We start from the raw sequence: 119,413 nt of genomic DNA on the forward strand, positions 1-119,413 counted from the left end.
GAAATATAAGTTTATGAGTTTGTTTAAGTAAAGTAAAACTCGAAAACAATAATATGCACATTTAGACTACAGGCCCATGTTGAAAAAATGATGGGTCATTTGAACCACCAGGTGACCTATCTAGAACGATATAAGAGCATAAAATAATAAGATTCAGCAGTATGCCGTCACACGTACCTACAAAATCTAAAGACCAAATTTACCCTGGCAATTGTCGGAAAATAAAAATAAATTCCGACTTTGTGGACCACTATTTTTGTACGGCATCTGTGTCATAGTATTATTATGTATTTCAATACTGCTTTTAATCCGTTATTCCGCAACGCCGTACAAAAATCATGGAGACAAGGGGAAAAATTCTCTACCTGTACTTTCGAATTCTTATCTTCACTCAGATGGACAGCTTACAAGTGACGGCATAGTGCTGAATCTTATTATTTTATGCTCTTATATCGTTCTAGATAGGTCACCTGGTGGTTCAAATGACCCATAACTTTTTCAACATGGGCCTGTACTCTAATTGCATTTAGTTATAACAGATATATTATAAGTGAGTGGGATAAGTAAGCTTTTACCTATCTATCACTAATTATATAGGTACACTTTTAAATCTAATCTTATTATTTTGTTTACTAGCTTTACGCCTTTCCCTGCGTAGTCAAAGGAAATTCCCATGGGAATGAAATGTTTCACCGCGGTAAAAAGTAGTTTGAGAAGAGTTTATAAGTTACTAGCAAACCCGGTGAACTCCGTTTCGCCACCAGAGACACCTTTTCTTTGCTATAAACCTCACGGAGCCCGAGATCTTTCCAACGAATGCAAAACCGTGGAAATCGGTTCGTGCGTTCTGGAGTTATAGCGTCAGGAAGGAAAACCCGACTTATTTTTATATAGTAGAATAAAAGATGTCCAGACACTAAAATCAATCTATTTCATCTTGAAAAAGAACAAACACACTCTCACATTTATAATATAGCAATGATAAGTTAGGCAATCAATAACTCTCTAAATACAATTCAATTACCAACAAATCTCAAGACCAATCTAATGCAAATTTTTCAATACATTCGCGAACCAATTAAATCTGAACTAATTATTCTATCAATTACATTGAAATTCTTAATAGGTATAGGTCAAGTTATACTGGTTCTCCAGTGATTGTCAACAAAGATATTGTACATGTACGAGCCAATGTTTTGATCAACAGAGAGCGGTGCGCACGCGTTGCAGAAAATAACATCGTAAATAATACGTTCGATGAACAATAAATAAATAAATTATATGTGTAAAAGTACAATTGAATTTAAGTGAAGAGTGTGTAACAGGATTTATTTTTAATTGTAAGTATTTTTAATTTTTCAATTATTGAAGTATCGAAAAAGTAGTCGAAATTTGGTTTTCTTTAATGAAGGCTACGTAAACGTAAAAACCTTATTTAAACAGAAGACCTTTATAGTTGACGAACTACCTTATAAATAATATTCAGGCATTTTCATAAAATCCGAATAAAATACTTTGTCTTTTTGAACTATTTAACTAACTACGCTTATATACCTCTTTCTAGCCAATCTTAAATTCCGATTTATTTCATACTTAAATTATATAATAAACAAGGTTATTGCTGGAATTTAATACCCTTGAAATTATTTTTCTACTCAATTAAATCGTAACAAAGAACGAAACAACGCAAAATTATAAACAACTAGCGGTCCGCCCCGGCTTCGCCCGTGGTACATAATATTTACGTTTTCTCTACATAAGAACCATCCTCGTACTTCAAGGAATATAATAAAAAAAGAATTATCGAAATCGGTTCAGCCGTTCTCGAGTTATGCGCTTACCAACACATTTTGCGATTCATTTTTATATATAAGAAGATAACAGAATAACTCAAGGATACTCCAAAACATTCACTTATTGAATCTTTTAAAAGTAGTTAAATGAATAACCATTAAATATTTGTTATCTAATAATATGATAATGCTATAAAAGTGCATTATAAAATTTTTAGCACGCCGCATATAAACTAATGCATTAAAAATTAAAATATATTCATTTATGTAAATTTTATGAATCATATTTTCAAAATTTTTGTGTCGATGAAGGTGAACGAGATTCATATGTGAAATTATATAGTTAAAAAAAGCATTAAATCGAACTATATTTTTGATAGATTTTTCCGTCTGTCCTTCAGCTAATTATCCGAACTTATTTCCAGTTTTAGCAGGCGATAGAGGAAGCAACATAAATGTTGCCATCCTAAACTAACTACTAGGTTACTTTTTATCCCGGGATTCCCGAGAGATAGGAATTTACGCGGGAAAACAGTCTTATCAACTGAATGGATACTGAAAGTATATGAAAAATAAAATAGAGAATGTTATAACTAATATAAGTTTTCTTAGGATAGGGTAAAGGCATGGAATAGAGGAAATATATATTTGAATTTAACAAACACTACGATATTAAAAATATTATTATGCGTTTGATGTTATATTTGTCAGTCTTGTCTTCTATTGTCGTCAAATGGAAGGACTAAACAAGAAGACATCAATAAATAAAGTGAAACCAAAAACCAATTAAATTTAGGGTAATAATAATGTAATTATGGCTTAGAATCTCTTAAGTACCATTTATAATTGTTAATAAAGTATTAATTAACTTAAATAAACGGTTAATTAAGGGCTCGATCACTTAAATAACTATTAATCGATATCATTTAGAAGTAATGTAATAAGATGCAACTTCTTTAGTCTTTACCGATAAGACTAAATCTAACTAGCTTTTACCCACGACATTGCGCGCTCTATGAACAAATAAATATTTTCGGCCTTCTTCTCTTCCTATGTAAAAACAGCCCCATGAGGGTTAAGTTATCATTTTGATTGATTGTTATCATGCTGGCCAAGTGCGGTTTATAATGAAATTCTTGGGATAGTGCATTTATGACTAGCGAATAAATAACCATTTTATAGGCTTTAAAACTAGAATATTAAAACTACAACTGGCAGTCTTAAACTATAAACTTTAAATAGCTCTTTTATACCATAATATTATTAAATTCCCTTATCTCCATCAGGATTATCATATTATATTACCTATCATATAATATAACATAATAACTGATTTTAATATGACTCTAAATAGTATACTAAAACATTTGCCTTTGATCTTTAGAAATGTTGAAGATAAGATTGAAGTCACACTATTTGTATACCAAAATATTTAACTACAAGTTACACCAGACAGATTTTCTCGTCAATATAACCGCACCTTAAAACAAACAAAAATTTCCACTCATCAATATTTCAACACTTTTTATGACCTTACTTAGCCAAAATTTTATGGTTATTATTTTTACCACAGATTTTTACTGTACACATATTGTTCCAGTAGTAATCTTATTGTCTGTTTTGTTTTTTATTGTTTCTATCATCTAGAAACACCATAACGCTACTTCTGCTTGTATAAATACTGTATGCCCTATATCATTATATGGAATGAATCTTTGATAATCATATTTAAGTTAAGCTGGAAAAACATTCTAAAAATAATTTTATTTCCAATATAAACATAAAACATCAACAAGAATAATAAGAAAATCAATCAAAACTAAGAAGTAATAAGTAATGCGAAAAAAACAATCCTATTCGTCTTATCGAGCGTCAAAGATATTTCGGAACATCCGCGCTCATCTATAACACTGAGTCTTACACTGCGACCCTCGGTTTGATCAAAATAAGTAGGTTAAGACCTGCTAACATTAAACCAAACGAATTCATTTATCCCAAGTTTAGGAAAATCCCCAATCCCATCTTAAGAATATGAATGTTTTAAACCCGTTACAACTTAAACTATTTCAATACATTAAAAATGCAATGTTGAAAGCGAAGTGTATTACATAAAGACATTATATACTATCTGATGTAACAATATTACTAATATTGAGAAGTGCAGAGATTAGGCCAGTCGGATTTGATAGCGATTTCCGGTTTTCTTATTATGCTATACTTATTTAAAAGTGTAAGTGTTTCTTCATCGCGATTTAGATTATAAAACGTTTATATTTATAGTCTTATCGATATAAATGAGTGTATTTAATAGAGGATACTATTAAAATTTTAACTCAATGACTGAAGGAAATGATGCACAATTCGGCATAATCACTTTTTGAGTATAAAATTTTAGAATACAGCTTTTGCCGATATTATTTTGATGCAAAAACTCCTCGTGAATGCAATAACATAAACAATAATTTTCTATACCCGACTTTCTTTCTATACGACTCCACTTACTATCCCATCATTTCTCTAGGGAATCCCATAAATATCAAAAAGAAATCCCTGACCTTTGTAACGAAGGGAAACAAGTAATATCTTACCAAGGACACCTCATTAGCCTACCTTTGAGTTTCTCCGTTTAATTGGCATTAAAAAAGTTCATATCGTTTGCGGTTTCTTTAAACCAGTTGATCAAGTGCTTTGAAACCGGTCCCAGTTTATTTGCCATTGAAAGACTTCCCTTAATAAGTTTAAATTTTATTCAGTGACACTTTTATGTGCACTCTAGTTGCATTTTACGATATTTAGCAGAAATCGCCACAACAGTATTTATTTTTGTATTACACTTCATTGTACAAACATGAACGGGCAAAGCAGAAAAAAGAACAATATCACAAATAGGCATCATTTGTACAAAAGGCGGCCTAATTGCTGAACAGCAATCTCTACCAGGCAAATTGGTAGGAAAGGAAATGTATGAAGGTCACGCAGCATTGATAAATTCGTAAAAATCAGTCTCTTTTCGAAAGCACATTAGACGTGGACTCATTTCAATTGATTAAATCATTGGCACTTTGTTATTTAAATCTTAATTAAAAGTGCATCTATTTGAATGCATTATTTTACATTCAATTAGAAACCACTGCCGACTAATGCCTATAAAGCTAGCGATATATTTTAATCAATTCAAATTCACACGTATATTCAAATAGATTATTCCATAATAATTAATTATTTCACAAAATAATGGTGTCATAAAACACGCTTGTTTTAAAAGCCTCATGTTAAAAGACTTCGGTCGGTTAGAGTACATAACCGCAACAAACGTGATATTTTATGTAATGATAGGTCAGGTACATTTTAATTGATTTATTATTAATAAATTATCTATCGCAAAAAAAAACAATAAATAATTGATCATCATTGTGTGCTTACGTCATGACACTTAACCACTTAATTCCTATAATAATTGGTCTTCATTTACTAAGAAAAACACAAGGGAAAGAAAGAAAATACTATTTATTCATTAACAATAGATAGGTATCACAATAGTAGTGGTTTTCTAGTGGTTCACATTCGAATTTCGAACATGAAATGTGAAATAAAAAAAAAGACGGGTTGCACTCCGGGCTCCGAGACTCCGGGAGTGCCGGCAGAAGTGAAAACTTGATTATTAACGTTCTATGTTTGATATTTTGGAATGGTATCCGTCTTACGCATGGAATATAAGGGCTAAAAAAATCCGTCTTACGCTTTTTCGATCAGGCGACGTGTCCTGACGCGAGTTTAAGATTTTATACCCAACGCCGCTAAAGAAGTTTTCACTTCAAAAATATTGTAATATCATAGCACAGAATACAATAATATAATAGTAGCTAAACGCTACAGAACGGACACTCTCCGCCTCCCGCCAAAATTAAACTTACCTCACCCCGCGCGATCGTGATTAAAATGGGCCATATTTTTCTGTGGATTTGTGATTATCGTTTTTCGTAGAAAATGGTTAGATATTGTGCTGTTTACGGATGTATTTCATCAGAAAAACGCGAATTTTTTTTACGCTAGTCACAAATGTGTCAACCATAAAGCGTTAACACACACATTTGCAGTCTCTACAGTGTGACTGTCAAAACGATAATTTTGTATGGAGTGTCCGGGGTGTGGTCATAGTTCCTTTATTCTTGACAAGAGTACGAAGTTTTAAATAAAATTTTGTTTAAAGAGTTTTAAAGAGTTTTGAGTCTGGGAGTCGGTTATATAGAAACATGTCATTTACATACAGGTAAAGCTAATGAAAGCGCGTTAATTATTAATTTTTTATTTGTTTAATGTATTGTTGGCTTCGTTGGTAGTGTAGGGTAGTGCCTTGCAATCCAGAAGTCGTGGTTTCGATTCCCACCCGGGGCAAATATTTGTGTAATGAACATAGATGTTTGCTTTGTGTCTGGGTGTTAATTATCTATATAAGTATTTATTTAAAAAATTATAAATGTATGTTTATCAGCCATCTGGTTTCCATAACACAAGCGAAAGCTTAGTATAGGATCAGATCGTGCTGTGTGTGAAAATTGTCCTGAATATTTATTTATTTATTTATAATTATTCAATATACATATTAGCAATCTGCACTCCTCTATTTATATAACACATACCGTTTAAACGATAAGTTTGCCAAATTCCATATGGATTTGATCTAATCGTCGAATAAAGATTTTATCATATTTTATAGAAATCGTGACATTCTTTAGAGAAAACGGGTTAAGCTTCAAATCAGTATTAGATGCAGCGTCAGCAATTTCAGTCTATCTTATTCATAGAACTTTAATATTAAAAGTTCAGTAAATCTGAAAAAACCCTTTTAGCCAGTTTTTTGTCATTAAAAATTATAAAGAAAGCAATTTTAATGGTTTTGCCTCAATTTATTTAAGAATATTAATTAAAGAAAGTTGAAAGGGTTGTAATGTATTATGTAAGGGTTTATTTTTTGTTTAATATTTTCATTTACATAAAATAATATTCGAAATTTCATCAATGCATCAATTTTAAAAAGTTATCGCAAAGATTCATTATTGAGTAAAGAAAATATTTTTTTAAGTTAAATTCAATATTTATTCACGGAACCCTATTTGAATAAATCAGTAAGGATAAAACGTGATACTGCAATTATCTCAAATGCCGTTCTTATATCAAGTCAGTTGATTGATATTGAAATTTTATTCATATAATTAGAATACTAGTCGAGCCCGCGGCTTCACCCGTTACATTGTTGCCTGAGCTTTCTAGCTTTAAGATTGTAGTCTTATAATTTAGTTCTGTGCCTAAGTTTATCTAGATTTGGTTAGCCATTTTCGAATGAGGTAGTAGCAAATATATACATTTTTATAAATAAATATTTTCTATAGATATGTTTCTGTATCTCTCTACGTGTGTGAATTACAATTTTTGACGCAGTGAAGTTTTAAGCTATTGCATAGCTTCTATCGCGGGCCTTGAGTGCGGGACCGAATCCAGAAATTCCGTAACGAAAAAACCTCACGCTCCCCACTCCGACGGGCACGGAGGTGTGGCTTGAAGGCATAGCATGCAATAGCTTTACCGCGGCAGTACCCGAGTGCCACACGGCTTTTTTGTTCTTTCGATACTTACCTACTTGTACTTAATAATGTGTAACTAATTGTGAATAATAATTATTTCATGGATTCTTAAGATTGACGTCACAACATGTTTTCTGTGATAAAGCAGGTGTAAATGAGTCTCTTTGAAGATAATGAGACAATTTTCATATCTTGACTAATTATTCATATTTTATTGTTTCCGCTGCGTTTTTCACGTAAAATTTTCTCCATTATTTTTTTTCCTTTTTTTTGTTCAATTGACTTTCTTTATCTGGTATTACAATATAAAATTATTCACAATATTAATTATCTGGAAATTGAGATCCCATCAAAATTGATGCAGCCTTTTCGGAGATAAAAAGAAATATGAGTCATGTGCATACTTTACCAGCTCCATTAAAACTGTAATTCATCATGATGCGTTAATATAATATGATAACAAAATAAAAAGGAAAACAGAGTCAATGATCCTCACTACGAAAAAGGTCACAATAAACAAGAAAACAAAAATACAACGAAATGATTTTGAATAATATTTTTTATAGTATCTAAATTATAATAAATACATTACCTGTACATTTACAAAGATCGAATATAATATGATCGAATTTGACAGCTTTAATTTTTTTTTCTTCTAACAGCCAGTGCCGTCTTTAAGGCAGGGCCCGCAGGGCCCTGGCCCGAGGCCCCGAGGTAGGCAGGGGCCCCACAATTCTGAAAATTTTCGATATACAATACAATACAATACAATTTATTGAACTCTCATATGTGGGGTGTTAAGAGACGGGGTTACGATTTAGCCTATTGCGTTATTGTAAACTGAAAAATGATAAAGTTAAAATTTAAGGATTTTCCATCCCTTACATAGGCCCCAGCCAGTACCTTGGCCCATAGCCTCGTTGATCCTAAAGACGGCACTGCTAACAGCTGACCGTGGCTTCTTCTGAGTTGACCACAGATAAAAAATAGCACATAATATCGTTCAGGAATAATCTTTATTTCTATTGTTAAAAAGGTTTGTAAGAATCGATTCACAAAATTCTTCCATATTTTACTCAAACCTTTTTTTACAGACATCGCATATTGTACATTATTTCATACCTTATGTTATGCTCAGCCTGCTTATTTTTGATACTGCGGGTAGTCGAAAATAATTTGTCGTTCGGGATTCGTATTCACATTACCTTAACCGTTACCGTTTTAAATGTTATTTTTAGTAATAGGTATTAAATATTAGTGATTAAATAATTATCATGCAATTTTTTGTGCATTGTATTGTTAAATGTGGGCGAATTTAGTGAAGAAATATTTTAGATGTCAAAACTCGGAATGAAAACAGAACTATCAAGGTATTTTATAAACCTATTTAAATACACCCTAAAACCCATTCTTTCAAAATTGTTAGAAAGTAAACACAATTGATAATAAATGAAAAACTCCACATTTTTTTTAAATATAGTCAATCTGAAGCATTTACAATATACTTACTCTGTAATCGATTGCTTCTCGAGAAGCACTATTCCTTTTTATACAGTCAGATAAATAATACCTCGTGACCATCACGGTATCCCAGCCATTGTAGGTCTAAAACGAAAGGCGGAACACAGCTGCAATTTTGTTTGCCAACAAAAATGTTCATGTCGAAATTGGTAATTACATTCACATAGTTTAGTTTTATATAATAGTTAACACAAAAAGTGATGGAGGGCTTTGACTTGGTGACATAATACGAAATTGCATGAGATGTTTTTCTGACTTTTTGTTATTTGTTACAAAATGTCGTAAGAGAATATTTTAAAACAATTCTTTATTCTTTTCTTGTTTCTATATTATTCTTATTCAATTAACTGGACTACTTACATATAACTAGCTAGACTCATATCTGTTTGTGGTATTGCTCTCCTAAAGGTAACCTAGCTGTGCTCCGCGGTTTTACTCGCAGTGCATCGCTCTTGTTGGTCTTAGCGAGATGATATTATATAGCCTATAGCCGTACCTATAGCCTTCCTCGATAAATGGTCTACCTAACACCCTAACACAGTAGTACCCGAGATTAGCGCGTTCAAACAAACAAACTTCTCAGCTTTATAATATTAAATTATTAACTATAGATATAACCTAAAAAACTTGTAAAATAACTGTATCAAAACCAAAATTAACATAATCAATACTGTTAATACTGTACGATTTTCCCCAATAGATAATTTTTTTTGAAAATGTTAAAATAAATAACTATAAATGTAACTATACTTAGGTATAAGTATATGTCTCAATAATGTTATTATTGTTAAATGGGTTCTAGTTTAATCTAACAATGAAAATATACCACATTCCTATTCTTTTGTGATTGCAGCATTGATGTCTTATTCTGATACAATGTAAAGAACATAATATTTTATGTTTAGTTATTATGCTTCTCTTAATTTCATATGGTTATTATGAAAATACTAACTGAATTATTTCAAGTCTAAAAATACATATTGTATTACTACTAATCTATACCTGTGTAACTAATATTTGAAGAGTTTGTTTGTTTGAACGCGCTAATCTCAGGAACTACTGGTCCGATTTGAAAAATTCTTTCGGTTTTAGATAGCCCAATCATCCAGGAAGACTATAGGCTATATATATATATATCATCACGCTAACACCAACAGGAGCGGAGCCACGCGGGTGAAACCGCGGAGCGCAGCTAGTAGACTATAGAATATCGACCAAGGGTTTATTTTCCTTTGACTACAGGGGCGAAACCGCAGGCGGAAAGAAAAAACCGAAATTTAATTTTTATTTATACATACTAATATTATAAAGCTGAAGTTTTTATTTGTTTGTTTGATCGCGCTAAGCTCAGGAACCAGCTAACCAGCTATCTGGAGTCCGATTACTATAGCTTTGAAAAGCAAAATATGAGTTACTTTAGACCCGGATATTACGGCAAAGCCTTATGTCAGTAGAATATTATTTAAAGGTCGTTATAAACAAAAACTTACATTCACAATATAATCGTTTACCCATTCATGTATTGTAGATTGCAATTTGCAATGCATTTGCATGACAATCTGATTGTACGAGGTATAGCTATGTACGGGCTAGCCGTACATCCTGACTCAGCGCTTTACACGATCCTATTTCATTATGGTGACAAGAACATCTTCTCCCAGTTGGTCTGCGCTCGCGGCTCGTGTAAAGCGCTCGGGGTGTACGCGCTATATCAATTAATCTCATTATCAACTATCAAATATATCAATATATCATATTATCATCATTAGTTTATAGCAACCAACAATAAAGTGATCAAAGGCAATAACTTGTTTTACACCATCAAACCATCAACTATCAATTTATCAGCTAAAGGAGTGTATGGGATATCATACCATATCAATCAGCAGCCATTGTGTTTTTGCACAAGGTTATATTTATTTATTTAGATATAGTGTCGAGTTATTTCTTATTATATTATATAGATATAACATTACCAAGTCATTTTGTTCAAGCAAGTTAACATCATAAAGAATTCATATTGTCTTATCATCTACTAAAAACAATTCGTTGTACACATTTAAATAGTATCGATTAATAAATGCTATAAATGTGACAATTAATAATTAAATTAAAAATTCAGTGCTATTGTATGTATTCTACAACTCATTTCCCCTTTTATCAAAAGTAGCTATTTTTATTCTTTAATTAAAATTAAACTAACTACAGTTGAAAATCTATCCTTGTGTGCCAAAAGCTCCCTGAATAAAAAACTTTTTACGTCAAAAACTGCATTTAATTACCAACACTTTTTTTATTAATCTCTCTCTCTTCTTTCTGTAAAGCGAAGTGAGTATAAAATGTATAGATTTATTGACTATAAAAATTTACAATTTTCTCCGATTTTTAATGTAGATATTAGATTTTCTTCTGTATCTATTAATATCAATAACACACATCAACGATACAATTTTATATTATCTTTATTAGCACTTCCTGGCTTCTATATTTAGAAGTAGATAAAATAATCATTATACCTGCATTAAATATGCTTGAATGTCTTGCGAATCGACTGTTTTGCCTTGGTCCACTTGTCTGAGGTCGCTTGGTATCACTTCACTTTTCGAGATCAGTCAATGAAACAGTGGGACCCTAAGTTTATATGTGTGTCTGCGTTATTGTTGGTATGCTTTAGTGTGCAGTAAATCGTGTAATATAAGGAGATAGAATAGATTAAGGAATATAATTAAAGATTAGAGTGCGTAAAATAGAGCGTTTGAATTTTTTAATTTTTGTAGTATTTTTTTGCGACAAAAACTTTTTTTTTAATTTCAATTTCATGCAAATAATATAAATTTAAGTATCTACAAGTAGCAATTAGCAATTCAAACTTTAATTGTTACAGGTACATTTACATAATATGATTAGGTATCTTGCTAAATATTATGATCGTTAATTGAACCACTTTTAATACATAATATACTGAACCAATGTATAGTTAAGGTGACTATTATATTATTACGTGATACGCTTACCAAATGTTAATGAACTCGTGTCTCCTTGGTCTAGTTACTTTCGGTTACGGTCAATTTTTATTGACTACAAATTTTTGACTCTGAACTAATCTCAAAAAAGGTTTTGCATTCATTATAACATGGTATATTCCACATTCCTATCTATAAGTACTAATATTATAAAGCTGAAGAATTTGTTTGTTTGTTTGAACACGCTAATCTCAAGAACTACTGGTCCGATTTAAAAAATTCTTTCGGTGTTGGATAGCCCATTTATGCTATATAATATCATCACGCTTTGACCAACAGAAGTGGAGCCATGCGGGTCAAACCGCGGAGCGCAACTAGTAAGCTACCTATAGATATAATTAGGTTAATTCACAACAAGTTAAAATTTCACACAAAATATTTAAATTTGTTCAAGAAAACAAAAACATTTTTCGGGAAACGTTTCTATAAATAATCGCAATGTATTTAAACTTCAAGTACCTACTTCCAAAGGAACCAAATGCTAATTCCCAAAACAAAAATAAACAAATTGACAAGCATGGCCAAGGTAATTTTACCTTTTTCCTCTTGGCTTTTTAATTAATATTTACAGTCGAGTTGTGTCACTCTCATGGGCACAGCCCAATAAGGTTTCTTTTGTGGGACAGAAATAAGGTCAAGGGACATATTCGAACAATTCAAGGAAGAATGATTAAGTGGTTAAAAACTTTATTTGTAGCTTCATCTATGTCATAAAAATGAATCGCCAAATGTGTTGTCAAGCGTAAAACTCGAGAAAGGCTCGACTAATTCGGCATTTTTTTATCAACGTTTTTGGATAAAGCCCTTTTATAATTACGTTTTTTTAAAAAATAAAACCGTGTATTATAGAGATGGTATCTAGTTTCAATGTTTAAAAAATCCGACTAAAAGACAAGGTAAAGTTAAAATCCTATAAAGGCTCTTTTAAAATTATTTAATTAGTGACTTTTCAACCAAGAAAAAAGTTAGACGTATATCATTTTCTTTGTATTTTAATTCTTCCTTCATTTTCTTTCATTTTTTTATTTATTTATAAAAAGAACCATTTATTTAAATAAAATTATTCTGTTGGTAATTTCTGGGCCGACATACTTAATTAGCATACTTAAAAAACATTTTATTTATCATTAATTCTAATTTAACCGCCTTAATCTGCACACGCGGCGAATTCATCACATCCTAAGTGAATAAGTTAAATTCCATCACGGACACATTTCACGGCAGATTTTTATTTTAAAAGTATTTAAGCGACTTGAAAATGATAATATTTTTATGTATCTATGCAATAAATGCTATCGCGATTAATAATTAACCATTTAATTTACAATTTAAATAAATCAAAAATCTTTTAATTTGAAGATCACTAACTTTTGAAGCGCGTACTTTAGTAAATAAACTTGAGCAGAAACATTGTGGATATCGAATAAAGAAACAGATATTTAAAAGTTTTGGCTAATGATAGCTTGAAATTTTCATTGTATGTTAAATTATATAAAAGACAAGTCATTTTTTTTATTGGTACGAAGATCCTTTGTAGTTTGTATCGATACCAAGATCGATATGATTGACCTTAACTTCAAAATGACACTGTTCAATTGTTACTCAGATTCCTTTAAAACAAGCTACCACAAAACCTTTAGAAAATCCATCAATCAATATACATGTATAGATTTAGAAAGCGGCTCGCTAATGGAAGCATAAGTTAAGCTAATTACATGCAACTATTCCTTTGCATTCGGGTGGAAAGTATCGCGGAATTCATTAAATCGGAAAATTGAATTATCTCAGTTTACTACTAATTGGTAAATGAAAGCTTTGAGTGCATTCATTCAGTCTAAAGAGATACATAAATAATAAAATAAGTCTAGGAAAAAATACTATCAATTGAGACCACTTCTGATTTGTAAAGAACAATTTTCAATTTTAACAGACGTATCGTAGTGTGGTTATAATTTTTAATTAATAATTTCAGTATTATTTATTTTTAACTTAAGAATATATACAAACAAACTTACAATTAAACCTTATTATGACAATAGCCTTTGATATCTTATTTGATGAATTTATTTCTAATAAGCTGGTCAACCTGGAAAACCCTGAGGGAGGCTTTTGTCCAGCAGTGGACGTCCCACGGCTGAAACGACGACGACGACGACGACGAAGCTGGTCAAATGAAAAATAGCTTTATAAACTCTATGGCCATTTCCATCGTTGCGTTTCCCATAATATAATCCCACATGTATTAATGATAATACTTTCCATGATTTAAATATATAAATATAAATAAATAAAATACTTATTGATAACAAACGAAAAAAAATATACAAGCCACTCAGAAACAGAAAAAAGTAAACACATAACCTACATTTCGGCGATGCATTTTCGTTTAAATATAGTACCTAAGTTAAGATTTATCCACTATTTAGTAATCTGTGATTTATCTACGGCCCTAATATTATGTCAGCTAACCCAAGTAGGTACTGGTAGCTATTATTATCAATTTCTAATCGTACACAAGTGGTTGTAACTGCTTATAAATAATAACCTTGTCGAATTCCGTAGCTTTTAAAAAAATATTAATTCAAATAAAAATAACTCTAAGAATCGAAAAATTATTAAGTATGTTGATGAGAATGTACTTTCACCAAAATTAAGGTACAAAAAATATTTAAGAATGACGAAACAATTGCTATTTTTACGTATACGGGTATTAATATACACAAATATACAGATTTATAAAGATTGATAAGATATAAAAACTCTATTTGGATAGTAACAATAACAAACGTTATTGCAGTACCTATACAATATTACAATATAGTTTATTCCACAGATTTGTTTATATTATACTATCTGTAACAGTCCACCAAACAGGCACCAAAATGTCGCACGTTTACATCCCGTAGTTAATTCTTATCAATCCCTAAATTTATTAATGTATCAAAACTCCCATAAAATAAGACAAACATTTTCCTTAAATGCGTAAAGGCATACACACAGTTTATCACATTTATTATGTACCTACCTGTTAGTTTATTATGTACTACAATATCTTTGCTAGCAAACACCTTTTAATTGAGCTTGTACGAAGGAATCTCCTTCATAGCCTAACACTGATTAAAAAATAAATCACTCGCCAAACAATACAGGGTGTTCTTTATTATTATTAAAAAAATTGGTTGTCTGTAAAGTCGGTTTACTGACGATAGTTGAACGTGACAACGTCCGATTGTGTTCTTTGTCGCTCGTTCCGCGCTCTCGCTTGCACTTGCCTTTTTTTTTTTTTTTTTTTTTTATCGTTGGGAAATGCATTTACGCATCCCCCTCTACAGTTTTACTGCCCGAGGGGGTATGTGGGACTCGCATGAAGCCATACCCACTAAAACCCAACGGTGGCCACCGTTCATCTTCGGCGACAGGGGTTAACAGCCAGGCCTTGTACCCCTGCCGCCTACGTGGTGAGTGCCGCAACTGGGCGACTCGCCCAAGCCCCTAATTTGGCAATAGGCGACGGTATCGCATAATGATAACACTGCCCTATTGCCGGGCTATCCACCCTCTGTCGCAGGGGGGGGCCGGTTTACTTGCAGCGAGCATATCTGCAGTATGCTCGTCTCTACGTAAACCTCCCCCTGTGCTTAGTTGTTAGCTCTTGTATCAGGGCAGACGTTGGACATACTGACGCCTCCGTCTACCAGGTCTCCGTCGACGCAGAGGATCCGCCGCTGGGTCATTTTCCCGGGCCCTCTCCGCATCTTCTTTCGCCTTCATTATGGTTTCGCAGAAGGCTGCGACCATCCCCCATTTCGCGTCATCAGCGACCATAACCTTCACAAGGTCATGCAGGGTTAGATTGTTGTTCGCTCCCAGCAAGCCCTCGAGCGACCTTCTTTCGGATGTCCAGGCTGGACACTCGACTAACGTATGTAGGGCCGTGTCTAATTGGCTGCTGCAGTGGTGGCAAGAGGGGGCCGGTTCACGTCCAATCCTATGCAGGTAGCTGCCGAAGCATCCATGCCCCGACAGGACCTGCACAAGTCGGTAGCTGAGTGCCCCCCACCCTCTCTCTACCCACTCTCTTAGCACCGGGCTTATCGCGCTGAGAGTCCAGGCCCCCACGCACGATGCGTTCAGTTCCCGACTCCATTCTCGGAACACCGCGTCTCGAGCTTCCTGCTTCCAGGCATCGAGCGTTTCGGAGGTCAGCTCTAAGCCCCTCCCTCTTGCTTCCGCTCTACGCCAGTAGACATCCGCCAGGGCGGCCGCTTCGAGGTGCCAGGGTGCAGTTCCGGCTATAACACACACCGCATCATACGAAACAGTGCGATACGCCCTTGCAACCCTTATGGCTATCACTCGCTGCGACCGCCTCAGCACAATAGTATTGCGCGTTAAAAGCTTGTCCGCCCATACCGGGCACCCGTACAGCGCCTGTGAGCGCATAACTCCAGCAAAGAGTCGGCGACATGCTCCGCTCGGCCCTGCAATATTCGGCATAATGCGGCAGAGAGCCGCTGCCGTGGTGCTGAGCTTTGTAGCCAGTGCCGAAAAGTGAGCTTGGAATGTCCATCGCGGATCGAGTACCAGACCGAGGTATTTCAGCCTGGACCCAATCCGGATGGGCACCCCACTCACCACAATATCTTCCCCGGTTGGTGGAGCCCTCCGATGGCCGTGAAACCATATAGCCTCCGATTTCTCGAGTGCTACTTTTAGCCCAAGACTTTTGATTTTGGCGACCACCTGTGCCACCCCAGCCGTAGCTCGTAGTCGCGCCTCCCTATAGTCCCGGCCAGTAGACACGACTAGAGTATCATCGGCGTAACAGATGGCGCTAACGCCTTGCGGCAGCACTCCTCGAAGCACGTGGTTGTATCCGATGTTCCACAGAAGAGGTCCCAAAACAGAACCCTGTGGAACACCGCATGCAACCCTATGACTACCCCAGCCACGTTGACCGGGAAAGATAATTTTGCGTCCACCAAGATATGAACGGATGATGCGTCGGAGATAGAGCGGTAGATGATGTTGAGCAAGACCGTCTAGGATTTTGTCCCAGGGCAAAGTGTTAAACGCATTGGAGATATCCAAAGATACTGCCAGTGCAACCCCACCCTGGGAAACACACTCTTCACTTATATCTCGCAGGCGGGCTATGGCGTCTACTGTACTCCGCCTACGCCTAAAGCCATATTGGGCTTCATCAAGGTCCGGTCCTGTTTGCGCCAGATGGTTTTGGATACGGTTGGATATGATACGCTCAAGGAGCTTGCCAGCTTCGTCCAACAGAACAATTGGCCTATAGGCTGATGGTGAATCAGCCGGTTTGCCACTCTTTTTTAGTAGAACAAGTCGACCCACCTTCCATCGTTCTGGGAACCTTCCGTTCTTAAAACATTCTGTCAGTAGTTCGCAGAATCGTTGGGCCAATCCTTGTGAGAGGGCAAGTGACCACACTCTTCCATGCACGCCATCGGGCCCCGGGGCGGTAGATTTCCTTTTCAGGCGTTGTACCGCCATATCTAATTCGGTTAGGGACACGTCCGGAATAGGTCCCGCGCAGGCTAGGTCACCTTGGTCACTGCATCGGTCCGAGTGCTCCGTTGCATTTCGACCCGGGAAGAGTGAAGACACCACCTTTCTAAGCAGTGCCGGCTCCAACCTAGCTGTTAAAGGTGGAGCCCAAGGCCGTAGTTTATTCATGACCAGCCTGTAGGGACGCCCCCAGGGGTCAAGGCTCAGTGTCTCCAGCAATTCGGCCCATGCCCTCTCCTTAGCGGTCGCTATGGACTCTCTAAGAACCTTCTTAGCGTCTTGGTATACTGTATACCGCTCAGATTCCTCGACAATGGAGTAGTCTGCCCGCCTCCTCCTTTGTCTGTATTTTGTGTAACGGCGTCTGGCGGTAACACAGGCTGCACGAAGCTGCGCAAGTTCTGGTGACCACCAATAAACTTTATTATGTGGCGGAGATGGTTTAACTCTAGACATTGCGGCGTCTGATATGTGTGTCATCGTTGCCGCAAACCATTCCGCCTCAGCGTCCACGTTTATAGAGTCGGGTTTCGGACACCACGCACTAACTATAGATGCCAGTTCCAGTAAGTGTCTGTTCAAGGACTTGAGGGACCATCTCGGGCCAGATTCGACAGGCGCAGACCTGTTGCCGTGTAGATTTGATGTTGTTTGCATAACATCAAATCGGATGTATTTGTGGTCCGACAGAGTCTCCACCTCCGACAAAACCTTCCAACCACGAACTCGATGTGCCAGGGTGGGACTTGCAAACGCAACATCCACGACTGACCCTCCCTGCATGCGCACACATGTATTCTCGGTGCCCTGGTTGAGAGGGACCAGATTTTGAGCTGCGATCCATTCGACTAGAATGTCTCCGCGAGCATCCGTGGTAGAGGAACCCCACAAGGCAGATTTGGCGTTTAAGTCCCCTGCAATGACAATTTGGTGAGGGCGACCCCATTGAATCATGGAGTTTACTTCCCCCAAGAACGCTTCGAACTCAGCAAGCGTTTTGTTTGGTGAGAAGTAAATTCCAATTACCACCATGTCAGTCAGTTTCGCGGCTACACATCCATGACCCTTCCTGTGCGCACAGATTTGAGGTGATCCTTCCGATTGCATTATGATCAGGGCAGCAACCTCGTCTAGATCCCCGACCCAGTTGTCTCGCTCCGATGGAACTGCATAAGGTTCCGAAAGAATTCCGATGTGTATGGACCACTGTGCCAGGCTCTGCGTCAGTAGATCCTGAGCCCTGGCACAGTGGTTCAGGTTGGATTGTAGAATCCGAAGCGCCATCCTATGCTGTGACGGTTTCCATAACCTCCACAGTCGCTTCATTTGCCTGGGAGTCTGCAATGTGTCTCTTAGGCCGAGCTTTAGACGCTTTCATATTCGGGGCAGCGCAGCCGTTACCGCCTAAGCGGTGGTCTGCTTTTCTGCCTGCTGCTATGCATACTGCGCAGTTTGGCTTGGCGGTACAGATGGCAGCTTTGTGGTCTGGCTGCCCACAGCGATAACATAGATGACTGCGATCGCACTCCGTGGTGCAGCGGTTGGCCACGTGCCCCACTTCCAGGCATCGAAAGCAACGCATCTCTCGTGGTTCCTGTACCCTTACTCTTGCCGCCACCCAACCGACGAGAAAGCGTGTCTCGGTAAGTTTTTTGGCCACTGTTACAGGGCAGTTTACCCACGCTCCATAAAGCCCAGTTCTATCTTGGCGTATTTGGCTGACCCGTATTTGGTCCACAAGGCATTCTCCCTTTGTTACTATGGCGTCCTTTAAATCGTTCTCTGTAACGGACGCATCTAAGCCCGAAACACGTAGGTCCGCCATTTTCACTGGTCTTGAGACTTTGATGTTCTTGTCTTTAAAGATTGTCTTCAGTTTACTTGCCAGTAAATCAGCCTTTTCTCCGCTACCGGGCCCAGGAATCTGGATTACTGTGGCCCCGGTGATTGCCTGTCGAAACTTTACGCAATCTATTCCGGCCTCCTTGAGGTCAACTTTAGCTCTCGCCTCCTTGATAGCTGTGGCGTATGTTATGCCGTTAGCCTGTGCATCCGATGATATTGTCAAGACGACTGCAGCAGATCGTGGGGCCCTCAGCGTAGGTTGTGATGGTTTGGTTGGGTGAGATATTTTCCGTGTATCAACCGCAGTTTTTCCGGACCCAGCGCGTTGTGCCTTCTTCGCACCTGATCTGCCCTTCCTAGTCACGACTGACCAGCCTTCGTCAGTAGCATTGGCTGTGGGCACCGTTGAGGTCTCCACGTCGTCACACGAAGGAGCCACTGTTGCGGGAGATAAGGCAGGAGTAGATCCCCCACTTCGTAATTCCACCGCTCGACTTTCTTTCCCCTTCTTCTTCTTCTTCTTTTTGCCTCCCTCCTTTATCTCAGTCTCTTGCCTGTTCTGTGCCGCGTTCTGCGCCGGCATGGAGAGCGCCTTGGTTTTCTTTGGCCTTGGTCCCGTATCCTTAGGATGACTGTCCTGTCGGAGGTCGACGACTCGGCTTCTTTCTCCATCCGTAGCGCTGGAGAGGCGTCGCAGTTGTGGGCTCGGTCGTAGCTCCAAGTTCCTAAGCCGCGTATCAATGAGCTCTCCCAACTGGCGCACCATTCTATCCTCGAAATCCTGCGGCAACTCCGCTGGTTGCGCAGAGCCAACAGGGCCCCGATGAATGAGCAACCGCAGCTCCCGCATTTCGCTTTGAATAACATCTAGTCTTATACGCAGACGTTCATTTTCAGCGCGGAGCGCATTGGTTTCTTCGGATAAAGTTCTTACGGCGAGGGAATCCGCGTCCTCCCTAATAGCTTTGGCGGCGTTTCTCAGGTCTGCTACGTACGTGGTCTTAAGGTGGTTGGAAGCTTTGGCAATCTTTTCGACAATTGTCAGATTTGCCTCAATTCTCTTCCTAGCCTCTTCTGTCGCTGTATTGGCACCAGTTGCTATCGATGGCGATCGCTTAGCTTTCGTTTTTGGGTCTGCTAAAGCGGATGAGGATGCTCCGGCTACCGATTCAGCTTGTGCCTCTTTCTCCACTCTGTGTGCCTTGCGAAGGCCTGTGCGAGGTCTTCCTGAGGACGATGGGATGGTGGTATCGCTCGAACTTCCATCTTCCAATCGCGAGCGCTTACGGGTGCGCCAGAAGCGCGACTCCTTGCTCGGGGTGCACAGAGCCTCTCGGCAGGCCAGGGGGCTCATAGTGACCCGTGAGTTTATACTCGCCATAGAGTTAGAGGAGTCTGACTCCGCGGCTACGTCCGTCATCACATACGAACGATTAGCAATTCCTCCAATTTCAGTGGGTGTAGGAGTAGCGCACGATGCACGCTCCAACACTAGACTGCATTTTCCAATTGCCGAATCTCTCGGCAAACCTCCTTCTTCTTCTGGTTGGGGTTTCATTTTGACTGTGTTTTTAGTCCCACGAGTAAGGGGGAAATATATGGTCCACCCGGGTGGTGCCCCCTGTACCCGAGTAACCCTATTACACCCCGGAGGGCGGGCGGTATCCGGGGGTTGGCCGCTCCGACTTGGTCTTCTCGCCAAGCCACCTACCTCCCCATGGGAAAGCAGGAATCCGACGTCGCGCTTAGGCCCCGTGGGGCGCCCCAACGCCGAAATAGAGGGGTTTTTTTATTGAGGTCACCTTCCTCTCGGGCCGGCCGGTTAAGGCGAGCCCCCTGGTCTCTAGCGTGCCGCTAGACATGACAACGTCACACGCTAGAGATAACAGTTCGCCCGACGCCACTTCCCGTATGGTTTAGTTAATAAAACGAATCGGGAGCTGCACGTGTTTATTCCATATTAGCTTCCCCAAGATGCTGGCTTGCAGCCCAGGTACTGAGCCCCCCCGCCACGACAAGGCTTGGAACGATGGGGGGGCGCTTGCACTTGCCTTACATGTAACGCCTCAGAGCGAAGTAACGCCGCATGAGTCATGTTTTTTTTTTCGTGCGTGCAGCCGGCTCTATCGAATTATAAGACGTTGTCACGTCAAAAAAAATACGTGTGGCACTCGAGGACTGCCGCGGTAAAGCTATTGCCTAGCATCGCATCGCTGTGCCGGTTGGAGTGGGGGGTGTTAGGTTTTTTCGTTACGGAATTTTTACATTCGCTCACCGCGCTCAAAGTCTGAGATAAAAGCTATGCAATAGCTTAATAATCGCCTTTTGCATACCTACTATAAAATTATAAATGACAAGAAGTCTTAGAAGAAACATTATTTGTGTAAACAGTAACTTTAAATGATCTTTAATCCCAAAATCCTAAAAACTGTACATGATCTCGACCCCACAAAGTCAAAGTTGAAACATTTTTTGTACGTAGAACAATATGACTTAAAAACTTTTATATAAAGTTGGACAGACAAACTTCAAGTGTTTGTTGTATTATATTTTATACCCAGAATATTCGTAACTGAAATTTTATTCGTTTAGGTTTAGCCTGAAGCAATATAAAAACGTCACTTCAAAAGACATTTGTTTAGTTTAATTTTTCATAAATTTGGTATTTTATGATTTATAAAACAGTAGAAACTTTTGTATGTTCATTACAATATAAAAAAGTACATATTGTATTTAATACCTAAGTTTTAATTATAAGTATAGTGGTTAGGAATTAGTTAATCAAACCCAACTAATTTCTATTTCAAAATAATTAATTTAGTAGTAAATAAATAGACATTCACATTTTTTAAAGAATTTATATTACAACTGAATACCGAATTTACTTGAATTTTTAACTATCATTTAGCTTTGCTTTTACTTTTTTCGCGAAAAAGGGAAATTAACTTTTTTTAAATCGTTTCAATATCTTATGTTGATTCAGTAGGTACTCACCGTGTTAATGGTTAAATACTTTTTATTCACACATTGTCGTACAAGATCAATTTCTTTTTTAAAATAGAAAAACAAAAAAGCTTATTTTGTAGTTACATAATACGTGTAGCTAAACTATGATGATACATAAATATTATTAACAACATAATAGGCATAATATGAATTGATTTTCTGTACGAAAAGTAGCGAGCTCAAGTTATTGCAAATAGAAACAATGTTATTTAGGTCAAGCGGTCTAGCCCGAACCTAGGAGAATGTAATAGTAGAACGATTTATCTTAAACTCGACATTAACGCGAAAATATTATATAATATAATTCATTCATTCATTCATTCAAGTCGCGGAAGAATTCCAACCAATACCCGCGGCCCCATCATTAAAGCGGCTCGATTGAACACAGTGAGGTTTTAGTCGTTAAGAATCCGACGTAACCCACGGCTTCTTCCCCGGGAGCCGTGGGTATCTTTGGAAGATTTCCCCACTTAAAAAAAAAGGAGAGAGAGAAGGGTTACAGAGAAAATTTTAACGTAGCTATTAGAACGTGTCACACAGAAATAATGTGATTTCTACTAGTAAAGGAATCGTCAAAATTGGTTATGAAGATATTAGTTTTATTCATAACAAACAAACTTTCCTTCTACAAGGCCTTACTTATATAATACCGTCTTTCTTCGAATAATTTAGTCGGATTTCAGATTTGATCCCTGCTACTGGGAAATATTGCGAGAGGCACTTTTCTAAGAATAGAAATAAATGTATCTAATTCCCTACTTATCTACTTTTTATTGTACAGTTATGTAGTTTTAAAATTATTGTAATGTTGTTCTATTTAATGTCCAGAAATATTTTTTTATTTTTATTTATTTACTCAGTATTTTTCCTTCGTGAAAGAGTTATTATTAATTAAACTAATTGTTGTCTCATACGATAAACACTTAACTAAGAGAACAAAATATAAACTTCAGATTTAACAATACTCATCACTTACCTACATACCCTTTATTTTTATACAGTCGATCCACGATAAACACTGAGAGAACAAATAAACTTCAGATTTAAAGATATAATTACTCATCACTTACATACCGGGTATTCCCTTTATTTTTATATATCTATAGAATACAAAATAAAACACCCTGTATATACCGCTAGTTAATTGCACGTGATTTCATTTGATAACAGATACGTTCGCGATAACACTCAATAGACATCACTGTCAGCGGTGAGTGCTTCAAAATAATTAAATTTCTTTATTACAAAGTTACAAACATTATTTGTTATGTTCAAACACTAAATAATTATAAGATTTTTTATTGGAGGAAATTGAGATACATAATTAAAACATCCTGTATACAAAATGTTGAAGGTAAGATTATAGATTCGATCGGTCAAGCTTAAATATAATCGAATTCATACTTTCTGAGGTTTTCTTTAAGATTGTCCTTTAATCCATCAGTCCTCGGAATCACAGACACAATAGAAAATCTATTGTGTCGCGCCCCGATCGGGCCTTACGGTGGTCAATGGGTTAATTAATATGTGCAAGCCTTAAATAGTTTTTTAACCGACTTCAAAAAAAGGAGGAGATTCTCAATTCAGCCGGTAGGTATATTTTTTTTCTTGATCTAAAACTAATAGTTCAACAATTAATAAATCTATTTACACAGATATCTGATAACAAAAAAAAATTTAACATAGATTTTGAAGTATTTAACAGATATTTTCTCTAGATGTCATTCATTATGTACAGTTTTAATATGTTTATTGTGCACGTGGAAACAATTTAATGAGAGTATTTTTATTTATCTCCTTATTGTTATCAATATAAACATGATATAAAACTTCACGTAAAACGCAAATAAAGACAATTTGTAGTTGATTTTAAGGTCGATAACATACTCTGAAAAGAACATACAATTGGCTGTATTAAAATATTTATTTAATACGAAATTCATACTTTAGATTGTAATTATGTTTAAAAACATTCACATTCTTGTTGTATTCAATATGTAGCATATTTATTTCACATAAAATAATTCATGATATGAATGCTTCTGAAATGGGCGGTTTTTACCTCTGAGCTATAACGACGACTTACGTCTTTTTGACATCAACAATAATTTATTATAATATTAATTTAATTACAATATGTATTTTCGTATTATTATACTGAGGGCCGATTTTTCAATGCTTCGATAAAAATTATTCGTCGAATAATGTATAAAACTAACATTTTAAAAACGTATTCTAATTGCTCGTATTTGACAGTTTACGTGACATTTTAATATTATCGTGTAATACTTTATTGGACGGATAAGTTTTATCCAAGCATTGAAAAATCGGCCCTAATTAATATATGTATATCCTATCATTTAAGAAAATAAAAATGACATTTACATATCAGCAAACATAATTGAAAATAGCTTGATTTCTTTATTTGTACAAATGGTATTTTATGATAAAGCCTTTACCTAACTGAAACTAATTAAGAATTCATTTTACATTTATTGAAATGTACGACATAATATTATGAAGTATTAAATAATTATAATTACTGTTATATTCATAATTGAGAGTTTGTAATGGTTTAAATTTTAAATAAAAAAAAATCTCATCATAAAAATATAACCTAATTAACTTGGATGGTTGACAAAATATTTAAAAGAAAAAATATAGTCTTTCATATATATTATCACCTACCTTCTACAAAAAATAGTTTCCAAAAATGAAAATTTATGTAAAAAGTCTAACTAATTAATTATCGAATGTTCTAGACGGGCAATTAATAGTTTCTGGTTTTAATTACACTTTTTCACGAACAGTTCCAAATTCTCTTTATTCATTGTCGACTTTCGATCAGGCTCATTAGCTTGGAGAAAAATTTGTTGAAGGCCATTTGGTTCATTAAATTTTTATATTTGTACTTATAATTAAAACGTTGGTATCTATGTAGTATAATCGGAAATCTTCTGCTAGACATTGTGAATAGAGGATACAATATATTCCATTGGCTAATTAATTATTATTATAAGTATGATTTATATTTTTTTAACCAAAAATTTAAAAGTATTGGTTTATTTTTTAAAGAATACAAATAATTCGATCGAGAGGTGGGATTTGAACAGGCAATTTTTTGCCATACCGGGCCATACTTATATCGCCGTGCCTACTATTATTATGATCCTATTGAATTACATCTTGAAGTTCATTAGCTAGTTTTGACTTCTATTTCTTTTTCTGTTTAGCTTAAGAACGATGAAGTTCCCCATTCTTGCTCACTTATTTGATTTTACAACAACCTTATTGCTGTTTTTTGAAATCTCCGCGCAGATTTTTACAGGCTAATAAAATTCCTCATTAAATAATAAAATTTGGCCTCCATATCTCGACAATGTACCTTCTAATACTGAACAAAGACGAAATTGAAAACATTTACATTTATTTACAACGCGTTATCTATAGCGTGCTAAAGTATACAATCAAAAGATGAGAATTTTGTTTCTTTATCGTGAATAGATAATGTCATCAAGCATTCATAAATATTTAGTTCCTATACAAAGTAAAGCTTATCATGTATATAATCCAAGTAATTGAAAGAAAGAAAATGTTTGTTAGCCACACGTAATTAGGACGAAAACGATACAATTATTGAAATTGAAAAATTTTAATGATATATTTTTTTGTTTCAGACAACAGTCGTGGCGATGCAGAAGATAAAGTGAAGAACTAAGAAATCTCAGGGCCATTCAAGTTTAAGAAAGAAAATGGAAAAGATGACGATTGGACAAGAAAATGGCGCGCCGCCAATACGACCAACTGTGGACCCGTACAGTTCTAAGTAAGTATACTCAAACTCAAACTCAAAGTTTATTCAAGAAGACTTCTTTAATAAACTATGAGTTTGAGTTTAGGACGCGCTTTGGTCGAAACGAACATTGGAATTGTTTACAGAAAATAAACGGGGGCGTTTCAAATCTAGTCCGTTTTATATAAAAGTTCACATGCATCCATCCATATTGTGGTAAAAGTGATTCAACTTATAAGGTATTTTACTAGAATTCAACTGAGTAAGAAAAATAGAAAAAGTGAAGTCCCGTGTCCCCGTAGTGGGGTAGGGGGCAGATGCATTATTCATACATCTGTTTCACTGATCGATTTTTCTTTAGGGACAAGTAGGTGATCAGCCTTCTGTGTCCTGCCAGACCGAGACATTTTTTTTTTTTTCGTGTCCACCGGGAATCGAACCCAGGACCCCTCGGTTCTACGCTCACGCGTCAACCACTGTACCGAGGAGGCGGTCAGAAAAATAGAAGAGACCTTTATTTAGATTTTACGAATTGAACAATATTGTGTCTCAATGTCGACCTGGAACTAGCTTAAAGCTATAGCAGAACCTTTTGATACCCATATTCTGGCAATAATTGATATTTATAATTTGCAAGCGCAGTTAATTAATTTTAGTTAAATCGAAAACAATTTAAATTAATGAATATGTCAAACTTTGTAAGTAAATAAATATATTATTACTGTAAATTCTAACCTGTCTTATAAAAACCGACAAAAAGTAATCATTTTCAATATTGGTGAAATAAAATGTTACCTTTCTCATGTATTAACTAACAACCAAGTCAATGACCCTCACTGGATAATTATTGATCCTCTTACGGCATCCACCCAAAGATTCAATTCATGTTACTGTATTTTCTCAATCCAATTTCTTGGAATTGTAACCCCAAATATTAACGCAAGATTAACCTCAGAGATTTCTTTATTATAGAGATATAGGTATATTAAGAAGAGCTGGAACGTCAACACATTTACACATTGCACATGTTAGGCCGGGAGATACTGACACAAAATTTCGGGTCATTTGTAACAGGATGGCGGTCTAGAGGGGCCTTAGTACGCAATGACAAAAAGAAAAATGATCGTCAGAACGCTGGTACCGGCGGACTAGTCGCGTGGGCGTTAGTCACACTCGTCGGATAAATAGCGAAAGTCCAACGATTTGTAACACAAAAATTTTAGAATTTACCGATAGCCCTTAAAAAAGATGTAGGCGGTAGTGTCATGCCATACTTTGACGATGTGACTTACAGTCCGCCATACCGACGTGAATGCGTTGATTTAAAAAAAAACAATTCAACCATTTGTACCGGGCTAACTTTTGCACAGGTAACCATCGTCGTGCAGCCATTTACTAAAATCGCCATGCCATACTTTTCGGACGATTCCAAATGGTCGCCATACCGCGGAAAATCTGCAAATTTTTGAATTTTTTTTCTCGCCAAACGATTTGTACCACCCTACATTTTTTTTTCAACAACTCCTGAATGATTATAAATAGAAGTGTGATAATGCCATACCTGTGGGAGGTGACGAATGTGTATAAGATTTTTTTCTCATTGTAAGATTTTATTCGTAGTTTGAACGATTTGTAGCAGTATGGCACTAATTTTTCCCTCTATTAAAAGTATGGCAAATATAATAATGGTCACGTTGCATCATATACTTTCCATAAATGCCGTACTGGTACAAATCGCCAATTCTTTTCATTTTTTTTTACGTCTTGGCTTAAGTCTTACAATCATCCGCCCCATGTTTGTATTCTGCGATATTTTTTCTAGGTAGAATTGTATACAAACAAACAGAATATAATGATCCCATACTGTAAAAAATTATTTTACGTATTGTACAGTCGTATTTTTGAAACGTGACGAATAAATTAATTTTTCAAGTATGGCAGCACTTTTTCCCCCTACTAGAAGTATGGCAAATATAATAATGGTCACATTTTATCAAATACTCTCCAAAAATCCAAATGCAATACTGGTACAAATTGTTTGGCGAAAAAAAAATTTTTTTTTTGCAGATTTTCGGCGGTATGGTGGCCATTTGGAATCGTCCGAAAAGTATGGCATGGCGATTTTCGTAAATGTCTGCACGATGATGATTACCTGTACAAAAGTTAGCCTGGTACAAATGGTTGAATTGTTTTTTTTTAAATCAACGCATCGCGTCGGTATGGGGGGCTCTAAGTTACACCGGAAAAGTATGGCATGACACTACCGCCTACATCTTTTTTATGGGCTATCGGTAAATTCTAAAATTTTTGTGTTACAAATCGTTTGACTTTCGCTATTTATCCGACGAGTTCGACTAACGCCCACGCGACTAGTCCGCCGGTACCAGCGTTCTGACCATCATTTTTCTTTTAGTCATTGCGTAATAAGACCTCTGTAGAACCGCCATTCTGTTACAAATGACCCGAAATTTTGTGTCAGTATCTCCCGGCCTATGTATGTGTCATATTTTGCAATTGTTTATAAATACAGGGTGATGTAATTGGTGTAGTACGAATATCTAAAAATCTATGAAGAATATTGTGATACAGTAAATGGAAGAATTATAGACTATTTTACAGTATTTAATAAAATCATTTAATTTTTTGTTCATTTTCATTAGAAATGTCAATTTTTCTCACCGAGGTGGAAATTTGGATGATAAGGATCTTGTTAGAAAAATATAAATTTTGACTAAAATCGGCATTTTCTTTTCAAAAATCAAATTACTAATTAATAATCAGAGTTATCACATTATTAAAAAAATAAGCCAAACTATACACCATTTTTACCTACTTGATGCAATCCTCAAAGATCATGGACATAGTGTATTGCGCCTTCCACCATACCATCCAGAACTTAACCCAATAGAGTTACTATGGGGCATAATTAAAGGGAAAGTAGCATCACAAAATGTGAACTTTAACTTGAAAACTGTGGAAGCATTATTTAGAAAGGAAGCAAATGCTATTAGTCTGGATATGTTTAGTGACGTTTGGAGAAAGACGCGAGAACATGAGGAAAAATATATTCCATTAGAACCAAAAGTAGATAATTACACTGACTCATTTATTCTCCTCCTTTTCTAATGGGTTTCATCCTACTACTATTTTTTTTAGGTTTTTATCATTTTGGAAGGGATTGGCCCTGGTGTATGTTGGGAGTGAGCGCACGTGTTATTTGATTATTACCTGAAATTTAATTATTATTTGATAATTGAATAATTATTAATACTTTTATCCAATTGATTATTATTAGAATAAATAATTAACTTCATCAATTGATTTACTTTTTTTTTATTTAATTATAATTTTACAGGTAAATTATGAGAGCTTTCATAATTATATTTGCATATATTTATCTACAACGCACCCATTTTACAATTCAAGTCTAAAATGAAACTAGAGTCGCATTTATTTTTGAACATACTGTAAGTAAAATTGCATAAGTGTGAGTACTGTGAACATGCCAGCTTTCCTTAATTGACCGATAATCCATTGAGTACAATAATAAAAACAAACATAACAACGTAATAATATAATATCCGGTTAAAATTCTCTTAGATATGTACTAGCTGTGTCCCGTGGTTCTACCCGAATATAATAATAAAACCCTTGATATAAAAACTAATAAAACCCTTGATATAAAAACTTTCCTCGATAAAAGGACTATAACAGTGAAATAATTTTTCCAGTAAGAAGAAATAGATTGAGTAACGTTAAAAGCATAAGTTCAATGTCCTTAACAAAAAGCATTACTGTGCCAATATTTACAACAATTGATGGTACTTTCAAAAGTTGCCAAAATATGATCCACTTTCAAAACGAGCCAACTTCTGCATTTGGATGTAGGTATAAAAACCTGCTTTTGAAAAGGTTACCGAGGGTATTGCAGTTTTATTACATAAAAAAAGAATCGCATCAAAATTTAAGAACAGTTTTTGAGTTTTTTTTTTTGTTTTTTCGTAAAATCCATACTAATATTTAAAATACGAAAGTAACTCTGTCTGTCTGTCTGTTACTCAATCACGCCTAAACTACTGAACCAATTTTTATGAAATTTGGTATGGAGATATTTTGATACCCGAGAAAGGACATAGGCTACTTTTTATCCCGGGAAAATGACGCAATCCCGGAAATCCCACGGGAACGGGAACTATGCGGGTTTTTCTTTGACTGCGCGGGCGAAGCCGCGGGCGGAAACCTAGTAATTAATAACCTAACAATCATGTTTCTGCTTTTGGCATAGATTAAAATTTAAAATACCCAAAGTTTTCCTTACTGTTAGAGATTATTAGTTTTACCAACAAATATGAATAGAATTGGTTTAGAATATTCGTTGTATCTTTTAAACAAAATATACAGATGTAACTCAAATACATCTCGATACACGTATCACATATTACATGATATTACAAAACATACTCCCACGTTTCTAACATAATTCGGTACATAATACAAGTAATGAGCTAATACACTTATGATTTCTGATTCAGCCACACACGTGTTCGCTAATTCAGTGTAACCTCGAAATTAGTTTATTACGAATACCCTATTTATTTATTTAACTTTCTGTTTAGTAATTTTACGTACGATTAGGAAAGTATTTTTTTCGTTTATATTTGACGTTTCATTTACACAACTATTTAGTAGTCTGTGATATCATGGAGAATCAATATTATCCACTAGTATTAGTTAACTTGCATTTATTATCGTTGTATGTGTGATAATTGGTTTAATTAAAACCTAATTGTCTTGTTATAGATTTATAGCCGCAATTTTATTCTCCAAGATAATCCTCATGAGTTTTCTTATAACAAATTAAATATACTTGTTTGCTTGTATACGACTTTTGTTTGCCAATACCTACTTAACTTTGAAAAAAGTGTCAGATGAAATTAAAAGAAAAATGTGTGCGTGTACTAGTGTACACACGTAAGAAGTGAAACTTCTTTATGACCTTATTAAAAAAATTTACTATATGCAACTTTACAGAAATACATACGTCGAATCACGCGTGGTAGGGATAAGAACAAGATGGCGCGTAACGGAAAAATGTCACGCGTAACGAAAAAATGTGACACTAAATTTTTTTCCAACCCCGATTAAGAAGTTTCACTTCAAAAACTGTATACAATGAAGAAATATTTATTTGTATCACTTTAAACTTACTATAGTATTATTTAGGTATTTGCCTCGAGTGAACTTAAGTAAATGCCTGCCAATCTGACGGATCTAGGCGGGATTTATCAATGTCGTACTGTCAGACCAAAAGCACAAGCAAGCAGTCTTGTCGCGTAGTTATAGCACGGAATAGTATCATTTTGTACATCTTCAACATATAAAGAAAGGTTTAAAGACGACTAATTAGTACGGGAACATTTTCTCACTATAGTTTTTCAGAATGAACTGTGAAATCCTTACCATAAGAATTTCTATTTCATTCCCACAGGACATCTCTGTAGATGTCCTGTGGGAATGAAATCTCTGTAGATTGTCCTGTGACCATGAAATAGCATTGAAGCAATAATATTATAGTCCTGCAACCTACTATTGCTTTTCCTTCTATCACTGCCAAAAATATCTATAATGACTAACAGTTGAAAGATTGCGTTTCAATTGTCCAATTTATAAAAAGGTTAACAAGGTTCTAAGGACAACTCTTACTCGTCTTTAGTTTTCCTTATAGCATTATTTAAGAAGACAATCATTTTATAGTTTATAAGAAACTAGATTTCCGCCCGCGGCTTCGCCCGCGTTTGCAAAGGAAAACCCGCATAGTTCCCGTTCCCGTGGGATTTCCGGGATAAAAACTATCCTATGTGTTAATCCAAGTTACCCTCTATATGTGTGCTAAATTTCATTGTAATCGGTTCAGTAGTTTTTACGTGAAAGAGTAACAAACATCCATACATCCATACATCCATACATCCATACATCCTTACAAACTTTCGCCTTTATAATATATATATATAATATATATATTTATAAGAAATATGGTCACCCTGTTATAATACATGCAAATGCTGTTATGTTAAAATTAAAAAGACACTTATCAACTGTATTATTATTAAAATAATATGCAATATCATATATATTTTACATAGCAATGTTAGGTTGGCCACTCGATAACTCTGAAGTCCTCTTGTCACATACCACAATCCAAGATGACGGATTATTAAGATGGACTGTCTCTGCGTGCCAACTTGATTAACAAGACAATTAGACCATTGTGAGACTACAATCATAAGGGGATTTACCCTGACAATACAATACATTGATGTTGAACTCTACGCTCGTTGTAGGATTTGTTTCTTCAAGTTAGTTGTGTAGGAAGCAGTCTTTGCAATCACTTCTTAGCTAATAAAATTTAACATTGATTTATTTTAGTTACGGCAACATTTGTCTCCAATTAAAATCAATCTAAGTATAGACGTAACTTGCGAAAACACTATTACAGTTCTCCATTTCAATGCTCCTACTTTTAGCTCAAAAATACCTCAGGCTATTGCACAAACTAAATCCAGATAAGTTTACATTAATAATATTAGATCGGCAATTCTCTTTTCTCGAATGTGATCTCCCCGGTCTATTAACAGTAACTTTCAGTATTACTTAATTTAAAACAAAATTGCAAAATTCGGTTATTTAATCTCCAAGTAACCCGTGGGTGGCAAAGTGCACCATTTTATATGTATTTTTTATGAGTTTGTATAATGTATATAAAAAGAAATATATATAAGATACTTTAAAATTATACTTATATAAGTATTCCAACGAATATTTACGGAACTCATTAAGGCTATATTCCAAGTCATTAATCCTTGTCGTTATTAACGAGTAAGTAAATGGAATGATACTTTATGTAATTAGAGTCAGGTTTGTCAAGTGTATTTCTGCTTTACAATCAAAAACACAAAACAAAAGTATTTACAATCATGCCCATATATCACTCACAATACAGCCTAGTTCGGCTGTATTGTGAGTGATATATGCCGAAGCTGCCGAAATTCAGATTAGTACGAATGACTCAACAGTCGTACAATGTGGCTTAAAATAAAATAAATATTCTTTTAGAAAACTGAAAAACAAACGCGTAAAATTATTGTATTGTCATCGATCCTTGATACGTGTATACAGTTTGAATTAAATCTGTCCGTTTTACGAGGTCAATGTCAAATTTTGTGTGCCAATTAGCTGTGTTATTGGGTAGATCTGGGAATCGACCAACATCTATTTTTCATGCCTAAGAGATAAGAGTAAGGCAAAACTATGTTTACCGTGATAGCTAGGATTTTATATAATTTATGGATTTCTATGAAACAACTTGCGATCAACAATTTGCATTATATTATGAGTGCCACAATGCGTGCAGGTAAAAATTGTAAACGAATACTTAAGACAGCCCCCTGCATATTTAAATGTAGATTAAAATAATACTCCCACAATTTTGAGGATAATAATATTATATGTATATGTATTACATTTATTCTATTGGCAAGATAATACGAAGACATCTTTACCTTATCTATAACCAAGGTTTTACAGTTATGGCTTTATAATCTTCTGTTATACTTGACCTACAGTTATACTATTCCAAGACAAGAAATATGACCTCAGAAATAAATGTCACTGTAATTAAGTCGGTTAATTTCAAAATATTTTATATTTTAAAGTAGAGAAGTCAAGGAAATTATAAAATAGAGCAGTTCTCCAGCATTTCATTAGACTATATTATACATTTTTTTTTCATGAAGGATTAATTTTTTGTTTTAATAAATTGGTCTCTATTTCTTTGGCATTGTCTTGCAAGGAGAGGTCTAAATATAGCGGTTACCTACATTGGACTTCTCCTATTTTCTTCTACGAATCTTACGCAAATCAAGTCACTAGAATAATTATATTCTAAGTAATTCTTAATAAACAAACACGCAAAATGATCACAAGATGCACGTTTAGATGACGCAATAAAAAACACATCTTTCGTCACGTTAAATGTTAAATTGGGATCAATTTCATTTGAACAATCGTATCGGAAATAAATTGTCACGTTTTGTGTGATGCTTTTGTTTTTTACAAGCGATTGGAGGTGATTGGAGGCTCGAACGTTGTTGGAATATGTCAACTCGCGATAAAAAGAGAATTATATTCAACAGGTCGATGTTAATTGATTTTATTGAAAAGCTACACATTTCTTTATAGTTACTAGATGTTTTATTGTTATTTAAATGATCCGATGAATTAGTGTGCCGTTATAAATTGTAATGGAAGTTGATATTTTATCGTTTTCCATTATGATTATAAAGATTGATATTTATCACTTCCATTTCAATATTACACATAGGACAATGGTAATACTAAATCAAATCGTAATTAAGTATAACGACACGAGTAATATGTTAGTTAAATCCTTGTTCATTTGAATTTATATTCTCATTTCTACCTATGGCATTTATGTTTTTGCATTGTTTTATGTGATATGCGCAATTATGCTAGGATATAATATATTTTTAATTAAATTTATGTTATTAATTTATTATATTACAGAATACAATTAACTTGCAATGGCTCGAGAGAAGATTTAGATCCCTACGAGCCGGCGAAAAACAGACCCTTGGAATCAAATACATCGTAAGTTTATTTTATTCACATATCACACCGACTATCATATAACTTTATAGTCTACAGAATCTAAATTTAAGAGCTCATAATATTATATGATTTACCATTACATATTATATTATCGTACCATATTCTGTTGTTTGTAAAAGCTAATTTTAGGTTAATTCCTAGACATCTTCTATTCTATTATAATCGTCATCTCCTTGTTTCAATGCTTTTACAAAAACTTATGCATTTAATTGTATAAGAAAAATGTTTATTATAACGCAATTTATTTTGTAAAATGCGTTTGAATCGTCCAAGTACCACTTTATAAATTCTCACTGAAAATAACCGCCAAGAAACTACCTTTTTCGCGCATTTATTTGTTTTTTTTCAACATATAAGTATATTGTTTTTTTTCGCGCGTTTCCTTTGTTTTTTTTCAACGCACATCTTGTTCTTTTTTTTCTCGTGTTTCTTTTGTTCAATATTTATTACCTACACATATTAAATTATATTTTACAGGAGTTTCGGTGCACTCGCTCATCTTTTGAAAGCTTCATTGGGGTCTGGTGTCCTGGCCATGCCGCTTGCGTTCAGAAACGCCGGCTTATTAGTAGGATGTTTTGGGACTATCATCATTGGATTAATTTGTGGACATGTTATTCATATATTGGTAAGTTTTTTTGTCTACATGTACACGATTTTTGTAATGGAACTCAAACATATTCTAAATCAATTTCATAAAAAGCAGTCATATATTTAAAGAGCAAAGATTGTCTTGTTTGTTCGTTTGTAAATAAACTACAATGGTATTGGACCGATTTCTCACCACCAGAAGCTTAACCAATTTAATGACATAGGCTCTATTTTTTATCCTTTTTTGTGCGGACCCGGGGCGAAACAAATTCGCTTTCTCTGTACCTATGTACGCTTAAATCTTTAAAACTACGCAACGCATTTTGATGCGGTTTTATTTAATTGATAGAGATTCAAGAGGAAGGGTTTGTATATAATTTATGAGGTTTTAGACAAAGCGGGCGAAGCCGCGGGCAGAAAGCTAGTAAACTATATAAACCCTTGATATGATCACAAAAGGAAGATCAGGCATTTATAGCGCGTGGTCCGAGTAAATAAGGAATTTGTCGCTATGGCAACGCGTTTGAAACTTTTTGAAATTAGTTACTGGTTTTAACTTATTCTTCGGATATTGCCTCGCGAATATCAAAAATAGAATTTTGATATAAAATAAATCACAGAAATCTTAAAATTCTATTTTTTTATTAAAAACTGTCTCTTACAAGTTTCATGCCTAAATTTTCTACGAAAATTAAAATTTCGTAAATCTTTCAAATTAATTATCTAGATACAATTGAAGTGTCAACACACAATGATTTTGTACATTTATTTCAATTCAAATTTTAGCGTTAATTTTAATGCATATTTTAATTTATAATTAACCTCCCTCTGAATATAAATAATTTATTTCCGCACTCTATAAAAACTTGAGATTAGAATCCAATCTTACAACACATTCAGAACTATAACCACTTACCATAAAGTGATAATGACTTAAACATGAACAATGCTACCGAATGCAATTTTGGATGGTACAGAAAACTCAACCTTATTATCAAGACAATAAGGTACAATTTGTGATGTTAATGAAGATAAAGCTTACGTTTTTAAATTACACTTTCGCTAGTTGAAGCCGACAATGCCCAATTTGCTTCCTTTGTTTAAACTTTCGTTTTCACACCATTTCTATTGCATAATCAGCTGTTATTATGATGTGTTACGTACTTTACTGGTTGTGATATTTATGAACTACTTATAACCTAATTAGTTAAGTTTTTAACCGTTTATGTGGTAATACCTAACTAAATGCTTATTCGTTTATTTTTTATTAAATAGGTTTTAAACTAAACTTGCGTGTGATAAATAAAATTACTATGTGTAATTCAAAATTTTGTTTCGCGCGTTTATGCTAAAATGTTTACCTATACTGTAATTTTTTTTACAACGACTACCTAACGAAGTTTTCTATAACAGTAATTATCTTTTTTAATATCTTTTCTATTATCAGAAATATAAAATTAACCAAGGAGGTACTTAAATAAACGAGAGTAGATTTCAAAGTTTTAAAATTTTAATTAAAAGAGAGGTTTTGATTTTCCTGTTTTACGCACGAGTTAAATGCTCTCTAATTGCGATAAAATATTATGCCTTTGTTTAAAGTCGTAGCAATTAGGCACAAATACGTACTTGTGGTAATTTGTGCGAAGGATAATGTATATCGTTTAGGTACTTAGGAATAGGAATAAAACTTCTCAAAAAGTATTTGCCTTCAGATAAATAAAGAAAACGGAAGAAAACGAACGGACGGAACCTCATTAATTACTTATCAGAAACATTTATATTGGAAAAAATACCATTTAACACTGTTGAAGTCAAGTTGAAGTACTAGATATGCGTCAACTAAAAAAATAATGAAATTACTCAAACAATTAGAAATCGTAGGAATAAACATAATAATTAATCAAAAAATATTATGAACTAGCTGTTCCGCGGGGTTTCACCCGCATTGCTCCGCTCCTGTTGGTCTTAGCGTGATGATATAATATATAGCCTTCATCGATAAATGGGCTATCTAACACCGAAAGAATTTTTCAAATCGGACCAGTAGTTCCCGAGATTAGCGCGTTCAAACAAACAAACAAACTCTTCAGCTTTATAATATTATTAGTATAGATTAAAAAAGGTTTTTAATACATATTATTTTATGTGCGTGTTATTATTACAGGTAAAGACGTCACAACAACTTTGTGTAGAAGTAAAGAAACCATGTTTAGGATATGCGGACACTTGCGACCTGGTCTTCCAAAACGGACCCAAACCTGTGCGACGATTTGCTCCACATGTCAGGTATTATATTCAATTATAATTAATATACTAAATACTAATTTTTTGACAGGTATGTAGATAGACAGGCAAAATTAACGATAATAAACTTTAACAGCCGTACAAATAAACGAGTTATAACATTTTGTGCAAAGAATAAACTAAGAATAAGGAAAAATCATACAAATAAACACGAAATAAATGTAACCTAGTATAACTTCGTAATAAGTATTCATACTAATGCTATTCCGTCCTTATTACGGCTACCACCCTAGTATAAGTCTGACATAACCGAGTTGTAACATATCTTTTAGTACATTGTGCTGTGTTTTACAAGTTTTAGAAGCAATTTTCAATCTAAATTTGAGATAATAGCAATGAGAGTAATACGAGAAGTAGAAAAAGTTGAGCAAATTAATAATTTCATTACGTACCTATTGAAATGGAAAATTTTGTATGAAATGTCAAAATATACGAAATTATGAAAAACCCTTTTGATATTTATAATGATTTATTTATTTACAACATGCGCCAAACCATACATACATAAAACTTATTTCTAAACTTATCACAATAATATACACTTTCGTTGAAAATATAAATCTTCTAAGCCTGCCGCCTGGAGTTGTATGTTTTGAGTACCAGTTATTTGGCAACTCTCTATCTCAAGGTGGGTTTATCTTCTGTTCTCCAGATATTGGATAGCGTTATCTATCATTTGCTTGCATATTTAATGATATATTTAAATTATTTCCAATAAATATTTAAAAAATAAATAAACAGAACATCGTATGATGAAACTTCACAACAAATTCGACGAAGTCAAATGAGCGTGAGCGTCAGCGAATGACAGCAACAAGGCTTAACCGTAGACAATTTCAATGTTTTTCATAATTTTGTGAATGAATTGCGACGTTGCCGCTTCGCGCCTATTGCATAGCGTGAACATAGTTACATCGATGTTATTCCAAATTTATTTGTAAGAAATTATGACATCCTTATTCTTTATTTATTCTTATCATATCTATGCATTGCATAAGGTTTGAATAAGCAAGTTTTTATTTGTACGGCTGTAAGGCGTTAAAGTTTTCGATTTTTTTTATCGAAAATTGACACTATTAACCTAATGGATATTGGAAAAGGTCTGCAATCCATTAATTTAAAGTGATTATAAACATCGAACTTGATTTTTTGTACTATTTATTTATATATAACATTTTTTAAATCTTGTTTAATATATTCGTCACCTAAATAAAGATCTTTCTTTAGATGTTCTCTCATTAAAATGATTATAAATTGTAAAAAGCAATTAGATACATTTTATAAAGATAAAGGGAAACGTAAAAAGGATAATAATTAAGAAGAAACGTTGCTAATTGTTCCAAAGTGGAGAAAAATAGGTATACAAAAGCGGCATCATCCAAACCTCCTCCTGACACAGGTTTTATCTTAAACTTACTAGGAGGGCCCTACTACTCCAAATTGTGTGAAATTTAGAAAGGAAATAAACTATTTTTATTCTATTTATTTTTATTTAATTATAATCATTAATAATAGCTGTTAATTAATATATGTATAGCAGGGAAATTAATAGACACGTCATAAACACGCAACTCAATGTTAATGATTGATTTTCAGAGAGCTGGCAGATTGGGCTCTGGCTGTAACACATCTGGGTGCTTGCTGTGTGTATGTTGTTGTCATATCGGAATCTTTTAAACAGGTATTTAATCAAATTAAAATTATATTTTTTTGCAATAATATAGGTGTTTCTATTGCTTGTTCGGTTTGGTTATTCTTCCTATAATTATCTTTTTTTATTTGATTTGCCAACAGACAATATCTTATCAACACATATAATAAAATTGTAGAAAAGTGATGTCTGTACAATGAAAATATAAAAAAAAAACTTAGCAGGTGTTATTATTAAATCGATCCTGAACCCAAAACTGTAGTTAAAAAATTTTTTGTCTGTTTGTCTGTATGTTCGTGCACGCTAATCTCAGAAACGGCTTATCCGATTTAGATGCGGTTTTCACTAATATATTGTGGTAAGCTTCACTAAACATTTAGTGTTTATTTCATGTCAATCGGTTCATAAATAAAAAAGTTATGACCATTTAAGTAATCACGGCGAACATTTGCTAAGGCATTCTATACATGAATAACTTTATTACGTAAATTATACGCTAAAGTTATTCCTTGACATGTCCAAATGATCATATCGAAAGTACCGTGGGGTTAGCTGAGGGGGTAGTAGTACTTTGTTATATCGTAGGTATTATATTTTTAACCCCCAACGCAAAAAGAGGGGTGTTACGTCCGCTATGTGTGTTTGCGTGTCCGTCTGTGCAACCGTAGCTCGCTAACGGGTAAAACGAATTAGATGCGTTTTTTTTTGTTACATTAGTTGTTCTTAGATATAGTGTATCAAAATCGGTTCATCCATTTATTTTATATAGGGGTAAAAGTAGGAATAAATAAATGAATTTTATATAATACTAGCGGTCCGCCCCGGCTTCGCCCGTGGTACATATGAAAAATAGATGTTGGCCGATTCTCAGACTTACCCGATATGCACAGAAAATTTCATGAGAATCGGTCCACCCGTTTCGGAGGAGTATGCAGACTAACATTGTGACACGAGAATTTTATATATAAGAGATACTCAAGTGACGTATCTAATGAAAGACATGACGTGTAAAGTACAATAAGACATATTTTATCAAAATTGGTTCATCCATTTATTGGATATATAGGTATAAAAGTGGGAATAAAAAAATGAAATTTGTCAAATTGGGTATATTTGACAGTGGCATATCAAATGAAAGGGCATGACATGACGTGAGAAGTATAATGAGGCATCTAGGTATTTAATCAAAATCGGTTCATCCATTTATTGGATTATAGCGGTAAAAGTGGAAATGAATAATCGAATGTGGTCAAATAATATACTCAAGCGGCATATCAATTGACGTCTGAATTACAATTAGTCATGTTTTATCAAAATCGGTTCATCTGTTTATTACATATAGGGCACCTTAGGGGTGATATAGTGGGGATAAATAATCCAAATGGAGCACCAAACGAAAGGATATGACGTGTACATATAGGTACAATTAGACATGGTTTACATCAAAATCGGTTCTGCCATTTACTAGGGGTGAAAGGGAAAAGTTGAAAGTCTGTGAAAGTAGAAGGATATGGGAGCGGGAGGATAGCCATACCCTGGAAATTTTGAACTCTTTTGTACCTAAGTTTTTTAGCTCGGTTTAGTAATAAATTTTACTAACAGTTATTTTGTGTTATTATTTATTTTATTTCTTAACTTTAAAATAATCTGTAAGTACTTATAATTTAGTTGTTTATGGTAGTACGTGTTTCAAGACGTGTTTACTCAATAATTGTGTGTTAAGTAGTAACTACTATGCAGTCACTATTCCACGCGGACGAAGTCGCGGGCACAGCTAGTATTTACAATATATTTTGCATAGCAAGATGTAGATCCATTTACAGGCAAATACTACATGCATTTTTGAGTAGTTTCAAATTTTAGTTTCTAATCGTAGTTTAAATTCTAATCAGAAAACATTATTCACATCAATAATACCTATAATATTATAATCTCAATAATTCCTTATTTCCAGATATCCGACCAATACGGTGGCCCGGATTGGACCGTGTCTGTCTACTGCGCGCTCTGCCTTGTAGTCCTGGTACCACTGAACCAGATAACCAAGCTAAAATACCTGGTACCGTTCTCAGCGATTGCGAACTTCGTCTGGCTGGCGTCCATCTGCATATCAATATACTACTGCTTGCGGGATCCGCCTCCACTTTCCAGCAGGAATATGGCCACTTCTATAGCTGGATTACCGAATTTTATAAGGTAAATGTTAGTTGAGTTGGTTAGCTTTCAGATTTAACAGCAGCAGCAGTTTCTATAAGGAGAAGATAAAAATTTCATCGCCATAACATTAGCTGCTACATTCATAAAACAATTCTTAAATAAAGATAATGAAAAACTTTATTGATTTTTTAAATTCCAATAATTGAAAACACAGCACAGATAATATAACACTATACTTATCACAGAAAGTAAACAATATACACCCGTTTTTATTTATCTCCTGTCACTGACTTAAAAAATGTATTTAACACTGAATTTATGTGTACATTTATTGAACTATCCATAACGATCTGCAGTCACATAATGGCACTTAAAAATTTCGCTCTGGCGTTGCGCCAAAGCATATCAGTTGAAAAAGTAAGCATTATTTTGCCAACCTATGGAGAGACTCGAAACCTCAAATCAAGAAAATGGTACGAAATATTCAATGGAATGAAATATAATTTTTAACCAATATTTAACTAAAGAACCCAGGAACAAAATAAAACAGAACTTTTCGTATCTAATATTACATCAGGCTTCAGGATAGAATTCACACCAGAAACTAGACCACATCAATAATTCGTATATGGTAATTATTATTAAATATTCACATTTTTCACTAAATTACAAAAAAATAATATGACAGAGATGGAACTTAAAGTTGGAATCTTAATACCAGTAAAATATAAACCTAATATGCAGCTAAAAATATGGCTAAACTTTTGCAAAAATTGGCAAAATTCCAATGCAAATTCCATGGAATGAGGATACGAATATGGAAACACTAAATAGCTGGGATATATCGCTAAGCCAAGGAATGTCACTGGAAATGGAAGGAGCACCTACGTGTAGTCGTTACTACAAGAATTCATACCGATCTTCTGTTATTAATATTAAAGGATTTTTGACGTGACAACGTCTTATAATTCGATAGAGCCGGCTGCACGCACGAAAAAACATGACTCATGCGGCGTTACCTCGCTCTGAGGCGTTCCCTATGTGGAAGTGCAAGCGAGAGCGTGGAACGAGCGACAAAGAAGCACAATCGGACGTTGTCACGTTCAACTATCGTCAGTAAACCGACTTTACAGACAACCAATTTTTCTTCTGCCTTTTTAGCTACTGTTTTTCCAGATTAATTATGTGCATTTTTACTATGACCCTAAGCTATGACCATACATTCGTAAATTCTATAGCATTTAAACACGTGTTAGAAGTGAAACTTCTTTGGCAAGATTCAAAGATAACAAAATCGTCGCTTTACTCCATGACGTGACGGTATTACAATGACGCGACCTTGAAATTTTACACTGAACACGCCTAAACTTCAAAAACATTTCAGATAAAAATGTTCAAATTATTTTGAACAGTGGCGATTTGATTTGGTCTTTCTTTGATCTACAATAATAAGATCAAGCATCAATGAAATTAAAAGACCATTCCGAAGAAACAAGGAATAAAGATTCCATTTAATATTTCAGGAATTTGTATGAATATTTCCTTGGTCGGATTTTATTAGGAACGAAATCATCTCACTGCTACATTTTCCCGCTAAGTAAATTTGCCTCGATATTAAAACCGATATTATTAATATAGCTGAGAGGAATAAAAGAAGAATATTACTATTTTGCCATCACAATTACTATAAAAATAGTATAAACATATAAATACTTTACAAATTCTAATATCCTACTTCTTACTAATATATTAATAAACGAGAAAGTTTATAAGAATCAATATTCTATACATACATTCACATTATGTTTGTTACGCTTTCGCGCGAAAACCACTGAACAGATTTTTAACGATATGTAGGTACTTGACAATGATGTAGCTTATGCAACAAAATAACACGTATAGTAATAATGCACAGTCATTAGTCATTACTATATTCACTTTAACAAAACACACAATTTTCCACAGCACCTGTCTCTTCGCGATGGAAGGTATCGGCGTGGTAATGCCCATAGAGAACGAGATGACGAAACCCCAACAGTTCCTGGGCTGTCCCGGCGTGTTGAACATTGCGATGAGTGCTGTTGTCGCATTGTATGCATTTGTCGGTTTCTGCGGGTATCTGAGCTTTGGAGAGACGGTTAGAGGAAGTTTGACGCTGAACCTGCCGCAGGATGAAATGTAAGTTGGTTTAGACTTTAGATGGATTAGTTGTTATTATTAGTTTGGATTTGTTAATTTTAGAACGTAGAAGGTATAGTTTAATATTGTAATTTATTGTATCTAGCAACAATCCTTGTGTCTAAATTATTTTTTTCCTATGATTGTACACATTAATACCATTTGAAAGCATGCCTTAAATTTAGGTACTTATAATATTAATTAACACAATTTTAAATGTCCCAGAAAAATTATTATATTAAACAAAGTATTTTTAAACTTTAATCAATTAAGTTGTATGTTTTTACTCTTTAGTGTTAACAATTGTTGGCTTATCCTTTGTAAATAAATAAATAAATAACACAATCACTTCACAATCGTATATTTTTTAATTACATACTTAATTATTACATTAACTATGATCATATTAATAATCAATTAATTTAATTATTTGCAGTCTAGCACAAGCAGCCAAGCTCCTAGTAGCACTCGTGATGATCCTGTCATACGCGCTGATCTTCTACGTGCCGGTCGACGTGGCGTGGCGTCGGATCAGCGACAAGATCCCCGCTAGAGGGCACCGCTGGGGCCTCGCGGGACTCCGACTGGCGGGGACTTTATTGACAGGTATAAAGAGTGTAGAATCGCTTGGCTAACATAGATTCAGTATTTGAAGATTAGATATTATAGTTTGTTAGATTTTTGGTGCAGAAGAAAGGTACAGACACATATACACTATATGATACTAAACTAGGTACAGATAAAATAACTAATAGTAGAAAGGATTTAGTAGGAAATGTGGTTCTTTTTTCAAATTCAGTCCACTGCACTTCGTCACCATCTGTTTAAAACATATTTTTAAAATACGCGGAAATCGTGGAAAAGTTTAATGGCAAGAGACCTGAAGAGAAATCTAATTTCTCAAAAGTATTTTAAAGCAAACAATAACCTACTTTGTAAAAACAGATTCTTAATTTGATCTTATTAGACTGTGTAGAATAATTTCTCGTCATAATAAAAGACTAAATAGAAGAAACTGTATTACTTATATATTACAAGTTAAGAATTTTTATTAAATACTTGAAAATTTTTACAAAAGTCTTTGAAACTTTACTAGGACGTATTCTTTTCAATTAGGTCACATTCAATTACTTAATTCTTTCACGCTCCATGAACTTTCAAATCGTGATGCTTGATATAATAGTGAAAAGATATTAAACGATTTTTAACATTTTAATAAGCTTATACAAAACTTAATTTTTTTTTTTTTTTTTTTTTTTTTTTTTTTTTTTATGGTAGAAGAAGGCAAACGAGCCGACGCCTTGCCTGATGGTAAGCTAAGTGCGCCGCCCATAGACTACCGTAACTGGGTTACGGGTGTTGCCTACTGGTAGAGGGAGAGGGACAGGATATTTAGTAAAACGAAAAATAATATTAAGGAAATGGCTTCAGTGGATCAGGGAGTGGCTTAATTTATTGGCCCTTCAGGTAGTCATAGGCTCTCTTTTTGAAAGCCTTCATATTGAAGCTGTTCGGGAATACAGACTTTGGCAGTTTGTTCCAAAGTACAGCAGTACGCGGAAGAAAGTTGCGCATAAAGCGCACAGTTGTGCTTCGCCAACCGTCCAGGTGATGTGGATGGAAGAGGTTCTTGTGACGGGATGTGCGGTGGTGAAACTGTGCTGCAGGGATAAGGTCAAATAGTTCTTTAGAACACTCCCCATAATAAAATCGGTAGAATATGCAAAGAGACCCTAAGTCCCTTCTTAATGACAGAGGGTCAAGCTTATCGGTAATCCTGGGATCGGCGATAATTCGAGCTGCCCGACGTTGAATGCGGTCAAGTGGAAGAAGTTGGCACTGCGGGGCGCCAGCCCATAGATGAGAACAGTACTCCAAGTGAGGACGTACCTGCGCCTTATACAATAATAGGAGGTGACTTGGCTCAAAGTACTTTCTCGATCTATTGAGGACGCCCAACTTTTTGGAGGCCAGTTTTGCTTTTTCTTCCAAATGACCACGGAATTGCACGTCACTCGAAATATCGACGCCCAGAATTCCGATGGACGGCGAAATATTAAGGGGAGTATTCTGAAAGCGAGGTGAATGGACAAATGGGGACCGTTTCGCGGAGAACGCGCAAACTTGAGTCTTATTGGGGTTAAATTCGACTAAATTTAGTTTACCCCATTCTGAAACTTTTTCAAGGGAAGTTTCAATTGATGAAACAAGTTTGTTTCGACACTCAAAAACAGTTTCGCTGGAGGATTTTGCCTGGCCGGTATAGCTAGCATCCCCTGTACTGTCGTCTGCATAGCAATGTATGTTGCTAACTTGCAACATATCATTGATATGCAGAAGGAACAGAGTAGGAGATAGCACGCAGCCTTGAGGGACACCAGCATTTATCGGCAGAGGATCGGAGCATGATCCGTCGATAACGACCTTGATGCTCCTCTCCGCGAGAAAGCTGGCAATCCATTCGCACAATCCTCCAGGTAGCCCGTAAGATGGTAGTTTTGAAAGAAGCGCTTTGTGCCAAACCCGATCGAAGGCTTTCGCGACATCCAAACTAACAGCCAACGCCTCTCCCTTACTCTCAACTGCTTCCGCCCATTTGTGTGTTAAATAGGATAGTAAGTCGCCAGCTGATCGGCCGCGTCTAAAGCCGTATTGGCGATCATTTAACAGCTGATTTTCTTCTAGATAACACAGAAGCTGGCAGTTAATAATGTTTTCCATTATTTTTGAGAGTAAGGAGGTTATGGCGATAGGTCTGTAGTTTGTTGGATCAGTGCGATCGCCTTTTTTAGGGATCGGGTGGACCATGGCAGTCTTCCAACAATTCGGAACCACGCGTTTTGTATATGAGAGTCGAAATAAGCGCGTTAATATTGGTGTCAACTCCGGAGCGCACGTTTTCAAGACAGTAGGGGAAATGCCATCTAGCCCGCTCGACTTTGAGGTGTCCAAGGAGAACAGTGCTTTACGAACGGCACGTTGTGTGAAACGAATCTCAGGCATTGTCGTATTACACCGTGGGATTGAAGGTGGTGAGGTTCCTCTATCGTCCAAGGTAGAGTTTGCTGCAAAGATAGAGCCCAAGAGGTCAGCTTTGTCTTTTGCAAGATGGGCCAGACTGTGATCCCCCCTGCGCATGGTTGGAAAGGACGATTGACTGAAATTATTTTGGATCGCCTTAGCCAGCGACCAAAATGCACGGGTACCAGATGGAAGTCTAGCAAGTCTCTGTCCAAGCCTCTTAATATAATCTGCCTTCGCCAAGGCAATTTCTTTTTTGTAAGCCCGGGAGGCCGAATTATACTTTTTTTTATACGATTTAAGGTTAGGATCAGATAACGCCTGTGCCTGAGCCCAAACTCGAAAGTGTTCCTGCTTTCGGCGGGACGCCCTAGAACAGGCACGATCGAACCAAGGCTTAGTTTTGCCACCAACGGGCACTACTGAGGATGGAATAAAGAGTTCCATACCCTGCAGGACCACGTCGGCAACAGAACCGGCACAGTCGTTAGGATCGTCCGTTGAAAAGCAAATTCGGCTCCATGGGTAGGACGCATAGAAAGTTCGCAGTCCATCCCAATCGGCTGATTTGAAATGCCAAACTCGGCGGCAGGCTGCCTGTCCTTGCCGTTGAACGAGATCGACGGGCACTACACTACGGATCAGGCAGTGATCAGACGATCCAATTGGAGCGTCAACCGATACTTGGTAGTTTTCTGGGTGTGTAGTCAACAGCAAGTCCAGTAGAGAGGGACTGTGGTCGTCTATATCTGGTATTCGTGTAGGTGAAGAGACTAACTGCGTAAGACTATAGGATAAGGCAAAGTTATAGACCGTTCTCCCCGCATGATCGGTAACCCGCGAACCGAGCCAGTCAGAGTGGTGAGCATTGAAGTCACCTAGTACTATAAGCTCACTGGAGGGGTACTGCTGCAGAATTCTATCGGACATATTCTGCACGTGTTCGAAGAGCTTGTCAGTGCCGGTATTTCCGCAGTGAGATCTATAAAGGCAGGCATAAATACGGGTACGATCCCTGAAGTCAATATGCAGCCAGATAATAGATAGATCGTCAGCTTCATGGATGGTGAGACGACGGCAGCAGATATCACTCCTAACATACACGCAAACACCGGCACGTGGCACGAACGAGTGTTCGAGTTTGAAGCCTGGGTAAGTAAGGTAAGCAGTGTCTGAAGGAGGAGAAATCTGAGTCTCTGTTAGAAAAAATAGAGCTGGCTTAGCCGTTTCAAGATGGTGATGGACGGCGTTTAAGTTGCTGTGAAGGCCCCTGATGTTGCAGAAATCCACGGAAAGCGTTTTACGAAAGGATGTTGCACGTTTACTTTTTTTGACCCTTGATGTTGTAGGATGCGGATTTATGCCCGCCCCAGAGTACGACGGGCTGCCCCAGCTTAAATGCTGAGGGAGGGATTCTCCTGCACAGCCTATGCAGGTACCCTCCTGGGGTACACAACCTGATAAAGCCGCTTTCATATTTATTTTTGTTTGATTGGATTAGGCAGGATCTAGGATTTGGAGGGGATGTAGGGATAAGGATAGGATAGGAGGGGATTGGGATGTGGGCCTCCGGACCCCTCACTCACCGTACGGAACGCGACAGTAAACTGTCACTATGGCGCCGATATTCTGTGAGGGTGTGGTACCTTCCCCGGTGCGAGCGTGGCCCAATTCGTGCCGAAGCATGCTCGACTCCCACTGTAAATTTTACTTGGTATTTTTTATCAACTTATAATTTGGCAACTATATGAAGATATGTAGGTACTTAGAATATAGCACATACATAATATCATGAATCATGATGTAGTTTTAGTGAGGGATCTTCAATTAAACTTAACACAGAAGCGCTTTTGGATCCTAAAATACCGAAAGAAACTTATTCCACATTAAGAAATTGAAAAACGACGAAGTACAATTTATTCCTACAAAATTAAATATCTTCTATTACATAATAATTTCTTAAAGAATAGTACAAAATCTACACGAGACGGAATTCGATCTCGCATGTTTTTACCATACCGGGACAACGACTCGGCCAACCGTGAATAATGGGCCACCCTAATAATTTCTCATTTACAAAGCATTTAAATGCTAAAAATTAACTTCTTTTACAGTTGGCCTAGCATGTGCGATACCTCGGCTCGAGCTTTTCATGGAATTAGTCGGGGCAGTCTGCCTCTCCTGCCTCGGCCTGTCTCTACCCGCGATCACAGAAACTGTCTTCCGATGGGGCAAGGACACTGGACCATTCCACATCATTGTAATAAAGAACGCAATCATAGTATTATTTTCGCTAGTGGCTATGGTCTCTGGCGTGGCGTTTTCTATCAAATCCATGATAGACAGCCTGTGATATTTAGTTATAAGTTCGACTGTAATGTAAATAACTTTTAATATATTGATTATGACGTTATTTTGTTTTATTTTATACTTTGGAATGAGAAACCGAGAAAAGAATATATCTTCTACATTCATTACTACATAATAGTAGACATATTTTAAAAATGTTTAATCGCAACCGAATATAATTATACCTTTGATATGAAAGTATTTGAGATGATGGTGATATTGGTGACTGTAATATTTATGTAAGTACATATTCAAAAGTAATCCGAGAGTTCAGTCATCAAGAAAATGATATAATATTAATATTACTTTTTAACAAGAACATCTTAACAAAATTCTCGGTAAAATAAAATATAAATCTTATCTTCGGTAAAATTATTTACGAATGCTTCTAGGCGCTTCCGGGTATAAGAAAATGGGGAATAACGATCGTAAAAATATTATTCCTGATATGTTATTCACATCGAGAAAGTTCTTCCTGTTGGATATACATTTATATGCTGTTGTTATAGCTGTCAAACATAGAATTCTAAGCATAGGTACTCAAATGAAAATAAAACTCATATTATTAGAGAATTCTTGCTAACAATATAAGACGAGACTTATTTCAAAACACACAGAAATCAACAAAACACACATTTATTATAAAACAGTTTGCCGAATCTACTTCAATCCTTTTAAGGGTATAAGAAGAGTACCTAGATAACTATTCAACTAATAAATGATAAAAAAGAATCTTAATGATATCTAATAACCGTGAAATCTGTTTCCAAGATATTAATTAAGTTATACCTATATTTTGCAAGGCATATTTAATAATACATGCCTTACAACGGAAACAGATGGCCTTCCTTAGTGCAAATCATGCCGAAACATATATTTTTAAACATGCGTAAAACTCTAAAAAAGCATAATTATTATCCTGGACATTAGTTATTTTTGAAATAACATTGATAATATTTCCTCAATGGTTATTTTTTATATGTTTAAGTCTTTACGAATACTTACATAACGAAGGATTAGAGACGACGGTTTTTGCTAAAATAATTATTGATTGAATGTCGTAAGTGCGTTTTTACGTATTTTAGGTATATTATTCTTCCTTAATAAATACTTTTTATTTTTATTCCAATGCCATAAATATGTAACAAAGAAAACTGTATTTAAAAACAATCACATATATCTAAATTTTGAGTTATTTTAAGTAACATGTTGCTAAAAGATGTACACCTTAATAATATCTTCTTGATAATCATAAAATTCACTAGTAACATCGATATTTGTTCGATATCGATTTGAAGTTGGGTGATACATACAATATGTGTTTCAATAAATTCACTCATTTAGAGGAACATGTTCGTAATTTATTTATATTATTTCAAAACTGAAAGAAAGATGAAACTGGGTCAAATTATTGCAAACAAATCTTGCAATGTTCATAATATTACAAATTACCAAATTTCAGAGTTGCCAAGCAAGCAGAAATACATGAAAAGTAAATTTTCATTTTCGTTAATAATTTTACTTCAAAAGTAATCAAAATGTAATGCGCCATAGTACCTACCTTTTATATCTCTTAAAGTGACCTCCAATGGTTGTTTTAAAAAGAACAAAATCATCTTCAAGCGTATTGTATTCTTCACATTTCTCATCGATTATTTAGGAATTTAGGAATAATACAAAAAGCAGGTCAATTTTATACAACGTACTTGTTTACATGACTGTTCCTGGATTAACTAGGCTGTGTTACTAACAAAAAATAATATATCATATAATATAGTATATTTTTATACCCAAAATGTAGTAACAACATGAACTCTTTTAAGCCTGGAGATATTTTGAAGTAACGAAAATATACTAAAATTATTATAAATTTGTAACTGCTTACCGTGACAAGATAAAAAGTAAAACAACTAAAACCCAACTACGACAAAAAACGACACTGAAAAAGTATAAAACAAAAGTTAAATTGATGAACTAATAAAGAAGCTATGAACGAAAAGATGTGAATTATATGCAATCAGCCCATGAATACAGGTAAAGTCACAAGCAAATGCTAGTAATATATATATATTCAAAATGTGCAAGTAAAAAGCTTTCAAATGATACCAAACACGGTATATTTATCTTAACTTTATTTTTTTACTCTGTATGTTTTGTCCGCTAGGGGGCGCCACATTAGATTTTGTGAAACCCCATATAGCCTATAACCAGCGGACAATTAAGACGCTTCTAATGATATGTCATTTGTCGAATTCTGATAAGTAGTTTAGAAGTTACGAGGGAACAGATGAACATACATACATACATATATACATACATACATACATACATACATACATACATACATAGCCTGTCAAAATCATAACCCTCCTTTTGCTTTGCCGTAGTCGGGTAAAAACTATGTACCGCCCACTCTTTTCAAACATCAAACAAAGATAATAATTATATCTTGAATAAGTAATTCTCTAAAATTAAGTTTCCAATATATAAGTAGGAATTATTTTGGGATATATATGTAGTCAGAGAGGTTGCTGGTGAAAAATCTTATTATAATCCTACTCAACAATTGTTTACTTAATCATAAAATATATAAAAGTGAATTATAAAAAGTGTAAAAGTGAAGTCTTATACATGTAAACTTATTTATCCTATAAAAATCTCATATTATGTAAAAAGATAATTTTTTGAAAAACAGAAAATATGAAAAATGAGACCGCAACTTACGTAGTTAACTACGTATTTAATAATCTATGCCACAACATTATAAAACTACAGGTATTACTTGAAATCGCAACCATAATATCGCGATCAATAAGCACTGCAACGAAAATGAAAGCTTTCAAAAATTTAATGAATGAATTGATATTTCAAAGATTTTCTGAAGTTATAACAAATATTTTCGCCAGCTCTCTGCTTATTCGGGTAAAAAGGTATTATATTGTTTATGCTGAACAAACATTTACAGAGTTAATTAGATTATTATCATCTATAATCAGATTCATGTGTCGTAGATTTTAAAACAATAAGTAATAAAACGTTTTCTTTTTGCATATCGTTTTTATTTTGTATAACTTCTTATAAATAAGCAATCATCCTGATGCAATCGGGTAATAAATACATTTAATTAGTGTGCTATAAATAATAATAAATTATTATCGTACTTTAATAGCAATTCCTAGAAACCTGCCTTGTTCGTGTTTATCTCGCAATATTATTCAAATGATTTTGTTCATTATCCTTTGACCCTATAAAACTGACACACACAGCCATTAAAAATAAAAAAAACTCTGACAATTATAAGCAACTACGCAATTTTGTATCAATATTACTCTACTTTTAAACAAGCCTGGTTTATACACCATATTAAATCATAATTTTACATAATTAGGCTGGATTAGCATAGGTATTTCTCAGTATGCATTAAACATAACATAACACCTTCAATTGCTAAGTATATAGGAGTTTTATAGTCCCGTGTTTTCGGTAATGAAGTCCCTTAATAGTGGTGAGGCAATGTCGGCAAAAACAGAAGGCGATAGGGCCTGTCCGCACCCGCGACCAAAAGAGACGATCCCAACGGCCATACCGTCTTGTATGGCAGCGCCACCTGAGTCACCCTGCCAGAACAAAAAAATAGCTATAGCCTGAGATATTAGAAAAACATACAATTTTCTATAGCCATCATCATAACAATCAACACCATAATTGTTTGGTAAATTTCATTATTTCACAGTTCAATATAATATACCTACTAATCCTTAACTTAAGTTGAAGGTTTGCATTATTTTTAAATGACTGCACTGAATAAATTATTCAGTGTTATTGAATTCTTCTAACACGCACTATGACCATTTAATATGACGCCTAGCAGCGTAGTTAACAGACAAATAAAACAATACTATTAAACAAGTTCGGAAGTTTAAATTTAAGATGCCTCAACGCCTCTTCAAGTTATAAACGTTATTTTGTGCATAAGCACCAATTCTAAAAAAGTATAATTAATCAACTGACTTTCCATAACGAAACTCATACGAAATTCTATGAAACATTTATTTACCTGGCAAGTACTCTTTCCACCCAAGAAGAAATTTCCTGAACAGAACATGTTCTGGGTAAGCACTGTTGGATAAGACAGGAAACATTGCAGGAAGCTTACTACAGGCATCTCAACCTCCATCAGCCTGTCTGGGATTGAAGATGCACCTTGCTGGAAATGAGACAATGTTATAATTCATGGTCCGAATAAACAGTATGTATGTTAAAAGAATACTATTTAAAATAAATTAATATTTCTTGTGACGATTATGTTATCATTTTGTCGTGTTTTTTCTACCAAGTAGCTTATCAGCTGTTTAGTAATAATAAAGTCTAGGCTCTTTATTAAATGGCACCGTTTGATAAAATTGAATGAAATTTCTGGTGCAAATTGGTTGCAACATATCCCTTATAACATTTTCTGAGTGCATGAGCGTTTTAGTAAAATTTTACAAGAAAATGTTTTGGGATAACTTTCACCATAATCATACCTTTGTCCTTCCCCATCCACTAACAACTATCTTCGAGTTGGCAACAACAGGTCTATTCCTTGGAGGTAGTGCTATAGGTTGTATCGTATCTGTGAACTCTATAGGTTTAGCTGTCTTCATGTAAGCGATGTCTTTGTCAAACGGTGGATTGTCATAGTCTGGGAATGCCTTTACTTCCGCTATTTCTATTAGAGTGCCGTTTTTGCGGAAGGAGCTACCGGCTCGCATTACTACTGTTTTAGGATCCACACTACAAATAAAATAAAATACTATGTATATAACGTTAAAAACTACATTTTCCCAGTTCCGTTTGATAAAAAAGAACAGACAAACAAGATTAAAATTTATTTTATAGCACATTTATTTTAAGTGGGAAAATTTTTCAAAAATAAATTATTTAGGATAACAATCGTTACCAGAAACAAAAAAAATAAGAAAGTAGAAAAACACTTACTTTTGAGCGCAATGAGCAGCAGTCATTACATAGTTTTCACTAACAATAAATCCTCCACAAAAGTATGAATTATTCACAATAAACGATACTTGGTACGGATGGTCTTGAATGTTAGCATTTTGTCCATTCACTATTCTATCATCTGTAAAACCTGGCTCATAATCTTTACCATTCACTGGCACTCTTTCCGATTGAATTATATCTGAAACGAAAATTTTATTTTAAACTAATTTCCTGTAATCCTTTTCCTTCATCACTTCTTCCTCGACTTCTTTAGGATTTCTATATAAATCTATATCTAACACTTCGTGATTTTTATTAACAAACTGAATGAAAACGTTTTGGCGACCTGAGCGAAGCACAAATTTCGGTAATTCAATAAACAATCCAAAGATTTCACTACTACACAAACTGAACTAATTGATCTTACCCGAACTAACACAAACCGCTGTCGCAAACAAAACAAACCCGGTAAACCACATCGTAACAGAGTCAACAAGAAAGTGAACTATCCCTCTAAACGCACGAGCTGTGAATTTCAATTCGACTCATTACCTTTTTATATTCCTACACAGGCTCATTTGAATATCGCATTGAATAACCCGTATCACGTTACATTGTTATAATGAGTTAGGGTCCATAAAACAGTCATTTTTCCTCTAATGTTTTTAACACTATTAAGGCTATGCTTGATCCTAATCCTGAAAAATTAAATATTTTTTTCATAGAAAAGTTCTAATTTTTCTCCTTAGAAAGATTCGAAATTTATATCCGGTTTTATTGGACCATCATAAAAAAAACTACAAGCTACGTTATTACTTACCTATAATATTTTTTCGCTTGTCTTTGCAAAATTCATAATTTTTTACTCTCTACATTCTGAAAAGTTGCGTCACTTGCGTTTATTTACAGATGCGGTAATAAACGGTACCATAAAACGTGCTCTCTCTAAGCTTGATTGTAAACCATTAAAAAGATTTTTCATTTATTTTATTGGTAGCTCTAAACTTTTTTCTGGATTAAATCCAATTCCTAGAATTACTTCAAAAATTATCATTATTAAAAAGTTGATCCAATAAAGTTATCAAGTTTTTTATTTCTTGACAAAAAATATTATTTTTTTCAAACCATGCTATTAATTTACCTAAATTGATACTTTCCAAGTTCAAAATGGATAAATTATTATTAATATGCAAACTTCATTGCCCTTTTCTTTTCTTTAAATTTTTCTAAGAATTTCTAATAATCTTTACCTAAACGTGAAACATATTAAAAACTGATCACCAAAAGGACCAAGTTATAAAAGTCGCCCTCCTTTAGGCCCAAGTACCAAGAGCCTTTAGAGCCTTAAGGATAAGAAGTTTGTTAAACAATGTAATTCTAAGGAAAGTTAGATGATTCATTCCTAAGTGATACATCATTTGCCACTTAGCCAATTTACGTGACTAAAATATTTTAAACACCGCAAAATTGCTTATCTTTCTTTTTTGTCAATACTGAATTAGTCTTCTATCACAGCTTCTACTTTAATAGCCATTGCCAAATATTTTTTACTCCAGAGAAAATACGATATTTTCTTGTTGACTCTTCTCTATTGAATTGTTACTATGAAATGAAAAATACAATTGCTTCCAAGAAAACCTTACCTTAGTGGTCTCATATCACAATCAAGGCACCAGGCTTTCTATTATAATAAAAACCACTGACATAAATCCTAAAGAAACAGACAATGGTCAGATCGATACAATATGTGTTCTTGTGTCAGGTATGTTAAATCGAAACAATGTAAATATTATAAACTAGCGGTCCGCCCCGGCTTCGCCCGTGGTAAATATTTCGCAATAAAAGGTAGCCTATGTTCTTTCTCAGGGTCTAAAAATTATCTGTGCCAAATTTCATCAAAATCGGTCCAGTAGTTTATGCGTGAAAACCATACATACATACATAATTACAAACCTTTCCTCTTTATAATATTAGTATCTAAGACGAAATGAATAACAAAAAAGTGATTCGTGAAATAATACGCATAAGACCACTCAAAGGCGCTTTTATACGTTTTTGTATCATAAAATCGGTAAGATTAATTTCCTAGCAAATGCATTTAGTCATCCACAATCATACTCATTTTAATTAGTTTTACCCAGTGTTTCACTAGGAATTCTACAACAGTAACTGAAGATGCTATAATAAATTATTTCGTCTTGTATAACTGGCAAAGTTAACCTCAGTTAAACTCAAGGCAATCAAAATTAACGATGCAACGGATTTACCAGAATAACGAGCTATAACTGCATACGTGAAACCTGTGCGTGAATCTTACACCTTGGTTGCATAGATGGCGAATGTCTTTTTAATTTATTCTTAAACCTAATTGTCAAGTCCTAATACTTATTTTATTGGATAAGGTTCCAAGGAAAATAATCTATCAAATAAACCCTTATTTTTAAATACGTAAAGAGCGGTTTCTTGAATCTTGAACATTTTACTATGATGAGTATAAAACCACGAGGTGGTAGTACACGAGGTACGAGTATAAAACGACCTATAGAAATTATGTATCATAATTTCTTTACATAAATCTGTAGTTGATAAGTGCCTGCTGTCAATACAAATCTATTTGCATCGAATATGCATTTAACTAACAAAATATTTCTTCCTTCTATAGGTCTATTCTCAATACATAGCTTTTAAATACATAGATTGGACACTAGATAAATTGATGTATGACGCATGCAAAACATACGCAGACAAAAAACTTGCGGATACGTGGCCATATTCGTACGATTAAACAGGAAATGTTCCCCAAGGAATATATTATGTAACGTCATAACTCGTCAAAATAATAATTTATTCGCTAGATGAATAGTTATTTTATTCTATTCTTATAGATAATAACATGGCATATTATGTGATGGAATGTGGCAGTAGTTTAGTTCTTTTCAACCATCTTCAAAAAATGAGGAGTATCTCAATTCGATTTTTTTGGATTTGATACAGTCTACTTCGATTGGATGAACAAATTTAATGATTTATTTTTATTTGAAGTTTTCGGTTGGATCATGTAAAATTAATTGTCCACTTCTGGACATGTGATGCGGTTTAGTGTTTTTGTTAAAAAATAATAATAATTATATTTATATTAAAAGAATCGAGTTTTATTACCAAGATATTGGGTTAGTCAAAATCATATCAAAATTGTAACGACTCTCTCCTGTGTTTCGACTTTTCCTACGTGTATTGCAATAAAATATACACTCAATAAATTTGCATTGTAATTCGAATACGCAGATATTTGTATCATTGTTACGTAGAGGGAATTCTTACTAAGTAATAAATAAAATCTTCCCGAAAGTATCATATTTTATATATATAAATTTAAGGATACATCTATATTAAAATTATGAAGCTGAAGAGTTTGATTGTTTGTTTGAACGCGCTAATCTCGGGAACTACTGGTCCGATTAAAAAAATCTTTCGGTGTTATCGAGGAAGGCTATATATCATCTCAGACCAACAGGAGCGGATCAATGCGGGTAAAACTGCGGGGCACAGCTAGTCCTAACTAAAACTAATATACCTATTCCTTTAAAAATCTAGCAACTTTTGAACATAAAAATTTTATTCATAATTTATTTAATTAATTTATTATTTAAGTCAACTTTAATAGAAGATTAAAAAATCATTTTGATAAAGATGCCTGCTTGATACCTGATTGATTGCATATTTCTGTCAAACACGAATGCATGGCATTCACCTGCATATTATTTGTCATATTAATGTGAAGGATAATTTGCACTATCGTTTACATTGTCGCTTATAAACACGGTATAATCTAGATAACAGTGTCATGAGCTATGTTGAATTAGTTAGTTTGCAGTATAATACACCAATGCATTGAACAAACTAATAAATTATTTAAAAAAGTTTCGTTTTAATTTACCTTACCCATTTTTAATGTCCAATTGTCCATAAAAACAGTTTAAATACATTATTCGTTGTTACAAGCCCAACATAAATAATTTTTGATTATTTCGATATACCTTTTAAGAAAGATAACAGTGTCATGAGCTATGTTGAATTAGTTAGTTTGCAGTATAATACACCAATGCATTGAACAAACTAATAAATTATTTAAAAAAGTTTCGTTTTAATTTACCTTACCCATTTTTAATGTCCAATTGTCCATAAAAACAGTTTAAATACATTATTCGTTGTTACAAGCCCAACATAAATAATTTTTGATTATTTCGATATACCTTTTAAGAAAGATTCAATACATTGAATTTTATACATGTTTCGCGTTCATGCTCTGAAGTCACCTAAGATAATTATTGTAACATAGCGTACGTTTCTTTTGAAAATCTAAATTGTTGGAATCAAAGCAAAGTAGAATTTAATTTGTTGAATTTTTTTTTAAATTAAGGAAATCTTTTTTATAATTGTAGACTATTTTAAGTCCATGAATTATAGAAAGTACAAAAACAAAAAATTTCAAATTTTCAACTTCTAAATATACATCACACATTAATTAATTTATATAAAAATAATAAATTAATTAATGTGTTATGTAATGTAATATATTTTTTAAAATGCTGAAAAAATGCTTTCGTAAATCGCAAGTAGGACTTTTATACGAAAATACTGAAAGACTGTATAAAGACTGTATATTGGCTGCATTCTTTTTTGATTCAATATATTATGAATGTTAAATAACAATATTGTATGTCGCCCAGAGACGTAGTATATTAACTCAACTATTTATATACTAGAATATAATTATATACCGACATAATAATACTGTAGTTGTTTCCTGCTTATTTTTACGCATATTTTTCCCTTTATAGCTCGTAGTTCAAGTGTGAATGAAACTGACTCTATGTTTTCTTGAAATATTATTTCTTTCAATTAGGTAAGACTCAAACACTTGTAAAGCTTTCCGTCCTCTATATAATAACAATAAATATTGATGTTGTTATTTGTTAAAGACTCTGATTTTAAATAAATTCAATATAGATAATATTAATGTAAATTAAAGCAAGTCAATTATTGCTCATCAAAAAAAAATTAATTGTGTTTAAAGCCCCTTACTCCACAAGGGGTAGTGAAATCTCACAGCACATTTAGGTCAAAACTACAATGCAATACAAGGGATCACATTATTTTATATAACCACGTAACATTAAAATTTATATAGTTTTATACGACATAAAGCTTAAATAACCTTTCACACAAATGTATTGAATTTTTTCTATAATCCAATAGCGAGAAATGTGTGACATTGGTCTATTATACAAAACATATTTTATGCAATAGTCACTGTCCATGAAAGTATAGATAACAATAGTCGTGTAAAGGCCCCTTTATTTACTGGTTTGTAAATATTTCACACATTGTATGACATTCTAAAACCTTAACCCGTAGTGTGTAAGGTTTAAAAGTATTGTTTTGTGTATGTTTGTCATTTTTAAGGTTTTAACTATGAAGGTATGTTTATTTCAATTGCTCTATCATTAAATCAAGTAAACATACAGCAGTTTTGTTTTGACTGGAAATTGTTTTGTACCGCATTTAATATTTTATTAATAGGTCACGTTATAAGGTTTAACACACTCGTATATATATTTTCATATATATATACGAGTGTGTTGTAATATATATATATATATATATATATATATATGAGATCGTCATATTATATATATATATATATATATATATATATATAATATGACGATCTCACATTGTAACAAACATAAAAATTGCTATAATTCATTTTGATATTTCAAAATAAATTTAAATATAGTTTGTATATCCTGACCTAACCTTCCACTGAGCTTTTTATAAAACCCATCATTATTATCTAATCTTTTAAACCCCGATGATTAACTCCAGAGGCGATCAAAATAATTGTTTTAATGACGATAACAAAATTGACATAAATTGCTCCCAATTGTGCTGTGATCATATCTATAATTACGATATTTATTTATAGCTTTTGTGTTATACGTTATTAAAAATTATATATGAATAAAATGTTGCGTAACTTGGAAACTTTGCGAAGGAAATGAAATGAATAAAATAGTCGCAGAGCCTATATTCTGATAAGAGCAAGCCCAAGGAATTATTGTTGTATATTAAAAAAATCCAATCCTTATGAAAATGTAGACCAGACTAGAGCAACCCATTTTTTTTTAAATGATGACAATTTTCGAATATACAGAACATACGATATTTGGATTCGGATTCGATATTTTAAAACATACGTAGGTAGTTAAAGTTGGTCCATCTCTTCTAAACTGTTGCTTCTATAAGCATAAAGAGACCCAGATTTTTTTACATGCAAATGTTTTCATCACAGTTTTCGGTCAACGATTAATAGAAACATTAGCAAAATATGCCAATTCACTCACGCTTAGCATTTCTTACATCTTATAACATAATATGAGAATTATCAATTATATACATTGCGTGTTTATACGCAAAATTCATACAAAAACTAATACAAAAGTGTCCTTCCAGCCACGATATAACCTTACAATTTTTCCCTGCACATTGGCCATTTAACGATTATACATAGAATAATGTTTTATATGTATTTTTAATAATAGTTACATGAGCTGATCAGACTAGCGTTGATATGTTACTGGTAATGGGTAAAACTTTACATTACGTATTTATCCGGTTACATTAGTGCCAGCTATCATGCAACTATAAAGAAAGATTTGTATTAGCGGTTAATCGACGAGTTCTAATCGCTAATATGTCATAATCTTTTCTTACTACTGTGGACCCTAAAAGATATTCAAAGATATGTGGGTTATATTTTCAAATATAATAAGATTCTTCATTTTAAAAATATGCTGTTGAATTATGAAGTTAATTATTATAATGTTAAATAAAAGATATTGAGCAACTTTACAAATATCTATTAAAGTCTGTAGTGTGTGTGCAATTTTTTAGCAATAACATCTATTGTCTTTTGCATTCATCATACAATACACCAATGACGAAACAGCCAAGGTAGCGTATATTCACTTTGAATAAACACGTTTCTAACTAATAACCATGATCCATAACACATTTGATATAGGTATCATGACATTCAGTCATTACGCGCTCTTACTAGATATTCAATTCCCTAAATTATCTGTAACACATACTGTTCCATAATGATTGTAATTATTTTTCCGTGACCAGCACAATTATGTGATGGAAATGAAGTAGTATGGAAAAATGTTTGTCATTCAGTGCTTAGATTAATCGCGGTATTAACAAACGTTTGAGTGAACTATCATGTAACGAATTGAATTAGTTTTCATGTGTGTACGCTTTTCAAGTTTTGATCCATTTCTTTGTTATTTCTTAATATGTCGTGATATTATTGATTATTTCGGAATTTCAATAAATAAGTAACAAAATGTACAAAACAATTTTAAATTAAACAAAAAACCCGTCTTTCATGCGCATATCAATTTTAATCCGACAATACTTGTAAATCCCAGGTCAGACTAATGTAATAACTTATAAATAAGAAAACCTCATGAGACAAAAACCAAAAACCCATCCATAACCGGTTCAAAGGGTAATCCCAAAGTTATCTTCAATTGGCCATTTAATAAGAAGATATTAAATAATTTTGACCTCTAAAAACATTTTAAATCTCTTGATGGTGAGTGATAATTCATATTTATTTTATGCTATCCGGTCACCCCGACTTCGCCCGGGCAAATCCGGGATAGTTACGAAATAAAATATATGTGACTCAGGTAAACTGTAGCTTTCTCTTCTGTTACTGGTTGTGAAAGAATTTTTGAAATCGGTCCAGCAGTTTTTATGTGACAAAATTACAAACATGAATACAAAAACATACAAATTACGTACAAACGTACAAATTTCGTCGTTGATTTACATGGACATTTTACCTATTTCTGTTATAACAGTTTAATTTAGAATCGTTTCTTAGCCTATAAAAATTTAAGTCTTATGAATGAATCACAGTCCCCTTGTGGGCTGGGTCAGAGTCTGATTGATACAATTTTTTACGGTCTAGGTCATTTATCAGATCAGATCATACAACTTTTTTTACATTAAAGATATCGAGACTTTATTTAATAATCTGTCTCTGCTGAAAAAGTCAATATTTAAAGTCAACATTTTTGAATGCTCTTCATATTTTTATAGTAAGTAGGTACTTGTTGTAAGAGTTTATGAACTTTCTTTTATAAGTATTTGAACACTTTCGGGCAATAAAATTAACTTAGATTTGTTATTTATTTAAAAACACATTTAATGTTGTGGATATAATTTATCCCATATTTATTAAATTATAACATAATATAAAATATGATTTATCTTGCAATTATGCAGACGATGTTGCGCCAATAACCTTCAATAATATTATAAGTCCTTAGTAACAAATAAATACTTTTGTCTTGGATATGATAACCACAATCCACTTTATTTTAATGTTTTATACAAATATTATTTAATGTTGTGTCTGCTGAAAGCGCTAATTAAATTACTTGTTAGTGCATACTCAAGTCTAGGAAACTGTTCAAAAACAACGTCTTAATGAAACTATTTGAACATAAAACTATATAAGACTATTGCATAAATTTGTGACTTTTTCAAGTTGGTACCAATGGAAATTTTTCATACAATGAAGGTTTGATGGAACTTCATCCGTTTTCTTCACGTGATCACTAATTATCTCTATTATATATTTTTCTATAAGCTTTTAAATAGCTTTTAATTAATTTCCTATCTACATTCAAGAAAAATAAATTAGAGAAGTCAGCTATTAACTACCGAATAAAAGTTCGACGGTCTGTGACATCTGCTAACCCTAAATTGCAAAGAATGGTGTGTTTTTTTAGAGATTGCGTGTGCTTTAATTATACCAAAACGACGAAAATGATTAAATAAAAGACTTTATACATATGTATTACGTACAAATTAAATTCACAATTTTAAACTCCTGTATTCTACGGAATTCTCAAAACACGCAATAACACTTTCCTTGAAAAGGAATGCAATTCTCTCTAGAAAAAATAAACACATATAAATTCTCTCTTATATCTTTCCTACAATAAACACAGTCGAGCTTTCTGTTTATACTGTTATTCAGACGTTTAGATTCTCTTTTGTTACAGTATTACAATGTTACTACGTTGTAACATGGAATAAAGTAAACGATCCCATCTCAGCAATCGAATTCCTTCTACTCTATCGGTTTTATGCATGTTCTAAAGTGTTTTGAAGGACATTCAACTTCTTCTGTGTTTGTTACAACATCTGAACTTATATGATAAAATATTATTCCGATGATTACAATATTGTAGCGATATTGTCTTGAGGTCTAAGCTAAGGATGTGGATTCAAATCCCGATTTTTTTTTTAATATTTATAAACTGCATTTAATAACTACTTTATAATAATATGCTAAACATTTTAGGGCATTTTAGGGTTCCTTTTTTCATAGCAGTTGTTTTGGTTCAATGCTTCTCTATTGTACTATTCAACAGACCGTAACATCACATATTATTACTGAAAATCTACGTGAATAGCAAAATTACTATGCCACAAAAGTGCATTGTCATATCCCTATATTACTGTATTAATTGACTGTAAGTATAAAACTGTTTATTCGTCTAGACTGTAATGTCTCTTTTCCAGACTATAAAATCACTACATAGTATAAAACAAAGTCGCTGTCTCTGTCCCTATGTCCCTGTGTATGCTTAAATCTTTAAAACTACGCAACGGAATTTGATGCCGTTTTTTTTAATAGATAGAGTGATTCAAGAGGAAGGTTTTAGTATATAATTTATTAGGTTTTAGACAAAGCGGGCGAAGCCGCGGGCGGAAAGCTAGTAACATTATATATGTACTAACAATAACTGCATTAAGTTTTGTTAAATAATCAGGTTTACCTGTTCAAATGAAGAGATTCAAATAATAAATTATTTTAAGAGTATTAATTTATGATGAGAAGTACATCAATTAGGTAAAAAATATCCTTTTAACAGTAAGTATTTATAATTTACGTTTTTGTTATCAAATATTTTCCTTAAACGCAGCTATAAACAGCTATAACCATAAAAGTTTAAATTATAAGTATACCAACTTAAAAAAAAATTATAGGGACCTGTTTGTGTATTATAATCTAAACAACAAAATAAAAAAAATTTAGAAAATTTAATTGTAGAAAAACCTGATTCTCGTCAATATTTCCTCTGTTGTCTTATTTTATGACTTATTAACTTAATAATTCTACGTTAATGTCATGTTTGAAAAATATAGTTTTTTATAAGCAGTTTTGACAATACAATGTTCTCATGCATATAAAAAGCCTAACAATAGGCAACTTAGTATCTACTATCTACTTAGGTGGCATAAAATCTAGGTTCATAACTAATTATTACTATTTATATCTATTGCAATCTTGAATATGACAAAAAATTAAAGTTCAAAACCAATTTAATTCACAAGGTTTTTAAATTTAACACTAAAATGCCTGTGATCTGTTAAAAATACCTGCATTTTGTGATTTTCTAGAGAATCATGTCATTCAGGTACAAATTTAGGCAGACCTAACCACGACCTAACTGTAAATTAAATGTTTAAATAATATTTATAATGCATGTTTTGACTCTATAATTTTGACTATAATTCACAAACTAAAACAGCGACATACTGCGCTAAAGATAATATATGTATAAACGACCAAGAAAGTTCACTCTATCACTTTTATGATCCGATGGGAAGGAAAACCGACACAGTCCGTGACAAATGATCAAGACCGACATTTAAACGTGATTTATTTATTTACCACTACATATAACTGCACTACGAAAAAACAATAAATTTACTGAGGCTTATACTTCTCGAGGAAAATTAGTAACAATCATAAAAGGATCATCATGAATTGCAATTTTCCCGGAGAAAAAACTGTGAACTTTTTAACTTTTAACTTTTTCTATGAAAAAATTGCTCCAATTTAAGAAAAATTACGTTTGACCAATTTTATACAAATGGATGCTGTAGTTTAGCGTTGAATGCAGACAATTTTTTGCATTATGGTATGGATAAAAATAAGAGTAAATAGTAATAAGACAATAATTAATTAACAGCACCATTACACTAATTTACACTTAATCTGATCCAGATTTAGAAATATTATCTTGGCGTTATCTTAAGATTTAGTGCAGTTGGATTTAAGTGCATTACAAATCCTTATGATTTTCAACCAAGGTTTTACGTATTTTATGCTCTATATCTTGTCTTTTTATATTTTACCCTAATATCATTCAGAACACTACTTCATTTCAAAATCACTTATTTTTATTGGTAATGTTTTTCTTATAAGAAAAAAATTGCAAGAAAAATAAAGCATGAGATAGAGTCATTTTTTTAAATGTTGAAATTTGACTTTGGCGATTATTAAAATTATTATTTTACCTAACAGCTAAGAAAAGCTATTTAGCAAGTTTCAATTTTTTTTATCGAATTTAAATTGATTAATTAGTTAGTATTAAGACTATGAAAATATAATATTTTCGATGCATGATAAAACGAGAAACATATTTTACAGGTAAAATCTATTTATAGACTATTGCAAAAATAATAAAAATAAAATTTAATGGTTTGTAGTGTTTCATACCACATACTATGTACGAATATAATATTTATGGTCAAGGCAGACTATAAAAATAATGTCTTAACTTACATAACATCGTAGACATTCAAACAATTTTTCATTAAAAACAAAACAACAGAATAGTAGGTATGCCGAATTAAAGATGATTTTTAAGTATTAATTTGATTTCAAGTTGTTTCTGTTTCCGGTTTCAATATTATTTGTATGATCTATCTAATCGCCAAATTTCTTACAAATTAATCTTTTTAAGCGTTAAAATGCATTTCAAAGCAGTTTTAACGGTTGCCAATCAAAGCTATTGTGATTTGTGATTAATATTAAATCCAACCAACTACTGCTAGATAAAAAAATAGATCAATAATTACTAAAAAATATAGACTCTAATTTCATAGTAACAATAATTAGTACATACTACTTTGCTTAACAATGAGTATTATTGGAAATTTCCGATAAAATTCATTCAAAATAACTATTAGTAACATTCAATCAAATACAAAAAAATGCCGCAGGCCGATTCAAAGGCTACCTGACGTCACCAAACGATTCCTAAACCGGTCCATCGACTTTTGTTTTTATCGTGAAAAGTTTACACACGTGCGCGAGCGCAGGCTCTATTATATTGTTTACGTCCGCTGCGAGCGGACATGAACAAAGAAAAATAAAAATAAAATAAAACGATCATAACATAACCTCTAAAAAGTTTACTTTTGACTGTTACAAAATTTTGAATTAGAAATGCTTATGTGAAACAACTTTGATATTGTGAAGTGTATTTATTGGTTTATTTATTTATTCGATATGTTGGGGAAAAATGCGAAACTATTCTTCGGTCTGTCTGTTTGCGCTTTGATTGTTTCTATTGTATTGGCGACATGGGGATTCCCGAAGATCGTCAGTCGGCAGATACAAAAGGTAAGAATTTTTTATTTTGACTGTTCAAAAAAATAGGTATATAAAAAACAAAAAATGAATGTGTGAATATGGTTTGTGTTATATAATTCAATATTTGTGTCATTAAAAGAACAATATTAATGTTATTAATAAACGATAATTCAAGGTATTAACCATTACTAGAAACTGAGACCTTTTTATTATCAGACAAAGATCGCAACAATACATTCATTATGTATCATACTCATAATATAAAAAATAATAAATTATGTAATACATAATATATATCATTATTATACATTCAAGCAACAAAAAATATTTTTAAGATCCAAAGCAAAGGTCGTTTACTATAACCGCAAAATATAACCAATATCTATATTCTATATATATATATATATATAGATAATATTATAGAGTCACAAAAAATGCAACAAAAAATAAAATATACGATTTGAAATCCTCTATCAATCACTGTCAATATTGAATCTTCGTTTTTTGAGTAGGTATAGGTACCTACCTCTGCTAATAAAATGTTTAGAACCAATATTATATTTTCCGAGCTCTACCAAGTACCTTTAACAAATACTTTACCATTAACAAATACTATTACAAATTTGTAATAAATTGAGAATGCAATCAAAAGTAAGGAAATTGAACTAAAATTCAATATATTTTCAGACGGTATTCTCTACCAAATGCTTCCAAACAATTTCAGTCAAAAAGATATATCGATGAAGGCAATAAATTATCTCTAATAATTATAAATTTCAATTGTTTTGGCGTTTAAACGTGGCTTTAGCTAAGCAATATATTCGCGTTGTAATAAAACTTATAATTCCAAAGATAAGAAAGTATTCTTCTAAATTCTGTTTTTTATACTTTTTCCTTGAAAAGCTATAATTTTTAATATGATATACACGAAATAAAAGATCACGTTATCGATTATTTATCCACATAATAATTATATTTTTACAAAAAGTCATTATAATTAAAGAAAAAGTAAATTGCTTTTTTATCTGTGCTTGTAATTCAAATGTAAAATTGAACGATTTAAAGGAACTCTTTAATTTTTATTTATTAATTTCTATAATGTACATACAGATAACAAATATCTATTAGATAAACATATATCAAGTTTTCCTAAGTAATAGATAAATTATTATGCTTTAATTAATCGTAATAGTATTTGTAACCTTGTAAAAGGCTGAGATGGTAAACGGTGTAGCGTGACATGTCGTGAAGGAGGTCAATCAGATTATTTCTAGGTTATTATAACGTTGCTGTTTATTCAATTGGATTTATTTTATCATGTAAAACAGACAATTTCTTAAACACATTTTCTTAAAGTTAAAATTACGTTTGTAATAAAACTTCCTTATAAAGTGTAAAACTGGCGACAACGAGCAAACCACCGGGCTCAGTGGCGTGCCATGACTGAGGCCTATGTCCAGCAGTGGACAAGGTGTAGGCTGACAATGATGATGATGATGATAAAATGGAACCTGTGCATAATTTACTAATTTATCATTAGATATTTTTTTAATGAAAGAAAAAAGATTCATATAATAGCGTTATTGAAGCCATAAATATAAAGTGTTTTTGTGGACAATTAGAAATCTTATTATTATAATAATACATTACATAAATGTTAATAACACTCATTACTAACATCATTGAGAATATTTAATTTTATTATTTATATATTATGTATATAAAACTCAAAGGTGACTGACATAGTGATCTATCAACGCACAGCCCTAACCACTGGACGTATCGGGCTGAAATTTGGCATGCAGGTAGATGTTAGGACGTAGGCACTAGGCATCCGCTAAGAAAGGATTTCCCGAAATTCTTGCGGGAACGGGGAAAAACGGGGATGCACGTACAAAGTCGTGGGCTGAAGCTAGTTTTAAATATAGTAGTTGAAGTATAAAACAAAATCGCTTTTTAGTCCCTATCTATATCCCTGTATGCTTAAATCTTTAAAACTACGCAACGAATTTTGATGCTGTTTTTTTATAGATAAGAGTGATTCAAGGGGAAGGTAGGTGATATATAAAAATGAATCGCAAAATGTGTTGGTAAGCGCATAACTCGAGAACGGCTGAACCGATTTCGATAATTCTTTTTTTATTATATTCCTTGAAGTACGAGGATGGTTTTTACGTAGAGAAAACGTAAATATGTACCACGGGCGAAGCCGGGGCGGACCGCTAGTTAATTATAAAATACCATAGAAATCTAAATAACAGTGTCTTGTTATTTAGATTTCTATGTAAAATACCAATCTTTAATGTGCTAATAACAGGCCGGATATTTATAAATCAGCATTTGCAATCGAAAACTAATTGTACATATTACCATACTGTCTGTTTCCAATTATGTCATGCGAACTGTCGCGTTTACAATTATTTCCTTTTACGATAGTGTAATAATCCGTAGTACTATTTAACTGATAACGTCAAACATGAAATCAGCCCCCCTAGACAAGTGGCTTTCTATTAGCGTAAAGTTCAATAGAATAAATTATGAATGTATGAGATTGACGTAATCAATCGTCGTCGTCGTCGTAATCAAACGTCAATCTCATACATTCATAATCTTTTCTATTGAACTTTACGCTAATAGAAAGCCACTTGTCTAGGGGGGCAGGGCTGTTATCCGCCTACAATTCCTTGTAATACGGCTGTCATCTATCTAGATTTCCTCTTTATATGCGGTTCGCAGGATATTTCCTAATTTAGAAAGAGCATCCAGAGGCCAGAAAATCTGTGTTATAAACTATAACTGTAGGTGAAAGGTTTTCTACAAGAAAATAAATTAAAGAGTTTGAGTTGTATTTGAATCTAACGCTGGCATATAGCAAGTAGCCCTAAAATTATTAGAAAACCTTTCCAGCAATGCTAGTAGATAACTTCGTATTGAGTATATCAGCCGATGAAGAGGGAGAAAAAATGCATAAATTCAAATAAGAATAAAATATCACTCATAAAAATTCGCGTAAAATAAACAATGATTTAATTTTTTTTCTACTACACAATCTTTGAATTAATCCACACTAATATTATAAATGCGAAAGTAACTCTGTCTGTCTGTCTGTTACTCAATCACACCTAAACTACTGAACCAATTTGCATGAAATTTGGTATGGAGATATTTTGATACCCGAGAAAGGACATAGGCTACCTTTTATTGCGAAATATATACCACGGGCGACGCCGGGGCGGACCTCTAGTTACGATATAAATCTAATGACGTTATTCATAACATTGTAACTCTACATAGCTTCGTGTTAGCACGAAATATTATAATGGGGAAAACCTTTTACATATATGTAAAAATATTCAAGCAAAATTTCAGTTTTATTGCGGATTATAAAAAATTACTAATACCTATACTTATTATATTGATAATGTTTTTTAGCCAGATGATAACTATAACGAAATATTTTTCATTTGATTAATTAACTTGTGCTTTTTCCATAATACTTTTTTATTAGACATCAAAAATATCGTTTTAGCTACAACAAATAGTAATTGCTTCATCACGATCCTATAACGGTGCATTTAGACCAAACGAACATAGAGCTAGAGCTAGAGTGAGATCTTTCGGGGTCTTTTAGTATAATCGAAATATCGTATTCAGTACCTATTATTCCGGGATTTTAACCGGAAAATGCCACAGGATCAGTTTTAACTACGCATGTTTTACATGGACGACGCAGACGAAGCCGCGGGCGGAAAGCTAGTAACTTAATAACTTTTTATACTTATACAGATTTCGATTCAATTCACATAATAATAACATAAATGTTGCAATAATTATTCAAACAATTTATAGTAATGACGACTGAGTTAAACTTAAAACACCTGTATCAATTACCAGGGAAATTTTTAATTATTGTTCGATGTACACATTTAGTAATACGGGCACGACTGAATATAAAGAATAATTATGTATTTATTAGAAATACTAAACTGAAAACAGATTATCTCAAATAAAGGAGTTTCTTATTAAATTTTAACATGAAAATGATAAGAGTATTCTAAGCTCTATACAATTAATTTTAATATATAAGTATGTTTACTTCTTAATTATATTATAGGCGGTCCTTATTATAAGGCTTTTAATTTTAAATATGTGTAATGACATTTTCTTATAAAAGTATACAGTTAAAACAAGAAGATAGCAAGATTTCACAAAAAACCTCCCTCTTTTAACACTTTTATAGAACCACAGTCTAATAATAATATACTACGTATACAAATAGAACTATACAATCATTTTAATCAAAGTTGATTTTTTCAGATTGATTTTATTATTACACAAATTAAATATATTTCTTTATCCTACACGTGTAAAACCATATAATTTATGATATTAACTTTACAGTCTACAGAGTAGCTAAAAGTTATGTTAAATTTTCGGCTAAAATCCTGGAATTCCTTAAATACACGAATTTCTAGTCATATACTTAGTACTCAAATAAAACTATTCAACCAATTCGAATTGCGTCTTTCAAATAATAGATCCTTTATTTCTGTAATACATGAGAAGATATATGTGATATTCATATCACCATTGAAATCAATTTGTACTGTTTGCCTTTCCATACAAGCAACTGGACTCAAAGGACCCTTTGATTCCAGTTAGAATTACACATTTCCTGAAACGTAGCAATATGCCTTTGTTATGTAATATCATGAATATTACATAACATGTAAGACCATGTTATGTAATATCCATGGAATATAGCCCCTAAATGAATTACAAAACAAACGTATTATCATATCATTTTATTGAAAATTAAAAATCCTGAATTGGACGAAAGAAAATATATTCATCTGAGCACAAACAGTTAACAGACACACACACACCACAAATTAAATCTTTAAAAATACGCGTAAAAGGGATCACAATAAGAAATTCTCCGGTGTATACCATAGATGATAGAGCTGATTTTAATTGACTCTACTAAGCTCTGCATTCTAAGCGGCTCTAATTAATTTTAATATATCCTTACTAATTTAAACATCTTCAAACAATTTCTTACACGTAGCAAAGCAGTGATTTTATGATATAGACTACATTTTATCGCAGTGAAACATCTATTCCAATAGGAATTTTCATCGATCATGCGGCCGAAGCTGCGTATGTAAAGTTTTATTAAATCTTTAATTTAATTCGCTGTTTAATTTTTTGTTTCAGGGCGTACAACTAGACAATTCATCAGAAATGTTCGAGAAATGGCGCAAACTGCCGATACCTTTACATTTCAAAGTACATGTCTTCAATGTTACTAATATTGACGACATCATGGCGGGGAGGAAACCCGTGCTGAATGAAGTTGGCCCCTTTGTATATAAGTATGTTCTGATTATTATTAACTTTAGGGATTTATAATTTTCATCTTAGACTTATAAGTAGATACTTCTTTAAATTTCTAAATACAAAAGAACTTATTTAAAACGAATGGAATGAATATATTTGCGTTTATTTACCTAGCTCCAAGAATACGCTGAATTAAAAAAATAATTTGGAAAATCCAAAAGTGCACGCCTCATAATTTTTTTTTAATAAATATTTATTAATTATTATTTTTGTTTATTTAATAACAATTAAACCACATCGAATCAGACCCTGAAAAATGAAAGGGTTCTATTCCTGAGCATACTCAAGCGTAAGAGAAAAAAAAAGACTCGATTAGTAAAGTATTTCGGTCGCTATCGTGTTAACAAGAAAAAGGATCCGCACATACAGACACACGGACGTCCAAGACAGAACTTTTTTAAACTGTTTTTTAACTAGTTTAAATAACAAAAATGACATCAAAAATATCATGAACGTTAAAAATAGTGTTTTTTCTTAATATGTGTGTGTATGTATTATCTTACAAGTGCAATGTATGATACATAAAGACATTTTAAGTTTGAAAAATCAGATGTTTTGCGCGAAGTGACAGTAGTACCCACCTCAACGCTTCGCTTATGAGGCACGCAATAGGACTAAATTAAAGCACTTAGAACAGATTTTACACCCCAAAAGATTTTTAGTATGGTTGTCTTTATATTATTCTCAGTAACAGAATCAATGAAGTGATTCTATTGATTAGAAATTAAAATTCTAGTGCTTTTCACTGCATTCCAACTTTGAGTTTGAGATTATTCATGAAAATTAGCATTGCAACTTTGCAATTTTGAATTCACATCTGTTACAGTATTTGATATTCTAAGTACCTAAGTAAGAATGCTTTCTGAATTAAGTATATAGATTGACAACACTTAAGGGATTAAGGCAAACTGGTATTCCTCATTTATAATTATAGGCAATGTAACTAAAACTTAAACTTATACTGTCTTACCACAAAAATCTTTAGACAGGGTTTAACTTTAAGCGCGGGTTCTCTGTATCAGGTTTTGTCGTATTTCTCATAGACAACTACCTATTAAAGTGACAGATGTGTTTTAATTGTTTTGTAGTAAGACCATGACCTAACTTTAAAACCTACCTGTAATTTAGATACGTGCCTGCCTCCTATGGAATTGGACAGGAGCAATTTTTATAGAATATTATGTTTAAATAGTTTCTTACTATTTTTTATTTACTCACTATTACCACTATTTAATTACTTATACAACATTTGTTAAACGCATTTGTCTTATAATTTAATTGTCCCATGGCAAGCGGAAAATAAGGAAACAAGACAATGGAATTAAAAAAACTGCGAAACACATTAAAACTACATCATTGTATTCAAATGCTATTCAATTATTTCTCACATTTTTTTAAACAGAGTAAATGAAGGGATATAGACAACAAATCAATAGATATGCCGGAAGAAATAAAGCCAAAATGCCTAGTAATTTCTTAAGCGCGTCACACACGGTGAAGATACTATAATATGTTATCTTAAGATACTGTTATATTGCACGCCTCATAAGCGAAGCGTTGAGGTGGGTACTACTGTCGCTTCGCGCAAAACATCTGATTTTTCAAACTTAAAATGTCTTTATGTATCATACATTGCACTTGTAAGATAATACATACACACACATATTAAGAAAAAACACTATTTTTAACGTTCATGATATTTTTGATGTCATTTTTGTTATTTAAACTAGTTAAAAAACAGTTTAAAAAAGTTCTGTCTTGGACGTCCGTGTGTCTGTATGTGCGGATCCTTTTTCTTGTTAACACGATAGCGACCGAAATACTTTACTAATCGAGTCTTTTTTTTTCTCTTACGCTTGAGTATGCTCAGGAATAGAACCCTTTCATTTTTCAGGGTCTGATTCGATGTGGTTTAATTGTTATTAAATAAACAAAAATAATAATTAATAAATAATTATTAAAAAAAAAATATGAGGCGTGCACTTTTGGATTTTCCAAACTATTTTATATTACAGTATCTTAACGCATCCGGTACTAGCGTTCGGACCATCATTTTTCTTTTTGTCATTGCGTACTAAGACTCCTGTAGTACCTCCATCCTGTTACAAAATATGACCCACAAAATTTCGCGTCATTTGTAACAGGATGGCGATTCTATAGGGGTCTTAGTACGCAATAACAAAAAGAAAAATGATGGTCAGAACGCTGATACCGGATGCCTTAAGATACTGTAATATGATAAAATATTATAGTATCTTCACCGTGTGTCACGCGCTTTAAGTGAGTCAAAGCAAAGGAGGTTTCTAATTGAGTCAAAGGGATGGATAGTTCTGAATATTTTGGCTAATAGAAATCAGAGCTGCAAGAATAAAGTTTAGCACATACTGCGTGGCATTTATGGCACTACTCATTTTAAAGGTCTTATTTCTATTTTTATAAAAAAGTAGAAAAATCTCTTTGTCTTCATTTGTAAGAATAGTACCTAATCATTCAAATTTCAAACATTTTATTAGAATGTAATTTTTCATTTAACTGCCATACCATTGTAGTTTAAGATTTTGGATACGCTTCGAATTATTTTCCCGTCTGAACCCGGTTTAGAAAAAAATGACCCTTGATAATTAATATCAATAAAATCTTATTTTTAGAGAATATCGAGAGCGGACAATACTAGGATATGGGGATAACGATACCATAATATATACTATGAAGAAAACATTTATATACGACAAGGAAGCCTCTGGAGGTCTCAGTGAAGACCAAGAAATTACCATCGTCAATTATCCTTACATGGTTTGTACATCACTAAAACATTAATTTTTATGTTTACTCTTTCTTCTTTTCTTTCCTTACATCATCATCATCATCAGCCCATATACATTTCCACTGCTGGGACACGGGCCTCCTATGAGGGTACAGGCCATAATCCACCACGCTGGCCAAGTGCGTGTTGAAAGAAAGAAAGAAAGAAAATACATTTATTTGTGTTGGCGGATGACACGTCATGTCGTCGAACTTTTTTTTAATTCTTCGACATGTCGGTTTCCTCACGATGTTTTCCTTCACCGTTCGAGCAGTTGTGATGTTACAACATGCGCAGATAAATTTAAAAATCAATTTCTTTCCTTACTCTACTCTTTAATTCCTGCACACTGTATCTATCTACATCGAGTTGTTTGGTAGAACTCGCTCATGAGCGATAAAGCCGCTCTTATACATCTCTATGATAAGCCATGTCAACCATGTAACAAACTATATTTCTATGTATGTACAATAAAGAGTTCAGATTCATTTCAATTTTTACACGCCATTGTTTTCCTTATTACATATTTTGTAGTACTTATATTTAAAAATATGTAAATTAGTCTAAATATATTCCACTATATTATTCATTGAGGAAACAATAATACAGTGAGTAATTCTTTATTTGTAGCGTTGGTCAGTAACTGTAGTAGAATGAATGGAAGAAGAAAAAATCGTACATGCAAATCCCACGTTTTTAATCTTATCTGATCTTTATGCTTGAATATTGCAGAAAATTCTTAAACTTTACATAATTGCGGATTTTTCCATTGATTAATTGCCAAATTTAGGTGCAAAAATAACTAGTAGCTTGCATGTTTAATACTTAAGTAATTAGTAGTAGTTGTTGTTTTTTAATTAGTAAGTTGTTTTAAATTTAAACTACAAGTTCCCAGATTTTCTTACACATTTACAGAGCTCTTACCACAATATAATTCTAAAATAAGTATTATTTTAGTAGATCCTATCGATCTCTCTCTACAAAATAACCCCATACGAATACTTATCATTTGATAAATAATTAATTTAAATGAATCCTATAACACATCCTGTACTTATTTATAACTAGGCAAATTACCAGTAATTAAAATCAAAAAACATTGTTGTCATGTGTATTCTTAATTGTATTCTTGTAAAATACTCGCAGTTCCCACATTCAGGTGGATAATGGGGGCTAATGTCGTAATTGTAATGTGCAAATAATTTTTAATAACCGTACGTAGTCATGGTAATCGCTAATGCTAAAATTAAATATTTAGGTGTTCACTTAGCTATCTAGATTTAGATTTTAGATATTCACTTTACCTCATGTTATACATGTATTCATGATGTATCCTATTAATCCAAATTTGACCATATAAATAACTAGCTGCGCTCCGCGGTTTCAGCCGCGTGGCTCCGCTCCTGTTAGTATTAGTATAGATAAATATATCGTACTGCTCACTTATACTTGAAACATAATTAATCAAACAAAACACTTTCCCAATCATTTGAATGATATTCAATGAAATTCATAAAAAAATAAAACCTAACCTATAACATATTTCACAAGACAGACTGGTTTTACGATAATGCATAGCTCCAATTATTTACATAATCTTTATTTGATTTTTCTAATATATTATTTTCCCATAAATTTATTAATTTTTGTACATTTCAGAATGCAATACTAACAGCGCACGACTTAATGCCAGGAATCATCGGTCTCTTGAACACAGCGATGGGTGCATTTTTCTCCAGTGAGGAGGTCCCTTTCGTCACGGTCAAAGCTAAGGACCTATTCTTTGATGGAATCTACCTGAATTGTGCTTTGAATCAATCTGCTTTAGGTAAGACACTTAATATATTTATTTAATAACAATTTTAAAGTATGAATGTGTGTATGTTGATATGTGATTGATGACTTCGTCACTTCGGTCGTAGGCTTGGTCGTAGGTCTCAATGCAGAAATTTTGGTAGACTCAGATAGATTGGGCTACCAAAGCTAGCATATCTTTACCTAGAACACAAGCCTTATATCTTTAGAATGTCGTTGGGGTAGTTTGAAATTATGTTTATAAAAATTACCGCCCATTTTTTTGTTATTCTTGTTGAATGTATTCTATTTGTGTTAACAAACTACTTACTACGTACAACGTTAAGCGAGCAAAAATGTTTATAATTTATATTATTATTTCTCTGTAAGTGATTCAATTAATGTAATCTTTTTGAGAAATAAATGTCTTAAACCGTAAACCGTAAAGTCTATGCTATTTCTTTATTTACTTTGTGAAGACACGACGTCTGCCTTATTATTCTTGTCTCTATGGTCTTATGAATAAATTAATAATATAACTGATATTTTAATCTGTTATTTAATTGTTAACGTTCCTAACCACTACTTAAAGTAGGTTGTGATAAAAGAAAAAAACGAAACCAAAATAAAACTTTAACCTTTTTTACTTTAACTTGTATGTCTTTAATATAACTCATTCATATAAATGAATTTTTGATATTCTTTTGGCGTAAAAATACATTAAACAAACAGTCTCGTGCTTTGATACTGACGACAATGAAAGAACATGTAATTTCCGCTGCGGCCTACGCAAATTCACTACAAAAGTAATGGAATTTTGATTAAATATATTCAATTGTTAAAAATATTCTTTTCATTTTTCTCAGAATTGAAAAGTCTCTCTATGAAGGAGAGTTTTTAATATTTGATATTACGTATAATGAACCGTGGGCGTATGCGTGTGTGCGTGGGTGTAGATGTGTGAATGTGTGGACTGTGGGTGCTCACGATAATGCTGCATACTGCTTCTATTATGCTAAAGCAAAATTAAACCCATTAGTATCCCGGCCAACTCCCACGAACGTTTTAAAATGTGTTCGGATCCCAGATAATCTCTCTTTCATAAAAGCATACGACATACAGATTATAATATTATAATACTTCTATATTTAAGTAGTAAGTAAATATGAGCAAATTTTAAGTTATTTTAAGAGTAATATCTTAAAACTAAAAGTTAGCATAAACAAAGCTAGAACCATTTTTAATAAACGACATGCAGTAAAACGTTTATATTCTCTACAACGATAAAACCCGTGGTGCATATCAGATAGTGGGAGTGATTGAGATGTGCTTTTAATGGCTTCCCTGCGCAGAATGCATGTTATGTTAATAAATTATACGTCACTAGCTTTCGCCCGTGTAGTCAAAGGAAACGAGATGTTTCATTGAACTAGTATAGTATTTATTATATTATCTTAGATCTGTTACCACGCTAAAGTAGCCTATGCCATGTCCACACTGACCGAGCTGCTTCACGCAGCAATTGCATCGCGAGGCTGCTTGCTTTGTAAAATCCGCCTATTGACTATAGCCTCCTATCCCAAGACAAAAAAAAACATATCATAGATTCACACCATTAATGTGACGTGAAAATAGAGAAACAAACACAGAAACACACTTTTGCATTTTAAAACTAGTAAGAAATAGCTGCTATATCCAATGTAAAAAATATTCTATGGCACAGTCTACTCGGTAAATACGTGGTAAATTTGGTAAAGATGACCTTTCTAATGATAATCAAATTTTTAAGAGCGATAGAGTACTTTTTGAGTTTATTCATTGGTACCTAGACGTTGTTGGAAATCACACTCGAAATTAAACTAGGTATTCGTTTTGTTTTATTTATTGACTCCTAATTTAGGACAGAGTAGCTCTATTGTTAAGTAATCTAATTACAAAGTTAGTTTCGAGACTAGACGAGCAAATTTTTTCATTTCCAGCATTAGGTAGGTACATTGTTACGAAACAAGTATGTTCTGGAAATAAAAAGATTTAACATTTTCCATGTATATCTTACCACTTGAGGTAATTTAGGCCTAAACTATCATAATGAACAAAATAATAAAATAAATTATATTTATCTATGTACGTAATAAATGCTTTCGGTTCTCGATGGCGATACGAATATTTGACGACAGTGCATCTTTTTATCCTTTCCAAATTTAATGATTATTTATAAATAAACAATATGTTTATTTCAGCTTTAATTTGTGGAAAGATAAAAGCAGACACACCTCCCGTGATGCGACCGTCCGAAGACAAAAATGGATTTTATTTCTCTTTGTTCAACCATGTAAGTATTATAATATGTTTATTGCACGCCTCATAAGCGAAGCGTTGAGGTGGGTACTACTGTCACTTCGCGCAAAACATCTGATTTTTCAAACTTAAAATGTCTTTATGTATCATACATTGCACTTGTAGGGGCTTGTTATGTGCGGGTGTAATAAAAGATGAATAACTACGCAAAGGTTATATTTCGTTAACTACATATATTTATTCGGTATGTAATTAATATTCGACCTAATGCGACCAACCCGCGTCCCGACAAGCCCTTAACTGTCCGTGCATAGCGCACGAACTGTTTATATATGAGTTACCGTGTGAACTTTCTTAGCGTTACACTTGAAATTCGATAACTCATAAATTGGCTTGTCGTCGCTACATCATTCCCCCCTTAAAATAAAAAGGGTATACAAGTAAAAAAAATCTTACAATAAAATTAAACAATAAACAAAGGGGTATATATAAAGTGTCGCTATATAAGATTACAAAATTTTTACAATATAAAGTATAAAAAATGTTCACAATATAAATCAATCATAACGTATACAAGTGGTTACAGTTAACACCTAATTTCGTTAAACTATTTATGTTATTACAAAAACTCGGTTGGGTCTTCTAAGTGGCGTGCGATTATTGTTACACGTCAATTAACACTTAGTAACGTCAACATTTCAAATCTCAATACGTTCTTAACACTTGTATCGTTTAATATTACAAAGGCTATTACTATACACTCATAAGCCATAAATCAAAAGTACTTAAATTTCTAAGTAGTAAACATTACAATAAAAACTCAACACAAACATAAATTTGAAATACCATACTTAAAACGTTAAACAATGAATAAAAAACTCGTTTCAAATTTCATAAGTGCTATTATTTATTAAATACGATGTGTTGATTACTAAGTATTTATTATACATTTCTATGAACTCTTATGAATACTTATAATCATCGTAATTCTAATAAATTTAAAATAGTTGAAACAATTACAAATACAATACTATTACCTAAATCGTACTGGTAATCGTATAGCTCTTCCACTACGCGTGGTATGTGTATTAGGCAATTCGCTACTTGGAATTTGTAACGGAACCTCAGTATCTGCCCCAGATGTCGTATCACTATCATCATTCAAATAATATGCAGGTTTTAGACGGTCTACAGATATTCTAACTTTCCTGCCAGTCATTTGAATGTAAAATACCTTTTCCTCTCGACTCAACACACGATAAGGACCGTCGTATGTTGGTTGTAAAGGCTTACGTACTGCGTCGTTTCTTACAAAAACATAATCGCACTTTTGCAAATCGGGGTGAATAAATATGTTCCGTCTTTCATTCTGCCTAATAGCTACTGACTGATATTTTCTAATAGAGTCTCGTAATTTACTTACATACTCAAGACTGCTATCTATTTCTAAACTCGATTTTTTATCGTAATAATCACCTGGTAATCGTAAAGTTGTTCCATACGTTATTTCTGCTGCGCTTATGCCGGTATCACTTCTTACTGCTGTTCTAAGTCCTAGCAACACAGTTGGTAATTCCGTAACCCAAGATGATGATATATTGCATAAACGAGCCGTTAATGCCGCTTTAAGCGACCTATGCCAACGCTCTACCGCCCCGTTACTCTGTGGGTGGTAAGGTGTCGTACGCAACTTATTAATACCTAATAACTTCATTAGTGTAGCAAATAATTGACTTTCGAATTGGCATCCTTGATCGCTTGTTAGCTTTTTCGGACAACCGAAACGAGAGATCCATCCTTCATATATTACGCGCGAAATCGTTTCAGCAGTTATATCTTTCGTAGGAAAACATTCTGGCCATCGCGTCCCCCTATCAACTATGGTTAGGCAATACCTAAAACCTTCGGGTGAAGTGGGTAAAGGTCCAATTAAATCAACATGAATATGTTCAAACCTATCGCACTGCGGAAACGATCCTAAACCTGCCATTGTATGTCGATTAACCTTCGATCGTTGACATTCAATGCATGTTTTAGCCCATTGGCCAACATCACGATTCATATTCGGCCAATAAAAACGATTTTGAATCAATTTGCGTGTAGTCCTTATTCCGGGATGACATAATTTATGTACACTATCAAAAGCAATACGTCGAAATTTATCAGTCAAATAGGGTCTAATTTTATCATTATCTAAATTACAATAAATAAATGTACCGCTTTCAGGTAACATAATTTTCTTTAACCTATTATTAGCGTCTTTCGAATTAGATAATTGCAACATATAAGAATCCTGTTGTTGATCCTTAGCAAGTTCCGCGTAATCTATTACAGTGGGACAACTTATTGTTGCGACTCGTGATAACGAATCCGCAACGACATTATCTTTCCCACTTACGTGCCTCAAATCCGTTGTGAACTCACTAATGAATATCAAGTGTCGTGTACGTCTGGGTAACTCTTTCTCGCTATTTACTTTAGAAAATGCATAAATTAACGGTTTGTGATCCGTATACACCGTTAACTGTCGTCCTTCGACCATATTCCGAAAATGACGAATAGCTAAGTAAATTGCTAATAACTCCCTATCATACGTACTATACTTGCGTTCAGTCTTAGATAAATTCTTAGAAAAATAACCTAAAGGTAACCATTCATTATTTGCACGTTGTTGTAAAACTGCACCTACATGAGTATCCGATGCGTCCGTCATAAGTGCGAGCGATGCATCGGCTAAAGGGTGCGACAACGTAATCGCATTACACAAGCTCGACTTACATTGTTCAAATGCTTGTTCGGCGATTGATGTCCACACAATGGGTGTTTTATCTTTCTTTTTAGAGCCATGAATGAAACTATTGAGAATCGATTGTGATGAAACTGCGTTAGGTAAATGCGCTCTATAAAAGTTTACCATACCTAAAAATCGACGTAATTGTTCGATGTTTTCGGGCCTAGGAAATTCATTAATAGCTTTTACCTTATCATCAAGCGGGCGAATACCATCTGACGTAACATGATAACCAACAAAGTCGATTTCCGTTTTCCCAAACGTACATTTCGCTAAATTAATGGTTATATTATATTTGCTAAATTGCTTAAACAATGATTCTAAATGTCTACGGTGTTCGTTTTCATTTGATGAAGCTATTATTACATCATCAATATAACAAAAAATATTATCTTTACTGTCCGCGTCTAGATCCTGAAAAACAGTATGATGCATGAATCGCTGAAACGTCTGCGCAGCGTTACGCAAACCGAATGTCATGCGTGGAAATTCGAATAACCCAAACGGCGTTATTATTGCAGTTTTTTCTACGTCTTCCGGGGCAACAGGAATACAATGATAAGCCCTATTTATGTCGATTTTAGAAAATATTTTCTTACCAGCTAATAAATACGTAAAATCTGATAAGCGCGGTATAGGATATCGGTCCGGCTTGGTTATAGAATTAAGCTTTCTATAGTCCCCGCACGGACGTAACTCGCCATTCTTCTTAGGTACCACATGAAGTGGACTAGCCCAAGGACTCTTAGAGGGTCGGCATATACCTGCTTCCTGCATGTAACGAAATTCTTCCCTAACTTTTTTATATCTAGCTGGAGGTAAAGGTCTAGCCCGGGCAAACACTGGAGGTCCAGTCGTTTCAATATGGTGAAAAACACCGTGGCTAGGTATTTCCCTGTACGATGAAGGCTTAGTTATATCTAGGTACTTACATAACAAGTCGTGAAATTGATGAGTTTCCTCCACTGTTGTCACAGACGGTTGATTCACCTTAATAACACTAGCTACTGATTTTAATTTAGTTAAACTATCAATTAATCGACATGATCTTAAATCTACAATCAAACCATGATGTGCTAAAAAATCTGCACCTAATATAGGTTGAGTTACCTCGGCGATAATAAATGACCATTTATACGGTCGCCGTAAACTGAGATCTAAAGTCATTAACTTAGTACCAAATGTCTTAATTACACTACCGTTTGCCGCGTATAGTTTATAGTCACTACACTCACTCGCGAATCGGTTATTTTTCGACACTGGTAAAACTGAAACATTAGCTCCGGTGTCCACTAAAAACTTAAGATTACTTTTTCTATCTCTTATACACAGGCGTTTATTTACGGTGGAACAGACATCCGCCTCTGTCTGCACCGTATTTAGTTTTTTTGTTGGCTCTCCTGCTGCTTCTGCCACGCACAAGGTTGAATGCACTTGCTGGCGTTGTGCTTATAGCGGTAATGGTAATAACATATCCAATTGGAATTTTTGTGTTTTGATATTCCTGTACGATCGCGACTTCGCGATGCGGAGCGATGCGTGCGATTCCCATACTTTCGACCGCTAAACGATCTGCCTCTCGAGCCTGCAGATTCCAGCTGGTTTATCCGCTGCGTTAACTGTGTAATCTGTTCAACCAGCGTAGGTTGTATTGAGGATATTTTATCTCTGGCACACGATACCTCCTGTATCTCCGCGAAACGTGTCGTTTCTATAATTTTATCCGCCATGTTAGCTAATTTTTCTAAATCTTTTAATTCGCTAACTGTGAGGACTGCTTGCACAGCTGCGGGTAAATGTCCCATCCACAGCATCGTCAGTGTTTCGTCCGAGAATTTTTTTCGAGCCAGGTCTCGCATACGCCGTAAAAGTTGAGAAGGCTTCTGTTCGCCTAACTCAAGCTCTTTTAATAATTTTTGGACCTGACGCACTTCCGATTCTTCATATACTACGAGCAACCGGTTTTTCAATGCTTCGTACTTCTTTGTATCGGGTGGTGCCAATACAATGTCACTCACCTGCTCAACGTGTTCGCGACTTAATTTCGCTACCACCAGGTTATATTTCGATTCGTCCGCCAGCTTCTGATTCCCCACCACTGCTTCAAACTGCGCGAACCAAAGTCGTGGTGATTCTTTCCAGAAGTCTGGAATTCTACTCGACACAGTGATCTGCGCGAGAGCATTTTCACTCTCGTCCGCTCTAATTGGAACTGCCGGATTCATTTTGAATTAAATTTTAAACAAACGATATCTATGCAATTCACTATATGTTCACTAAACGTCGGGGGTCACCAATGTAGGGGCTTGTTATGTGCGGGTGTAATAAAAGATGAATAACTACGCAAAGGTTATATTTCGTTAACTACATATATTTATTCGGTATGTAATTAATATTCGACCTAATGCGACCAACCCGCGTCCCGACAAGCCCTTAACTGTCCGTGCATAGCGCACGAACTGTTTATATATGAGTTACCGTGTGAACTTTCTTAGCGTTACACTTGAAATTCGATAACTCATAAATTGGCTTGTCGTCGCTACACACTTTTAAGATAATACATACACACACATATTAAGAAAAAACACTATTTTTAACATTCATGATATTTTTGATGTCATTTTTGTTATTTAAACTAGTTAAAAAACAGTTTAAAAAAGTTCTGTCTTGGACGTCCGACGTGTGTCTGTATGTGCGGAGGATTTTCTTGTTAACACGATAGCGACCGAAATACTTTACTAATCGAGTCTTTTTTTTTCTCTTACGGTTGAGTATGCTCAGGAATAGAACCCTTTCATTTTTCAGGGTCTGATTCGATGTGGTTTAATTGTTATTAAATAAACAAAAATAATTATTAATAAATAATTATTAAAAAAAAATATGAGGCGTGCACTTTTGGATTTTCCAAATTATTTACATACTCTCTACATCTGATAATGCTGGTTTATTTCCGATATCATATTATAATGGGGCTTTCGACGCCAAATAGGTACCTTTATCTGAATGTTATATTACGTTTTATTTAACATATTGCTATTTATCGCTTAGTACCTACGATTTTTTGAAGTGAAACTTCATGAGGCGCATTATGAGTAAACTTTCAAGGTCGCGTCATGGCAATACCGCGCTTACATCATTTAATAAGGCGACGTTTTTGGTATATTTCAATCTTGCCAAAGAAGTTTCACTTGTAACACGTGTCGGCACACACGCTCTTTTTTATGATAGAGTTGTCTATCTAGTATCTAGTTGATTGTTTTAGAAAACCTTTAAATAAACCTCGAAAATAAATCCAATACGTTTTGAAGATCCAAGAGTGCAGTAACAAATATATTTTCGTTTAATGATTTTCTGAAGATTTTCATAGGATATAAAATACGCTATGTGACGAAAATAATAATAAAACTTTTCTTCTATTTGAAGCGAAATGAATCCCTTTTCTAATCCAATAAAAAAGTTGAGTCATTGAACAAAATTATAACTTGGAATGGTGACATGCCACTTTTTTACCTTTTTACGACACCAGATATCTTTCAATAAAAATAACCCTCGTCTTTTTGTTCTGTTATTTTTTAATAGAAGATATCTGGCTTCTTTAGAGATGTTTTAAAAAATTTGTATTGTACATAATGATGTACGTCTGTCGTCTATGCTATCAAAATATGATTTAGAGAATTCATTATTTTATGTCCTATCCTTTTATATTGGAGATTGTATCTAACATTTATTGGTTGTTACCTCCAAGTTTGAAAACATATTCGACGAAATGTGAAAGGTGCCAACCCGTACATGTCCAGCGTAGTGAATTACGGTCCCTTATGGAAGGTCCGTGGTACAGCAGTGGAACATAATGGTCTGATGAATTGATGATGATGATCCCCTTTAATGAATAATTACTAAAACTTCCAGCTAAACAACACAGACCTCGGTCCATACAGCATGATTCGTGGAACAGAGAACATTCGAGATCTCGGAAGAATCGTCGCTTACAAGAACCAAACCATCATGGCGGAATGGAAAGACCCATATTGTGGCATGATCAACGGCTCTGATGGTTCCATCTACCCGCCGGTAGATGGCGATGATATTCCCGACAAGCTGTATACCTTTGAAGCTGAGATTTGCAGGTAAATAAAATTGTAGGGTAGATTAAAAAATGTTTCTAAACTTGGAAGAGATTATAATATTAGGTACATAAGTATAATAAGTTATAAAATACGTGAATTAATTAAGTTAACATTAGTAAACAATATAATAGCAGTGATAATTATTATTATTGAATAAGACTTGATTTTGTACATCATACAGACAATACAGATAAGGTTTTAAAAATAATCTTTACGTGTATTGAAAACATTCATATTTACATTCAACTAATTACTGGATAGTGTTCGTTACTTTTAGCTTAAACTTAGTGTTCGTTTAACTTAGTGTTCGTTACTTTGTATACGTAGTATATTATTATTAGTCTGTGCTTTTAGTTAAAACGACTACTCAAATTTGAGCGATAACATAAGTACCTACCTAAATAATAGATATATATATAACCGCGTTTATTCATAACCCTTGGAAGAAAACCTCATCTTGTTTTCGTTTAAGATTCCATGCATTTACCTTCAAAGTCCCGGATTAATCCCACCTCACCCCAAAGGAATAATTTCAGAACGAAATTCCTTCATCGTGATGATATTTATTTTGCAAAGTAACGAATACGGTATATGTTATGGAAAAACATATTGTTTGCGTATGTCTGCGTATTCCGTGGAACGTTTATATTTAAGTTTTAAAGGTAAAACTTTTTGGATATATTTCATTCGCTCACATGTTAAAGTTTACATTTCATATATTTTAGGTTCAAATATGTTGGGAAAAGCAATACGTGTGCATAAATTGAACTGTAGTATAGACCAATTTCTAATCTCTATCTGTTTAATACAAGTAGGTACAAGTTAATATTTAAAAAAGGAAACTGACTAAATTATGAACTATTATAAATTTGATAATTCATAAACTTAAAATTTTACATCACACTCTTTTAAAAAGTAGGTTACCCTACTTTTGACTACTGAAAAAGTTTTTGTTTGAAAGTTGAAACTCGTTTTATAGCTAAGTCTAAAAAATTCTTTCCGACTACCGAAAAGGCTTAAATAAATATGAATTTTGAATTAAAACTGAAAGAATGATACTGAATAGAACAATTAAGTCACATAGAATGGAATGGCTATTAACAAATCGGTAAGAGCCTTCGGGCTATTTTAAATTAAATTCATTTCACATTTAGAGCGTTTTTAGAATTGGCGCATTGTTCCGTTAATTATTTTTATCGAATTCTAGCCATTTATTCTGTACTAGTAGATGTGTTTTAAAACATTTCCTGATCCATACTAATATTATAAATGCGAAAGTAACTCTGTCTGTCTGTCTGTTACTCAATCACGCCTTAGCTACTGAACCAATTTGCATGAAATTTGGTATAGAGATATTTTGATACCCGAGAAAGGACATAGGCCACTTTTTATTGCGAAATATGTACAATAATAATATTATGTAGTAGTTAATAATATCAAATCTTTTTTATTTCTTACTTTTCCGTTTTTGAAGTCGGTTGTTTTTAACGCAGTTATTTTTATTTAATACTTTTTAGTGTATTTTTCAACACGAATCAAACGAGCCCAAACTCGATATTACTGAGTTCCTATGGCCACCTTCCGATTCCATCATCAAATCAGCTTCATGTCATGATAATGTTTCATCGCTATCAAATTTACATACGTATACAAAATTTCAGCTCAATCGGTAACCGGGAAGTGAATCAAAGTTACTTGCTACATATCAACTTAGTCATCGAGTACAGACAAAAATGCTCATAAAATAAAAACTACTGAGCATATCCGAAAAAAAAATTTATGGGACCAATTCGACACCATCCCGCATCGAACAAAAAAAGAATCACGTAAATCGGTTCAGAAACCTCGGAGTAATCGGTGTACATACATAAAAAATAAAATATACCGGCCGAATTGATAACCGCATAAAATCGCATGGAGAGCTTAATTTTCATTAAAGGCTCTAATCGCACGGAAAGCTAAATTTTCACAAAAAAGCTCTAATCGCACGGAGAGCTTAATTTTCACAAAAAACTCTCATCGCACGGAGAGCTTAATTTTCACAAAAAGCTTTAATCGCACGGAAAGCTTAATTTTCACAAAAAGCTCTAATCGCACGGAGAGCTTAATTTTCGCAAAAAGCTCTAATCGCACGGAAAGCTTAATTTTCACAAAAAAGCTCTAATCGCATGGAGAGCTTAATTTTCACAAAAAGCTCTAATCACACGGAAAGCTTAATTTTCACAAGAAGCTCTAATCACACAGAGAGCTTAATTTTCACAAGAAGCTCTAATCACACGGAGAGCTTAATTTTCATAAAAAGCTCTAATCGCACGGAAAGCTTAATATTCACTAAAAACTAATCGCATGGAGAGCTTAAATTTCATTTAAGGCTCTAATCGGACGGAGCTTAATTTTCACAAAAAGCTCTAATCGCACGGAGAGATAAATTTTCACAAAAAGCTCTAATCGCATGGAGAGCTTAATTTTCACAAAAAGCTCATATCGCACGGAAAGCTTAATTTACACAAAAGCTCTAATCGCACGGAGAGCTTAATTTTCACAAAGAGCTCTAATCCCATGGAGAGCTTAATTTTCACAAAAAGCTCTATTCGCACGGAAAGCTTAATTTTCACAAAAAAACTAATCGCACGCAGCTTTATTTTCACAAAAAACTCTCATCGCACGGATAGCTTAATTTTTCTCATTAAGCTCTAATCGCACGGAAAGCTTAATTTTCACAAAAAGCTCTAATCGCACGGAGAGATTAATTTTCACAAAAAGCTCATGGCACGGAGAGCTTAATTTTCACAAAAAGCTCTCATAGCACGGAGAGCTTAATTTTTCCAAAAAACTAATCGCACGGAAAGCTTAATTTTCATAAAAAGCTCTAATCGCACGGAGAGCTTAATTTTCACAAAAAGCTCTAATCGCATGGAGAGCTTAATTTTCACAAAAAGCTCTAATCGCACGGAGAGCTTAATTTTCACAAAAAACTCATCGCACGGAGAGCTTAATTTTCACAAAAAGCTCTCATAGCACGGAGAGCTTAATTTTCACAAAAAACTAATCGCACGGAAAGCTTAATTTTCATAAAAAGCTCTAATCGCACGGAGAGCTTAATTTTCACAAAAAGCTCTAATCGCATGGAGAGCTTAATTTTCTTAAAAAGCTCTAATCGTACGGAGAGCTTAATTTTCACAAAAAGCTCTATTCGCACGGAAAGCTTAATTTTCAAAAAAAAGCTCTAATCGCACAGAGAGCTTAATTTTCACAAAAAGCTCTAATCGGATGGAGAGCTTAATTTTCACAAAAAGCTCTTATCGCACGGAAAGCTTAATTTTCACAAAAAGCTCTAATCGCACGGAGAGCTTAATTTTCACAAAAAGCTCTAATCGCATGGAGAGCTTAATTTTCACAAAAAGCTCTAATCGCACGGAGGCTTCATTTTCAAAAAAGCTCTAATCGCACGGAGAGCTTAATTTTCACAAAAAGCTCTAATCGCATGGAGAGCTTAATTTTCTTAAAAAGCTCTAATCGTACGGAGAGCTTAATTTTCACAAAAAGCTCTATTCGCACGGAAAGCTTAATTTTCAAAAAAAAGCTCTAATCGCACAGAGAGCTTAATTTTCACAAAAAGCTCTAATCGGATGGAGAGCTTAATTTTCACAAAAAGCTCTTATCGCACGGAAAGCTTAATTTTCACAAAAAGCTCTAATCGCACGGAGAGCTTAATTTTCACAAAAAGCTCTAATCGCATGGAGAGCTTAATTTTCACAAAAAGCTCTAATCGCATGGAGAGCTTAATTTTCACAAAAAGCTCTAATCGCACGGAGGCTTAATTTTCAAAAAAGCTATAATCGCACGTAGAGCTTAATTTTCATTCATGTAATTTCACTTATTTCGATGACATTTTAATGATTTTGAAATAAAAAATTGCGTATGGCACCTATTTAACAACGAAAAAAACGTCTTGCAATAACACATTTATGTCTGATGGATCTATCTAAAGGCAAAAGATAAAAAATTACGCGTTAATAAATGACTTTAAATTACGGATATTTTCCTGTGCGCACTAATAAACGCAACCACTACCGCCAGCCAGACAGCGCGGACTCTAACCGAAATAGCAAGAGAAACAGTATATCAAAAACCCAACTATACTAAAATGACTTTTTTTAAAACGTTAATAGCTCCCGTACCATAAAAAAGATTTCATAATTATTTACTACATATCCTATTAATATTATAAAGGCGAAAGTTTGTAAGGATGTATGGATGTATGGATGTATGGATGTATGGATGTATGGATGTATGTATGGATGTATGGATGTATGGATGTATGGATGTATGGATGTATGGATGTATGGATGTATGGATGTTTGTTACTCTTTCACGTAAAAACTACTGAACCGATTACAATGAAATTTAGCACACATATAGAGGGTAACTTGGATTAACACATAGGATAGGTACTTTATCCCGGAAATCCCACGGGAACGGGAACTATGCGGGTTTTCCTTTGAAAACGCGGGCGAAGCCGCGGGCGGAAATCTAGTTATTTATATGTGCTATTTATTAAAAAGGTTTGATGTCGGTGCACGGGCTTAATACTAAGTGCTTAATGTTCGGCACCAACTTCAAACCTATTTAATAAATAGCACATCCATACTAATATTATAAATGCGAAAGTAACTCTGTCTGTCTGTCTGTTACTCAATCACGCCTTAACTACTGAACCAATTTGCATGAAATTTGGTAAAGAGATATTTTGATACCCGAGAAAGGACATAGGCCACTTTTTATTGCGAAATATGTACCACGGGCGAAGCCGGGGCGGACTGCTAGTCTATAAATAATATTGAAATGTTACTAACAATTTCAACCTGACATGAAAAATTACAAGAACAACGCTTTATTTTTTACTAATTTTAGTCAGATACCTTAAAGTTATCAGCTGGTGTACCTACCGTGTAGGCGTAAATAATTTATTTTCATCGTTATCAAGAAAATTGTCCATAAAATATATTTTATCATCACAAAATAATTGAAAATAATGGTTGCCATTATTTCATACTAGCGGTCCGCCCCGGCTTCGCCCGTGGTACATGTTTACGTTTTCTCTACATACGTACTAACCATCCTCGTACTTCAAGGAATATAATAAAAAAAGAATTATCGAAATCGGTTCAGCCGTTCTCGAGTTATGCGCTTACCAACACATATTGCGATTCATTTTTATATACAGGGTGTCCCAAAAGGTTACGTAGCTAGGAAGAGGGGTGATAGGGGTGGTCATGAGAGTCACCAGAAAAATTAAAAAAAAATTCCCCTCTGGGTATTAAAAAAATAAAAGGCATTTATAAAAAAAATTAAAATTTTATACTTTGTGAGGCGATTTTACCCCCCATGACCTACATTTATTGGTATATTAAAAAAAAATTGCTGTTATGCTATCGTCAATAACCCTTTTTTAAATTGAAATAAGAAAAACAATACATATCTAACCAATATTTTAAAGAAAATTAAGTTTATGTCCAATCAAGGACTTAGTAATTACGATTTCACTCAACTTCCTCTAAGTGTACTGAAAAAAAAAAGTACTATGCAACTCCGGCGAGTAACTTAAAAAGTTAGGTAATTTTATTGCAATTCCAAAATGGTATAACACTTACTTGAAAAATTCTTATTAGGATATGTAAAGATAATTTTCGGGAACAATACCCTACAAACATACCAATAAAACAATAGTCTCAAACTCGTACGCAAATAGTACATTTTTAAATGTCTATTCTGTTCCTTAAAACTTAAAAAGATAAATAATATTTTATTGCACTGGTTTTAATTGAAACTCAAAAATGAAACAAAATCGTAATTATTTATTTAAACAAAATGCTCGAAATGTCTACCACCAACATAAATACACGCCCTACATCGTTTTAAAATGAGCGGGAGATATGGCGGGCAAATCTTCTATTGTTTATTGATTCCGCGGCCTCTGTAATCCTCGCCCTCAAGTCAGACAAGTCCCTGATGGGTTTTCCGTAAACTTTTTCTTTTATAGCATCCCAGTAAAAAAAGTCTAACGGGTTTAAATCCGGTGAACGAGCTGGCCACGCTATAGCACCGGCCCTTCCCATCCACCTACCAGGGTTATTCTTCATCTAGGAAATCCCTTACAGGACGTGCATAATGTGCTGGGCACCCATCATGCTGGAACCACATATTCCTCATTATTTCTAGCGGCACATCTTCCAATAGATTTGGTAATTCGTTTTGTACGAAGTGTAAGTACGCCTCTCCAGTCAGTGCCTCAGGTAGCTCAAAGGGTCCTATTATTAATTTACCATTTAGTATTCCGGTCCACATGTTCACTTTAAAACGATATTAGGACCGATCTTCTCTAGTAGGTGGGGATTTTCTACGTGTCACTCGTGCAAATTGTGTAGGTTCATGTATCCGTCCTTTTTAAAAGTAGACTCGTCGGACCACAGTATTTTATTAAAAAATTGAGGGTCCTCCCTATGCATGCGCAACATCCTACGACAAAATGCAAGTCTCGCAGGATAATCGCGTGGTAACAGACCCAACGTGAACCACCAAACGTGTTTAGTTTGGTTACATTGTTATTGGTATGTTTTGTTCTGCTGGGGTATTGTTCCCTAAAATTATCTTTACATATCCTAATAAGAATTTTTCAAGTAAGTGTTATACCATTTTGGAATTGCAATAAAATTACCTATCTTTTTAAGTTACTTGCCGGAGTTGCATAGTACTTTTTTTTTCAGTACACTTAGAGGAAGTTGAGTGAAATCGTAATTACTAAGTCCTTGATTGGACAAAAACTTAATTTTCTTTAAAATATTGGTTAGATATGTATTGTTTTTCTTATTTCAATTTAAAAAAGGGTTATTGACGATAGAATAACAGCAATTTTTTTTTAATATACCAATAATTGTAGGTCATGGGGGGCAAAATCGCCTCACAAAGTATAAAATTTTAATTTTTTTTATAAATGCCTTTTATTTTTTTAATACCCAGAGGGGAATTTTTTTTTTATTTTTCTGGTGACTCTCATGACCACCCCTATCACCCCTCTTCCTAGCTACGTAACCTTTTGGGACACCCTGTATAAGAAGATTTGTATTTATCTCATCCAGTCTAATTTTAGAAAGTGGCCGCGTTTGTTAAAATAATTATTTATCCCCAAAAAATAGGTAGTTGAATGAAACTTCATTCAACTATGTATGCGCTAGTTTTCTTATATTATGTACCTACTTGTATATGTGAGAGTACATATATAAGAAAACTAGCGCATACATAATATCTAGCGTAATACAATTAACAAACATTTCCAATTAATTACAAAATCTTTAATTTTCAGATCAGTTTACGCAGCGTATGTTGGTCGCCGAGAAGTGTACAACATGAGCGCGCTATACTACGAAATAGACAAGATGGCGTTTGCCGCCAAAAGCGCTAACCCCGCCAACAAGTGCTTCTGTCAAAAGTTAGTATAATTCGTCATAGATACTATAATAAAGTTTTATATAATATCTATGTCAAAGACAGGGAATTTTAGTTTAAATACCGATGTCATAATATTATACCAAGTCCATGGGTGGATTTTTTTCGCACGGTACTAACTTTGGATACCTACATAGAAAGAACGCACACAAAGATAGAGCAATGATATTCGCGAATTCTCATATGAAAAAGATAATATTATGGTATGCCCTAGTTCGCTTTTCCTATGCCGAAATAAGATTTAAAGCACTCCAGAACATGTTGTAAGTAGTTAATAAATCTGTTAGTTAACTTTTATTAAAAACTATTTTCTCATACTCCAAAAATAAAATTCACTACCTACCTGCCGATTTTATGCAATGAATACATGAAACTTTAAATATTTACATGGGTAATGTGATTGTTCATCGTTTCCATGCAATACAGCAGTTTATTTTAAACTCTGTTCAATTATTTGAACGAAAGCTTGTGTAAAAGTTTGGGTTTCTTTTTTAATTAGAGAAATTGATAGCTTTGTAAATATAATTGGGAAAACACGCATAATGGATTACAATGTGTTATTTTTGAACATAGTAGAGTGTAAAATCAATAATTACAATACTATATCGATTGAGTGCGAACTTCGTTGAATTTTAATTTTAAGCTCTAGCATTACAATTCCTATATATAAGTAATATTAAAAATTGATTTTTAAATAGGAATTGGAGCAGTAAACACGACGGCTGCCTGATCATGGGTGTGATGAACCTCATGCCATGTAAGGGAGCACCAGCTATATTGTCCTTGCCCCACTTTTATCTTGCGTCTGAAGAACTATTGGACTATTTTGATGGCGGCATCAAACCAGATCATGATAAACATACGAGTTTTGTTTTTATGGACCCTGTAAGTATTTAGAAAGAAATATAATAGAGATGTAGCAAGGCCATTTATGTACAATATAGAGATAGAATTTATGATGTGAAAATCCTACGAAGGGAATTAGGTACTGCAGGAACAAACAGAACCTAATTTTCAGCTCAAATAACAACGATTTGTTTATTTTGCTTTGTGTTTAAGATTTTTTTTAAGAACAACTGGCAATATTTTTAGACGTTTTCTTTATTAGAAATTTCAAGGGAAATATTAAGATTCAGTAATGAAAACATCTGGGCAATTTTTCTATCAGTATTCATTATTTCGACATAACGCGTAAACTACCTGTCCGTGAGTTCGATAAATCATCTTCATTCTTTATACCTAATATTTATTAATAAATTATTCAGGGAAATACAAAAATACACTGGGAACGGATCTCACGTACCTACTATTACTAGTTCAGTTTTTTATTATCTATGGTACCTACCATAGGTACCATACCTAATAGTCAAAATAAAACGTACAAGTTAGTAGTTTTACTACTTATTTACTTATCTCTGAAGAAACCTTCTTCCTTACCTACTTAATTACTTGCTTAATCTAAAACTTATGTATTAAATAAATATCTAATTAATAGGTACATTAATTTCATTCCAGAAAACCGGTGTAGTATTAAAAGGATCTCAAAGAATACAGTTCAACATAGAGTTACGGAACATTCCTGGCGTGCCGCAGCTGCAGACCGTACAAACCGGACTGTTTCCACTCTTGTGGATTGAAGAGGTAATTATACGTTCACTAGCTTTCTACCCGCGGCTTCGCCCGCGCAGTCAAAGAAAAACCCGCATAGTTCCCGTTCCCGTGGGATTTCCGGGATAAAACCTATCCTATTTCCCGGGATAAAAGTAGCCTATGTCCTTTCTCGGATATCAAAATATCTCTATACCAAATTTCATGCAAATTGGTTCAGTAGTTAAGGCGTGATTGAGTAACAAACAGACAGACAGAGTTACTTTCGCATTTATAATATTAGTATGGATTTACTATTAACTATTGGAATTACTAGTGCAATAGATTTGCAGATGTATTAGATAGTGCGGTAATTGATTTACTACTAGATTAACTACTGTATTAGATTTACTTCCGCAATAGATTTGCAGCTGTGAGTGATTTACTATGTAATTGTAATAGATTGACTATTGTACTTGATAGCATCTGAAAAGACTGAAAGACTTCTGAATCGTGAAATGAGATGAAACATTCCGTAGACCGTAGGTTTAGCACATATTATTATGTGATTAGATTTTATAAAATTTTGAATAGAAAACAATGATCATTCTATTTAGATGCACTATTAAAATATTTAAACAGTTAAAGACATAAGATAGAATATATATGGTGGTGGTTTGTAATAAAAATATATTCCTAAACTCTTAAGAGTTAAGAAAACAAAATGGCTAAGAAAATTTAATAGGAACGTAGATCATAGATAAATTAATGTAAATCTAGGTAAATAGTAGGTACTTCAGCGCAGACAATCCTGCGATAACAGTATAATCAATCTCTATAAAATATCGCTTTTTAACGAGCACACTTTTACCTAACCTGTTTAAACAATTCTTTACCGAAAATTCTTCTTGTATATTCAAGAATTCATGATTAAAACTAATAGGTAGGTATTATTCGTATTTCATAGTTTATTAAATTGAAAACTCTTAAATTGATCTTCATCTATAATTGAATAAAACCGGCCAAGTGCGAGTCGGGCTCGCGCACAAAGGGTTCCGTAGCAGCAAATATAATAAATTACAGTTAAATCAACCTATCTCAAAAACTATAAGAGATACTTTGATCAAACCAAAAATCGTTGAAAGAGTTAATTAGCATGCATCACCTCTATTTTTTTTAGAATTTTATACCCCGTAGTTATAAAAATAGAGGGGGGGGGACATACTTTTTACGACTTTGAGAGCTGATATCTCAAAAACCGTTCACTTTAAGAAAAATGTTTTGTAGAAAACTTTATATCATTTTAAAAGACCTTTCCATTGATACCCCACACGGGTATGTACATCGAAAAAAAAAATTTCATCCCTCAGTTACATGTATGGGGGGCCCCACCCCCAATTCTTTTTTTTACTATTTAGTGTCATATTTTTGTAGCGGTTCATACAACACATATTCCCATCAAATTTCATCACTGTAGTACTTATAGTTTCCGAGTAAATCGGCTGTGACAGACGGACAGACGGACAGACGGACAGACGGACAGACGGACATGACGAAACTATAAGGGTTCCGTTTTTGCCATTTTGGCTACGGAACCCTAAAAAGGGCTTTAATAAATTATAATAAGTTCATTTTCATTTTAATTGTAGATACATTTTAAATTTAGGGTTCAAATTTCTACTGTTTAATTATATCATAGAATTATTTTTACGGTATACTATGCGGTACGGTACTAGCATAGAATACAATTACTCCTAGCGGAGGGTACTAGATACTAATTTCCTTCTAACATATTATTATTCTTACAAAATATTAGCACGATCATTGCCTGTAAAATATTTAAAAAATTACACATGACATTAGATGCAACATTCTTGCCACCTCAGATTATTTTATAATAATTATACTTAGTAAAAGTTTAATTATATCATAGAATTATTTTTACGGTATACTATGCGGTACGGTACTAGATACTAATTTCCTTCTAACATATTATTATTCTTACAAAATATTAGCACGATCATTGCCTGTAAAATATTTAAAAAATTACACATGACATTAGATGCAACATTCTTGCCACCTCAGATTATTTTATCAGATTATATTATAATCTGATCTGGCCACTCAGAAAAAAGTATAGAAAAAAAAACTATAATGACCATTTCGAATTTCGAATTCCAGGGTGCCAGCATTCCCGAGGAACTACGCGGGGAACTGCAGCGGGTCCATTCACTCCTCGACTACGTGGAAGGCGCGCGATGGCTGCTATTGGTCGCTTGTGCGTTCGCGTGTGTGTTCGCTGCTGTGTGTGTAGTGCGTTCTGGTGTGCGTGTGTGGCCGAGGAACAACCATTTTGTGCTCAATCCCACTAATGTTAATAAACGTTGAATTGTTTTTTGTGTTTTATTTCGAGAATATTATTATGTACAGCGATTAGAGTTTTTTGCGTTTTAGAGATTTTTATATCTTCATATCCTATCAGTAACATCAAGCACTAAATACCAAACCGTTACTTAATATTTTGAGATCATAGACAAATACTTATAATATGTAATTTAATTACTGTCGAAAAATTTAAATTTTCTTCGTCAGCAATTCAACAGTTATCTCAATTTATGTATTATTCGAAAATCGCACTACGTTAGTGTAATTTTTAATTAAAAAAATATATATAATTTTATTTTAAGAACTTCTCTTCATTTACCTGATTACATACTTAGGTAAGTACAGTTATTATAAATGAATTTTTTCATGTTTAATTATTGAGGTCGCGGGCGACATAACGAATAAATTACCTAATCACGTTCCTTTAAATTCGTCAAATTAAAGTACATATTTATAATAATGTAAACGACTCGCATAAAATTAAACAGAAAAATCATCATATTTTATTACAATTTTCCATAACACTCGACAATACATAACTTTTCCAAGGCCTTGCTTGAACTAAATTAATATTGACAACACCAGCCATAAATTTTGTCATGTGCTATGTTTGAGATGTGGTTGGAGCTTGGGTTGGAGTAATTTAGTGCCATTGTAAAAAGATAAATGAATCATACCGATTTTCCTGCGTCAGTGACGCAATATTAATATAGTCTGTGACGATAAGTGACGTAGGTCGTAGACTGATTACGAAATACGTTTCCGACTACAATTAATAGTGATTCTTGATATAAGAATGTTGAATTGCTATCTAATTCATTGATATTCTACCGCAATAGATCTCCATAATCTTAACATATCTATCTAGGTGTTTATTATTTTGCATATTATTGTTATATCGATAAACACATTAATCTATTTTTGTTTTAATTATTATTGCCATAGAACAATAATTTAACTTCAAACTTCAATATAATGCCTTCTCAGCAAGCAAGAAGCTTATATCTAATACACTGGAGATTTCAGTATGAACATTAACTTGTAACAAGAAAATATAGTGAAAATAAATAGGTTTGAAAGGGAAAAAACTTTATTACATGCTATTATAGTATTTTCGACAGGCAGGATAGAATAAAAATCCACATATAATTAAAAACTTTATTCAGAATCAGAGAAAGTCCCTCTGCCACTCGACTGGTCACTCTCACTGTCCATTTCAACATCTTCCTTTGGCAATATCTCTGCTACTGTCTTGATACAACGAATCGTGTATTTGTTGAAGTCACATCTGAAAATAAAAACATTCATTTTAATATGTAATTTATAGAAACATGTGGATTCAAACTACCTACTTATAAACCTTGTGCTTGTGACACCGTAAAACAATTAGACAAAATTTTGTTAGGGAATAAGAATTGCATTGCGGACGTACAGAGGTAGATTTTATCATTAGAATAGCAGCGAGTAAACGTTAAAATATTTTATTAATTTATGAAAACTGAAAAGTAATCTGAACCGAACATTACAGCTGGTAATTTAAGTTAAGGTTAACACTGCATTCAGGATGAATAAGGAAATTAAAATTGTATCAAATAATTAATGATGATTAGGTTGTTTAGAAAAAGTACATAGAATTTTTTGTCTATGTAACTTGGTTATGAAAAATGTAACAAATACCTACACAGCCTACAATAGTAATGGACAACGAAAAAAAATCGAGTAATTAAAACAATATACATATTTGCTTTCTCTCTTTCCATATGTTTATTTTCCAAATACAACCAAATAACAATATAAACGAAAGTTGTATTTTATGTTTGTATTTGTATATCGTAAAGTTTAATTGTGTTGAGGTTTTGATAGTTTTACACTAAAATTTAGGCGAAATAATCAATTTTTTTACATTCTTTGCATTTCAAATATAATCTATGGTTAACTTAACTTCAAATACAGATAACCTAATAACTTTAACGTTTACTTTAGTAATAAACTTCCGTTTCCGTAGTATATTAGGTATCGAAGTTACGAAGTACCAACATAAAATAAGATTTAATCTTCCTCAAGTCATATGTTTACGATAACGTTATCTTGACCTTTAAAATATTTTTCTACTTGTGCACTTAGAAAAAGGATACGAAGAAATAACAGAGTATCCTTTAAGTTGGAATAATATTAATTAAGGTTTTATACGAAAGAGGAAGGATATCCAAAAGCATTTTGGGCACTTTAAATTTGTATTTGATCCTTATTGTTAGTTACTGTTAAGTGTTTGTTCACAAAAGCGAACAATTTTTTTTTTATAAACCTAAGATCGAATAAGTAATATTCTTCACCGCTTAATTTCACATAGGTAATATTTTACCTAACACGTTGGTCAACTCAATTTTTAGGAAATGTTCATTTTCATAAATATTTTCGGCGGTATGTGTTGTTTCGTTATTACTAAAATCAAACCAATTTTATAATATAAAAAAAAACTTCGCCATCTTATTTACTTACACATGTGAGCATTAAAATAAAATTGTGCCTGTGTAAACAAACTCTTCAGCCTTATAATATTAGTTCGATCGAATGTTGTAATTTTCTTAGCCAAGTTATGAATAGAAATGTAACGACTGAGCAATTATCACCGTGTAACAAAAAGCCTAAATCTATTTACAAGGTTGTATATTTGCACGATTCGATGGAATCGTTTTCTAAAGACCTTGGAGTCTAGCTGTCGTCTCTATCATTGTTACTATCACATGAGTAGTACGTTAAGAAATAATTAAAGATGCTTTATAGATTTATTGTTATTTATCATTTTGCCAATTTCAGCCAGAACATGCTCTCATAGTAGAAGGCTGATTTTACCTCTTTTGGTTCTGGAAAAAGCAAATAAATTCTCGATGCATTTTTAAATATTTATTTTTCTATACGTACAGCAAAACGCCTTTTATAAAGGATATTAGTTAAAAAATCTGTAGATATATATTTTTAGAGCAATACCAAAATTTTGAATTTGATATTTTTAGTTTTATAACATTCAAATGCTTTATAAAATATTTTTTAGTTAACCAGAATTACCGTATACCTATTTGACACCAGAGATTCCATACAAATCACTAACCCATACATCAAGATTACATAACTTGCCATATGACACTATCTCGCGATAAGGTCAAGTGTTTGATACAGATAAAGGGTGTTAAGATGAATATCTATTTTCGGATAAACTAGACTTGGTATTGAATTTTATATGGGTTAGTGAAACTGAAACACTGTTTCAATATAATACAGTATGTAATACGTTAGAGAAAAAATAGTTGTAACGATAAAAAAGATGGAAGCGGTAGCACAAATAAACATTTTTGAAGTAAAACTTCTATAGGCGCGTTGAGAGTAAAATATCAAGGTCGCGTCATAGCAATAACGTCACGTCGTGGGGTAAGACGACGGTTTTGGTATCTTTGAATCTTGTTTAAGTTTCACACACTTCTAACACACGCTCTTCTTTATTCATACACTCAAAAACACATCGTGTCTTTAGCCTCATTAACTATTAACATTTAAATGTTACTAGATACAATTCCCTTCAAAATTGCACAAATAAGAATTTAAATAACATTTTCTACACCAAACTATATAAGGTACAGATAAAACGTACCAAACAATATTATAATATGTACACTGTACAGCCTTAATAATATTATACAACATTCCGATGATAAATATTTGTTGGAATGTGATGAAAGACAGAGTAAATGACATTTGTAAACTCTGCCCAATATTCGCGTAAGCAGAGTTTTGCTACGGACATTTTTTGATCGTAATTGTGTTGTACATATTTCTAATACCTGTATCAATATTCATATATTTTAAACTAAAATACTCACATTTTACTCAACTGTCCATATTTCACAGTAAGAACTTTCTCTAAGCCCAATAACGTCGGTATTGGTACTTTCTTCCCCTTTTGTATGAGCGCCCGGATCCATATTAGTGAATGTTCTATGTGTTTTGTGTCTTCTAATAATTTCGATATTGTAGATAGGAGACGATGGGCATAATCTTCATCTAAACTGGTTACTGTTAAATCGACTGGAAAATAAATAAAAATCTAAGTCTATTGTACTTTGGTGGGACAGCATTTGGAGTTATAAAAACAAGAAAATATGATTGAAAAGACTACTTCAGCTATCACAATACATACATAATCCTACAAAAAATAAATTTTAAACTGCCCTCAAAGCTGTTTGTCAAAATTTTTGTTGAAAGTAATAAATGTTAAAGCAAAATCAAGGTTATTAGCATTATTTTAAATTCACAAAATGCACCAAAAGCAATAAATGTTAAGCCTAGCTGTTAAATAAAATAATATTCAACGTTATTAGCATGTCTTAAAGTCGGATTTAAAAAGATGAGAACTCAAAGAAGTTCTCAATTCGACTGTATGCTTTCATCTTTTTTTTGGTTTGTCACCTTAGAACTTGCAACTGGGTGAACTGATTTCTATTTAGTTTTTTACTTTGACAATTTGCAGGCGGTTTAGTTTTTTTTTAAACAATTTATCATAATATGTTACAAAACCAAGATTTCACTTAACAAAATGAGTTTTTTTACTCACTATCACCAGAGGGCACAGACTCCACACATTCTTGTATGATTGTATGCTCGTTTAGCTGCAACGCACATACTAATGCGGGACCCCAGGATTTCTTCTCTAGGAGAGATTTCACGGCTAGTGGTGTTGACCCTGTTTCTAGGCGGTATGGCCTGTGAGAGAAATGTATTTATTTATTGTACAAAAAACGAATAAAACATTATATAGAGTGAATGTGTTTTAAATTTGTGTTAAATAAAACAGTTTATTTATATTTTAAGTATCTGGTAGATTGGTATTTGATATTACAATAATTAAAGGTTAAATCGATAATTTGAAGTGCTGAAAGCTGTGTGTATTAATAGTGTTCATAAAAAAAAGTTTATATTCCGTTAATTCTATATGTGTGTTCCTCGATACAATCTCCTCCTATACTACTCCTCCTGAATTGAGGAATTCACAAACACACATACGCACACTTCCCATATACTAATCATATATCCCACTTGCTTTTATTTTAAAAGTCTTATATTTCAAATCATAATGTTTAGATCCACATACATTTTATTCTTAAATTTAGTGTCACAACGTGTGCATTATTTATATTTACTGAACAAATAGTTACTTCTATTTCTTTTCTAATAATAATCCTACTGATATTATAAATGCGAAAGTTTTTGATGTATGTGTGTTTGTAACTCTTTCACGCAAATTCTACGGAACCGATTACAATGAAATTTAGCACACATATAGAGGGTAACTTGGATTAACACATAGGGTTTTATCCCGGAAACTCCACTTGAACGTGAACTATTCGGGTTTTCCTTTGAAAATGCAGGCGAAGCCGCGGGCGGAAATCTAGTAATAAATAATCACCTAAAAGTGCCATCCATGCCCGCAGTTTGACTGTACAGTAATAACCCTTCAGTAGCGCACGCGGCGAAACTTTCTCCCGTTGGCGAAAAACGCACACAGTGTACTCGAACCTGCGGGGAAATAGATTAATTTGTACTTTTATTGTTATATTTTAACGTGATAACGTTTTTAAAATCGTTTTAGTCGGGTGACATGTTCAGAAACTTGTGTCACACCAAAACCTCACGAGCGTGATCGCAGGTATAACGAGAGAGAGACGGACCGATCTCCCGTCTCATCTCGAGCGCTGCCACCAATAAGACGTTATCACGTAAACATCTCGATCGTAAACCTACTTTACAAACAACCAATTTTTTAACACGATTTATAGAATTAGATTTAAAATATGTATTTTTATGTTAACCTAGTTACAGACATTAGCCCGGTTTACACGCACGCTCTTTCGCGCGCGATTCGGCTTTCACGCGGGAAAGAGCGAGCATTTAAACGATGACAGAGAGAACGAGATTGCGCGTCCACTCCGCACACACTCCAACGCGCCATGCTTTTCTTCGTTCAATCGCGCGTGATTATCGTTTACACGCACAATCTTTCCTCTTTCCTCAGCGCGCGTGCTTTCCCGCGTTCAATCCCGCGCACTCAATCACGCGGTAAAGAGTGTGCGTGTAAACCGGGCTATTAGGTAATATAATAATCATGCACAATAGTCAATACATACTTTTTTACAGTACACAAAGCATTACAGGTTTTTTATGCTTCAGATTATTACAAGTATTGTGTTTAATTATTTTTATTTTTGTTGATGTTTTTAAAGCTCCATGAATGCTTATTTTAATTACGATATACTGTTTGATATAACTTGGACAAAAATCAATATTACATGGATAAAAGCAGCTTAATTAATCCAGACTTTATCTACACTAATCTTATTTCATCAACTTTTTCTGCAAGTATAGGTAACCGGTCCTTACAAATTTCCACGTCAATAATACTTAAGAAAATAGGTATTAAGAGGTAGAAAATATTATCCTAATCCTAATACTATTATAAAGGCGAAAGTTTGCATGTATGGATGTTTGTTACTCTTTCACGCAAATACTACTGAACCGATTACAATGAAATTAAGCACACATATAGAGGGTAACTTGGATTAACATACCTCAGGTTTAACCCTCCGTTCAGCCATATCTCCCGCTTGCACACCAGGTAAGCGAATATTAACTTCCCCTCCTTCTAAATAACTGCGGTCTTCTACGAGCGCCATGTTACCGAATTCAGTAAGAAAACGACGGTTTATTACGTCCTGAAAAATTAGTTTATATTAATTAATGCATTTTTTGTTGTTAAAAAAGTACGTAAAATGCATTTTTTAGAAAGTCGTTTAATTGTGTACAATGGCATTTTTATGTGTATTTATAATTTTATAGATATTTTCTTCAAAATAGGACTTTATTTACTTATAGTTTATGGAATAAATTCCATATTTTACAAAAGAACAATATCCGACAAATATTAACATTTCAGTAAATATTTCTCGGAATTCACTTATGTTAAATAAGTGCTAATGAGCACCAATCGATTTATACAAGAATACGTTAATAAATAATCTATATATGTATATCACAAAGCATTAGAATGCAAAAAAATCCTTTCATCATACATTAAAACCTTAATTTTGGCATTTTTTCCATTCCGCAGATCAACCGCAACAAACACACAAACTCACACTAATAGCGTCCAAGGATCGATTCTGCGTGATGACAAACTTCTTGATCAGCACCGATTCGTTCACACTATATAAACAAATGTGTTTCGAATTACCAGCCCCTAGTATGCACGAACCGTCCGCTGAATAACATATTGTTGTGAACGCTCTGGAAATAAAAAATGTGTGCGTGTACTAGTGTACCCACGTTAGAAGTGAAACTTCTTTATGACCTTATTTTTCAAAAAAAAAATTACTATATGCAACTTTACAGAAATACGTCGAATCACGCGTGGTAGGGATAAGAAAAAGATGGCGTGAAACGGAAAAATGTCACGCGTAACGAAAAAATGTTGCACTAAATTTTTTTCCAACCCCGCTAAAGAAGTTTCACTTCAAAAATAATAGATAATTTACAAAAAATACAAAAACTGGCTATAACTCTATGCTTTTTTTTGGTCAATAAACGAATATGCTATAACTTTAAAGTCGAAGTCAATGAAAACAACCATTATTAAGAATAAGTTAGATGAGATCATCAAATTAATTCAGACCACAGCTGTTATTCTGATAGATAGAGCTATCAAATAAAAAAAAGCATTTAAAAAAACTTAGCTGGCTGAAACCACAAAAAAACTTTTCCTATTAACATAAAGTATGCTTGCCATTTAAAAACTGTGTATTCAATATGTGGCACATTATATTTTATACAAAACTATTATTAAACAATAAAACTAACTTAGTTTTCAACATTTTCTCCGCTGTAATAAGGTCAGTATCCGCCCTTCCGGACCCCAGATCGTTCCTGCCTTCAATACTGCCGGTTTGATCACATGTCGTCACGTTGAAGAATGTTATACACCCATCTAGAGTGGACACTGCTATCTGCAATTATTTTGATGAAAATATCTTTAAAACAATTAAATAGGTAAGGGTGAAAAACTGCATTGAAAATGGCTCATCCGTTTGGAGAATATGATACTGCAAACAGATATTTTGATGCAGATACGAAATACACGCACATTCCAGTGAAAGGTTCGTCCATTACATAATATACACTTACTTACTACTAACTTTGTTATTTCATCTTTGTTCAAGTTCGTTCGTTCGTTTTTACAAAGTGGGGATAAGTAAGTGCATCTTGTAATTTATTGCTCCACATTATTTTTTCTATGTTCTATAGTTACTGTTGTCATTTATTTTCAATAATGTTATTTTGAAATAGAAGTTAAACAAAGGTGAGAAATGAAAAAATATATGATCTCCTAGAGGCACTATTAATATAATATAGATACATTTATATTGTTAATTAATTTTATTAAATTACACTATTATAAACTATCATAAAATAACCAACCTCTTCCCCATCAGGTCTAAAAGTAACTTGCAGCACATCACTAGTCATCCTAACAGTTTCACACTCCGAACTGCTTTCAATCGAATTCCATAGCTTTACAGTTTTATCCCAAGATCCTGAAGCTAGTTTAGAGCTAGATAGATTGGGGCTAAAGGCTAGACTTGATACGGGAGCTTCGTGACCGCCTAGAACCTGGAATAACAAAATAACTTGGTTATGTAAGGAAGTATAGATAAATACATTTTTCATTTTTGTACTTATAAATAAATAAAGACAGGTATGCATATATTGGGTGGAAAATATAGTTTTTATTCTTTTTCTATTGATTGGTTCGTTTAACAGCTATCTGAGAAACAGAATTGTATTGTACTGTCAAGGACACTATGAGTCTAGCTATTTTTCCTGCACGCATGACGCAAGCCAAGTTTTGCTTGCAAGTAATTAAATGTTAATGTACACTATCAATTATATTAACGTGATATTTTCCACAATTTATGGTAATACATCAATTTACCTACTTTCATTGTTCTATAGTCTATCGCCACGCAACTGAACTGTATACTGAGCAAACGTTCGGAAACGGCTTATCCAGTCCCACTATACCACTCCAAAGGTCCTACTACACCTTCCCAAACTTGACGGACCAGATGAATTCACGCAACTGATGAACTGAATCCGATACTGAACAATAAACGTTCGGAAACGGCTTATCCAGTCCCGCTATACAACTCACCTCCAAAAGCTTCCCAAACTTGACGGACCAGATGAATATCTCGAACACATCCTGCCCGCCGGCCGCCACCAGCTCGCTGCTCGAGTCTATCGCAACGCAACTGAACTGCACTAGACTTGGTGACGTGAACGTTCGGAAATTGCGGTATCTGGTTTCAAAAGAAAGAAAAGATGAAAAAAAAATTAGATTACTCAGCTAAAATTCTTTTTTTTTAAGCTATTGCATATCGCGGGCCTTGAGCGCGGGGACCGAATCGAGAAATTCCGTAACGAAAAAACCTCACGCTCCCCACTCCGACGGCCACGGAGGTGTGGCTTGAAGGCATAGCATGCAATAGCTTTACTGCGGCAGTCCCCGAGTGCCACACATCTTTTTTTTTCTATACATACATGTGAGCCATTACAAGCGTATTATGATTAGACGTTTTTTTAATTTACCGCCGATTGGAAAAATAGTAACACTGTTTCGCTAGTTAAAAAAGTTAAGGATACGAATTTTTCTGAATATTATGAAGTAGGTATGTATGTACTTGAAATTTATTTATGCATAAGGTAATCCCTGATTTAGCAAATGCTCTAAAAAAGGAAGATAAAAATGATATAGATTAGTCTGAATTTATAGCTTTTTATTTATGTAAAAAAAATCTTGGTTTACTTTTATTTAAAAACAATTGTACTCAAACTTAACACCTATTATTTTCCAACACTTACCTAGTCAAATCATAACACCTCACTGTACCATCCAACGAACTAGACACAAAGAACTTCTTATTAGCACTAAACACTATATCCGTGACCGTCGACTTATGTTCACTAAAGGTCACGAAACAGAAGCCACTTGTTGTATTCCACACTTTTATCTTGCCGTCATGACCCCCTGTTACTAGGTGGAGTCCATCAGGGGAATAGGTAACGCAGGTCATGTCTAACGAGTGGCCTTGTTGCTTTAGGACGTATTGTTCACCTGTTTGATAAAAATTGAAAATAGGTCAAAAGGTAGCAGGGGACAGGGGTATATATAGGTCTTATGAAATATTCTATACTATGCAGCATAGAACCAATTATATACCCCTCTTGATTACACACAATTTTTAATTTGTATTTTTATGATACATCATGCAGCTTACCAACCCATTTTCTTGCTATATCACAAAAAAGGACAAAAAAGAAATTCGATAGTCAAAAATAAAGTAACCATTCTACCCCTTTCTTTACTCTGCCATAAAACGTGGAAAAAACAAGATTTTTTTAAGCAAAAAAAGAGCGCGTGTACTGAGCACAGGTGTCAGAAGTGAAACTTCTTTGAGAAAACATTTTTTGTTATCAAAACGTAAAAAACTTACTCTGCCACTCCCAAACAAGCAATTGTCCAATGTTCGGACAACCGAATGCGATCCAATCTCCCTGAGTGGACATCGCCACACTACTGATTCTGTGCTCTGATATATTGAGCGTGTGTATTAGATTCACATCTGGCATTTCGTGTAAGAAGAAAATACCGTTGGAAAAACCTGCAAATAGATTTTCAGTGTTATATATCATATGATTAAGTTTATCAACATTATTTTGACAAATTTTAAAGAATAGAAATCGATCATAAGATGGAATTCACCAACAGTAAGGCGAATGACGAGCGTTTGAATTTCGCTACAAAATGATTTATTTCTATTACTTGTGTAGTTTCATAAATAAGTGTAATCTTATCTAGAACTTCAACAAATAGTTATTCTGTTAAGCACAATACTACTAAATAATGAATCTCAGTTAATAACACAATATTTTAATAGGCCTTTACAACATTTATTTCAATAGATCTTTCCATACATACAAATAAGGTTCAAATTCCAACTTACCAGTGACCAAAATCTTTGTAGCCTTATGATATTGCGCCGCTGTTAACTTCACTTTACGGTTAGCATTTCTAATATCATCCCCAATATAATGTCGGCCTAATTTCTTGTATAGCATTCTTTTAGCTTCCTCTTTCACTTCAGTTTCTTCCATTTCTTCGTCTTTATCACTTTCCTGGTATTAAAAATAAGATATTATTGATGACTTACTATGTTATTTGCATGGTAAACCAAAAATAACATATTGTGCAATTTTTTTCTACCATTAAATTTTAAAAATTTCATTAGAAATCATGCTATACTATCATTTTATAAATGAGAATGTTTATGAGAGTAACTTGGATAAGCACATAGGATAGGTTTTATCCCGGAATTCCCACAGGAATGGGGACTTCTTTGAAAACGCGGGCGAAGCCGCGGGCGGAAAGTTAGTGTAGCATAAAATGTTATGTATACAATAATAATAGTTTAATAAAACTAAAAAAACACGCTTTTTATAGAAAACCGAACTAAAAAATAGAAAATTGTATCAAATTAGTGTATTGTCATCAGTCCTCAATAAATCTACAAAGTTTGAACGAAATCTGGCCGTTTAAAGTGGGTCAAAATCGCGCCCAAAGAAGTCGGTTACAAACATACAGGTGAAGCTAATATAAAGCGTGTAAAAAATATAATCAGAGATGTATCATAAAATATTGTGTATACAAAAAAAAAACTTACATATTCCTTATCCTTTTCTATATCATCCTTTTCATTAATATCATCGTCCAACAACTCTTCCTCTTTCTTAATCTTTCGTCTTTTCTGATGCGATATCTGCACCTCAGAAACCACCAAATCATCTGGATCAATGTTCGCATCCCATAAACACACCTGACCGTTCCTACTGACCGTTATAAGATCTAAACTCTTCTTCTCAAAGAAAACACCAACTATTTTATCTGTATGTCCACTTAACGAATACATATTTAAGTTGTCTAAATATTCTACAGTATAGATCTTTGTGGTTGTGTCTTTGGAGCCTGCGGCTAGTAATTTGCCGCAAGACGACCAGTCCAAGCATGTAACTTCATCATGGGCTTTTTTGAAAACCCGTTTCATTATGAAGGACCTATATTCGCCAGTAAACACGCTGGGTGCAGTCATTATAAATACTAAAAAAAATAATAACTTATGAACTTTTGCAAATTACAATACAAAAGATTATAATTAAGTGCTATAAATCTTACAAGATTTGTTTTGACTGAAACTTAACTTAATAGTAACATATTGAATTCAACAGACATAATATGAAAATTTAGGAGGTTGGTGTCCCAACAGCAACATAATATATGACCTGATGATCATGAAATTCCTACTTCCTACTAATATTATAAATAGTAAAGTTTGTGAGGGTGTACAGAGTATGTGTATGTTTGTTACTCTTTCACGCAAATACTACTGAACCGATTACAATGAAATTCAGCTCACATATAGAGGGTAACTTGGATTAACACATAGGATAGGTTTTATCCCAGAAAGCTTGTAGAAATTATACACAATTAGTTCCATACATTACCTGTATCGTCACAGCAAGCCGCAAAATGTTGACCATCAGGACTGAATTTAACAGCATTCACTCGCTGCTTGAACTTGTATCTATGTATTACTGTGCATGTTATAAGACTTATCATTTGAGCCTCACCCTCTAAAAATATAAAAATATATGAGTATTATAATTTTATAATAACTAATTTCATGTTTCATAATAATGAAAATTTTTGTGAAATAACATTATGATAAGTAGCAAACTATGTCATGGCTGTGTAAATGATATTAAAGTTAGACTCAAGAAGAAGAGCCAAAATATCAATAAAAAAAAAATCAAGAATCTTTGGTAAGTAACTAATAATAATGATAAGCTGAAACACTCTTCTTATTGTTAACTTGTAAAATAATGACATAGCCACAATCTTGCAAAATATTACTGACGATAGTTGAACGTGACAACGTCCGATTGTGCTTCTTTGTCGCTCGTTCCGCGCTCTCGCTCGCACTTCAAGCCTTACATGGAACGCCTCAGAGCAAGGTAACGCCGCATGAGTCATGTTTTTTTGTGCGTGCAGCCGGCTTTATCGAATTATAAGACGTTGTCACGTCAAAAATTATGTAAAACAAAAAGGAATTACTTACGCTCATTAATTGCCAATAAAACAGATCCATTTGGCGATATATCAATTGCTGTATAATTAAAATGACTCTCAACTGGCAGTGTATTACTTTTATTTCTGGAAAGATTAAAATATTTCAATGTTATACAGGATATAAGGTATGTTATTCCCTCTTTCAAATAAAAACAGATTCAAAAACAGTTTAGTCTCTTTCTTAAACTGATAATTATTGTAAAAGTATTAATATTTAAATAACTAGTAAATAAAACAATTTTAGCTATGGTTTACCTTTCTTTTATTGGACTTGAATATACCTACTTGTAGAGAATCCTCTGTGAACTATTTTCATGTTTCTGCATTCATTTATTATTTAAAATTAATCGTAGGTCAGCTGTATGTACATTGGTTAATACTGCATATTGATATACCTACAACTATATATTGTATAATTAACTCAATATTAAATATTATACTTACTGTTTCAGATTATACACTGTTATTTTATTTCCAACCGGACTAATAACACAGTTTCCATCGTTTGTAAATAATATATCTCCTCGTCGGTACACGGTCCCAAGTAAATTTTGAAACTAAAAAATAACAAAATAAATACACCATCCAAAAAATAAATATATACAATAAGTTGAAAGAGTAACTTACTTTATAATTATACTTCATCTTGAATATTTATTGTTTGAAAGATACTCTGTTCCACATTTATTCATAAATGGAATTAAAAAACGCTAAACTATGAGAATATGATCACAAAACAGAACGTGAGTTCTAAAATTTACAAATGTCAATCACACGTGGTTATGACTTTGACATTGACAAATGACATTAATGATTAACATATTACTAAAATATTGCCATCCTTGATTAAACTCATAAAACATAAAAATTAAAAATATAAGTATTTTGTTGTTTGAATGAAATACATTATTAAAAATGTTAATTTGCTGAGAATACATTAAAATAATCGGTTTTAGATGACTTACAGTATGCCAATTGGTAATAGTAAAATAATTTTATTATTTGTTCACTTAAAAACATAACTCAAAAACCAGCATTGATACAATAACTTTTAACTGCGAGTTTAACGCCTTGCGTAATTTACTAAACTTTTATTTTATATGTGTTAACTTTTGGAGCTTTCTTTAAAAACTTGTTTTGGTAAAGTTAGTTTGCTATAATATCTATTTTCGGTTATTCAAGACAATTTTGTAACGTCTTATAGTTTAACCATTAATATACCGTCACACTGATAAAACCTATAATTATTGAAGATATTGAATAATTGGTACTTACTAAATAACCATTGTTTGAATATTTGAAGTAGGTATAATATGAATTTAATACCTTTCCGGCGGGCTTGTGGCTTGGGCGGCTTATTAAAAGGAATTTATAAGGATCCATATTTTTTCAAACTGTTGCTAGTACATTGTTTTGCTATGGGTGGCTACTGAATATATATAAATAATTATTATGCCAAAGTTAACTATAAAAATAAATATTAATGTAGTTATCATTTTATTCTGTGATATTATTATTAAATCCATACTAATATTATAAATGCGAAAGTAACTCTGTCTGTCTGTCTGTTACTCAATCACGCCTGAAGTACTGAACCAATTTGCATGAAATTTGGTATAGATATATTTTGATAACCGAGAAAGGAAATAGGATAGGTTTTATCCCGGAAATCCTACGGGAACGGGTTTTTCTCTGAAAACGCGGGCGAAGCCGCGGGCGGAAAGCTAGTAAAAAATAAAATTTAAATTGAAAATATTTGAAATTGGCGCCTTATTGAACTGGTAACATTAAAAAAAACAATATAAGAACTAATTTAACTTTAAATCTCTATAAACTTGAAATATTTCACGATGTTTATAATTTAAGTATAGTAAAATAATATATATTTTTACATCGTAGTTATTTTACAAACAATTAAAGAAAATACCAATTTTGTAATAAAAGGTAGTATTGAAATGTAAAAACAGGCATGCGCAGAACGATTTTGCTGGCCAGCGATCCACATCAATGAAATACGTCATATCACTGCGAAATCTTTAGCTCAGGATTGGTTGCGCATTTCGGAAGTAGCGTAATAACACCAATCAGAACTTAGGGCATATCGAGCTCTGCCTTGAACATCAATCGTCATATGACCCATTCTATTGAGTCGGCAAAGCTTGGGCCATATTTGTCTGTGCTAAAATAGTTTCGTGGAGTGAGTGTGTGCAGATAGTCATCACATTTTTTGGGACCTGTAAATACTCCCACACTTCATATTCAAGATGACTGACACAAATCCCATGTATGGACCCTTCTTTGGAGTTATGGGGGCGGCGTCTGCTATTATCTTTAGCGGTATGTATCGTGTGAATTGTCTTTTAGAATGGCTGTCTCAAAATCTTATCGATCTATCCAATTTTCCCTTGTTCCATCGAAGGTTTTCTCATACCTTCGTTTCATCAAAAGATCTAAATCTATCTATATGCTAAATTACGGATATGGTTATTTTAAGCGTCCTAATTATAGGAACAGCCGCGCCTTGTGGCATATGTTTTATCATCGCTTTCTTGACCTATCTGCATTCAATATATAAATCATTGTATTGTTTTTATTACGTTCTATGAAAAGGAATCGGGGGCGTAAGACGAAACTGAAAAAATGAATCACGATCAAGTGATCGTCATGTGATTGATATTCTGTTTTATTAATGTTGGTAGCATTGCATGTAACGTAAATCCCGTAGTGGCGAGTTTCAGAGATTTTTTATATACATCTATAACAAATAACTGTATAGCTACTTAATTGTATATTAAAAGTGAACTTTAGTATCTAGTGAAAAAGGTTCACTTTGCCATTATAATAATATATAGGCATTATACGATTGAATGAGTTCTTTTGATGATTAAATCTTGGAATCCATATAAAAACTGATAATGGATCCATATAAATACAGGACAACCGGCAAAAGGATATTCAGATCACATGATTGATAACCTGTATCATGTGATTGGTCATGGTACTTTTAACTTAGTACATACTTAACCTAACTTAAGTTTCACAATTATACATCAAATCAGAAAGCTTTGTAATCTATTTCATTAACCATATTATGATTATTTGAGTAATTTTGGTTTTATATCACAAGACATTTATTTTTTCCTTTGTGACACTTCAGTCAAGATTTTCTAGTTTATTCTATCATCCAAGTTGTACATTATACATGTTTGAATGCTTATCCAAACATAAATCAATAAGAAATTGAAAAGGCAACACTATTGTACTAATTCTAGATCATACAAATTATACAGCCTTCAATGTCTAAGGACATGGTGTTATGTCACTTGACTTGAATCACATGATAGGAATCAAAAGTTTCCCCTCTAATAATATTAGCATGAATAACAATACTACATATTTAGGATTTAGAGTTCACAGTGGCAGTTCACAAGGCTTCTTTAATATTCTCAAGTTTTATCACGTCATGAACATAATCATGTGATTGCATGAACCTAATTGTTTATACCAAGTTCAATGTCTTAATTCTTATGTCATTTAAGGGTCAATAACATGACAATCCAGTAAAATTCCCATACATAGTATGAGTCACTAGTCACATGATAGTCTTATGTTTTTTTCAATTTTATGATCAACTTGTAATATTTTGAACAAGCTGTATAAATGGGAAAGTTAGAAATTAAGTGTGTAATAAACTACATACTTTATTCATATTAGCAATATGTACATGAAAGTTAGGCAATCTATCTTACATTGCATTGTTCATATGCATTTATCTTATCATTAGTTAAAAGCATACAATCTGTATCTTTCATATAACATGAATAATGAAAAAGAATCATCAAACAAATTGAAAATATAATATTCCATAATAACTGCATGGTTTTAGTAATTTTCATTCTATTAACTTTAGCCTTGAGAGAAACTTGTTTTCTAATTATCATGGGGTATTTGTATGTTCACAAAGAACATGAATAACAGAAAGTAATATGAGTATAATATTTAATATGAATATATTCAAGCAAACTAACAGTCATACTTGCTGGCAATGCTTCTCACATAGATCAGACTATAAAATATAGGTCTAGACTAGTCTTACATAATATAGGAAATGGTGGAGAGATTTGACCTAAATTCAAATAATTGGGTCAACAATTTCTTATATCTTGATATAGTATAAATATCAAATCTGTACTAAGATCTGTTTCATTGATAGTCAATACAAATAAAGGATTGATTTTATTTCAATTAAATACATATTTGAACATAAATATAAATATGTACTAATCTGCTAAATGAAAGAATCAAACATGGTCACATATCTAAAACATTTAATATGTCAGAAAACCTATTGAAAATTACTTGGAAATTAGTTTTTTATTAGGACAATTTAAACAATGATGAACTGAATAATATAAACACTTCACCTAATTTCATCAGACTGAGAGATTATTTATCTATCATATTAGTGTATGAATAAAAACTACATATAACAACTGTTGTGCAAGTTATAACTTTACTTATGACTCATGTGTAGTGACAATTTCAAATACACAATGTTTTATCCATCTTTTTCAATAGTAACATCTTTACATCCATACTAATATAATAAATGCGAAAGTAACTCTTTCTATCTGTCTGTTACTCAATCACGCCTAAACAACTGAACCAATTTTCATGAAATTTGGTATGGAGATATTTTGATACCCGAGAAAGGACATAGGCTACTTTTTATCCCAGGAAAATGACGCAATCCCGGAAATCCCACGGGAACGGGAACTATACGGGTTTTACAATGGCTGCGCGGGCGAAGCTGCGGGCGGAAACCTAGTATAATTATAAAGAGCAATTAAATCGTCACATTATTAGAACATAGATACTTATTACGACCATAACATTCCAGCGCTGGGAGCGGCCTATGGAACGGCCAAGTCTGGCACCGGTATCGCAGCCATGTCGGTGATGAGACCCGAACTGATCATGAAGTCGATCATTCCTGTCGTCATGGCGGGTATTATCGCCATCTACGGTCTGGTCGTGGCTGTGCTCATTGCTGGTTCTCTGGAACCGCCAGCGACTTACACCCTCTTCAGGTTTGTTGATTTTGATATGTTTTAAAATTTAAACATTAATATAGCTTGATGAGAATGGTGAAATGAAATAGAAAGTTTTTGTATCATAATACACAATGCGAACATGTTTGCTTTCGTTAATTAGAAAAAAAGCTTAACAGAGTTACAGATTTGTATGATAGAAAATATAATTATTGGTCAAATACTTAACTTTTTTTTGCTGATTTTAACTTTAATGTACTATAAAAAAAATATATATACCAGCTGAATTGATAACCTCAAGTTAGATATAGGGCATACTTAAAACTTTCTATTTACTATATTATTCATTATAACTGACTATCAAAGATCCAATTCATAAAATATTTATCATATTAAGTATAATTGTAATTTATACAGCTTCAATGTGACTAAAATTGCACAATAATTCACCTTGACAGGACAATTGCTCTGTACAAGGTTACAATGAACATGCTATGTGAAAAATACTTTTTAGTCAGCCATTTTACACTTCAGTCATTGATTTGAAATTATTTTCAAAATTTGCAGTGGTTTTTAATTAGTAATCAAGATAATAAAGTGAATCACAAAGATCATGAATATCTAGAAATTGTAGATAATTACTTTCAATATCAATGTTTTGCACGAAATTTGGTAATATGTACCTAAAGTTAAATAACCAAAATAAGGACCACTCTGCCTATCTATCTATATGTCAAGGTGATTAGATTCTGGGCTCAATCAATCAATAGATAGGAAATGTTTGTTCTGATAATGCTTTAGGTATATTTCAGATTTACTTTCCTACCATAACTGAATAATTTGTAATATAAAAAGTAATATAGAATAAAATTAGTATGAAGACAGAAATTATATAACAAATAAGTTTATTTGTTACTTTAAAAAAATAACCTGATGATATTATATCAAATAGAAAAAGCTGACGTCAATATGCTTTTAATTAATGTTTAAACATCAGATAGGATAGATAAGAATAATTTAATTTCCATGAAACAATTTTAGTTGCAGTATATTGTTCACGTTTTTATGAAACAAAATGTTATGCACACAAATTACATAGTTGACGACGCGGTTGGCGCAGTGGTAAAGTAACTGCCTACTGAGCCGACGGTCCCGGGTTCGATCCCCGGTCACTGCAAATATTTGTGTGATGAACTCAATTATTTGTTCTTGGGTCTGGGTGTTATTATCTATATATGTATTTATTAAATATTATATTTATCGTCGCCTAGTACCCACAACAACAAGCCTTAATTGAGCTTACTGTGGGACTAGGTCGATTTGTGTAATAATGTCCTATAATATTTATTATTTATAGTAGTGTAACAAGAGCTTATTTTCATGTGTATTTATATTCCTAATTGTCCATTTCAGAGGTTTCATCCACTTGGGAGCCGGTCTTGCCGTCGGTTTCTCTGGTCTAGCCGCCGGGTTCGCCATAGGCATCGTGGGTGATGCCGGCGTGCGCGGTACGGCTCAACAGCCCAGGCTATTCGTCGGAATGATTCTTATCCTCATTTTCGCTGAAGTGTTGGGTCTATACGGTCTCATTGTCGCCATCTATCTGTACACGAAACAGTAAATCTGCACACTCCTCGCCTCCGAGCTCTATGCCCCCACTCGTGATCTATGCTCAGTATCTGTATATCGCACATCGTCGCCGGTAGCGTCGCGCATAGCGCTCGAGGCACTCCGTCTGTATAAATGTTACATCCCAATATTATATCGATTATAATGTTTACAATATTTCGAATCGCATAGCTCCGGCACGGCGCGGCTTTGATGCTGCGGCCGCGACGCGCCCCGAGACGCGACTGTATCATAAATAATAATTTAATCAATTAATGTATTCGTATCCAAAATTTGATTCAACGTAACCATGACGCTACCGAGCGACGACTAAATTATTTATTCTTAATTTATTTGCGAACCCTCCCACATCTTCGCGACTGATCCGCCACATATCAGTTGATTTGCGTGACCACCCATCGCGAACGAACAGTTACAGACGATATCAATTTTAGATTATTTTAGCGTTAAGGCGAAACTAATGTACAGTTAGAGTAGAAATTTAAGTCCAAACGAGTTATATTAAAATAATTTATGAACCGTTGAACCCACAAGGTACTATGTACCAATGTCTTCTTGAGAGTTTAAGGTTGAACCTGGCTTATGTGTACATGCTATACAGCTTTAAGTGTTATAGTGCTGTGCCCATCTTACTACTTGTAATGCGCGTATCCTTGTAACGCTGTTTTATCCGAAATATATTGAGAGCAAGTCACAAACAATGTATTGCCAGGTATCAGTTAATAAACATGATTTGTACATTCCATATTATTTTGTTTCTACTTAATTGTTTGTGTGTTTTATTTACCTCTTACGATCTTCAAAATGAGCGAAAAAGATAGGTACTTAATGTTAAGAATGCAGATGCTTCATGACAGCGCACTGTCGTATTATATAAAACTATATTTATATTAATCTAATTATAACATTTCTGACGACTTACTATGTGAAATATATTCAAAATATTTTTATGTATACCTCATAGTCGAAATGATGTTTGAATGAATATAAATTGGTAAGTAAACTAAATACAAATAGGTAAAATTGTATTTTATTTTAGGTTTCATGTTAGAGAATGTTATAATCTTTGGTGTTATTGAATGAATTGTGTTAATAAAATATTTTGAAAAGTACTGTAAATTATAAATCGAGTGTTTTAGTTAGCTCATATTTTTATCCTTATGATTTTCTCATTAAATATCCCCCTAATTTATTAAACCTCACTACACAAGTTCGCTCATTAGATCCTTATAAACGAGATAAAAATAATTACATTGAAAAATTAAGAAATTGAACACAAGTCAAATTTATTTCTTTGCAACTGATATGGGCAAACATTTGCTTAGAAGTGTTCACTCAATAAAATAATTGAAATACTTCCATCCATACTAATATTATAAATGCGAAAGTAACTCTGTCTGTCTGTCTGTTACTCAATCACGCCTTAACTACTGAACCAATTTGCATGAAATTTGGTACCTATAGAGATATTTTGATACCCGAGAAAGGACATAGGCTACTTTTTACCCCGGGAAGTAGGATAGGTTTTATCCCGGAAATCCCACGGGAACTATGCGAGTTTTTCTTTGACTGCGCGAGCGAAGCTGCGGGTGGAAAGCTAGTAAGTATAAATATACATTTTGATTCACCTCAGTCCTAATATTATAAATGCGAAAGTGAGGATTCGTGTGTGTTTGTTACTCTTTCACGCAAATTCTACTGAACCGATTACAAATGAAATTCAGCACACATATATAGGGTAACTTGGATTAACACATAGGATAGGTTTTATCCCGGAAATCCCACGGGAACGGGAACTATGCTTCTCCTTTGAAACGCGAGCGGTAATCTAGTTATTTACTAATTCAAAGGCAATTTCGTCGTAATGCTGTATTCTTGGCATATGACTTCAAGACTTATCAAAATTAGTCCATCGGTTAAAAAAATTAGCAAAACATACATACCTACCATACCTATTCAAATAGAATAATTACACTTATCTGGTCATGATTATGGACATCATTTTGTTTGTCTTTGAGGAAATCAATTGCTTAACATTGCAAACCGGTAGTAAACAACCTAAATGTATGACACACTTTTTTATTATTATGAATTGCAACTGATTGTTTTATTATTTTTAGCCTTTGGTGGTATTGTGGGCAGAGGCGGCTCGCCCTAAGGAGCGCTGGTGCAGTGAACTCCCATAAATAATTATAATAA

The 119,413-nt window shown here is 33.4% G+C and overlaps 6 protein-coding genes across 7 annotated transcripts; 3 read left to right on the plus strand and 3 right to left on the minus strand.

Annotated features, from left to right (window-relative positions):
• The first annotated feature begins 1,207 nt into the window (after positions 1–1,207).
• On the plus strand, positions 1,208–49,099 carry LOC149902571 (proton-coupled amino acid transporter-like protein acs). Of its 2 annotated transcripts, none has more exons than XM_090110003.1 (10): positions 1,208–1,340; positions 25,983–26,131; positions 34,682–34,765; positions 35,264–35,414; positions 37,542–37,663; positions 39,278–39,362; positions 41,287–41,528; positions 43,455–43,667; positions 44,104–44,273; positions 48,803–49,099. In XM_090110003.1, the coding sequence occupies exons 2-10, from the start codon at positions 26,058–26,060 to the stop codon at positions 49,039–49,041; spliced, it is 1,380 nt and encodes a 459-aa protein (XP_089966129.1). In that variant the 5' UTR covers positions 1,208–1,340; positions 25,983–26,057; the 3' UTR covers positions 49,042–49,099. The 2 variants fall into 2 exon arrangements, with proteins under 2 accessions (XP_089966129.1, XP_089966130.1); XM_090110004.1 differs by lacking the exon at positions 1,208–1,340 and adding an exon at positions 23,463–23,515.
• A 2,975-nt stretch (positions 49,100–52,074) lies between these two features.
• LOC149902572 (trypsin-2-like) lies at positions 52,075–54,559 on the minus strand. The gene is made up of 5 exons (XM_090110144.1): positions 54,448–54,559; positions 54,018–54,219; positions 53,564–53,813; positions 53,095–53,244; positions 52,075–52,654 (listed from the first exon to the last, which is right to left on the minus strand). Exons 1-5 carry the CDS (start codon positions 54,497–54,499, stop codon positions 52,502–52,504), a joined length of 807 nt encoding a protein of 268 aa, XP_089966270.1. The 5' UTR covers positions 54,500–54,559; the 3' UTR covers positions 52,075–52,501.
• An 11,726-nt stretch (positions 54,560–66,285) lies between these two features.
• LOC149902573 (sensory neuron membrane protein 2-like) lies at positions 66,286–97,258 on the plus strand. Its single transcript, XM_090110524.1, has 10 exons — positions 66,286–66,588; positions 71,776–71,933; positions 74,607–74,751; positions 76,421–76,589; positions 78,796–78,887; positions 85,554–85,771; positions 93,135–93,260; positions 93,976–94,162; positions 94,793–94,918; positions 97,046–97,258. The coding sequence occupies exons 1-10, from the start codon at positions 66,475–66,477 to the stop codon at positions 97,250–97,252; spliced, it is 1,542 nt and encodes a 513-aa protein (XP_089966650.1). The 5' UTR covers positions 66,286–66,474; the 3' UTR covers positions 97,253–97,258.
• LOC149902574 (uncharacterized) lies at positions 79,014–84,181 on the minus strand. Its single transcript, XM_090110525.1, has one exon. It carries the CDS (start codon positions 83,867–83,869, stop codon positions 83,024–83,026), a length of 846 nt encoding a protein of 281 aa, XP_089966651.1. The 5' UTR covers positions 83,870–84,181; the 3' UTR covers positions 79,014–83,023.
• Positions 97,259–98,393: 1,135 nt separating the features above from the next.
• On the minus strand, positions 98,394–111,295 carry LOC149902575 (periodic tryptophan protein 2 homolog). Its single transcript, XM_090110296.1, has 17 exons — positions 111,162–111,295; positions 110,979–111,091; positions 110,524–110,618; positions 109,910–110,038; positions 109,072–109,505; positions 108,355–108,526; positions 107,845–108,012; positions 107,213–107,465; positions 106,503–106,650; positions 105,770–105,961; positions 105,152–105,297; positions 104,434–104,581; positions 103,867–104,010; positions 102,708–102,817; positions 101,856–102,004; positions 101,125–101,329; positions 98,394–98,537 (listed from the first exon to the last, which is right to left on the minus strand). Exons 1-17 carry the CDS (start codon positions 111,177–111,179, stop codon positions 98,408–98,410), a joined length of 2,754 nt encoding a protein of 917 aa, XP_089966422.1. The 5' UTR covers positions 111,180–111,295; the 3' UTR covers positions 98,394–98,407.
• A 1,340-nt stretch (positions 111,296–112,635) lies between these two features.
• Positions 112,636–117,980, plus strand: LOC149902576 (V-type proton ATPase 16 kDa proteolipid subunit c). The gene is made up of 3 exons (XM_090109926.1): positions 112,636–112,871; positions 115,435–115,624; positions 116,999–117,980. The coding sequence occupies exons 1-3, from the start codon at positions 112,799–112,801 to the stop codon at positions 117,204–117,206; spliced, it is 471 nt and encodes a 156-aa protein (XP_089966052.1). The 5' UTR covers positions 112,636–112,798; the 3' UTR covers positions 117,207–117,980.
• Positions 117,981–119,413: the final 1,433 nt, after the last annotated feature.

Source organism: Colias eurytheme, chromosome 15, assembly GCF_061535395.1.
Source record: "Colias eurytheme isolate Ceu_HAF_F1 chromosome 15, ilColEury1 Martin Lab GWU primary, whole genome shotgun sequence".
Classification (NCBI taxonomy): domain Eukaryota; kingdom Metazoa; phylum Arthropoda; class Insecta; order Lepidoptera; family Pieridae; genus Colias; species Colias eurytheme.

Excerpts from the sequence above, each read along its gene's own strand:
- LOC149902571 (XM_090110003.1), top strand. The coding sequence starts at position 26,058 with ATGGAAAAGATGACGATTGGACAAGAAAATGGCGCGCCGCCAATACGA. Across the intron at positions 35,415-37,541 it reads GACATGTTATTCATATATTG|GTAAAGACGTCACAACAACT; the intron begins GTAAGTTTTTTT and ends TTATTATTACAG. Across the intron at positions 43,668-44,103 it reads AACCTGCCGCAGGATGAAAT|TCTAGCACAAGCAGCCAAGC; the intron begins GTAAGTTGGTTT and ends AATTATTTGCAG.
- LOC149902574 (XM_090110525.1), bottom strand. The coding sequence starts at position 83,869 with ATGAATCCGGCAGTTCCAATTAGAGCGGACGAGAGTGAAAATGCTCTC.
- LOC149902575 (XM_090110296.1), bottom strand. Across the intron at positions 107,466-107,844 it reads GCTTGTTTGGGAGTGGCAGA|GTGAACAATACGTCCTAAAG; the intron begins GTAAGTTTTTTA and ends TTTATCAAACAG. Across the intron at positions 104,011-104,433 it reads GATCCTTGGACGCTATTAGT|GACGTAATAAACCGTCGTTT; the intron begins GTGAGTTTGTGT and ends CTAATTTTTCAG.
- LOC149902573 (XM_090110524.1), top strand. The coding sequence starts at position 66,475 with ATGTTGGGGAAAAATGCGAAACTATTCTTCGGTCTGTCTGTTTGCGCT. Across the intron at positions 85,772-93,134 it reads TTTGAAGCTGAGATTTGCAG|ATCAGTTTACGCAGCGTATG; the intron begins GTAAATAAAATT and ends TTTAATTTTCAG. Across the intron at positions 93,261-93,975 it reads AACAAGTGCTTCTGTCAAAA|GAATTGGAGCAGTAAACACG; the intron begins GTTAGTATAATT and ends ATTTTTAAATAG.
- LOC149902576 (XM_090109926.1), top strand. The coding sequence starts at position 112,799 with ATGACTGACACAAATCCCATGTATGGACCCTTCTTTGGAGTTATGGGG. Across the intron at positions 112,872-115,434 it reads GTCTGCTATTATCTTTAGCG|CGCTGGGAGCGGCCTATGGA; the intron begins GTATGTATCGTG and ends ATAACATTCCAG. Across the intron at positions 115,625-116,998 it reads GCGACTTACACCCTCTTCAG|AGGTTTCATCCACTTGGGAG; the intron begins GTTTGTTGATTT and ends TGTCCATTTCAG.
- LOC149902572 (XM_090110144.1), bottom strand. The coding sequence starts at position 54,499 with ATGTGGTTTACCGGGTTTGTTTTGTTTGCGACAGCGGTTTGTGTTAGT. Across the intron at positions 54,220-54,447 it reads AGCGGTTTGTGTTAGTTCGG|ATATAATTCAATCGGAAAGA; the intron begins GTAAGATCAATT and ends TTTTCGTTTCAG. Across the intron at positions 53,814-54,017 it reads GCTGCTCATTGCGCTCAAAA|TGTGGATCCTAAAACAGTAG; the intron begins GTAAGTGTTTTT and ends TTTTATTTGTAG.